Here is a 144179-nt window from a genome sequence, read left to right on the forward strand (position 1 = left end):
ACCATTTGCAAGGCGGTGTTTGGTGGTCTCGCAAGGCAGTGAATTCTCAGCCTTGCGAATCAACCAGAATAAACCCCAATATGTGTATAAGGGGAAAAAAATGTGGGCATTATGTGTAAGAGGTACTATTACTGTGGAATTTTTGTGTAAGAGGTAATACCAGTGGTGGAACTCCCAGAGACAATGGAGTCAGCTGCCACCGGGCTCCAGCCCTATAGGGGGCACTTTCTCCATTGCCTCCGTCTGTTCCGTTACCTGAGAAGCTGCCGGGTGGAGCGCCTACCATCTGCAGTGGCGCACCACTCCTCCCATGACCTGATGCTGCTGCTACTGTGACCCAGTGCCGATCCTCCATGTGACCAGGAACCGCTTCTGCTCCTTCAGTGACCCAGCGCCATTCCTCCTGTGACCTGGCCCCGCTCCACGTGACCCAGCAGTAGCACTGTTGCTGTTGAGACCTGGTGCTGTTCCTGTTAAGCCCCTGCGCCCTGCTGCTCCTCCCTTTAACTGATAATAGCTGCTGTCTGGTTCTGATTCCTACGCAGAGAAGACTAGGGAGAGTTACTGGATGTCAAAATGTATTTGGTACAAGGGGCTCAGGGGATTAGAATATGGTGACCCCATTGCTGGCACTGATGGCCTCAGGTAGCCATCATGATTTGTATGCATTTTGCATGCTTACATCATTGTGAATAAAGGGTTCAAAATACTAGTAAAGAATAATCCTGTAGAGTTATTTAATTATTAATAAAAAGAAACAAATATGTCTAGACATTCATACATAGCATACACTTTAGTAAGGGGCTACCACTCATTTAATAAAGGTACATTTGTAATCTTTGGTAATGTATTAACATCAGCGCTAAATTAAAGATTGCAGATGTATGCCTTTTTAATTTACTAAAAACCTTAATTAGGGATAATTAACTGTAATATATGGCAAAGTCACAGAGCAAAGGGGGACTGAGGTTCTCTGAAATGTTGACTACAGAGACATACTTTTTGAGTGACTCCAGAGCTGGCTCTCAAAGACCATTCAAGTGGAGCAACTTGGGCTTACTGTAGCTGATGGAACAACTTACTAGTGCAGTAAATCAGGCAGGGTCTCTGCAGCACCTATTAAAAGTTTGGCTGGATAGTGCTGCACCTCAGCTTTGAGTGCCTTCTACTCTGTCACCAAGCTCTGATACCAGCGGCCAACCTCTACTGAGTACTGACCCCTGTCTCTGTCGACGGCGCCTATGACTCTTAAAAATAGCCAAGAGGGCAGGAGCCACTTGGGTCGTGGGTGGAGGCAACATCTTCTATTTTGCCTACGGGCACCTACTATGAACGTACGTCAATTGGTACTGCTGTGCACATTATTTGTATAAGTGGCACTACTATGGGAATTATGTGTAAGGGAAACTAATACTGTGAGCATTGTATATAATTGACATTTCTGTGTGTCATACATGTATAATGAATAACACTGTGTAGCGTAACATGAATAAGGGGCACTAATGTGTAGTGAACAGGGTTGCTGTACTGTGTGCTGTTGCTATAAAGGGGCATTGTACTATCTGCTGTGTGCTGTAAAAATAAAAGGGTGCTGTCCTGTGCTGTAAAGGGGTGCTGCTGTCTTGTGCTGCTAGGCATGCTGTTCTGTGCTGTTAGAGATGCTGTATATACTGTAAGTCCAGCTGTGCTGCCCTGTGCTGCCATATAAGTGCAGCGGTGGTGCGTGTTGAAACAGAAATGGGGGAGGAGGAAACACAATTTAAATATTGGACACCACTTCCTAGTGCTGCAGCTGCTGCCACAAGTCATGACATTAACAATGCAATTCCTCAATTGCAATTGTCTGATAAGGCCGATGCCCAATGTCATAAAGGGCATTCAAAATCCAAGAACCTAAAATTAGTAACCCCCCCCCCCAAAAGTAAACTATCTGATGAGAAACTGACTGTACCTGTACAGGGACATTAAGAATAGTGTCCTTAGGGTCCTGAAAAATGCCATTGCACCCACTGTCCACTTAACCACGGACATGTGCACAAGGGGAACAGGGCAAAATAAGGACTACATGACTGTGACAGCCTGCTAGTTCAAAGAATTGCCTTCCGCACCAACAACAGCTGCTGCATAGCAGTTGGGCAAATTCTAGGACGTCCCATGTTTTGCTCACACAATAAAATTGGTGGTGCAAAATATTTTTTTAAATGACAGTGGCTTGCAGCCACTAAGTGCCAAACACTGAAGTGCCAGCAAATGCTCCTGAACCTGCCCTGCCATCAACTGAATCAAGAGGTGGTAACGAGGTGGAATTAAACCCTCTAGAGGATGGAGGAGTAGCAAATTTAGAAAGTAATGATAATTACTTATTGCAAGTTGTTGTGCTGTACAAATGCATAAAAAGCACATAACCACATTTTGCTTAGTACATGAATATTTTATTAATAGAATAAAAGGAAATTGTGGAAAAGGAAAATAATTGTAATGACCATACAATCCATACCTGGCAATTAAAAATTCTGGCTTTTTACATACATCACTGAGATACATAGCATAACAGAGGAACAAAATAGCACTTAAGCTTCCATCATACAGAATATTTTGGGACTGTATTTGTTTTCTACAGTCTATAAATATATATATATATATATATATATATATATATATATATATATATTATATATACATACAAACATTGAAAGTAGCTGTGAGTTTTTCTGTGATAACAAATGCCTCCTGTTTATGTTATATTTTTAGAGTGACTATATGCCATTAGATTCATAACTTGCTTTATACCATTTAAAAAAGAGAGAAGATTCCAAGAATCACAAAAAGCTGAGTTTAAAACATATTTATGCTATTACTTTTGGTAAATGTTTTAATTACATTTTCAAGTTGCTGTGAGATTTCATAGTTTCATAGCCTGACATCTCTCCATTATCATCCATAAATGTCTAACATTTCCTGTGATGAGAACCTGTTGGAAGACAGACATGAGGTAGGCCGATGATGCATATAAAGGACAACACAGTACTGTATAATAACAGAAAAATAGTTACCGTATATACTCGAGTATAAGTCGACCCGAATATAAGCCGAGGCACCTAATTTTACAACAAAAAACTGGGAAAACTCATTGACTCAAGTAGGACCCTCACTGGAGTATAAGCCGAGGGCGGCTTTTTCAGCATAAAAAATGTTCTGAAAACGTAGGCTTATACTCGAGTATATATGGTAATACTTTAAAGAACATATTTAAAACCAGTTAGCCCGCTTGAAGTAAAAGCTCCAATAGTTAGTCTGCTATCTTCTGTGTTTCTGCATGTGTGAGAAAGAGATGTAGTTTCAGTAACTGCCAACAGATAGCAATGTTCCCTAGACACACATACAATAGACATATATATTATAGATAAGTGGGAAGACAATCCTACACTTATTCTGAATTTCTTGTGATTTTTAGATTAAACTGGCGCCCTTAAAATGACTTGCTTACTATATTTACTGCAGTTTTAGTTAGCGGCCATAAATTATGTATGTATATACATTTTGAAATGGTCGAAACTGCATTGTTGAAAATGGCTGCTGGATTGTCAAATCTGTGTCTAATTTTGAACTATCGTGGTTTTTGGCAATCCAAGGACTTTCCAACTGTTGGAAGAAATGGACTTTACATTGAAAAGGTTGGAAGTAAATTCAACCTATTTTTGTAGAAAACAGAGGATATTTCCACCTTTTGGAAATATCAGCCAGATTGAATACCCTCCTAAACAGTGTTGATAAAGTAAGTGTATGATTTTCATGCCACCCACTTAAAGGCATCTCCATAGAATGCCTGCTTTGCTATTTTGATCATTATAAGTGTTTTGTAGGTATAGTCACACCCAGATGCTCAGCTTTTATCCTCTAACTTACTTATTCTGTGCGGCTCTATATGCCCTAGTACCATTGTATCAATGAAAGCTACAATGCCTTTAGTTTACCAAGTAAATTCTCAGCTATGAATGTGCATATTGCTAAATGTTCTAAATTATCATTATAAGTACACCTGTCGCCCCTGCAATTGTCCTGCCAAGTCCTGTGATTCTAGATAGTGCCAATTTATAGAAAACATATCCTATGCTATCCTTTGTTATAAAAAGCTAACACTGCTCTTCACCTCTATGGGAGGCTACCATTAGATGGTGCCCAATGGAGCAATTCCCGCGCACAGCCGCCTTTACCAACATTACTGTTGTGTTGTTCCATCATTTTGATGGACTGGAAACTATTATATTGTATAAATATATAAAAATCATAACAGGTTGCTCAATAACAAAACTTACAAATTATAAAATTTGTAACTTACTGTCTTTATGTTCTGGGCTGTGATGAGCTGGAACACTGTATTGAGACAAAAATGTACACAATTATCAATACTAAAGATGCAGCTGCTGATTATTACTACTAATATAAATACTACAATTCTTATTATTAACATCAGTATATTAATAAAACATTTGTAGAATGACATTAAATGGAATTTATTTAATTATCAAAGATGTTTGACTAAGATCAGATTTGTTTGTTAGAATTTTTGTTACCTGCATGTCCGCATTCTGTTATTAAAGCTATACTTTGCAATAAGAGCTGTCCTTTGTGATACAAGGACTTCAGAGTCGAATGCGAATTGCCCTTAGGCTTCTATTAGGCAATGGCATATATAGATAGCATTGTCTACTGGGTCCAAGCTCTAGAATATAATGCTTTCCAAACTTTGTACATATGGGGAATGGATTTTGCCCATATTGCTGACATTACTATATCCCTCCCTTAATGTATTTGGATAATATGTGTCTTACTGTTCTATGTCAAAGAGAGTGAGACCTGAGAATTACATAGTGGTAATTGCAGAGTTATCTAAGAAACAATGGTCATATCACCCATTTCTTCATACAAGACTTCATACACAAATGTATTATATTGTTTTAAACTTAATTAAAGCAAGGACCAAGCATCAGAAATCCTGAAATCAGCTCCAATAATAATTTTAAATTATAGAATCTACTGGTTATGGAATAGATAGATACTGTAGATAGATAGATAGATAGATAGATAGATAGATAGATAGATAGATAGATAGATTACATTCTGAGCGATAAATTCTGTTTTTGAGTTACCTTTGATCAACTATCTCTCTTATATGTATCTGGGTATACCAATTACTTATGTATTATCCAGGTTTTTTTTTTTTGCATGTGTGTTGTTAGAAAAACTCAAGAGACTTTGTTGTACATACTGTATATCATGTCCATCCAGGAGGTGTTTGTAGGTGGAAATCTCCATCTCCAGGTGGGTTTTCTGGTCCATTAGGATCTTGTACTCATGGTTCTGCCGTTCTAGATCAGATCGAATCTGCGCTAGCTGAGACTCCACATTGTCAATCAATGATTGTAATTGTGCAAGCTGGGAACCAAAAGCGTCTTCTGTCTCAGCCAACGTACATTCCAGGGCTGATTTCTATAGTAAAACAAACCCAATTATAGATTAGACACACTTCTCTTTGTTGGTGCTGTGTTTTTCTCTCTTTTCTTTTAACATCTCTAGGTTTAGTTGCATCCATTCTGTCATCAAAATTATACTTATATTAAATTACATTTCTATTGTTATTCTTGTTATATAAGAAAAACATACCATACTAAGATGACTTTGTAACTCAATCTCTAGGGTCTGTGCGGAACGTCTCAGGTCAGTAAGTTCATTACTAACTGACTGGAGTTGTTCAGCCCCAGAAGTAACCTCACGATCCAGTTCTGCGCTCTACAAAGAGAAGAAGTTCACCAGAAAACATTAGCATCTTGTAAAGTTGCTTTAGAATTACAGCAGAGTTTAAGTTATATCAAAGATAACAATAAGGACCATAAGAGTCTCTCTGAGGCATCATTCCTTAATTATGCATAGTAAGGAGAACACTCTTTGTGGACCAACAAGACAGCATGAATGGATCTGGTAGTGTAATGCATGGAACAGCACCACAGTACAGTAAGTAACTAAGAAAGTAGTGAGCAAGTCATCACATTGATGATTGGGTGGACGCAGGTAGAGCCTTACAACCAAAAGCTTGAATACACCCATTACTTTCTAGCAAAAATGGCACAGGGGCATCAAAGCACTAATAAGTTATCAGAAGTATGTGTGTCTGTCACTCAGGGTTCATGGGGAGCAAGAATTCAAGGGAAATGATGGCCCTCCCATTACAGGAATATCTAGGTAGCACTGAATTATTAGTATACTAGTTTATTTAATGCTTGCAAGTTTCTCTGGATGCAGGGGGCACACAAATTAAGGAATGGTGTGCTCCACTATAAATCATGGCAAGGCTGTATTCATGTAAGATATACTAGACTAGTAAGTCCATTCTAAAAGCTTTGAAAGGTAGTCTGCTATCTTGTGATTGCCTCTGTGTTTGTGCATGTGTGTGAGAGAAAGAGATATAGTTTCACTCGCTGCCAGCAGATGGCAGTGTTTTGGAGACACACAAATGGGCACTAGACATTTATATATATAGATGATGATCTAAGGAGGCTAGTGATACTCATCAACTGGCAAATGTGGTTAAGTTACTTACATTCCCTTTGAACCTAGGGGAGACCTTCTCCAGTACCAGGGATAAAGGTACTAGCCCTACACTTAAAGTAATGTGAATGCACATAACTCCCTTTTCTGTCATAAGCAAAACACATTGGCCAATTTTGGTTTTATATTGAGTAAATAGTTACATCCTTTCATATTGTGGGGCTCAGGTGCATCTTTTCTTGCGGCTTAGTGAGTAATATTGGATGGCAAGTGGCCTTATGCCCATAGGCTAAATGTTCTGAGGTCTTGTTGCAGTTGTTTAGGTTGAATTAGGGCTATTGAGAGTTAACAATACACAGAGATTCATCTGATTTAAATTAACATTTGATAGTGGTAATGACAACTTTCACATGCGGATGTATGTGTAGGCTGCAAAAATGCGGAATAATCTGAATAGTGGTGGTGATCCTGATGTATTAACAAGTATGCAATGTATTACAAGTAAGCAATTTATTTGTGTCTTTGAATCAGAATCTATGTTAAGTGGAAGGGGGAGAGCATAAGATAAAGGGAAGCATTTTATGTAAAAATGGCATGATATAATTCAGCTGCCCCAAAACACTACTCAAATTCAGTCTCACTAAATTTAAATCTATTTTGAATTATCATAGAAAGTTCCACATTTTAAACAAATTCTACCAGGTTATTTATGTTAGAATTAAAGTGTATTATACTGTAATATATGACAATCCAAAACTATATACAATATACAAGCTTTTAGCAATAATAATCTCTTTTCATGTATTAATTATAAGTGTAAGAAAAATAAAGTAAAATGCAGGTATTACCCTTGCAAGAAATATGCTTTCAACCTCCTTAAGGTTCCTTTCCATCATGTTCTCATATTGTTGTCTGACCTCAGACAAGGTCTTGTTGAGGTCCATAGAAGGAGCAGCATCAACTTCCACATTGACCCTGGCACCAAGTTGTGTTTGCAGAGCGTTCACTTCCTTATGGGATACAAAAGCAAAAATTTTTGAAATTACATATCAGTGAGTGCAAGCATTTAGTTATTTTTGTAATAAACCATTCTATTTGTTTTTTTACTTTTTATATTTACCTCTTCATGGTTTTTCTTTAATTGCAGAAGCTCCTCTTGGAGGCAGTGAATCTGTATTTCCAAATCCTTTCTTTGCATGTTAAGCTCTTCCAGGGCTCTACGAAGAACCCCAATATCTGCCTCAACATTGTTCTTCAAGTTGAGTTCCATCTCATATCTAATAAAAAAAACTGTATTAAGACCCAGACTTTGTAGGAAACAGTGTGCGTGCTAATTTCACATACAATGTTATTAATGATTGTTTTGCTTGAAAATACAATAGGTCACTTACTTGTTTCTCAAATCATCTGCTGCCAGTTGGGCATTGTCTATTTGCAGGACAATATGTGCATTGTCTACAGTGGCTGAAAAGATCTGAGAATGAAATACAGTACAGAAGATTACAGCATGTGTACAGTAACTAATCCACCATTTTTATAATGGTATACATATTTGTATTTACCTGGTTCTGGAGCTCCTGGATAGTCCTAAAATATTGACTAGAGTCAGGCAATGCGCTAGGGGCGTTATTTGCATACCATTCATAGATCTTGCTTTCCAGCTTTGCATTCTCCTGTTCTAGGGAATGGACCTTCTCCAGGTAAGATGACAGTCGCTGATTAAGATGTTGCATGGTTTCCTTCTCATTGATGCTGAGCAGACCAGTATTTTTCCAATCACGGTGGCCACCAGAGATTGCAGTATGATTACCATGATTGTGGCCACCATTTACATTCCCAAATCTATAACCATGGCCAGAAGAAGAGTGTGTGGAAAAGGAGACTCTTGTGCTCTTGCCATGGACACTTGGAGCTTTGCAGAATCCACCATGATGAGAAATAGAGGAGTTCTTTTGGTGGACATTATGGAGTCCTCCGTGATGTATTGAGGAGATCTGGTTGGACAATTTTGGGAACTGACCACCAGTATAAGAGATATCCATAACAGATCTAGAGGATGAGTGGCTTTTACCGTGGCTCATGGTTCTTTCAGTGCTTTGTTCCGTAGGCTGGAATCTGCTATTCATAAATGAAGTCAAGGGTATGAATTTCCAATTCACTAGACTTCTTTTATACTAAGCAATGTAAGTGAGTTACGTCTGTTTATAGGCATTTTCTATGCATCATATTCTATAATATTCCTTTAAACATCCTTAAACTTAAAGTACGCATCACCAACAAAACTGAATTAATGGGATTAGTGAATCAGCTAACTGCTACATTAAAGCATATTACAAACATCAGAAGGGAACATTCACAATGGTTTGTCAATATTAATTTTCTTTCTAAATTATAGCCCGTCATAAACTACTGCATAACTGCAACACCCGTGGATTGCCAGCCCATCTCCCTCAATGTTTGTCAAATAATGCTATGGCTTCATATTACAAGACCTTATTAACAGCTTTACAGTGAACAAACAGTGTTTAATGAGAGATACAGAAGTACCGTAATTTACAATAATGTCCACATCAGTTTGTACAATATTTTGGTTTATTGATCAACACCTGGACAAAAGTAAGGCCCACACTTGCCTTGGCAGCAGGTGACCTCTATATATTTTTTTTAATAATCCATCCATATACCTGAGGTATATCACTACATATAGAGTAATTACCCAATCAGCAACAGTGCAGGATCCAAATGGCATTTCTTCCTTTGTTTGTTATCATATGTCTATCCAGTGCCCTTGCACCAATTGTAGTATCATACTGTAGATCAGCAATTCAAACTCCTTGCAGAATATAGGCCAGCTACAGCAGCAATGTAACTGTAAATACTGTGTGTGTCCCTCACCAGAGAAAGCTTCATGCACCACCAGCTCACAGGTTGATAGCCGCCACCTAACAATTACCAGCTCACAGCTGACTTCCCCTGCTACTCACCAGCTGACAGCCCCCCCCCCCCCTGCTGCTTACATGCTGACACCCTCCATCAACAACTTGATAGCGCCCACCCCCCCCCCCCCCCCTGTGCTCCTGTCACCACCGCTTTACAGCAGATGGCTAATTCCCACCTCATGCTACTGCTTTTGTCAAGGGCATTCCTCACCAGAGGTCTCTCACTTCTGCTACTGTTAAAATTTCCCTCCCAAAATTGCCATCGAACTCTTCTTTCATCCATAATAACTGTCCCCTATGAGATGACACCCAGTTTTGAAGGAACATGTTCAAAGGCAGGCATGATGGGAATACAGGCATATATTTGTCTGTGGTCCAGGCACTGGTAGCTGTTTCCACCAACAGACCCCAGAATTGTAGGATCAGATGTGCAGCACTGTACTGCTTTAAAGAATACACCATCCAGCGAGCATATAGACCGTGCCTGGCTTCTTATACACACTGCTGTATACACTGTCCAGCGAGCATATAAGCTGTGTCTGTCTCCCTCTTCCTGAGGTAGCTCAGTTAGTGAGGGGAGTCCTGTGATAGGGTACTGCTCCTAGGCCATTATGCAGGTTCACTCAGAAAGGCCAATTCCTTCTCAAATGGTCAAAACCATGTGCACTGTAGGTGGGGCAGATGTAACGTGCAGAGAGAATTTGATTTGGGTGGGGTCCAGAAATAGGCCCTGGCATTTTTGAGCACACAGGCCCACCTGCAGTGGACGGGACCCTTGCGCGGCAATGCCGCGTGGCAAAAAGGGGGCGTGGTTTCATGGAAAGGAGTCATGCCATCACAAAGAGGAAGCATTACACTGCCCATTACGCATTATGGAACACACCGTAATGCTCATTACACAAAACATTGCTGTATGTAATTACTTTTCTGCAAATGCTTCATTACCTGCTTAATGAATAAGGAACACATGTACACGTAAACCACTGCTTTTGTTAACAGAATAAAGGACTTATCCCCCACCCCCCCAAGAGCACTTTGACTTATTATAATAACATTTATCCAGTGGTGGAAATCTGCAGGTATGTGTTACATTCGTGCAGTACCTCATGAACCTTTGCACTATGTATTATAAGTGTGTGGAATAAAGCTGCTATATAGGTGACATGAGTTACTCACAAGAAGAATGCAGTCCGGTACTTGTCGGAAGGCAGACGGCGGGCAGCGGCTTGCACCATGGGCAGTGGGCGGAGGCTTGCGCCTACATCAATAGATGCATCTCAGCTCCGCCTGCCCTTTCCCGGATGCCAATATGCTCTGCCTCTGCGCGGTCATGTGCGCATTGGATCAGATCTGGATGTCGGACGGTCTGCACATAAGATAAATCTTATGTGCAGCCTGCAGGGAGCAGGTCCGGGGGAGCGGCTACCAGATCCAGGAGAGCAGGGTCCAGTCTGTGGGAGCTGCAGAAGGGGTAGTGAGCTAGCGGCAGGAGAGGTGGTGGGGAGCGGGGTCAGGCCCAGCTGCAGGAGGGGTAGTGGGCTAGCTGCAGGACTGCAGAGGTAGCAGTAGGCGGGGAACGGGGACTAAATCCTATTCAAAAGACTGAGCTCTCAGCCAATCAGTGGCCACCCAGTCTTTTGAATAGGAAGTTTCCTATTCTCCCGCTCGCCGCTACTCGGACTCTGTTATGCGGTCTCCGCTCCCCGCCTGCCGCTACCTCTGCAGTCCTGCAGCTATCCCACTACCCCTCCTGCAGCTGGACCAGACCCCGCTCCCCACCACCTCTCCTGCCGCTAGCTCACTACCCCTTCTGCAGCTCCCGCGGACCGGACCAGACCCTGCTCTCCGGTCTCTGGTCCCTGCTCCCATGGACCTGCTCCCAAGGACCAGGACCCTGCCATGGACCCTGACGCCACCCACCTGCAAGCTCCCTCCAGACCCTGCTCTCCTGCAGCTCCCCCGGATTTACATGTGATAAATTGATCCAATTTATCACACGTAAAAAATGGCACATCAAGTGCCAAATCATATCAGGAGCTGCCAGGTGTGCTCAGTGGATGTTGGGGCAGACATTAGGCCTAACGTATGGGGGCCTTTAGAGTCTTGTTGGTGAAGGAAACAGCACTTTGGACTGCTGATAACACCTTACCCAATGTGATTTGTGGTGAGGGTTCCCTTAATTTCCTTTTGTTACCTCAGGATATTCCCTGTGCAGCATATACTTTTTGTACTAAATTAGATCTCATCTCATCTCATTGCAAAACCCGATATGCGAAGAGATGTTATATTGTATGTATACAATATTGTATACAATAATTGTAACATGTATGGGCACCTTAAGGTTACATGCTGACCCCTCTGACTGACTTTCTGCTGAGAGGAGGGGCTAAGGCTCAAATGTTTGCTGACCAGCACTCACTCCATCAAGGAGCCTTGAAAAAAGCACACAGTCCCAGATCCTACCTCTGCCAATGGTGCATGGGCTCCTAACAAGCCTTTAATGTCATTTATTGAAGCGCCAACCAGTAACATAGTGTAATTTGTTTAACAGGAAAATACCTATAACAATTATTAAACAATTTAAATATTCCTGTATCCACCACTATTTGAATACCTCCTTTGCCATATTTACATATAATTTATATATTTTCTGAATGTAAGCCTAATAGGTGGATAAATGCAACTAACTGGTTACACTTTCCCCCTAGTGGCTGGCAGATGGGAACCAAACCCACTGCCTTGATACCATTCACAATTTAATTCACAATTGTTTTCTTAAACTGTCTAGAGCAGGGGTGTCAAACTCAAATTCATCGGGGGCCGCATCAGCAGTTTGGTCACCCTCAAAGGGCCGGTTGTATCTGTAGGTCCCCCTGTATAATTATAATGCCATGACACCACAGGCTGCTCCCCCTGTATAATATAAAATTAATGACATGACACCACAGGCTGCTCCCCCTGTATAATAATAATGCCATGACACCACAGACTGCTCCCCCTGTATAATATAATAAAAGTAATGCCATGACACATAAATTATTATACAGGAGGAGCAGCCTGTGGTGTCATGGCATTATTATTATTATTATACACGGGGACACCTCAGGAAACAGCAGATATATATATATTTTTTATTGTGAGTGTGATCCTCATCCTCACTGCTTGCTGCGGCCACACTGTCCCCGTCTCCCGGTCCAGCTTCCCTGCCTGCTCCTACTTGGAGCAAAATAGCCCCTTGAAACTGTGGAGAGCCTTAATACTAACCCTTTGAGTGCCAAGAGACTTTGTAAAAATAGGTGTGAAAATTTGCAAGTAGACATTTTTCTTCATCATAATGACCTGTAATGTTTATCTTATATAGGAAATTAAGGCGCCCAAGGGATTATATTGGTTGCCCTTTGTTGTTACCTTTACAATAATCTCCTAGAAATAATTCACGCGGACACCTTATCTAAAAATAAGACTCAGACAACCATGGCATAAGTTTAAAATGGTCAAGTTATTTATTTAGGTGGTATGACCCTTGTTAGTCTATCAAAGGGATGGCCAAGACAGCACTTGAGACCAGCACCAGTCAGAGGTGTATGTCAATGGCAGCGACTGCCTCGCTCCAATCTAACAAACACACCCCTTACGTAAGGTACAGCCTGCACCGTGACGGCTCCCCGCCCCCTCTAAGGTAAGGCGCGGACACCTCAAGGAAGTGCCCACCGTCCCCGCTCATTTCGGGACTCGCCCACCGTCCTGGCAAGGGGGGGTAATACCGCACGGTGACCACCTGACACCTCACCCGACTGCTGGTCGAGAGCGCCTTCTCGCCGATTTTTAAACTAAATTAAATTTAACCGAATTGTTTGGACAGCCCGAAGGCAATGAGCACCAGAGAGAGGAAAGAAAAGAAGGGATGGGAGGGTGGGAATCCGGATTCCAAGAGGAAGTTCCTCCCCCAAGCTGGACCCTATATACCCCCCTTAAGCTACCTCCCCTCTGGGTGCTGATTGGCCCATAAGCACCACATGCTAACCTGTCTAAGAATTACACACAGCTCTGATGCTGCATGTGTATCTGCGTTTAACCCCTAAATCCCCGGGCTCTTAACTACACTCTGGCTTATGCAGCCTTCGTTTTGCCATAGGGAGAAATTGACTAATACTACTTTCAGACCGCAAATGCCGTGTCGCACACGGGATTAGGACACGGGTCCTATCCCCAGAGCAACACGGCAATACGGTCTGAAAGTTCCGACACCGACACGGCATATTGCCGAGTCGGTGACGTCACATGGGGCGGTGCTGGGCGGCGGCGCGTCATCGGGGGCTCGGGAGGAGGCAGTACTTGGAGCTGACAGTGCTGCCTCCTCCATACTGTGAACGGGACACGGGTCGCTCGACCCAGGCACCCTTTCACACTGCACTTGACACGGGTCATAGCCGTGTTCAACCCTGGTCATTACCAGGGTTGAACACCCGTGTTGCTCGACCCGTGGTGGCCTTTTCAGACCGCACCGTGACCCGTGTTTAGGCCCCGCGAACACGGCAATAAGCCGTGTTCGGAGTGCGGTCTGAAAGCGGTATAAGATGAGAGTTGTATTTCACATGGGATGTTGCTATGGGCTACCAATCGAAATTATTATTCTCTAGAAGGTGCTAAAAAAATGAGAAACAGTTTCTGATTGGTTGCCCATAGCAACATCCCATGTAAAATACAGCTCACATCTTAGTAAATTTCCCCCATAATCTTTTTTTACATAACATTAGTTACTTGAATTTATATAACAAATGCGAGTGACGCTGTAGTTTTTAGCATATATTGTGCACATATCTCACAGAGATGTTGGCGCTCAAAGGATTGACAACACTGATAGACCACAAGCAGCATCTGTGTCTGGTAAGAATACACATTACATTTTTATTTTATGATTTATTTAGTTTTTCAGAATAAAGAGCACACTTTCCAGACAGATAAAGCAATCCAAGTGACCTCTGAAGAAACAAATGTGGTAAAAAGAAAAAAACAGATAACTTTTCAGAAATGTACTGTGACAAGGAATCACATACACTGGATAAGATGGCGTCTTGGTCTTTATTCTGTAGAAGGTACACAGCAGGCAGCTGGATGGTTTCAAACTCCTCAGTGATCCAGTGGTCCCCACCTTAGCCCACACCCCCCGGCCTATCACCTGGGTAGCTGTTCCACCATCAGGAGCAATGACCTCCTGACCTGGAAACCCCTATATCAGTAAAGCACAGGTACAGCTAATCAGCCCAACCCTGATCACATCAGTTTTCCTGCTGCTGCTGATGCTCTAAAGCCTGAACCAGATCGTCCACATTTGGAAGTGTGCTGCTGTCCCTGCCATAGTACATAGTATGAGCAGAAACATAAGGCATGCTACAAATGTGCAGCATGTCATTAAGCAGCATAATTGCATAACTAGAAAATGATGTGGTCATTAAGTAATTATTTCTGTGTACTCATCATTACTTTGATGTAACATTTTCAAAGTTAACCAAAAAATTTTTTGTAGGCAACTCTCAGTGGTACCGCCGGCAGCCACTCTGATTGGATAACAGTACGCAAGCTCTGATTGGCTCACCAGCTGTGCCACATTTATTTGGCTGCCAGTGTCCGGAGGCAAAGAAGCCTGCACTCCGGGTCAGGGCTTTGTTCAGCCACAGCGCACTGAGCAGGAGGCAGCACACCCAAAGGGGGTTGGGACCCAGAGCCGGGCGGTAAGTGAGGAGGGGGGCGACTAAAAATCCATCCTGGGCCCCAAAATTTCTAGCGGCAGCCCTGATCACACCCTATTGCATTTGGCCCACAGCATGACGGATAAAAAATAAATGAAGATAAGCTGCAGGTGCCCTTGAAGCATTTGTATAAAAAATGAACTGCTTTATATTGGTACTGTCACAAATGCGGAACCTATTCTGTTTTCCATGAAAAATGCTAATTACAGTTCCTAGTTTAGTCCACACAGCCATTTTTGCCACAAAAAATAATTCTTATTGTTGCTTGCTTTCTACTGTAAGATGGATGTCATTTTATTCAAAAAGTGAAACATATTTACCTTCCCTTATGAGTTGTCAATAGTTAATAACATTGTAATTGCTGACACTATTATGTCAACAGTTATTCTGTTAGTATTGTTGAAATATTGACAGGCAACATGTCAACATACTCTGAATGTTGACAGGTGAAATATCGACATTGCCAGAATGTCAACATTAGGGCAAGGCTGCAGGGGGAAGTGTTAGGATTCAGGGGTGGGTTTGAGGTAGGGATTCAAGTTATGGTTAGGAGGCAAATACTCATTGGAATGCCGGAGAATCAAAGCTCTCATTACTCAGCCACTGTCACATGACTAATAGGATACAGAATCTGTGCTGGAGCCACTGCGGGCCACAAGGATAAGAAAAATAAACACTAGTCCACCAGGGGCAATATGTGACATGCTAACATGTTGACATTTCATAATGGTTGACATGATGAATATAGACATCATCTATATTGGCATTATGAACATGCTTTCTTTCTCATGTCAACATGATGACAGACAATGTTATTACTGTCTACATTTCATACACAACCTCTACTATAAGCTTTGCTATCTCATATATTTGGCTACATCTGTCACTCAAAGTGTGTGAGTGTGTCTCTAACGCTGGGTGGAGCCTCTGACTCACATGACTGACTCACATGACAGAGAATCAGCCCAGTGAGCCCACAGTGCCAGACACCCTCTGCCTCCCCATGCTGACCAGGAACCTACTCCACAGCCACCAGGTGAGCACCCCCCGCTGCCCCCCCACCCGCGGAATGTTTTTATATTCATTCTCATGTGTCGACTGGACACCATTGAAGTGCCACCCCCCCTGCGACCCCCCCCCCCAGTGATTTGCGGCACACACCCCCCCCCACCCCCCAATCCAACGATTCACGGGCACCCCCCGCGATCCCCCCTCCCGCGATTCGTTGCAACCCCCCGCACCCCCTCCCGCGATTCGCGGCACCCACAACCCCCGCGACCCCCCCTCCCGCAATTCGCTGCACCCCCCCTGCGACCCCCCATTTTTTGAATGTTTTCATATTCATTCTCGTGTGTCGACATGGACACCAATGAAGTGCCACACTTATGTAAAAATTTACATGTGTTGACCTTTTTGTGTTTATTTTTTCTTGTGGCGATTCGCGGCACCCCCCTCCGCGACCCCCCCTCCTGCAATTCGCGGCACCCCCCCACCCCGTGACCCCCCCTCCTGCAAATCGCGCCCCCCGCGACCTCCCACGATTCGCGGCAACCACCGCCCCCGTTACCCCCCCTCCCACGATTCACGGCAAGCCACCGCGCCCCCTCCTGCGATTCCCGGCACACCCCCCCCGTATGCCCACACACCCCTATCACTACCCAGCTTCCTGCTCTCCTGAACCGTAACTTCCACCACTGGGGATTCACTGATGCTGTGTTGCCCACATACCCCTATCATTCCTCATAGCCCAGCCTCCTGCTCTCATGCACCCTAACTCCCACCCAGTAGGAGGAGACACTGACTCAGGGCCACCGTCCTGTACTGCCACGCTGGACCCCAACCCATGACAGAAGCTGCACAGTGTCTCCCACCCTCCTCTTTAGTCCCCCTTATGCCCACACACCCCTATCAATACCCAGCCTCCTGTTTTCCTGTGTCCTGACCTCCGCCAGTGGGGAGCCACTGACTCAAAAACACCCTACTATACTATTGCACACACACACACCTAAACAACATGCACACACAGCCCCCCCACACCCACAAATGTCACTGTACCATCCACACTATCAATGTACATCTTACTCTGTAACAAAACAATACACACCCTCTTCCAATCATATGCGCTCTATTTAACACATTTCACCTATAACTCAAGTTGCAATACAGGTATCTTTCATACAATTCTAACCATATTTCACAAAATACAAATGTTCACAAATTAAGGCGGCGCAGCCCCTTACGACGGTGTGAAGAGCACCCGTAGGGTGCGATGAATCACCTAGTTATTTAAAATTCACTGTTTAATCAAAAATCGTTATGTGTTACCCTACTCTGATTCTGCACGGAACTAGATAAGTGACCTGACTGACCTTTGTTTGAAGGAATGCAACTGACACTGACTATAGGATAAATGTAATTTGGTGGGGGGGGGGGGGGGGGATGACTATAGGATCATTGTAACTTGAGGGAAGGGGGATACTACTGGTGATTGCATAGATATAACTGGGAAGAGAGGGGTCTCTGCTTATAGGGTACATGTAACCGGGGTATAGAGCATTGTTTATAGAATTAATTTAAAGGTAGAATTTTAATATTTCTAGTTGTTTATGTCACCACTATTGTCAGGAGGAGGAGATCCATGGCAGGCACTGGGTAACACCAACCATTGTGATGCATAGGTGCCGATTTATATTTTGCTCAAGCCAAAAATATAGTTTAGTGGCTTCATGGGAAAGGGGGGTGGCCACAAAATAATACTGATTTATATTACGCAGCACAGTTGTCTCCAATATTCAAATTATGGCAACAGTGCCAAATACATAAATGCCCACACAGTGCAGGTACAAAAATCCACCCCACAGTGCCAAATACATAAATGCCCCCCACAGTGCAGGTACAAATATGCCCACACAGTACCTGTGCCATCAACGAGGGAGGGGAGTGCAGTGGGACATGGGCAACTGGGCCGCTACTGAGCGGGTGGGTGCTTATAAATTTCCGTGGGTGCTCGAGCCCTCAAGCACCCACAGAATCGGCACCAATGTAGTGATGTATAACACTTCAAGCTGTGCTCAGGTCAAGGAATGTTTTAATGAACAAATAAAATCACATTTATTATTATTATTATTTTTACATTTTATTGTATCATAATCTAAAAGTGTGCATGATTAACCAATAAGTTGATAAGGCTGCAGCCTTGGGCACCATGACTGTGGGGGGTGCCTTGAAGGTGACAGCCGAGAAATAAAATGATGACCTAATTTATTCCATGCTTGTTAATTATCACCCATCCCGATGTACTGTGGAGGGTAAAGTTCTTAAGGTAACTGCCAGGTGGCTGTGCCAATGTAACTTACTAATGAATATACTATTACATTGTGCTACACACCAGCCTGGCAGCCTAAAGCAAAAGCTTTAAAAAGCAAATTGGTTGCTAATGTTACTGGGAATTTTCCCATGAGGCTGCCTGCCCATGAGGCCTCTGAATTCCCGACCCGACTGTTACATTTAAATTAAAAAACCCTCACAGGAGCCAGGTGGCAGGGAGCAGTGCCCCAGGGGCTCAGAGTCTCTGTCTACATACAGACAGAGACCCTGCACCCTCCAAAGATGGCTGCTACCTGGTTGGGGACAGACACTAGATATGCTCCTGCAAGGGAGTGCAGAGCACCCACCATTACCCATAAGTGCAGATCCTGTGAGTGCTGGCATGCAGTGCACACCCCCGGGCAAAGAGCAAGTAACTCCCCCTGGCAATGAGCATGTAATCCCCCATGGCAACAAGCATGTAATCCCCACTGGGCAATGAGCGTGTTACTCCCCCTGGCAATGAACATGTAATCCCCATGGCAAGCAGCATGAAACCTATGACAAGGAGCACAAAATCCCCTTGCAATGAACATTTGACACCTCCATAGCAATTAGCATGAAACACCTGGCAAGGAGCATGTAACCCCCAGGCAAAGAGATGAAACCCCTGGCAATGAGCATGTAACCCCTAGCATCGAGCAAGAAACCCTTGGCGACAAGCATGTAACTCCAGGCAATGATCATGTAACTGTAAGTGGCAGTTATGTGACATAATATGTAATAGGATTACGGTGTGTGGCATAATATATATTTGGCATTAGGGTATTTGGCATAATTTTTAATAGGCATTACGGTGTGTGGCATACTATGTAATTTGGAATATGGTGTGTGGCATAATATGTAATGGGCATTGCCATGTATGACAATGTATAATGGTGCAGTGTGTCTAAGGGGCTCTACAAAGAATGTGAACCTCAGGTGTTGCTAAAGCTGCTGTATCGGGAGGGTGTAAAGCTCCCAAAGGATTACAAGAGCAAGAAAAAAATATATATGATACAGCGCTAGGTTTTATTCTGAAATTAAATTTATTGAAATATCTAATAAACGCGTTTCGGCGTGTTTACATGCCTTCCTCAGGAAGCCTCCTGAGGCTCCAGCTCCTGAGGAAGGCGTGTGAACACGCCGAAACGCATTGAGCCTTAGCACTCCAGCTTAAGCAATCACTTGGAGAGCCATACTCCTTCACACCAGCTCCAGACATCCATTGGACATTCAACCAGACCTTTTTCCGGACCAGTTTTATACCACCACATTGGTTTCCGCCATTGAAGTCTCACTCTGCAGCAATGAAGTTTGGTATTATTTTACCTAAAAACTGCACCATTCATTTCAGTCTCAGCCTGCATGGCACCCTCTGAAGTTTTTGGCATCTGGAGCTCATGGCCATGGGATCCGTCCTTACTACACCCCTGTGACTAGCCACATCCCCATGTATTCCTATGGTATGCACACGTGTGTCATAGTCATGGGCACACTAGTCAAGCCAGCTTTGCCGCATATACTGCCTGCATATACTGCAACTGAAGGGGGCCGCCGAGCGCAGGGCAAGTCCCTCCGTGCTATGCAATTATAAAATAATTGCAATGGTATCCCAGATGTGCGCTTGCATATCTATGGTAGTCCCCGGCCCCATGTGTGATGTCACGCAGCTGCCGCTAATCATCTAGAGAACTGTCCTGACAATGCAGGTGCACCCAACCCAATGCTGCGTCTCCGCCCACCTGATGCATTCTCAATTAGGTCCATAGGACACATTATGGCAAAGCAGAGCATGGCTACATCTGTAGTTCGGCCACACACATTTCTTAGTAAATATTGCCCTAATAGCCTCATTGTTTTTGACCATCCTGAGATAAAGAAAAATTACATTTTACAGTTGTTACTGTTTTGCTGAACTACATTTGCAATACAAATAATACATCACAATAACTAATAATACTACTAATGTATCTCCTTAAAGTGAGAATTCTATGTATAGAAAACACCAGAATAATAACTAGAAATAGCCAGTAGCTCCTCAATACAGTATAATAAAGACAGTAGTCCAGTGGTTCCCAAACTGTGTGCCGTGGCTCCCAGGGGTGCCGCGGAGCACTTGCAGGGGTGCCCTGGGTTGGTGGTCCAGGACAAATTCAAATGATATATGGTCAAAGTAATAAGGAAAATCAGTACTTGTGACTGCCAATTATAACATGTGGATAAACAGAAGTGAATCATGTTCCTCATTACTCACATAACTGGACCTAATGAGGACATATAAGCGCAACTTATTTAATTTAATATTTTTTTCTGAAGTTTTTGGTATCTAATTTTTTGCCTAGGGGTGCCATGAAAAAAATCTGATACTCTAGGGTGCCGTGATCCAAAAAAGTTTGGGAACCACTGCAGTAGTCAAAGGATTGTGAAACATTTTTATAACACACTCTTTTGCCAAAATAAATACGATTTCCAATAACAACTATTTTATTGTGTAACAATGTATATATATATATATATATATATATATATATATATATATATATATAACCACAAATAGGTAGATGGCACTCACAAGATTTGTATAGTATCTGCGCGGCGGCAGCAATAAAGAAATAAATGAATCAACACAAGCCTGTGTTGATTCATTTATTTCTTTATTGCTGCCGCCGCGCAGATACTATACAAATCTTGTGAGTGCCATCTACCTATTTGTGGTTACATCTTTCCTTGAGAAACGGAAGGGCACCTCAAGTATCTGCATCCTTTGGAAGAGTGCCGGTACACCTTTGTCATATATATATATATATATATATATATATATATATATAAATTAATATTCATTCAATGTACCATTTCCATAAATATTATTTTCTTGCTTGTTTGTCAGTTGATAATATTGTTCATTCTTCTTTTCGTTTAAGGGTGATGTCTATAACAGACCTCCTTTAACTTCCTATTATTTAATATGATGAGATACTGAAAAAATAAACAAAAAATATACACCAGAGTCAGTGACATGAACACACTAAAAACAAATACAAATGTGTACAGTACAATGCATACTGTATGTAATATAAATTACTAACTACATAAAGATATTTGTCTGGTAATTGTCTGGTACAGGGCCGAAGATTGCTGGACTGTGCCTGGATACTTTTTGGGTTGTAGGCGTGTTCATGCCCCCTTTAAAAGAAAGCATAGAAAAAAGTGTTTGTAGCACAGTGCCCACCGCTCCCCACACCCCCACCCTGACAGGGAAGTAGAAAATTCAGTGGGGCAGTTCAGTGTGTTCACTTCACCCACACACAGGCAGGTGGTAATGCTACAGTAGCAGCAGCTTCCCTGGCACCCCTGGGAATGTGTGCTACAATAAGTACAAAGCAGTGATATCACTGAGTAAATGCATGATGATCCACCTAGGATAAAACAAAGTAGGATTAAGTGCCCTAAACCCTTTTATTAGCCTATATAATAAAAAAAAAAAAATATATATATATATATATATATATATATATATATATATATATATATATATATATATATATATATATATATGTTGTTAAACCCATGTAGACCTTGGTTTACTATATTTTAAACATGATGTATAATGTTGTATGACTGTTGTTTAGAATGGATGGCATCAAAAAACAGGTGTTTCTGACAGTCAAAATGGCAACCCAACATTCAGAATAACTACAGATCCTGGTATATTTATATTTTTACAAATAAACCTACCCATAACCCTAATCATCCCCTCCCACAGCCTAACCATAAGCACCCACAGCCTAAACCTAACCTGCCCACTAGTGCCTAACCCTACACTTAACCGTAACACCAATACTTATCATTGGTATCCACTGTTGGCATTGTGAGGTGAAATTTACCTACCATCTTAGTAAATTTTCCCTGACTGTCAGGACCAACCACCAGGATACTGACCGCTTTCCATTTAGAATTAGAACATGTTGTTTGCGATATAAATATTTAGTTAAAATAGATACATTTCTTCTAAACTCTGCTGCTGTGCACAAATGAAGAAAGCAACAGGTAATGATGGTGTATAACACCTACTTAACATCATGTCCATCCAGTAGATGTTTATAAGAGGCAATCTCTGTAGGTGGGTCTTCTGGTCTATGAGGACCTCATATTCATCATTTTGCCTCTCTAAGTCAGATCGAATTTGTGACAGTTGTGCTTCAATGTTGTCAATCAGATCCTGTAATTGGACAAGCTGGGAACAAAAAGTGGTATTGAGCTCCTTTAATGAGTACTCTAGCACTGATTTCTAAAATGAGGAAGAAATTATGTTGTTTGAGGAAACAATGTTATTGTTTACAGTTGCTTACAGTATATACTGTAGCACCAGAATACTGTTTAATTTCTTATTGAAAATAACACACAAAGTACAATATTCCTTTTGCTGAATTTCCTGCGCTTCAGTTTATACACAAAAATGTGGTTTTAATTTATTTAATATCTAATAAAATTTTTATTATTGGTTAAACCAGTGGTTCTCCAACTGTGTGCCGTGGCACCCTGGGGTGCCTTGGGAGATTTGCAGGGGTGCCATGGGTTGATGGTCCAGAACCAATTCAAGTTATATATGTCCAATATAATAGTCAAATTATGAGGTAACATACTTAAAATAGATGGGCCAAGTGGTTCTTATCTGCCGTCAAATTCTATGTTTCTATGTTTCTATGACAAACAGAAGTACATTTTGTCCATTACCACCATAACTGATCCTAAGGATGAGATATCAGCACAATTTTTTTAACGTAATATTTGTTTCTGACTTTCTCAAATAGAAACTTTTAGCCTAGGGGTGCCGCGCAAAAATTTTTGATGCTTCGGGGTGCCGTGTTTCATAAAAGTTTAAACCAAAAATTTAATATTTAACAATATGCATTGTAGTGTACAGAATTATTTATAATGAAAATTGTTCAGTATGTAAAGCAAAATAAACATTTTAAATGAAGGTATGCGCCAAATCTCCAAGCATGAAAGAGCAAAAGCAATTTGTAAAGCAATTTGATTCTCAGATGTATGTAACTCAAATGCACTTTTAAGTCATTTATATGCTGTATATTCGGTATTGCGGCTCATCTCTAAAAAACGCACCATGTATGGGCACCTTCAATCTTGATCTTGCTATAGTTAATACACAACGCATACCGGAATGCTGCCACAGTCGACATGGACACAGGTTAAAGTGCACCGTGTCCCCTCGCGCTTCGGGCTCGGCACCCTAGTTTATTCACCACGCCCTAGTGGATTTTATATACCACCTGTCAGCACATGTCAGCTCAAAATAACAGTAAAAAAAACCATGTCGACCTTTCGACTGTCAACTTAACCCATATCGACCTAATGACCATGTTGACCTAATGACCCTGTTGACCTAACACCTATCGACCTAGACTCATGTCGACCTTTTTACATGTCAACCTAGACACATATCGACCTAAATGCATGTCGACCTAATGGTGTCCACCTAACAACTTGCTGGTGACCTAATGACCGTATCCCCTGCCAAACTGGAGAATGTGGAGAAGGATCACTCTCCTCCTTATTGCTGTAAGACAGGGGTGTCCAAACTTTTTGCAAAGAGGGCCAGATATGGTGACGTGAAAATGTCTGGGGGCCGACCATTCAGCCTGACATTCTTTGAACCATTAATCACATCAGAATGGTCCCCCACTCTTCCCCCATTCACTGTATGTCTCCCAACATGCCCCCATTCACTGTATGTCCACCAGCGTGCCTCCATTCACTGTTTTTCCCCCAGCGTGCCCCTCCTTCACTGTATGTCCCCCAGCCTGCCCTCATTCACTGTATGTCCCCCACTCTGTCCCTTTCACTGTATATTCCCATAAACTGCCCCTCCTTCGCTGTATGTACCCAATTCACTGTATGCCCCCCACTCTGCCCCCAATCACTATGTCTCCCAGCCTGCTCACCCTTCTCTGAATGTACCACATACTGCCTCCCTTAACTATATATTCCCCTGCAGGAGACAGATGCTTGGGCTCCCGCCGCCGCCATTCTCCGCTCCGCATATTACGGGAGCAAGCTTCCCCTTTGCTGCTCCCCCCTCCCTGCACACTGCTGTCACTGTGATCGCGGTGGAGGGTGATATATAATTGCAGGAGTTGGACACATACTCATCTGAAAGATGGCAAACACGTCTCACAGTGGCAGCTGGCACCCCCTCACCAATGCAGACAGCAAGCCAGCAAGGTAAAGGTGCTCTGACCGGGGTCCCACCTCTAGAGTCCTGTGCTGTGTGTCCCACATCAGCCTCCAGACGCCCGCTTCTGGCTGGAGGCTGCGGGCCACTTGAAGTGACATCACGGGCCACAATTGGCGGATTTTGGACATGCCTGCTGTAACATTTAACATTAATGAGTTTACCTCCCTTGCACTTTTACATTCAAAGATAATTCATACCAAACTAAGCTCAGTCTGTAGCTCCATCTCCAATGCCTGCATAAAATTTTAAGGTTAATGAGCTCATTACTAAGGGGCTTGAGATGTTCAGCTCCTGAGTTCAGCTCTGAGCTCTAAAAGGAGAAGAAACATCACGTGATTATTAATGCTTTATTTGTTATGTTATATTTACAATTACACACAGAAATAAGCAATCTTTTGCCTATTATATAAAAGCATAGATGTATCTCACATATTAGAAGGAACCTTACCATATCAGTTTAGGTGTGGAAGTAGTGTGAATGTGACACTCTACCTTCAGCTACTGTATATCTAGGACATATACAACCAGCAGCTTGGAAATGTTCATCAACTTTTAGGGTAACTTTCCGAATTAATTAGGTGTAGAAACTGCTGGAATGGCTCTTGGTAGCTTCCGCAGGCTGCTAATGGCATATTATGACTAAATGAATTTATAGCAAAGTATTTATTCTTGCTTTTTGGTACTGCTCCAAGTGGGAAGGTCTTAGGGACACTAGAGTATACACTATAGAGTAAATTTACTAAGAATTGAGTTCTATTGAAGATGGGATGTTGCCCATCCTGTAGCAACCAATCAGATTATACTTATTATTTATTTAGCACCTTCTAGAAAATAATATTTGATTGTTGTTTGAGCAACATTCCATCTTCAATAGAACTTCCAACTTACTAACTTTACCCTTATGTTTCTGGCCTAGCTGCAGAGCACATTCCAGTTTGTTCTATGAACAAAGGTCGGGACTTCCTGTTGGGGTCGGGAATGGACGCACACTTATGGAGCTCCCACTCCACCCATGGAGCTCAAATCCCCACCCCCCCAACCCCACTGCTGGATCGCGCCTGTTGGACGGGCGAGACAGGCGAGCTGTGAGCGGGCGGTGGCCGGGAACCAGGAAGATCATCATCATGGAGAAGGGAGGGAGGAGAGGGTAGGGATCCCCAAGGCAGCAGTGGTCCAGCCTAGCGGAAGCCTTACACAGGCATTCTGCAAGCGGCCTCTGGCCGAGCGGGCCACGGGTGCGGCAGCTGAGGAGGACCCCCGTCCATCCCGTGAACTGGCATCCAGGCGTCCAGTCTCCCAGCGACCATTGGAGGGAGAGGTGAGGGGAAGCGGCAGCGGCTCCTGCTGGATGCATCGTAGTGTAGCGGTGGCTGGCTCCCGGGGCATGGACCATATCACGGTGCAAGCAACCAAACCCCCAGCACCTGGACTCAGAAGGGCAGCAGCAGCCCAAGCAGGCATACAGTGAGTGCAGGGGGGACATCAGGAGGGGAGGTGGAGGCGGGGGAGGGGGCTGCACTGACCCACTGCAGGTCTCCCAGACCCTGACCTCTCACTGCTACAGCCAGGGGCAGATTGGGAATTGAATCCAGAATCTCTCTCTCACAAACCCCAGACTCTCCCCCTCCCCCCAGGCTGCTTCTAGATTTTTCCCGGGTTGGATTCAATTCCCAATCCGCCCCTGCATGGGCCCAACCTTGCTGGCTTATCCCCAGGAGAGACCACAGGAGAGGGGTCTTTTGCACTCAGGAGACACCTGCAGTGGCTCCTCTTTCCTGCAGGCCCAGTCTCGCCCCCCCCTGTCTCACCCAGGAGATAGGGCCTCTGCCCCCCAGGAGACACTGTGGTGTGGAACTCAGCCCAAGGAGGGCCCAACTCCAGCCCCAGGCCTCACTGACTCTCCCCAGGCCTCAGTGACTCTCTCTGCCCCCCACCACCATCACCCATGCTGGTTTTCCTACAGGAAGATGGCACCGCAAATGGCTTCCTAGGAACTGTCTAGGAACTGTGCCATATGTAACCCTGTGTCTCCTGTGTGATAACTGTATTGTCTCTGCTATAACTGTGCTAAATTTGCTCATACTGTTACCTACCTGGCTGCTGCAATGACCAGTGGCGCCGCTGATGACTGCCTAGCCTTGTGCAGCTTGGCAGGTATGTGTTCCCTGTGTGCCACTATACTGTCCCTGCTTATATTGTCACCTACCTGTCACCTACCACCCACCTGCAACAACCAGTGGTGCCATGGATGGCTGCCTAGGCGCATGTGTGCGCAATCATACATGGCCAATAAAGTTGATTCTCTTCTATTCTATTAATAACAGTATATTTTGCTGAGCTGGGGCTCTCCAATCTGTAAATGTACATTAAGCAAACGGGAAGCACAGAAAATGTACTATAAGTGTACGATAGGCATTTATATATTTATACATTTAGCAGCCCAGAATGGAGTTTAGCAACCATTTTAATATCACCCCTTAAGGCATTTTGGAGGTCATTCTGCTTTGCTCACAAAGCAGTGGTAGCTTTGCAAGCCTTGCAACGCCACCCACCGAGCATGTGAATGCCCGCCCCTCACTGCACAATGAATATCCCCGCCGCACTGTAAATGGATGTTTTGTATAAACGTCCATTCGCATGGTAGCATGCGGGCCCAAAATCATTCGATGGTCGCCAACCATCCAATGATTTCTGTAGTGCTTGCAAATATAGGTCAGTCTTAGAATAGCGGCGACTTGCTCCGAGAACTGGGTGGGCAGTTGAAGTCTAGTTACATCAGCCTCAGGCTGCCAAAAGCCAGGTGCCCATCTGCATTCTTATGGGGATGCCCAGCATTTCTGCATGCGATCGCCCCAAGCATGCCTCCTCCACACTTCCAGGCCCCCCCCCCCCCCCCCCGGTGAGAGCGACATGGATACTATGAAAGTCTCCAAAGGCACCTGCACCGAAGTCCTGCACATGCGCATAAGCAAATATGCGCATGTGCAGGGCTTCACCATCGGACATTCGCAAATCAGAATGACCTCCTTTATGCACTGTAATATTTATACGGTTTAATAGAACAATATAAACATTTACAGAATGGCTTGTGATCTATTTTGGTGGTGGCCAACTGACTTTGGCTTGTGTTACAATTGTTAGTGGCAAACTGACTGAACAAACATTCTACAAAAAGAAGCACGTTTGTTCTTCTATACTGGAAGAAAAGCAAGTTGACTAATTAATCAAATAAGATTACTTCCTGTTATGCTTTATTTACCTTAGTAAGAATGATGATCTCCATCTCCCTCAGGTTCTCCTTCATCAAGTTCTCATATTGGCCTCTGATTTTAGGCAGGGCTCTATTTTGATCCACAGATAGAGCAGCCTTTATTTTCACATTGACTCTAATACCTAGTTGAGGTTGCAGATCACACATCCCCTTTAATATAAAATAAAGTGCTACTTATTGGTGACAACATTGATAATATTACTCAAACAAACCAAACAATTCAAAATTTTTTCTACAATTCAAAACAATATATTATTTATATAATGTTATATGAATATGGACTTATGGTAATGCACTGTACTTATAAAGACCTTTGCAGTACATGTACATCAAAAATATATCTCCCTTTACCTCTTCCTCTCTGCTCTTCAGTTGGAGAAGTTCTTCATGGAGGCAGTGATCTTGGATTTCTAAGTGCTGTCTTTGATTGTTATGCTCTTCCAGCTCGCTTTGCAGCCTGGCAATGTCTGCATCAACACTATTCCTTATGCTGTGTTCCATTTCATACCTTGGTAGAAATAAGCAATACATTTAGTTAAACTTATATTTAGGGGGTGATGTATCAAGCTTTGGAGAGAGATAAAGATGAGAAAACTACAGTACCAGACAACCAGGTACTGGCATTTTTCAACTGCAGCCTATAAAATGGCAGTTAGAAGCTGATTGGGTGGTACTTCATCTTTCTTTACGTTATGACTCCCCAATACTTGATATATATCCCCCTTCATATGGCTGAAAACATATGAGCAATAACAATTGTATTTTGTTCATTTATATGTCAGTTGATAACAAGGCTTACTCATTTATCAAGTCATCTGTAGCCAAGTGGACATTATCTATTTGCAATTTAATCCGCATATTCTCCACTGTGATTGAGGAGACCTGCAATGGATACAGCACAAACATTTCACTAATATCTTTCTCTCATATATAAACTCACACTTAAATAAATGTGTTTTTGTGAGTTTAATCTTTTGGATTTATGTCACCTGATTCTGGAGCTCCTTGATGGTAATGAAGTATTGGCTGGAGACAGGCAGTGATCTTGGGGTATTGTTTTCGTACCAGTCACAGATCTTTATCTCCAGCTGGGTGTTCTCCTGTTCCAGGGAATGGACTGTCTCCAGATAGCATGATAGCCGGTGGTTAAGATTTTGCATGGTTTGCTTCCCATTGGTATTGAGCAGGCCAATTCTCTACCAATCACTGTGGCCTCCAGAGTTAGCTAGAAGGGGGTCATGGCGTTCATGTACATTCCCATGTCCATAATCAGAAGAAAAGTATACGGAAAAGGAGATTTTTTTGCTCCCATGGCTACTTGGAGCTTTGCAGCGACTACCATGATGTGAAATAAAAGAAGTCTTTTGGTGGTCTTTGTGCAAACCTAAATTATGATGTGAAGAAATGTAACTGAAGGCTTTAGGGTACTGTCCATGGTGGAGTCCGCTGATATAGCCAGAGGATAAGTGGCTGGCACAGTGACACATGGTCTCCTCTCAGCTTTCTGCAGTTTAATACTTCAACTTGATGCTTGTCCAGAAGTCTACTATGGTCTGCTCTGTGCTTCCTTTATATGGAGTAGATTCATTAAATGGGATCATTGTGTTGGCATTTTGTATCCATCTGATTCATTCTGTTATTCTGAATCTGCTTTAACTAAGTATTTGTAATAGACCTCAATTCAGAGATTAGTAATGACAATGTTGTGATGCTCAATAAAGTGTACAGAAACCATTTCACATCCCAGGAGAACATTCCCCACATACTGTACGGTACTTTTAATATTGCATTTTAACCTAAGTACAATAGTTGGAGCATTTCTCAACATAATCTTTATTATAAAATTTGAGGTATTACCATTCACATGAAGGTGTCTTTGCTTAGTAGGTGCAACTATTTCTAGGATTAATTGTTGATTTTCAGAAAAATATCATTTTATTAAGAGTATAACTATTTATTGTGTATTAATTGTTTAACATGAAAGTTATAATTTATTTCAAATTTATCAATCATATAAGAAAAAAAATCTCATAATTTTTTGTTACAATTGCTACAAAATGGGAAATTTTAGTGGTGCGCAACATTACTATTGTTTGTCAATGGCACAATAACACACATATACTCATTACAGTGATGTGTCTTTATGGTTTGTTTTAGGACATCAGCAATGTCGTGATGTTGGTGTGATGGTCTATTTTTGGTTGAAGACTCCCGTCTGACTGCATTGCTTATAATGAAACTCATTTTACTGTCTAATTTCAGTGTACTGTACAATTTAAAATATTATTTAACAAACCTACAAACCACATTTATTTTTTCCTATATTATACTTGACACATTTATAGTGTTTATCACAGTTTCCTCATGTTTCAATTCAATCCTGTGGCTTATGACCAAATACAAAACTGTCATTTGGAAAATAACAATAATGGTATGAATTTAAGGATTGTTTAGTGTGCACACACATGGAAATTACAATGAACCTTATTCTGGTCCACACACAGCGCTGTAAATTTCACCAGCATTGCGTGTGGTTTTAACGCCGCCTTCTGCTTGCACATCTACATGCTCCCCCTTCGCTCAGCAAGGTCCATGCACAGCTGTGAATAGATGTTTTTCATAAGCATCTGTTCACAGCCTTGGGTGCAGGGGCCAAATCAGTGGATGGTCGCTGACCATCCACTGATTTGGTACCTACATGCAAAACTAAGACAGTCTCAGGTGTCTTAGTTTTGTGTGTGACCAGTACGGGAACAGGGAGGGCAGCTGACATCCGGTGATGGCAGCTGCCCGCCCCTGGCAGCCGCGTCATTGCTAAATTTCTATAAGAAATCCCAGTCTTTTCATGGGAACACCCATGAAATGTTGGGTGTTCCCAACCGCCGCCCCACGCCCCCTGCCCACACTGGTGGGTGCGAATGAGACAGCGAACTAGCAGTTTGCCGTACCTGTTCACACCCACGCGAACACGTGAACACGCTGGAGACTGAACAAATTAGAATAACCTCCAATGCTTCAAAAAACAATATTAATGCAGAGTTTTACTATTTACTTTAAAGTCTAGTTTATTGGATTATTGCAAAGATACAGCAGACAAACAGAGAAAAGGCTTATAGCAAAACATCTCTTAACAAACCATCTCAGTAACTCATGGTCCCTCAAGCAGCACAGTGGATTTTTTCAGTGGAAACACAATTGGTGCTTACGGGATACTGATGCTTACCCTATAACGCTTTATAACAGAATGGAAGCCTGGGGTGGACTGTTACCTAGCAAAAGTTTAAGACACCAGATCTAAAGGAACTAATATCGTCTATGACAGTACAGTGACCTACTAACTGTTCCTCTCAGTGATTAGTAACTAATGCTTGCTTGTACGGATATGCTCTTCTGCAAACACTACTAAATAAATTGCATTATTTGTCAGGATTCTCTATGTACTATGTGGCCATGATTCTGATGCTCAAAATGCAGAGCTACAAGGCAAGTCCTCATTTATATTATTGTGCAGCTTTATTTGCATTAAGATATTTGGCAAAGCATGTTCATTTAGAAGCAAAAGCTGGGTACAGTAAGTGAAGGTGTACCTTACTCAGTGAGGAGTATGCGTGTTAGCGCACCCAGCTTGAGAGAGCAGTGTAGGTGTAGAGCTACTAAAACTTCCATAAATAAAAACTGCTGGTGTTGCACATAGCAACCAATAAGGTTGTGTTTATCATTTCTAGGATGTTATAAAAAAAATAACTAGAATCTGATTGGTTGTTATGGGCAACACCACCATTTTTCATTTTAGGAATGTTACTAGATCAAAAAGTGTGAAATAAATGTGTTGAGGCCCATTTATAGATAGGCTTGGCATAATATTCCTTCAATATGGGAGACCTGCTATTAACATTCTGTGGCTGATGAAAACCAGGTGAAAGGCAGGCTTGAACCTGTGTAAATCATAAGTATCCCAGATTAAAGGGATATTATGGCAAGCCAAATTTATAGATATGGGTTTTGTTTAGCTGTGTAGAGAGCAGATAGATTTTTTTATACTATGCAAAATGGCAGAAAAAAGTAGAATAGTGCAACGTATTAAAGACCGTCCCCTCGATTATAGGCACGGGAGAGGACAATGCTGGGCAAGTGTGTTTTTAATATGTTTGTTTGTTAATATATGTGTATTACAATGGCCAATTAGCCATTGAACAATTGCTTGTTGTATCTTTGTTGGGTTTTTCTTGTCTTCGTTGTTGATCATTGAAACTTTAAAAAAAAACAGTCCCAATGTCTTCATATTAGGGTTGACCAGTGACAGCTCTGATATTGATGATCAGTAAAATCAGTATTTTAGGAGACAAAATATTAGCTTTAATTAATGGGAGTGATTGTTATAAATTGGTAGGAGACTTTGATGCGATTATTGCTATGAGCAGCTTGTGAAGGGTAATGTAATCATTAGATACATTTTATGAGATAAGATCATGGGATGTAATAGGCACATTTAATTGTGGAATTGTGGAATTGTGGTATAGTGCAAATTATTTCTTCTCAATGTGGTAAATTTAGATGGAAGTTCTATTGAAGATGGGGGGTGAGATTTAATAGGATGAGAGATTCAGAAAGTGAGAGATTTGGTAAGAAATCTCCAGTTTTTTAAAGCGGCAATAGTGTGATTTTGCAATGTAAATGATTGCCGCTTTAAAAACTGGAGAATTCTTACCAAATCTCTCACTTTCTGAATCTCTCATCCTAATACATTTCACCCTATATGTTGCAAGCAATCAGATTCTACTTCTTATTTATTAACACACAAATGTACCACTTATAATAGAAGACTGCAGATGTCTCCTCCCTCTGATGATTAATTGTAACTATAAGTGAATATAAACTGCGCTGTAGAAATTGTAAAAAGCTATGCATTTAGCATTGGCTGCAGAAGAGCATGTACAAGGCAGTACAATAAGTTTTAACAATAGAAGAGAAGAAAGGTGAATCAGTTTGACTGGGATGCACTCCTGTTCCACAGTAATAAAAATATTATTTTTACCTATAATAGGTGTATATTTTATTTGTTGACGTATTTGATTATTTTTAGGAGTTTTATTTATTAAACTTTGTTAAGAGCTAGTAGGTCATCATTCTGTAATGGTGTTAAGTAGTACAGTTGTCAATGATATGAGACCTTAAGGTAAGTAGCGAAAATATTAAAACAAGATATAGGTTTAAAGAGAAAAAGAAATTTTAAAGATTAAAAATCACTCTGTGAATATTGTAGCTTGAATATATTTGTCTAGTTACTGCTTGTGTTCCACAATATATTGGTGGATTAATGCAGTGCCTGTGTAGGGGGTTTAATGGATACGGTGATATTCTCACTGTCTGTAGTCTAATCCGAACAATGTATTGCCCTCTGCATGTGTATTCCTAAAGTGGATAAGATTCTGCCCACAATGGTTCTATCTGAACCCATGCACGTGGTGATAGCCTTGAAAAAGCTACCTAGCGAAATGCGCATTGGCAGCCCTCCTCTGTGAATTTGTAGCAATTTAGCCTGTTTAATTATATAATGTCTGTTTGTCTCTTGTAAAAATACCTCTGTTTTGCTCGCTCAGCAGCTCCTGTGCAAGTAGCGCTGAGGCGCAGCAGCACACGCTGGCCAAGGGGATTATATCCCTGGCAACAGGCGTTAATAGGAGAGTGAGTGTTTTTGGAATCACTTGTGTACAGCAGCGCATAGTGTCATGGACTGACAGCGCTAATAACACGTGTACACGCAGTGATTCCCGATAACAGTAAAGGAGATCCTGATACAGGATCTAGCATATACGTTCTCACACTGGTACCATTCACTTGTATGTGTTACACTAATCCTCAGTAGCGCATTTGGTTATGTAAAACACAGAAGCGCAACACTAATGTGGATACAATTTTGGGATCGCACAGTGTGTATGGCAATCAGTGACTGTACACTTATTGTGACAGCTGCCAGTAACTGTGCCTGAGGGAGAACTATTTTGCTGTGCACTTAAAACTCATCTAATCCTGCTAAACACGTCACTGGTTCTGGCTTTCACTCCTGCATGTGTGATATTCTAACTTGTTAATAGCGCATCAGAAAGCGCTTGAACCAGCAAAACATAGAAGCACAGTGCAAGTGCAGATCCAATTTTAGGATTGCATAGTGTGTATGGCAATAAATGATTAAACACCCATTGTGGCAGCCTACAGTGATTCTGAGGGATAGAGAAATCTATTGATGTGCACACATGATTCATTAAACTGTGTGTAGCAAACCACTGACATTTGCTCTAATTGATGTACAAGTAATATATGAACCTGTTAATAGCGCATCACAAAGCGCAGCAGTTATTACAGCACTAAAACACAATGCCGCTGTAGATCCAACCCTAGGATTGCACAGTGTGTATGATATCCAGCGATCACACATTCATACTAGCAGCTACCAGTGATCGTGCCCAATAGAGAGATGCACGTATATGAACCCGTGACTCATTAAAACTGTACATAACACACTACCAGGATTGTCCCCACCCAAGTACATGTGCCACATGAATTGGATGTAGCGCACCATAAAGCACATCAGCTATTTAAACTCAGAGATATAGGATCAGTATAGATCCAATTGGAAGATCGCACAGTGTGCACGACCCGTGTATACGTGCCACATGAATTGCTTGTAGTGCACCATAAAGCATACCAGCTATTTAAGCTTAGAGGTACAGGATCAGTACAAATCCAATTGGAAGATCGCACAGTGTGCACGGCACTAAGTGAGTGCATACCTTTTGACTATTACTAAGTGACTCTGCCGGACAGATTTGTGTATCTGTGTGCACAGGTTACTTATTAAATTGGGCACTATACAGCATTCAGCGTACGAGTGATCAAAAGCAAACACATGGGCGATCTTTATCTCACTGGGTAGTACCAGACACGAACGCCAATTGACGAGTGTGAGCACAAGTTCAATTGTAGGACTAACCTGTCCCTACTCAATATACATCTACACCACGTGCATGGGTTCAGATAGAACCATTGTGGGCAGAATCTTATCCACTTTAGGAATACACATGCAGAGGGCAATACATTGTTCGGATTAGACTACAGACAGTGAGAATATCACCGTATCCATTAAACCCCCTACACAGGCACTGCATTAATCCACCAATATATTGTGGAACACAAGCAGTAACTAGACAAATATATTCAAGCTACAATATTCACAGAGTGATTTTTAATCTTTAAAATTTCTTTTTCTCTTTAAACCTATATCTTGTTTTAATATTTTCGCTACTTACCTTAAGGTCTCATATCATTGACAACTGTACTACTTAACACCATTACAGAATGATGACCTACTAGCTCTTAACAAAGTTTAATAAATAAAACTCCTAAAAATAATCAAATACGTCAACAAATAAAATATACACCTATTATAGGTAAAAATAATATTTTTATTACTGTGGAACAGGAGTGCATCCCAGTCAAACTGATTCACCTTTCTTCTCTTCTATTATTATTGCTCATTTTTGAATCAGGGGATTAGCACCCTAATTTGCCAGGAAAGATATTTATAAAAATTTCCAGTGAATATAAGCATATTCACTCCACTGTATCATATTTTGTTTCATAAGCACCTTATGGTGCGGGTCTCCCCACTTCTTCTCTTAGTACAATAAGTTTTGTTTGAGCACTAAATTATCCTCTCTAATAAAACGACACATACCATAACCCTTATGCAATGTGGCTTCCTTTAGCCTACATTATGAACTATTCAAAATAGTTCTCCTCTCTTGGTCTTTTTTTGGACATATTCCTCTCTTTTATTATGATACCTAATGCTCAGTGGGGCATGTAACGAATGTAGGAATGACAAGAACAGAATGTATGTAAGATATTATCATTTCGAAATTACTGGTGTTTGCAATAAGTATAGTGTGGGTGTTCATTGTGAGGTGGCACACGCTACAAAATATCTACTTGACATATTTTTCTGGCAAAAAAACCCCAAATGTTTTGGTTTCTGATTTGGTTATTGGTTCAATTAAAAAAATCTATTTAAGAACTATTATTGATAGAAATCGACACGAATTTCTATCAATGAATGTCATTTTTACAATCCAATACCCAAAATTTGGATTTTAAATCTAAATTCTCAACAGTGGGTAAATACAAGCCCAGTTCTCAGGACTGTGGTTTGGTTCAGCAAGAGTTCACAAAATTCGGGTGTGTTCGGATTTCTTAAGAACCGACCAGTGCATATCTATTTGATAGGACAAGCAATTATCTATAGCATGGGTGGTCACACTGGTCATCAAGATCTAATAACAGTCCAGGCCACCTGTGGGAATACAGCACATATTAAAATGTGTTAGTAAATGGCTTCACCTGTGCACCAGCTAGGTGGTCTGGAAAATGTGACATGTTAGTAGATCTCAAGGCTTGTTTGGCCAGCCCAGATCTATAGGTTAAGGCAGTGGTTCCCAAACTGTGGGCCTTATTCTAGTTCACTCTTTCCGACAAAATCCTTCTTAAATGGACAAAACCAGGTGCACTGCAGGGGGGCAGATGTAAAATGTGCAGAGAGAATTAGATTTGGGTGAGTTATTTTGTTTCTGTGCAGGGTAAATACTGGCTGCTTTATTTTTACACTGAAATATAGATCAAACTTTGAAGTAAAACCCCACCAAATCTAATTCTCTCTGCACAAGTTAAATCTGCCCCCCCTGCAGTGCACATGGTTTTGTCCATCTAAGAAGGATTTTGTCAGAAAGAGTGAACTAGAATAAGGCCCTGTGTGCTGTGGCTCCCTGGAGTGCCTCGGGACAATTGCAGGGGTGCCTCAAGTAGGTGGTCCAGGACCAATTCAAATAATTTATGGTTAATTATTTATGGGCAAAACCAGTGCTGCTATCTGCCAATCATAAAATGTGTACAAATAGAAGTAAATTCTGCCCTTTACCACATATCTCACTGCTTATTGTTATATTTATTATGCTGGGGGGGGGTTGGCCTAGGGGTGCCGTGAAAAAATTCTGAAATTCCAGGGTGCCGTAATTCCAAAAAGATTGGGAACCCCTGGGTTAAGGGAAAGTTTGCTAAAAGAAAGAGATGGCTTGATTGATATATAATGCAAATACATATGTATAACTACAAGTGTTTCTTTAAAGGAATATACATTGTACAATTTAGTTGGGGACAAAAGTTCAATTTAGCTGGGGAAACATTTACAAACAAAATGTATATACATACATACTGTACATTTATACATACACAATACATTAAAGGATAGTTGTTACTGTATGTACACATATACACACAGATATTATGGACAAGCTTGGATTTTTACCAGTAGGACTTCATCAGACTTACTATACTGTATATATACACATGGTAAATGACACCTTAAGACGCATGACTGTATTTGCTTATGTGACTGTATGACTGTATTTGCTTACTGTGCTCCTACTAGATTATCCAGCATACTGGATATTAATTTTCTGGGTGATAGTGATGCGATGTAGGAGCAAATGCCCTGAAATCGCTCCGTGTGTAGGCACCCTTAATGTATAACCAGAAGCTGAGTTGCAGAGAAATCATTCTCACCAGTATTCAACGTGAATATTTCTCTGCAAATATAAGTACTGTATATCACATTCTTAACCACAGTGTAAAATGTTCGTGTTCATTGATTCGAGATTGCATTTTTTTCAAAATACTGCAGATTTCCTAAACGCAGAAGACGGCAGAGTTTGCTGAACTATGAATGAAAAACAGGGTAAAAGACACATGTACTGTATAAATCAATAGACCTTCGGCCAAACTTGGGAAGACTTTCCATAAGCACCACTACAACATGGACATTTACCAACATTCGTTTCTGCAAACTCTGCCGTGAATTAGCCTCAAATTGCACTTTTCAAATAGACCACCTTTTAGATGGAGTTTTTGGAGGAGATACTGTACACATGGATGAGCAGTGGTCAGAATACTGATACCAGTATCCCGTTGGGGATAAATCTCCATAGAAGAGTATCTGTAGGATGTATGGAATCTCAGTCCATTTGGTTCTTGCATTTTTTTTATGCCTAGATGGAAAAAAGAGGACTTAATGCACCCATACATTAGTGACAAGGGACCTGATTTCCCCTGCAGATCCCTGGGAGGGGCACATACAATTAGGCACTTGATGTGCCAAGTTTTGCATATGATAAATCACATGGATTTATCATATGCAGTCCCTGGGGAGCTGCAGCAGGAGGGAGCCGTGCGGGGGAAGTCAGCGGGCAGGGGATGCCGGCTAATAGAGAGCCAGGCAGAGGGAGCAGGGGGAGGCTGCGTAGGAAGCCAGGCAGGAGGAAGCTGTTGCTGTGTCCGCAAGCTGTGGCATTACCTTATGCTGGCCACACATCAGACCAACTTTCCTCCAACCATCCAACTAGTTGCTTGGATGGAATAAAAATATGGTACTGGATGGGAGCAAATGTAATATTTACTTCAGAAATTTGCTCCCAAAATCTGGAAAAGGACAAACATTGTCGCTCAGACACGGTACTGTAGTTGAACCTGTTTGATTTAAACAATTTGACTGAATGTTTTTGTCCATTTTCCTGGGTTTGTGAGCACATTTCTGATTGTCCTTTGCTCCCATCCAGTACCATATTTTTATTCCATCCAAGCAACTAGTTGGATGGTTGGAGGAAAGTTGGTCTGATGTTTGGCCAGCATTACTCTCAAATGGAGACGGTGTTAGATTTCAAAATACAGGGGACTCCTACAACTTTTAGCCCCCATATTTTTGGAACCAGGACCTAAGACCCCAGTCTGGTTCTTTAAATACAGAAGGAGTTCACACTATTTTTCCACTGAATATTTTTCAGCACTGGCTGATTATACTTAGGTGGGAGGGCTCATGCCATTTTATAAAAAAAAATTAACTCTCTCTTTTACTTTTAAATACAGAAGCACTGCACAGATCTGACTGATCTATGCGTGCTTCCTGTCCAGCAGTGTTTGACTGCTGGGAAACTCGGTAGCCAAACTTAATCTTAATCATTTTCAAAACTGACCTATGTACGTTCGTAACCAGCCAAGCTACTGTACAACTCGGCAGAAACACTAGTAAATTTACCCCTAGGTCTGCCAATTCTACAGGTATGTTATAGGTTCGTTCTTTCTTTCTAACTTGATATTCGGCATCAGAGCTGGTGTTTTACTTCTGGGGGGAATTCCTAGAAGAAAACAAACATTTAATGTGAAAAGAGGCATCTCAGAGGCTTTGTAATTAGGAAGAAACACATACTCAAAATTAAAGGATGGAGTTGTGTTAAATGTGTCTCATTATGTCATAACAATAACACTAGGCCAAATGTATTGTCATACAACTATAGCTTCTACTTTATTATGTTCCAAGAGATAAGGCAAACACCAACTTTCTATAATACTTAGGTTGATATGTAGATATTGAATCCACCAAATGAGATACATATTGAATCCACCAAATGAGATACATATGTAATGTATCACATATGTTAAATAAACTTGAAAGCTTGGGATTGGATTCTAAGATAGTTGAATGGATAAGAGTGTGGTTGCAGGACAGAAAACAGGGAGTTGTAGTAAACGGAGTACAGTCAAAGGAGGGAAAGGTTACAAGTGGAGTACCCCAGGGATCTGTACTTGGACCGTTGCTTTTTAATATCTTTATTGGTGATATTGCAAATGGAATTGAGGGTAAAATGTGCCTTTTTGCAGATGAAACAAAGGTGTGCAACAGGGTAGACACACCAGGAGGGGTAAAACAAATGATTGAGGATCTAGGTAGATTAGAGGAATGGTCAAGAGCATGGCAACTACAGTTTAATGCCAAAAAATGCAAAATCATGCACTTGGGTCTCAGAAATCCAAAGACTAAATATAGTATAAATGGCACTATAATGGAAACTGCTGAGGAAGAGAGAGATCTAGGTGTCACTATTTCAGGGGACTTAAAGGCAGGAAGCAATGTAACAAAGCAATGAAGAAGGCAAGTCAGATGCTTGGTTGCATAGGGAGAGGTATCAGCAGTAGAAAGAAAGAAGTAATAATGCCACTGTATAGGTCATTGGTACGACCTCACCTAGAGTATTGTGTTCAGTTCTGGAGGCCATATCTCCAGAAGGATATAAATACATTAGAGACTGTACAAAGAAGGGCAACTAAAATGGTGCATGGCCTACATAACAAAACGTACCAGGAAAGACTAAAATATCTCAATATGTATACTTTAGAGCAGAGAAGGGAAAGGGGGGGCATGATAGAAACTTTCAAATATATCAAGGGTTTTAACAAGGTACAGGTGGGAGACATTCAGCACAGGAAGAGGAGCAGCAGAACACAAGGACATGCACTGAAACTAGAGGGAGGACGATTCAGGGGAAATGTGAGGAAGAATTACTTCACAGAAAGAGTATTAGATAAGTGGAATAGCCTACCATCAGAGGTGGTAGACGCAAATACAGTAGTACAATTTAAACATGCTTGGGATAAGCATATTGATATCCTTACATAAAAATAAGGATCAAATATGGTTTGAGGTAACATGTTTAAAAAAGGGACAGACTAGATGGGCCAAGTGGTTCTTATCTGCCGTCAAATTCTATGTTTCTATGTTTAATGTACACTGTGGCCCTTATTCAGATCTGATTGCAGTACAAATTTGTTTGGAAATTGGGCAAAACCATGTGCACTGCAGGTGGGGCAGATGTAACATGTGCAGAGAGCGATAAATTTGGGTGGTGTGTGTTGAAATTGAAAACTAAATTACAGTGTAAAAATAATGCAGCCAGTATTTACCCTGCACAGAAATAAAATAAATCACCCAAATCTAACTCTCTCGGCACATGGTTTTGCCCATTCTCCAAACAAAATTGTACTGCAATCAGATCTGAATAATGGCCTGAATGTAGCTCTTTTACAAAACACTTACAATGGATAACGTCCCTTATTCTTTTTCACTCGCAAAGGCAAATTCCTTCTCAAATGGACAAAACCATGTGCACTGCAGATGTAAAATGTGCAGAGAGAGTTAGATTTGGGTGAGTTATTTTGTTTCTGTTCAGGGAAAATACTGACTGCTTTATTTTAACACTGCAATATAGATCTAATTTTGAAGTAAAACCCCACCCAAATCTAACTCTCTCTGCACATTTTACATCTGCCCCCCTGCAGTGCACATGGTTTTGTCCATTTGAGAAGGAATTTGCCTTTTGCGAGTGAACCAGAATAACTCCCAAAGACCATTGCGTCTCATGCACTTTTTGTTTTCTGCAATACTATTATTCCAGGCTTCTGGTCCCACTTACCATTATTTCCTCCTGTGTGATGATATGTCAGGACACTGTATAGAAACAAATTATGTAATTTAAAAGCATATGACAAGTATAATAGAACAGTCTAACACAGTGATTTCCAAACTGTGTGCCGTGGCTCCCTGGGGTGCCTCGGGACACTTGCAGGGGTGCCACGGGTTTGTGGTGCAGGACAGTAACTGACAATCATAAAATATGTGTAAAAACAGAACCCTTTACCACATAACTGAACCTAAGGATCACACAGTCTACTTAATTTTTATTTTTTGGGGGGCCTAGAGGTGCGGTGAAAAAACGGGATTAAAAAAATATTGAGAACCCCTGGTCTAATTTATAAGGCATAATCTACAATATGACCCAACATGCTGTATATCTATCTATCTATCTATCTATCTATCTATCTATCTATCTATCTATCTATCTATCTATATCTATATATATATATAGAAAGGGGGGCCCTCTCCTACTTTTCATTAATGGCCGCAAACTGCATGGGAGAATATTACACTGTCAAAACACAGAGTAAAAGCAGTATAAAATTGGTCAATGGTCAACTGCAGGGGGGGGGGGGGGTTAATATAAACATATATATATATATATATATATATATATATATACTGTAGATAAATACTGCATGAAAAGCATGTGTTTGTCCCTCTGTACCTTACTCTGTAGTAGCCCTGACAGGCTCAGCGCTGCCTCTGATTAAAAACCCTCCCATGACAAGGCAGCTGCTGCTGCTATCCTTCATGGTCCTGAGAAGTGTATGATGAGCTCCACCAAGCAAAGCTCATTACAAGTATCTCAGCCTCTGACCTCTTGTGCAAATTCTTATGGGACTTAGTCAACTCCCAGTAATGCATGCACACTTGTGCAGTCAGTGTGCCTTGGCTCCCGATGCTCAGCACAATTAATCATTGTCACATTGGCAGATAGGTGAAGCTGCAGCACTACCCCACTCTCATGCTCAAAAAAATACATGCCAAGAGGGGGGCCAGTGGTACTGACCCCCTGTGCCCCATTATAATCCTGCCCTGACCTGACAAATAAAAAAAATATATATGTTTAAGATCAATGTATACAGCTCTTTAAGAACAGGTGCCCTATTTCGGCTAATCCCCCACTACACTACAGTTTACCCAGACTCTGCACCTGTTCTTAAAAGAGCTGTATACTGTACATTGATATTAAACATATTTTTATTTTTTGGTATTGTAATAAGTTATTTTAAGTGCTTTTTTTTTATTTCTAATTGTCTGCATGAACTCTTACAGAGTCACTAAACACATATTAATTGCAAGAGGCAAATATCCTTTTTCACATCTCTATGTAATCTCTACCACATTTTTACCCCTCATGGGAAGAAATCATCAACAACTTGCTATGTAACTAATTATGAGCTGAAAACATCATGAGCTCCATCCAAATGAACACATGTATGCAAATAATTTGCTACTTTTTTCCCCTATATATGGTAAAAGAAATGGTTGCTGACTGTCTTGCCATGATATGAAAGGGGGTGGGACAAGGGTAGAACTCAATAGAGGTGGCAGTGCAGTGGGTGTGATACTTGCTATTGCATCATCGTAGCAACGCCCTTGAAGAACTATTCACTCTCACAGGAATTGTACAGCGGGGGGCAGAGCCACAATAACGCAATTTACCTTTCTGGGGACTAAGAGGGGTACCTGATTTTCAGGAGCCTTGCGGCCATACTAGGAAGGTTTTCAAGTATGGTTAAATAGTAAATGTACATTCAATTTAAGCAGCTTTTTGGGGAAATTCTAAATGATACAATGTGTGACAGCATATGCAGGGCCAGATGGGTCAGATGGAACTGTAGCTCCAGGCCCCCCATTGAAAATAGGATCACAGCATACCCTTTAGTAAAGCAACCAGCAGAAGCTTACCTTCAAGTTACCCAAGGCAGCCTTGCTGATGTGCTGAACAATCCATAGCCAAAATCACCCGAAGCTCAACCCCCAGACCCAGCAAAGCCCCCCCCCCCCCAGGCCTGCTGAAGCTCTGCTCTAGTCCAGACTAGTCCAAAGCTTTGGTGCACCGTGAATGTGCTGTGAGCAGGAGTCAGTACACAAGTGTGGGGGCTGCGTGGGTGCTGTGACCTTTGGGGTGGGGGAAGTGCGGTTGCTGTCACTTTCGGGGTGGGGTGGAGGAGTGTGTATACTGCAAAATCTGTCGTGCAAGGTGTAGGGGTGCATGCAGGTACTGTGATTATGATCATCAGTTATTGCTTGGTGGGAGGTGTACGTGCGGGCACTTTGACCATTGTTTCTGCTGAGGCAGTCTATGACTGATATCACAACTTTTTGGGCCTGTGTAAATGAACGGCACATTTGGCCGACGATTGATTAATGAGTATGATCTGGGAAGGGGGGACTCCCAACTGCCCCTCCCCCCACTGTAGGATACTGTTGACCTTATACAGGATGCAGTACCATCTTAAAAAAATGGGACAGACCTGCAAAAATCGGGACAGTTGGGAGGTATGGCCAAACACATCAGACAAGTGTATGGGGGCCTCTAGACTGCCTATGCCTCAGATCCTCTATTCCTATCTGTGCGCTCCTCAGAGTTATCTTCTCTCAGTCTTAACCCACATTGCCATGTGTAACACCCCCTGGCTGTGATGTCCTCTGTATTTTATGGTGGATGTGGGAGTTTATGTATATATATTGTAAGACAGTGGCAGGGAAAGTCATAGACGGCAGGTACCTTTCCCCTAGAATCCTGTCTTATGGCATATAGACTGCAGGCTGTTTCAATCTGTGTGGTAAGCTCCGGCTTACAAAGGGTGTTCTGTCCTGGGCTGGTAATCAGGAGAGCACCTGATTCTTTAAAAAGGAGTCAGCCCTCTCCATAGAGCTCTCTCTCTCTCCCTGGGTGTTGGAGGCAGTAAGCTGCTGCTAGAGAGAGACAAGGCTGTAAGTACTGCATTACTTGATCTATATCTGCTGTGTGTGTCCAGTGTCACATAGTGTGGCCCTGGTATAGAGAGGGACGTTTATTCTGTTTAGTTAGAGCTCAGACGAGCAGGTTTTATTTTCTGTTTTGCCTGAAGTGTAAAGGCTGTTTTTTTTAGTTTCTTGCTCTGAGTGCTGCAATAAACTCAGGCAAGCCCTGTTTTGGACCCAAGCCGTGATGTCACTGTCTAAGTCTGTGCCAAATCCTCACCTGTGCCTACCCGTTTGATGCTAAAACCCCACATATGGTGGAGAATGCGAGCAAGCATCTCACTTAAAGAGACATACATCGAACTATAGGACTTTTGCTACAGCAAGCTGGAAGTTGTTGCTAAAGGCAACCAGCCACAAGTGAGTGTCTGGAGTGCACTGATACTTGTATGTCCTTGCTGAAGGCTGCTGTAACACTGCAACAGGAGATTGTTAAAATGGAGGACCTTTTAAAACACTTGGTGCAGGCAAATGAGCTGCAGCGACAGGCTAACGCACATCAGCAAAAGGTGCATGAGGAGGCCATGCGTGCCCAGGCTGAAACCAATGTTTTGCTGCTTGAATCCAACAGACAAGCCTTAAAGGAACAGCAGCAAACTAATCTGCAATTAGAAGAGCAAATACAGAATGTGGCTAAGAGTGTGGCGCAGAGTGTGCAAACACCCCAACCCTTGCTTCCAACCACACGGGCTGCAGTACAGAAGTCTCTGCAAAAGATGACTCTCACGGATGATGTAGAGGCCTATCTTGCGGTGTTTGAACGTGTAGCAGAGCGTGAACAGTTACCCGTGGATCAATGGGCAGGTGTGGTAGCGCCTTTTCTAACTGGAGAACCACAAAAGGCGTATTTTGATCTGAGTGAGCAGGATGCTAAGGTCTACGCGAAACTCAAGGGAGAGATCCTTGCTCGCTTAGGCGTAAACATGAGTGTGCGTGCCCGGAAGGTGCATAACTGGACTTTTTCTGAACAGTTACCTGCGCGGTCCCAAATGTATGACCTGGTCCACCTGGTAAGGAAGTGGCTACAGCCAGAGGAGTCTACACCAGTGCAGATCGTGGAGAGAGTCGTGCTGGACAAGTATCTTTGTTCCTTACCTCCAAAGGTTCAGCGCTGGGTCGGTCAGGGCGACCCTAATGATGCCGAGGGGCTTGTCAACTTGGTTGAGAGGTACAGAGCTACTGAAAATCTAATCCAAGAAGTGCCTCCTGGACATTCCACCCTCAAGAACAGCAAAGCGGCCGGATCATCTGGTAAGACTGTTCCGTTTACTAGAGGGGTGAATAATGTTGTAAAGGGAGGTGGCCTAGATGGGGAACAAACAGTGGAGAGGCGTTCCCAAGGGACAGTAGGGTCCAAACCTGGGTCGCAAAAAGACTGGGGCCGCATACAGTGTTGGCGTTGTCATGGACCTGGGCATATTGCTGCCAATTGCCCCCTTACTTCTGAGCCAATGGAGTGTGATACAGCCAGGCGAAGCTCTTTATATGCACGTTCTGTTTTCTCTGCTGAGACTGTGTCAGAAACTGGACAGCAAATATGTCATGTAAAGGTGGATGGTTATCCCGGGAGTGCTCTACTGGACTCTGGGAGTTTAGTTACTCTCATCCATGCCAGCTTGGTAGACCCTGGGACACTCACAGGACGTTACATAGGGGTCTTGTGCATACATGGGGACACCAAGGAGTATCCCACAGCTTTAGTCCAGCTAAAGAGTACTTGTGGAACTGTGTCCCATGAAGTGGGCGTGGTAGAGACCCTGATGCATAGTGTGATCCTGGGAAGAGACTTCCCATTGTTCTGGGACTTGTGGAAACAGAATGTACACTGCACTAGAAATGCTGTTAATAATGAGAATGTGTGCCCTGTGATTAGTCCTGAGCCTTTTGATCAGGATACTGAGGTTCAAACGGTAGGGGTGACCACTATTGAATCTGACCGTTTTCCCCTAGCTGTTCTTGCAGGTGAAGCTGAGGAGCAGGAAGAAGCGTGTGACATGCCTGAGCTAGAGATGTCACGTGATAATTTTGGGACTGCTCAACTTAGAGATCCCACCTTATTAAGAGCTAGGGAAAATCCTAAAGTCATAAATGGTGAGCCCCAATACCCCAATGCTGACAAAGAGTTCCCATATATGGCCATTAACCAGGATCTACTGTATCGGGTAGATAAAATCCGTGGGGAGATAGTTGAGCAGCTGGCGGTGCCCCGGCCATACCGTAGAATGGTCTTAGACCTTGCTCACAAACACGCGATGGGAGGACACTTAGGTACTGAAAAGACCACACAACGCGTGTTGCAACGGTTTTACTGGCCCGGGGTTCACCGCGCAGTAGAAGACTACTGCAAGTCCTGCCCTGACTGTCAGCTGACGGCTCCCATGACACATTTTAGAAGTCCCCTGGTTCCGTTACCTATTATTGAAGTGCCCTTTGACAGGATTGCAATGGACCTGGTCGGCCCTTTGGTAAAATCCTCAAGGGGATTTCAGTATATTCTCGTGGTGTTGGATTACGCCACTCGTTACCCTGAGGCTATTCCTTTGCGGAATACCTCTTCAAAGTCCATAGCAAAAGAGCTCTTCAACATGTTTACCCGTACCGGCATACCCAAAGAGATCCTTACCGATCAAGGAACCCCCTTCATGTCTAAAGTCACGAAAGAGTTGTGTAAACTATTGAAAATTAAGCATCTACGTACATCGGTGTATCACCCACAAACTGACGGTCTTGTTGAAAGGTTTAATAAAACATTAAAGGGGATGTTGAAGAGGGTAGTGAGCAAAGATGGGAAGGACTGGGACTGTCTTCTGCCTTATTTGATGTTTGCGGTCCGTGAGGTGCCCCAATCATCCACAGGTTTTTCCCCTTTTGAGCTAGTATATGGCAGACATCCTCGTGGACTGCTTGATATAGCAAAGGAAACTTGGGAACAGGAGACTACACCCTACAAGAGTGTCATTGAGCATATTTCTCTTATGCAAGACAGAATTGCTGCGGTCATGCCTATAGTCAGGGAACACTTAGAGCAGTCCCAAGAAGCACAACGTCAAGTGTATAACAGGTCAGCCAGGGTAAGAAGCTTTAACCCAGGTGACGTGTTTTGGTATTAGTGCCCACCGTAGAAAGCAAATTTCTTGCTAAGTGGCAAGGGCCTTATGAGATCATCGAAAAAGTGGGAAGTGTAAATTATAAAGTGTATCAACCAGGTAAACGGAAGCCAGAACAGTTGTACCATGTGAACTTAATTAAACCCTGGAAAGACAGAGAGACTCTGACAGCTGTAAGTGCCCCCTCTAGTGATAGCCCAGAGGTGCGGGTGTCAGAGACCCTGTCCAAATCCCAGAAGCAGGAAACTAAAGAGTTAGTACAAAGGAATTATGATGTGTTCTCAGAACTTCCAGGGCGCACCACAGCCATAAAACATGACATTGTCACCGAACCTGGAGTTCGGGTACGCTTAAAACCCTATAGAGTACCAGAAGCGCGTAGACAGGCCATATCTGGGGAGGTCCAGAAAATGTTAGACCTCGGGGTTATCGAGGAGTCTAAAAGTGAGTGGTCAAGCCCGATTGTGTTAATTCCAAAACCAGATGGCTCATTGCGCTTCTGTAATGACTTCCGGAAGCTGAACGAGGTATCAAAATTTGATGCCTACCCAATGCCAAGAGTTGATGAGTTAATTGAAAGACTTGGTCATGCTAGATATTTCTCTACCCTCGACTTAACTAAAGGTTACTGGCAAGTACCTCTTACCGATAGTGCCAAAGAGAAAACAGCGTTTGTCACCCCCGATGGTCTGTTTCAATATCTCTGTTTGCCTTTTGGGTTGCATGGGGCTCCAGCAACTTTTCAAAGGTTAATGGACATTGTTCTTAAACCCCATCGTCAGTATGCCTCGGCATATCTAGATGACATCATAATTTTTAGTGATGACTGGAAGAGTCATTTACCCAAAGTCCAGGCGGTGTTGAATTCCCTCAGAGAGGCGGGGTTGACAGCGAACCCAAAAAAGTGTACTTTAGGCCTCGAGGAGGCACGTTACCTGGGGTATGTTATCGGGAGAGGTATAATAAAGCCTCAAATAAATAAAGTGGAGGCTATCCAAGACTGGCCTCGTCCTTCGACAAAAAAACAAGTCAGGTTTTTTTTGGGAATTCTGGGGTATTACCGTAGGTTCATTCCCCAGTTTGCAACCATGGCAGCGCCCCTAACCGATCTTACCAAAGGAGGTAAGGCAGTTATGGTCAGCTGGAACCCAGAGGCTGAAAGGGCATTCCAAGAATTAAAAGTGGCCCTTTGTAATCAACCAGTCCTGATCACTCCAGATTTTAAAAAAGAGTTTGTCGTACAGACTGATGCTTCTGATGTGGGACTAGGTGCTGTCCTCTCCCAAGAAGTTGGTGGAGAGGAACACCCGGTAACATATTTGAGCAGGAAGCTCACACCTGCGGAGAGAAACTACAGTATAGTCGAGCGGGAGTGCTTAGCAATCAAGTGGGCCCTTGAATCCCTAAAGTACTATCTCTTAGGACGCTCCTTTAGATTAATCACTGACCACTCCCCACTTACATGGATGTACCAAGCCAAAGAGAGAAATGCAAGGGTCACGAGATGGTTTCTCAATTTGCAAAATTTCAAATTTACAGTGGAACACAGAGCAGGAAGGCTTCAGGGTAATGCCGATGCCCTATCCCGAACATACTGCCAGTTGGCAGACAGTGTCCGACCCCATAGGTTCGAACAGAGGGGGAGGGTATGTAAGACAGTGGCAGGGAAAGTCATAGACGGCAGGTACCTTTCCCCTAGAATCCTGTCTTATGGCATATAGACTGCAGGCTGTTTCAATCTGTGTGGTAAGCTCCGGCTTACAAAGGGTGTTCTGTCCTGGGCTGGTAATCAGGAGAGCACCTGATTCTTTAAAAAGGAGTCAGCCCTCTCCATAGAGCTCTCTCTCTCTCCCTGGGTGTTGGAGGCAGTAAGCTGCTGCTAGAGAGAGACAAGGCTGTAAGTACTGCATTACTTGATCTATATCTGCTGTGTGTGTCCAGTGTCACATAGTGTGGCCCTGGTATAGAGAGGGACGTTTATTCTGTTTAGTTAGAGCTCAGACGAGCAGGTTTTATTTTCTGTTTTGCCTGAAGTGTAAAGGCTGTTTTTTTTAGTTTCTTGCTCTGAGTGCTGCAATAAACTCAGGCAAGCCCTGTTTTGGACCCAAGCCGTGATGTCACTGTCTAAGTCTGTGCCAAATCCTCACCTGTGCCTACCCGTTTGATGCTAAAACCCCACAATATATTATATGGCATTCTTTGCATTGGAGGTCACTGTAATGCCTAGTGTATTGTAATGTTCCCAGCATTATAAATTGGTCACTATAACTATTTTATTTATGGGACTATCACTCTAATGCTCTCTGTATTAAAGGTAATTCACTGAAATGCTCTCTGTGTCACATGGAAGTCACTGTGATAGTCTTTTTATTATATGTGGTCACTTTCTTGTTATAGCTGTACTATTATACACCTTTCACACTGCACTTCGGAGCCAGGTAATTGAAGGTGTGAAAGCACCAAAGCTCTTGGGTCGGACCTGGTACTGCGAAGCGAAAGATGTATTAGGTAGTTTAAGGTATGCAGTAGCTATGTCCATCTTGGAGATAGCCACACCCCTTATGTAGACCACACCCACACCACAATGGTCACACCCCGACATCACTAGTAAGGGCTGTTTCACACAGTACGGTTCCTGCCGCACGGTGAAATCCCGTACGGTCAGGGAGCCGCGCCGCACTCAGAATTTTATAATGGCAGGGATGGCCACAGCCCGGCAGCCGTCCCTTCCAGTGGGGGGATCCGGCTGCAGCCGTGCGGCCGGGCCGTGGCCGTCCCGTGTGAATGGACACAATAGTGTCCATTCACAACTGCTGAGTGCGGCACGGCTCCCTGGCCGTACGGGATTTCACCGTGCGGCAGGAACCGTACTGTGTGAAACAGCCCTAATACCGCCTCAGCTCTTGTCATACATCCTGCCAAGGCACAAAATAGGCCCTTCAAAAATGTCAGCTCCACACCCATGAGAACCTTTATCTGGCACTGACCACATCAGATTAGCCATACATACTAGGCAAAATGTGAATCAAGCACATGTCTGAACATGCTTATCTCCTTCTCCAGGTTACTGTTTGCATCCATGTAGGCTTTGCACTGGTAGTGTTGTTGCTGTAGCTTAGAGTGGAGGTGTGCCAGTTGGGATTCATGATTGCCAATCGCACCCTGTAGCTGATTGAGATGGGACATATAAAGTCCATCTAGCTCTGACAATGTACTTTCATGGGCTGATATCTAAAAAAGACAAAATGGTAGTGTGAGAAGTCATACATATGTGCATTGTTTATTATTTATATAGTGGTTAATATACAATTATGCTAAAAATAAGTTATTCTGGTGTTGGCTAAAACAATAGTAACATTATTCTATAAATGACTCAGAGTAAATAAAATATGAAGCACAGATATTGATATAGAAGAGGCTCATCATCTAATGCTTATTACATTTTGCTGTCAGTCCTTAAGGATGCCCATTGGCTGTATTAGTAAGGCTCACTTACCATATTGAGTTGTTTTGTTAGCTCTATCTCTAGTGTGTGTACACAGAGCTTTAAGTCAGTAACTTCCTTACTGAACAGCTGCATTTCTTCAACTCCACAAAACACTGCACAAGTTAGATCAGCACTCTGCAAAATAAGGAATATTTTATTATTAATCATAAAAGGTTTACTTAACTTTTCATATTTACAAATTACGAACATTCTGTATTTCACCTACTAGCATAACTTCCCAGAAGCTTCAAGAGACTCACGATTTTTGCTTTCCACGTTATAGTGAAGCGTGCAGGCTTGTACGTTACTCCCAGGCAAATCGAGAGAGCCACCAGAAAGGGCAGGCTAAATTACAGGACCACAATATTTATCCCGCCCCCTCAGTATTGGATTTCTAAGGTTCACATGGATTTAGCAGTATATATGGTGTACTGTAATTGTTGACAGCATGCATCGAAATAGGGGCCTGAACGATATGTATCATTCAGTGTGTATGGGACAGTACATATGGTGTAATGGTTAGCATTATTGCTTGAGCAATGAGGTCATGTGTTAAATTCTCACCATAGCCTTGTGTGTTAGGTTGCGGGTGTGAACCTGTGGCTGTGACTGCTGTTCAGAACGGCCACAGTGGGCCCTACACTGAAACTACCTCTGTTGCCTTCCCCAGTGCCCATCAAGTACCTGCAGAGCTATGCTTTGCCTATAACAGCACTGTTTGAAGGGGCAAATTAAGTGTGACCCAACTCTGGTACCACCAGGTCTTAATTAAGGACAATGCACTAGCAGTACAAAGAGGAAAACAAAAGGCAAACTAACTGAGGCTAATAACAAAGAACCAAGGGGTGAAGAACTTAAGCAAGTGACACCATCGCACAAGGGAGGTCATAACCAGAAGCAGAAGCGACTCAGTTGCTAACCAAAAGCACTAAGAGATGCAGGAACGACCAAATTGCAAAACATAAAAAAACACCAGTGACTCCATCGCATGAATAAACAGAACCAAAATATAACAATAAATAAGACAAGATCTCCCCGGGAGACCTGAAGATAAGTAACCTCCCAATGTTCCGGGAGACCTGAAGATAAGTATTCATGACACCTGAGACCAGATGGAAATACACTGCTTACTCAGGCAAGAAGTGTGGATACAAAACTCTGAATGGACTCAAAGACCAAGACTAGGTCAAACTGGAACCTGGACCAGGCAGACCAGAGACCAAGGACAAGATAACCTAGGAGCTATCACCGGAGGGCCTGCATTGGCCTGAATCCAATAAATAGACCTAGACAGCCAATCAAAGGATTCCTAGTCAGACAAGCCTGAAGAATCCTATATACTGCAGCTACATCTAGGCACGCTAAACCTGGCATCCTGGCTTGCTTAGCAACCAACAGAAGCGGAAACTTCCGCAGCCACCTGACTTCTCCGGTTGCCAGGCGAACGGCTGAACTAAGACGTCTGGGAGTGATGCTGCCAGCAGGATTTGTGACTGACCAGCGAATGGCCGAGTCTGACCACCCAGGAGCGGAAGAGAACCTCCGGTCCCATTGCCTAGCGACTCTCGGGAACCAGAGCATCTTATTCCTGTCAGTGTGGCGTTTATATTTTCTCTGTGTTCTTGTATGGGTTTCCTCCATGTGCTTCAGTTTCTTCCCACGCTCCAAAAATATACTGGTACTTTACTGTTTCCTGACAAAAATGATCTCTAGTGTGTGTGTACATTGGCTCATCTACCGTTAAATTCTTTGTTTATATGTTTAGGTTATTTAGTGAGAACAAAGGAATGTCTTAAAATTAAAAGTTCTCAAATTCCTTTTTTGTTCTATGAATATGTTAGTCTCCATCTTTCATTCTCTAATGGTGTCTCCTTTAGCAGCATATTTTTTTTTAAATGATATTTATGAAAGTATGATCAGCATTGACAACTTAGTTTCAATGAGTTTTAATTGATCATATTAAAACCATCATGCCTAGGTCACTTTACCCAATTTGGTATATTATAGGAATTAGGTTAATTTAAGCAAAGATGACAACAAATGTTTCTCCTTATTTAGTTTTCCCAACAACAATGACAGTGACAATGTAGAGACACGGGGGGGGGTTTACATGTCAGTCAGTTCTATAGTATGTCCAAATAGACAATCCACAGTGGTTGCTACACTTTTACCATAAGTTCAAAAGATGGGACATTTTCAAATACTGAGCCAATATGGTCTTTATTGGACACATCGAGAGTATCTATAAATAGTGACCATTTTTGTAAAACACAACTGCTCCAGAATTAACATCTGTTCTTGCATATTTGAAGAAGCTTTTGTTGGACTAATCTCAGTTGAGGAGCAGTTTTTTTGTCCAGTGAATGAAAATACACTTCCGGGCCACTGTCAATATCGTAATTAGGAGAGGGTATTTATTTATGTTTATTGAGTTTGTCCATCTGCCAGGCTGAAAAATGTAGCCCCTTGATTGCTGCTTCATTAATAGAGAACTTGACTTTAAACATTCCATTGATGTAGGTGATTATTTTGTTCTAAAACCATTTCAATTTGTAGCAGTCCCACATCCAATGTGAAAAATTGGCAATTGTTATGCCACATTTAAGGCAGTGTCCCGACTCTTCTGGTGTCATAAATTTTCTTCTGTGAGGAGTGATGTAGGCTCTGTGTAGTGTCCTCAGGTATACTTGTTGTAAGTACGCTGATTTGAAAGAACTTTTTTTTAAAGAATTGATTGAGTGTATCCTTTAGGGGCATATTAATCACAATCTACACCTCAGATGCGGATGCAATGTGATACATTTGCAATATGATATTTGAATACTTTGAAATAGTGTATCAAATATTGCATGCAGGGAGAGAGCTTCTGAGAAAGCCTGTTCCTGTGAATGACCCTCCTGGGCTTCGCATGGATATGTACAGTGCTACTACTGCTTTATTGCAAGTAAATTCATTCGTCAACAGTTTATTATGGCAAATTAAAATAATGTTACCATCTTATGAAACATGTTCTCAACATCGCTGAGATTCCTCTCCATCAGCCATTCATATTCCTTTCGGATATCAGACAAAGCCGTATTCAGATCAATAGATGGAGACGTCTCTACTTTCACATTGACTCTGTTGCCCAGCTGACTTTGAAGAAAGATTATCTCCTGCAAGATAGTGAAACATAATATAAACATTAACTGAGAGAATTGTTTGCTGTGAAACAGTAGGAATAAAGGTCCAGCCTAAGACCCAGTACCCAGAAACCCAGAGTAACCAGAAACCCCCCTGACAGACAAAATTATTTTTCCAGAGAGCAAATGCTTCTGCAATGCCCCGGCAGGATGGAGGGAGAGGGGGGGAGCCGACACTTCTTCAAAGCCAACACCGCTGCTATGTCCCCAGGGAGGAAGCTGATGCTACTGCAATGCCCGGGAGGAGGGAGGGTGAGGGGGGATGCATACACTTACCACACTGCAATGCCCCGCTGGGCGGTAGAGGGGGCACCGATGCTGCTGCTAAGCCCAGCAGAGTGAGAGGAGCTGGAAGCCAGCACCACTGCTATGTCCCGGGGAGGAAGGGGGGAAGCTGATGCTGCTGCAATGCCCGGTAGGAGGGAGGTGAAAGCCGCAATGCTGCTATGCCCCAGAAGTTGGCGCCATTAAGAACATTCAGCACCGCTGAGGGACAATGCACCACTGCAGGGACTCCCAGCTACAAGCACCAGGATCCCGGGGCCATGGTCCAGGGGGGGGTGCACAGCAAGCCACATGAGAATGACACCGGTGGAGAGGTGAGCTGCTACTTTACTGAGGGCTGGGGAGGGGGGAAGTCTGCTGCTGATTGCTGGGGAGGAAGGGGTTACTGACACTGAGAGCTGGGGAGGGGGGAAGGATGCTGCTGCTGAGTGCTGGGTAGGAAGAGGTTACTGACACTGAGGGCTGGGTAGGGGGGAAGGCTGCTACTGCTGCTGAGTGCTGGAGAGGAGGGGGTACTGGCACTGAGGGCTGGTGGGAAGGGGGATGCTGCCATTGAGGGCTGGGGATGGGGGGGCTGCCTCTAAGGGCTTGGGTAGGGCTAGGCTGCAGGGTGGGGGTTATATTTAGGTACTAGCGGGGAGGTTTAAGGTTTTGCTGTGGGGGGAGTTTTAGGCTGTGAGGAGGGAGGCTTAAGGGGGGCAGGGGAAAGGTAAGTATACTTACCTGACCCCTGTCGGGATTCCCTCCATCAGGATGCCAGCATCAGGATTCAGAACAAGGGCATCCTCACCGCCAGACCTCCATATTTATGGTATATATATATATATATATATATATATATATATATATATATATATATATATATATATATATGTGTGTATATACAGTATATATATATATATATATATATATATATATATATATACGTATAGCAGGGCCGGGCACAACCTCCGGGTGTAGTTGCTCAGTCGGGTGCCCTCGTCAGGGTAGATACACACTTCTGTAGGGATGGACGCGGCACTCCAGGCTTTTGTGAACAGCAAAATTCTTTATTCGAGTGAACAAGTAACGTTTCAATGCAACAGCATTATCATCAGACTCAGATGATAATGCTGTTGCATTGAAACGTTACTTGTTCACTCGGATAAAGAATTTTGCTGTTCACAAAAGCCTGGAGTGCCGGGTCCATCCCTACAGAAGTGTATATATATATATATATATATATATATATATATATATATATATACTGCCGATGTTAAGTGTATATAATATATATATATATATATATCCAACAACAAAATTCCTGGAATTTGCGCTTCCAGTAGGTGGTCGCCAATAACACTTTGCTCCCTACTAGCGGAGCTTCCTCTACCCAATACTACCACAATAGTGTTAGGCGCCCTATATTATAATGATTATTTCTGTCTTTCCTTATTTACAGATTTTTCCGAAAGAACCATACATACATTTACACATAAAACTGTTTATTAAAACATGAATTTCTTAAAAACAGGTTCTCTCTGAAGCGATCAGAAGTCCCAGTGGAGATTCATTTGTTCTTAATTTTTGGATGAGGGATCGTCATCCATTTTTAGGTAAAAACTTTTAAATCCAGAGGAGGCTAACAGGAATACACAAACCAGTTATATCATAGGTATTTCTAACTCCGACTCATAAGAGGATAACAGGCATTCTCAGACCTGTTGCATTATAGGTAACCTTCTTAATAGAGGAGGTCGACAGGGATTCAAAGACCTGTTATTATATAGGTCACATTAATTGGCTCACTTCAAATATCTCAACTGAATTTTGATATTTGTACTCCTACTATAGGTTTAAGGATTATCATGTCCTCACATTAGATTAATCTGGAAAACCTCTTTATATAGAAGAAAGGAATCACAAGACCGTTATTCCCCTGATGAAGTCTCTATGAGACGAAACACGTTGGGTATTTCTACAAGCGTTTTTTACCTGACTATCCTGTGAAGAAAATTAAACTAAAGTATTGGAAAAACATCTCCTGGTTTACTTCACTGGATGTGGATATTGCAAGTTTTGCTATTGAACTTTGTTGTATATATATATATATATATATATATATACACACACATTTGGAAACCCCCATAAAATTCCTCTCTTATTCCTCCCTTACATCGCTCTCCTCATCTCATGCTGACACGTGGCTGGTGACGCTCATTTCATACCAATGTCTGGGCACATAGCAAAAAGAAGCACACCAACCACGGGATGCAGTTAAGATCCCGGCGGTCGGGATCCCAGGATTCAGAATCCCGACGCCGGAATCCCGACCGCCGAAATCCCGACACATTCTCCCTACGTGGGTGTCCACGACACCCCTGGAGGGAGAATAAATTAGTGTGCCGAGCGTAGCGAGGCACCGGGCCCGCTGCGTGGCGAGCGCAGCGAGCCCGCAAGGGGGGGCGATCCCCGTCCCCCCCTTGTCGGGATTTTGGCGGTCGGGATTCCGGCGTCGGGATTCTGAACGCCGGGATTCCGACCGCCGGGATTCAGTACTGAATCCGGTACTTGTGTATTTTGGCGGCGCCCCCGATGTCCGTCGTACGACGAACAGATCGCATCGCATGCCATGCACCCGATGGCATGCGATGCGATGCGACGCGATTTTGACCCCCTATACGACCAAAAATCGTATAAGCACCCTAAAGGGTGATTTTGAGCACCCAAACGGGTGCTTACAATGTTAAATGCACCCCCACGCCACCCCCCACTATAAACGTGAACCCGAAGCGTGGCGAGCGCAGCGAGCGCGCGAGGGGCGGCGGTACGCGTCCTACGACCTTTTCATACCCCCACTATCCACGTCGGCGTGGAGTTGAGAATAGAATAGTGTGGCGAGCGCAGCGAGCCACCGAGCCCGAAGCGTGGCGAGCGCAGCGAGCCCCGCGAGGGGACGCGGATACCTTCACAGTTATACGCGTCCCCTCGCGGGCTTCACAGGTGTCCGTGGCGACGCGGACACCTGTGAAGCCCGCGAGGGGACGCGTTTACCTGTGAAGGTATCCGCGTCCCCGCGCGGGGCTCGCTGCGCTCGCCACGCTTCGGGCTCGGTGGCTCGCTGCGCTCGCCACACTATTCTATTCTCAACTCCACGCCGACGTGGATAGTGGGGGTATGAAAAGGTCGTAGGACGCGTACCGCCGCCCCTCGCAGGCTCGCTGCGCTCGCCACGCTTCGGGTTCACGTTTATAGTGGGGGGTTGCGTGGGGGTGCATTTAACATTGTAAGCACCCATTTGGGTGCTTAACATTGTATAAGCACCCATTAGGGTGCTTATACAATGTTTAATCGCATCGCATCGCATCGTATGGCATCGTATGCCATGTACAATGGCATACAATTTCAAAATTGTATGCCATCGTGCACTATCATACGATATCGCGTCGCATCGCATACCATCGTATGTGTTATGGTATGCGATGCGATGGGCGCCGCCAAAATACACAAGTACCCTGAATCCCAACCACCAGACTGTAAGACATCTCTATACTATTTCCATCAGCTAACCCCTACTTTCCTGGAGTTCTCTCATCTCCTGGTGTATAGACAGTATTAACCCTGCAATGACCATATGTCAACAGGGTATCTGATCCACCCACCACCTCTTTTCATACATATAGGACAACACAGAACGCTCACTGACTCTCAGGGGACCAGGACGGTTGAGACAGTCAGCAGCAGCAGCTATGTTCTTTACCGATGTGAGTGTCCCCTTTTTTCTACAATCTAACATCTTACACAATCTCCCTGCCGTTACCGCTGCATTTATTACCTAGCCACAGCATGCCCACTAACTATTTGTTCCCCCACCTTCTCTTTTTCTTTCCAAATCTCATGCTCAATTGATGATTGGCAATTTGGACCTACATTAAAATCCATTCATATCAGGGCTCATTTGGTATATATTAATCGCTGCACACAGCATCTAATGCAAACAGCGAGTTGATTGTGTTCGGACTGCACCAGATGAAGGGCAACTCCTTCCTGGTCTAGGTAAATTATGAAAATACTTTGCTAGCTCACATCATTGACCTCAACAGATAGGGATAGTAACCTTGTTATTTATCCAGGCAACAAACTTTAAAGCCAGAGGTACAAAATCATATTGTTTCTGCATTATGAATATCAGTCCTTCATCCCTTATGAGACCCATTAACATGTAGTTATACTATAAATCCTAGGGTCGTCAGAGTGGGACTGACTAGAATATTTGCATATTAATTCCATAATATATGCAAACATTTTTTTTATTGTACCTTGTTATGTGTTGTCTGTCTGTATGTCCATGTTGACATCTTAAACTAAACCTAATAAAAGTTACATTTTATTGTAAATAATATTTCTTCTGTTTGACTACTTAAAAGAGTGCCCCCAACAAAAAGAAAGTACTTTTTCTCTTTTCCAATTTTGTACTCAAACTTACTCAGGGGTGCACCGCCAAATCACTATAATCCAAGTTTTGGTAAGATAAGCAATTACTGTGGTTTTATTTGCATTCTTATCACCTACTTCTATTTATTACAATCTAGATCACAGTGCCACTTGTGCTCAGGAACATTTCCCCACCCCTTTCCCCCATACAATAATGTAGCAAGGAGTAACCAGGTAAATGCGAGTACCCAGATACATGGGGGAAAATGGAAGGGAAACATAGGGACCAAAAACATCTGGCAGTAATATATAAAGATGGTACACAGAAGCAGGCAGACAAAAGTGGTAATGAGTAGATGTGTCTGCATAGAAGTCCTGATATCTTACTTATTACCACAATACCACCGTTTATCCACATTATCATCGGTATTACCATTATGTTCATCATAATCTTACCATTGCTACAATAACACCCACTATCCTCATCATCCTACATTACTTTTATGTTAAGCATAATCTTATTAGCACAATACTACCTCTATCCTAATCATCCCCACCTTTCCTATAATGTTCATCATATTTTATTATTGCTACTATCCTCGTTGTCATTATTGTCCTCACTATTACCATTACAGTATGTTCATCATAATTTATTACTGTATGACCACAATCCCTCCTCTGTCCTCATCATCCTCAATAAAACCATCATCATCATCATATCTTATTCATACCTCCTCACTCATTTCCTTTAGATGGAGAAGCTCTTCTTCAACGCACTGTATTTGTAAACCAAGATTCTGTCGGTCCATATTTATATCTGCCAATATTCCATAGTGATATGCCAAAACCTCCTCAGTGCTAGTCCTCGCCTTGAGCTCCATCTCACGCCTTCAACAGAGGATACTAGATAGTTAGTGACGGTTACAGAAAGTCTTACTGGAAATCTATTCTTAACATATCCATCCCCTATAAAATTGTATTAGTGTCTTCTACAGTATTAAAAATGTTCTACTTTAATATATATGTTCTACAGTTAATATATTTTCTTAATATAGACATATAGGGTGGTGTGTGTTCAAACTGAATTCTAAATTGCAGTGTAAGAATAAAGCAGCCAGTATTTACCGTGCACAGAAATAAAATAACCCACCCAAATCGAATTCCCTCTGCACATGTTACATCTGCCCCACCTGCAGTGCACATGGTTTTTCCCATTTTGAAAACAAATCTTTCCTGTGATCAGGTCTGAATTAGGATCATTGGGGAAGATATATTAAGCCTTAACAAGAGAAAAATGCAAGTGTGATAAAGAGAGATAAACGTCCAGCCAATCACCTGCTAACTGCCATGTTACTGGCTGTGTTTGAAAAAAGTCTGTAAGGAGCTGATTGGCTGGACGTTTATCTCTCTTTATCACCCTTACATTTATCGCTTGTTAAGGCTTAATACATCTGCCCAAATATGTGTAATTTTAGGTTTTACAAAGCCAAAAAAGCAAATACATGAAATGATTGCTATTTCCCCTATTACTGATTATATCCAATTATGCAACTTTTTGAAAAATGTGAAAAATGTAAAACACACCACTAAGGTACATTTTAGACAATTTTGGAAATCAAACATTAATGCCTTTGTTAGGGTATCCTTGACCAGGGTTTATATATGTAATATATACTGTTTATATAAAGACATGTGTGCCTTAAGTTTAGTCATACAGTACCTGTACATACAGTATTTTGGGGGTTATTAGGTCTAATTTGTTATTATGTCTAAAACTTACTTCTTTCTAAAATCTTCTGCGACAATGTGATTATCTTCTATCTTTAGGATAAGGCTGGCATTATGTGTAGTGACAGAGATTACCTTTAAATGGATAAGAAAATATAATTAGAAATACCATTTCATTTACTTTATTATCTAACAGAATGCTCAGAATTAAGTCTTACCTGGTCCTGGAGATCAGAAATTGTCTGGAGGTATGTACTAAAGTCAGGCCAGGCATTACCTGCATGATTCTCATACCACTCAATGATCTTCTTTTCCAAGATGACATTCTCTTCCTCCAGTGATTTCACGTTCTTCAAGTAGGACTCCAAGCGGCCATTTAAGGTCTCCATAGTTTTCTTTTCATCAAATCTGAAAATATTATCATTCTTGAAGCCGGCATGGTCTCCAGGAAGATTCATGTGAGCTCTATAATGTGCATGACTATTCTTCACTGCATGTCCATAACCAGAAGGTGAATGTTTGCAATGAGAATTTCCCAAAATACCTTGACAGTTGTGTACTCTATAGAAATTGACATCACGAGGAATGTCGTCCTTATTCTGAGACTTATTGTAATGTCTGTCACAATCCGTTGAACGATGAGATATATACAGAGGATAAAGTCCACCCATTAATTCTCCATTTATGCTGGACCCAACTGACGTATGGTCAGTTCTCCTGCTCATGATTTCCTCTCAGATCTGTTTGGAAGTGAGAATACTGTACGCTACAACTTGTTCTGCAAAAAATGAGGTGCTTGCCCTATGTTTTTGTTTTATATGAAGCATGAAATGACATCAGGTCACTGTAGTGTGGTTTGAGTAGACAAATATCTCTTAACTTGTCTGGTGTCATCAGGTGACAATTTATTGGATTACTATGCAAGCAAACACTTACATCATTACTTTGTTTTGTTTTTAATATAGATATTATTGAACATCAAAGGAAATTATCTGTATGACATTATTGTTGCTAATTGTTTTACTAGTATTACATTGAGTACGGACATACTCACATCTCTGGTTTTTATTTTTAGAGATATTTTTCAGTACACAGTAATTAAGGCAAGACCACTGTGTTTAATGTTGTACTAGAATAAATATGTATACATCAACTGGGAGCTTGCAATGGGAAATTGCAGTGAGAAGCTGGAAATTTTATATTTCTTGGAATTATAGTCTATTGATATATAGTGTGCAGAGCCAGCCCTAGACATAGGCAAACTAGACCTAGGGGTATACAGCTTATACATCTGAGCCAGCAGCAGCTGAAGTGCCAAAGACGGGAGCTGAGACAGTGGGGGCAATGGTCGGTAGTAACATAAATGAATGATTTTTCCTGCTAGTGGCTTATGGAAGGGGATGTGTTCTCGTACACATTCTTCACATGTTTCTGAAGGGATTCGGTAGCAGGGGGGAGGGTGTATTTGGCCAGGCGGTGTTTCAGGCACTCGGTAAGCTGCGATGTTCGCAGCTTACCAAGCCAACCAGAATGAAGGCCTACTGTATGTCCATTAGATCACAGGTCAAATGGAGATAATAGCATTTTAATCAGCTATTACACTAGCCAGACAGACAGGTTGATTTCATGGAACATTGTGATCTTCGTAAGCCAAGCAGAGTTCTGGCACACTTGTGACTTGACATCCCAGATGGCACAAATTTACGTATTATGCAGGAGACTCCCTGAAATAGCAGCAATCCCCACTCTCCCTGATTAGTCTAGTAATCTCCCTCATTTCACCGGGATACGGTCATTGGCATGTTGGTCAACAATCATTAGGTTGACATGAGTCTAGGTCGACATGGGTTAGGTCAACAGGGTCATTAGGCCGACAGGGCCATTAGATTGCCAGGGTCATTAGGTTGACATGGGTTATGTCGACAGTCAAAAGGTCGACGTGGGTTTTTTCACTTTTTTTTGAGCCAACATGGGCCGACAGGTGGTATTTCATGCCCTACCATCTACTTGGGTGCGGTGGGAGAATAAAATAGTGTGCCAAGCGCAGCGAGGCACCGTGCTTGAAGCATGGCGAGCGAAGCACTATGTTTCAGTGTCCATGTCGACACTGTCGAAATTCAGGACAAAATAATGTGAAAAACCCCATGTCGATATTTTGACTGTCGCCCTAATGACTGTGTCAACCTAATGACCCTGTCGACATAAACCATGTCAACCTAGATTCATGTCGACTTTCCTGCATGTCGACCTAGACTCATGTCGACCTAAATTCATGTCGACCTAATGGTGTCGACCTAATGACTGTCGACCAACATGCTGGTGACCTAATGGTCCATACCCATTTTACCTAGCCCATATTATGCCGCTGTTAGATTTTTGTGAAAAAAAAGAAAAGAGACATAGATACATTTTTATTGGATCATCAGCACCATTTCCCAGCATTGGTGATAAAACAAAATGATCCCACAATGAAGGGTACATGCATTTCTTGTGGCAATTTATATGGCATAATCCCTAACATGTATCAGTGACTTTTCTTTAGCAAGTATAGAAGCTCTTACTAATAGCTTTGGGTCTCATCTACATTTGTATAGAAGTCATTTTAAAAGATTCCTCTCAGATGTAGCAGTACACACCCACGATTCTCGGTGCCACATTCAAAATCTCTTTTCACAATCTCTCCATATGTGGAACTAGACATGCCCTATGAGTGAAGTATGACACACACCCTCAATGGGGCACTGTGCAAAATTATACTACCAACCATAATCTCCCTGAAACTAGTTTTCAAAAGTAGGCAAGTATGTATTAATGCTGATGGTGATGACAAGAATGTACATGTTGCTCATTATGGAGCTGAAGCTGCACCTGATAACAACTGTTAAGGTGCGTACACAGGGGGTTATTCAAGTTCACTCGGAAAGGCACAAACACTCTCTAATGGACAAAACCATGTGCACTGCAGGTGGGGCTGATGTAACGTCAGAGCCAGATTAAGGTCTAAATGGGCCTGGAGCTGAAAATGATCAAGGGCCTATTATGCGCAATAATAGGGGTTGTGGCCAGCACCTAATAATGTGGGTGGCGTGTAATGTGGGTGGCGTGACCAGTGTTCTGTTTGGGTGGTCTGCTTATGGGTGTGTCTCTATTTGTGTAAATACTTTCAACTAATTATATATGCCTGGAAAAGGCAGGGGGCTGGCATAAGAAAAATGCAGAGAGATATATTGGCGGGTGCACTCCAAAGGTGCACCCGCAGGACGCCGATGTCCTAAGATACTTGCGGGGTGAGGCAGCACTCCAGTCATAAAAAAAATACTGAAAACCGAAACTTGGTAGACAATGGGGGACATTTACCAAAATGGATTCGTAGAAAAAAGGTGTATTCGTAGGCAGAAATACACCTTTTTTTTACGAATTTGTATTTTCGGGATTTACAATCCCAAAAATACAACAATTCGTAGTCCTAAAGATGGAACATTCGTATTTGTATTTACAAATACGAATGTCTACACCATCGATAGAATACGACAGAAATCACCATTCAAAAGAATGGTGGTTTCTGATTTACTAAGCAGCCGTACTGATAATACGGCTGCTTAGTGGTGTAAAACAGGCATGCAAATACGACAGGAAAATAGAACACCATTTTCATGTCGTATTTGCGTTTTAGCCTGCACGGATCAGTCAGATCCGTGCAGGCTTCGGTGTAAAAAAATAGAAAAATAAATAAATTTAAAAAAAAACCGGCGTGGGGTCCCCCCCACAGCCGAAACCAGCACCAGGCTGACAGAGCCTGGAGCCGGTAATTAAAAATCAGGGAACCCGACAAATAGGGGTTCCCCGATTTTTAACAACCAGCCCCAGGCTCCTGCTCTGGGGCTGGTTCCCAAAATACGGGGGACAAAATGACTAGGGGTCCCCCGTATTTTAAGAACCAGCCCCAGGCAAAACCAGCCAGCAGGGTAATGCCACAGCCGGGGGGAGACTTTTTATACAAGTCCCCCCGGCCAAAGCATTCATCCCTACCGACCAGTCAGCCTGGCCAGGGGCCCTGGGGGAGTGGGGACCCCCCCAATAAAGGGGTCCCCCCCCTCCAGGACTTACCTGACCAGGCTGAAGCCTGGTGCTGTCCTCGATGCCCCTGGGCGGTGGGCATCGAGCTGATGGTATGGTGTAAAAAATAGAATAAAAACCATTGTCTTTTACTGGTGAACTATGAGTCCCAGCAAGCCTCCCCCGCAAGCTGGGACTTGGAGAACCACAAAAGAACCACAAAAACCAGAAAGTCGGCTCCTGATTGGCCTGCTAGGCGGCCAATAGAATTCAGTCTGAGGAGAGGCGCCGAATATGAAACTTCAGCATCTCTCCTCAGCGCGATGCAGAGACAGCGCAGACAGCGGGGACCGGCGACAGCATGAAGATTACCTGGACTACGTCGGATCAAGAGAAGACTTCTTCAGCGCAGGAACAGGTGAGTAGGATTTCCTTCCACAGCTCCAACATGGATTTCTTCGGACCCGGACACCGCCATGGACCTGGAGGACGACACGGACCGTCGACATGGACCTGGAGGACGACGCAGACAGCCGACATGGACGACACAGGACATCAGGACCAGGGCTACCTACGGGATCAAGAAAGGTAAGTATCAGTATGTATGTGTTATGTATGTATTAAACTTTTATTTTTCACGTGTGTCAGTGTGTTTATTTAACTCTTTCTTTTACTGTGGCACTACAAGACCCAGCGGGCCCTTTAATGCCTCGCAGGCTGGGACTTGTGGTTCTCCAAGTCCCAGCTTGCGGGGGAGGCTTGCTGGGACTCATAGTTCACCAGTAAAAGACAATGGTTTTTATTCTATTTTTTACACCATACCATCAGCTCGATGCCCACCGCCCAGGGGCATCGAGGACAGCACCAGGCTTCAGCCTGGTCAGGTAAGTCCTGGAGGGGGGGGACCCCTTCATTGGGGGGGTCCCCACTCCCCCAGGGCCCCTGGCCAGGCTGACTGGTCGGTAGGGATGAATGCTTTGGCCGGGGGGACTTGTATAAAAAGTCTCCCCCCGGCTGTGGCATTACCCTGCTGGCTGGTTTTGCCTGGGGCTGGTTCTTAAAATACGGGGGACCCCTAGTCATTTTGTCCCCCGTATTTTGGGAACCAGCCCCAGAGCAGGAGCCTGGGGCTGGTTGTTAAAAATCGGGGAACCCCTATTTGTCGGGTTCCCTGATTTTTAATTACCGGCTCCAGGCTCTGTCAGCCTGGTGCTGGTTTCGGCTGTGGGGGGGACCCCACGCCGTTTTTTTTTTTAAATTTATTTATTTTTCTATTTTTTTTTACACATTGCAGCCTGCACGGATCTGACTGATCCGTGCAGACTGCTAGAAATAATTCGTATTAGCGGCCGTATATACGGCCGCTAATACGAATTCCTACGACATCGGTGGGTTACAAAGCAGTCGTATATGACTGCTTTGTAAATCCTCCTCCGGAACACGACTTTGCATACGACTTAAACAGTCGTATGCAGTCGTAGGGAAAATACCAATACGAAAAACTAGGTTTTTCATATTGGTAAATTTCCCCCAATATGTCAGCACCTTTTATGTGGTAACCTAAGTTTACCACACCATATACCCCTTATACAAATCATGCAACACACACAATAGTAACCCCTTATACTGTACTTGCTTCTTACACATTATGCCACATGGAATGAGACAAAATTCCCACCGATTGAGCAAAAATTCAGACTATGGCACACAGATTGAGTCAAAATTCACTTTATGCCACACAGATTAAGGCAAAATTCACATTTTGCCACATGGATTGAGCCAAAATACACACTATACCAGGCATGTCCAAACAGTGGCCATCCAGTTGTTGTGAATCTACACGTCCCAGCATGCCTTGACATAATTTTAGCATTCCCTAATTGCAAAACTGTGGCAACGCATGATGGGACTTGTAGTTTCACAGCTGGAGGGCCATAGTTTGGACATGCCTGCACTATACCACACAGATTGAGCAATAATGCACAATATGCTTCATAAATAGGGGCATTGCTCGCCAAAGGCGCACATTAAAAATTTACACCATAATGTCCATTACATGTTAAGCCTCGCACCATAATCTCCATTGCGTATTATGCCAAACACCATAATGCCTATTAAAAATTATGCTACATAAGTGTTGCTTACCTACAAGTTCATTGCTAGGGGTTCCATGTTCATTGCCAGGGGTTCCATGCTCATTGCCAGGGGTTCCATGCTCGTTGCCATGTGGGATTACATGCTCATTGCCAAGGGGGAATACATGCTCGCGGTAACTGAGGGACAGTCGCCGCCGGGCATTAACAACCGGGCAGAGAGCAGGGGGCTGCCCGACTGTATTCAGAACACTGCATGTCCTGGCTATTTGAAATAATACCCCTTTCATACCAGAAAATGCAAGGAATATGGTCCCAGGATCATGCAGGGACATTCTCGGACTGGCCCCTTTTACACCAGCCTAGTCCCTGCATTTTCTGGTGTGAGGGGGAGAGAAAACCACCCCCGCCCCCTTTAAACAACCAGCTATGTCTTTGGAACCAACTGACCCATTTACATGTAGCCTTCGAATGATTTTGGTCCCGTGAAACTGGGCCGTTTGGTACCAGAGAAATCTGTCCTCAAACAACATGAACAGCCATGAAATTACATTTCAGAAATGAAAAAAAAAAATAGTTTTACCTGCAATATCTCTAGAACCAATGAACCCATATGGACCAGGTATCAGATTGAAGGCCCAGCGATTTGGGTTCGACTGAGATCAACCTCAAGTTTCTGTAATGCTGTAGGGGGAACTGGCAGCCGTTGGAACCGGGTGGAGGTCGGAATTAGCGGGTCCCCATGTTATCCTATGGGGAAAACGTTCCAGGTTTGCCTGGCGGTATCTCCGGTTCCCGGGGTGCTAGCGACGAGGGGCTGGTCTTGTTGGAAAGCCCTGACCCTCAGCTACAAAATTTTGGAGAGTGGGCCTGGAGCTATAGCTCCATCAGGCCCATTGTTAATCCGGCTTTGTGTAACGTGCAGAAAGAGTTAGATTTGGGTGGGGTTTGTACCTCAATCATATCTATATTGCAGTGTAAAAATAAAGCAGCCAGTAGTTAACCGGCACAGAAACATTATAACACCCAAATGTAACTCTCTCTGCACATGTTACATCAGCCCCACCTGCAGTGCATATGGTTTTGTCCATTAGAGAGTGATTGTGCCTTTCCGAGTGAACTAGAATATCCCCCACACTGAGCAATATTTTTAACAAGATTGGTAATTTTAGCTCTTCTAAGCGATATCATTCAAAATATCAGCCAGCAACAAACAATGGGGCAGATGTATCAGAGCAGCGCTTATCGCGCCGCTATGATACTTCCTGCTTCGCCTCAATAGTGAGGCGAAGCAGGAAGGGACATCGACAAGATGTATTAACATCTTGTCTGCCGAAGCGGGGGAGCGTTAACTCCCCCCTCCAGCGATGTCCCTTTCTGGAGATAGCGCATCAGTTAATACTGATGCGCTATCTCCTGTCCCCCGGCCGGCTGCACTGGGCATGCGCGGGATCTCGCTGTTCACGCGAGATCCACAGCGCAGCCCAGACCTAACAGCAGGGACAGCGCTGTCCCTGCTGTTTAGATAGGGCTTCGCCAGCCTGATGCTGGCGAAGCCAAAGCAGGCTTCGTGCGGAACAGTCAGCGATGCTGACCGTTCATACATTCGGCCTGCTATCATTTTGATAGCAGCGCCGATATGGACAGGGGCGCACCGCATCCCGGCCGCTTCATACATGGGGGAGAAGCGGTATCAGTGCACATAACGTGCGCTGATACCCTTCTCCCCCATATCGACACATCATACATCTGCCCCACTGAAAGATGTGTGCTCCTGTGAGTCGTTAACAATGGTTTCTGTCATCTGTACATGCAGCTCAATTTTGTCAATGACGAAAAGGTGCATATAAGCTAGGTCAATAGTCGTTTAGCATATTGTTCAGAGGGGGTTATTCTGGTTGATTTGCATGGCCCTTTGAGCATCTGCATTAATTTGCCAAGCAATATGACCTGCATTTGGAGAACATGCTGGCTCCTGTGGCAGGGGCGGATTGGGAATTAAAACCAGCCCGGGAAATATCTTGAAGCAGCCCTAATGGTGGGGGGAGGGAAGAGTGTTGGTGCACGGGGGGGGGGGGTTGGTGGTGTTGGTGGGCGTGGCCTATAAATAGGGGTGTGTGGCCTATTTCAATGAGCTGCTGGCTATGTCCCCAGCCCCTCAGGCTGCAGAATAGGCGCATGCGTACAGCATTTATCCTGCAGCCTGTGGGGCTGGGGAGATAGAGACAGGGGGGGGGGGGGGAGGGGGGTGACAGGGGGTCTCCCTACACAGTAGAGAGGCAGGGTGGAAGAGGATGCAGGGAGAGAGGGGGGGATGGAGGGTGGCGTAGAATGCTGGGAGGGGAGATGCAGAGTGGCTGAGAACGAAGGGAGTGAGGACTTACGCAGGGTGGCACAGGACGCAGAGTGTGAGGGAGGCATCGTGGTACAGGATGCAGGGTAGGTGGGGGAATGCAGAGTGGCAGGGGATGCAGGGAGGGGAGTCACAAAGTGGTGGAGGATGCAAGGAGGGGAGACAGTGATGCCCATTATACATATGCCACACACCGTGATGCCCATTATACATATGCCACACACCGTGATGCCCATTATACATATGCCGCACACCGTGATTCCTATAATACATATGCCGCACACCCTGATGCCCATTATACATATGCCACACACCGTGATGCCCATTATACATACGCCACACACCATGATGCCCATTATACATATGCCGCACACCATGATGCCATTATACATATGCCACACACCGTGATGCCCCATTATACATATGCCGCACACGGTGATGCCCATTATACATATACCACACACGGTGATGCCCATTATACATATACGACACACGGTGATGCCCATTATACATATACCACACACCGTGATGCCCATTATACATATGCCACACACCATGATGCCATTATACATATGCCACACACCGTGATGCCCATTATACATATACCACACACCGTGATGCCCATTATACATATACCAAACACCGTGATGCTCATTATACATATGCCTCAAACCTTGATGCCCATTATACATATACCGTACAGCGTGATGCCATTATACATATGCCACACACCGTGATGCTCATTATACATATGCCTCACACCGTGATGCCCATTATATATGCCTCACACCTTGATGCCCCATTATACATATGCCGCACACGGTGATGCCCATTATACATATACCACACACGGTGATGCCCATTATACATATACCACACACGGTGATGCCCATTATACATATACCACACACCGTGATGCCCATTATACATATGCCGCACACCATGATGCCATTATACATATGCCACACACCGTGATGCCCATTATACATATACAACACACCGTGATGCCCATTATACATATACCAAACACCGTGATGCTCATTATACATATGCCTCAAACCGTGATGCCCATTATACATATACCGTACACCGTGATGCCATTATACATATGCCACACACCGTGATGCTCATTATACATATGCCTCACACCTTGATGCCCATTACACATATGCCGCACACCGTGATGCCCTCGGGCGGTGCGGGGGTTGCTGCCGCTACGGCGGGGGGGGGGGGGGGATTTGTTGCTGTCGCCACAGCCGGTGGGGGCGGGGCGGTGGCGTTGCGGACACTACTCACCACCGCCTCCGTCGACATCCAGCGGCATTGCCCAAAACAAATATGGCCGCCGCATATGAGCATTTAATATATGCATATATGCGAAATCTGGTCCGGCCAATCCGCCTTTGGGTGGGACACATTCAGGGAACAGGACTGCTAACAGACATGGTTATATACCAATGCGCTCGGCGGCACAACCATGAGAGCAGAAAAATAAATGGTACTGGCAGGGGCACACGGCAATATCTATATAATATATATATATATATATATATATATATATATATATATACACACACACATATATATATATATATATATATATATATATATATATATATATACATATAATATGAGGCAGGCTGCATTATTTATTATTAATATTATTTGTGGCACTTTACCCGCGTCTCCTGTGGCTGCCGTCAGCAGTCAGACTTTTTCTGCTGCTGGCCTGCTGCCCATCAAATCTGGCTCCCCAGCCCAGCACGCAAAACAGTCCGACTCCTGCACGCTGCTGCAGCTGGGGAGCATCACGGCGGTCTAGGCAGCGCTTCATCCAGACCACGGGAGCAGCTGTGTGCGCTTGCGCATGCGCACCAGCCCTCCCGTGGCAATTTTAAGATTGGGAGCAAATGAGGCCGGCTGCGGCCGTCTTTAATAAGGGAATAGTGCTGCGGCCGCGGACAGCATGGAGACAGCTGTTCGGCGGGCCGCGGCCCTGATAAGAAGGGTGGGCGGCCACTTCGGCTTTAAAATGTGCCGGCCCACCGGGAAACGGCCCGGTTTCCCGGTGGGCCAATCCGCCCCTGTCCTGTGGTGTCACTTGGCAGACCCAGGGGTGACTCTGGGTAGGCTGGTTCTCAAATAAGATATATTTTTGTATGTGCTATTATCATGTGACCTTTCAGATATTAATTAGATGGCACAGAGTGTGTACTGTTATTATGTATGATAGGAACCTCCTGAATCAAAGAGGCCTTGACATTGGCTGTACAATTTAGACTATCTGCATACATATAGTGCAATTTGGGTACTTGTTTCCTAGCACGGCCACACCGATTTGTATCGAGGTGATCGTGTCTGAAAAATTGCGTCGGTCGCTTAGCATGCGACCAAATCGCATGCGATGCGACCAACGCGATCGACCCAATTTTTACATTGAATCAAATGTAAATAGGGCCCCTGGGACCCTATATTACATTGGATTCAATGTAAAGTAGCCCCAAGATTGACGCCAACCCGAAGCGTGGCGAGCGGCGGCGGTACGTATCCTCCAACCTTTTCATACCCCTACTATCCACGTCGGCGTGGAGTTGAGAATATAAAGTGTGGCGAGCGCACCGAGCCACCGAGCCCGAAGCGTGGCGAGCGCAGCGAGCCCCGCGAGGGGCCGCATATAACTTCACAGGTATACGCGTCCCCTCGCGGGGCTCGCTGCACTCACTACGCTTCGGGCTCGCTGCGCTCGCCACACTTTATATTCTCAACTCCACGCCGACGTGGATAGTAGGGGTATGAAAAGGTCGGACGCGTCAATCGTGGGGTGACGCTCACAATGGGGTTGGTTAACTTTTTAACCATGACGGGGCCATATACAATGTGAAATGGGTCATATTGGCCCATTTCATATTGTTTGCTAAGTAAAATGGACTTAATCAAGTCCATCTCATCTTGTGCCATTATAATGGCACAAGACCGACGCGATGCTCCCGATTTCAATGTTAAAAATATTTTAACATTGAAGCCTATGGCAAAATCGCGTCCATCGCGTCGGTAGCGTCGCAGGCCATGTTAATGCCCGCGACCGACGAGATGCTCCCGATTTTGACTTTGCCAGCAAAATGGACCTGATTTCAAAGGATATCGGGTCCATCGCGTCCATCGTGTACCTTAACTTTAAGGTACACGATGGACAAGATTGTGGCCATTCTAGGAAACAATTACCCAGATTTGCACTATATAGTCTATGCAGCCAAGACTTTCTGCATGAGATCCAGATGAGATTTTGACTATATAGTCAAAATCTCATCTGGATCTCATGCAGATTGTACAAGTGTGTACACACCAATACACATATTTTTGCAAATACATGTAGCTAAGATCGCAAAATTATTTACCACAATATGGTTTTAAAATCTTATTGCTAATGTCCAAGTGTGGGCCATAACTAGGCTTATATGCCCATAAGTGGAACTGGCTGCCTCCACCTGTGATTGGCGATGTCCAGTATGTGTAGTTAGAAGCTGCTGGCCCGCCACTTCTTTCTGTCTACCAGCTACCGCAATATCATTTCATCTAATTCAGATTCATTTTCTCAACAAATACAGATGGGCCCTGCTATTTTGTTGCTGCATATAGTAGCTTAATGTACCAGAATTCTACACTCATTCACAGCCAGGTCCCACTGAAGAAAAAGGGAGTCAGGCTTATGCGCGTGCCTGCTCCCATTCACTTCAATGGCATAGGTTGCAGCGGTAATTAATTGTCTAAAGAGATGCCATGTGTGGAGGGAGGGGGGAGCGGCACATTTATGGTGTATTTACGATTCTTTGACCTGGCCTGGGGAGTGTCATCCACCACCACAACCACCTAAATAGTGTTGTGTTGACAAGCAGGATCTTAGTTAATACTCATTGACACAGAAAACCAAGGAAAGGTGTAGCAATGCAGGGTTTGGGTGGGGTGGGGGGGATATCTGACACCCAGATATGGATAAATACTACTATCCCACATGCAGAACTTTATACAATTCTTGGGAGCGACTCTGACATTGGGAATTGCTCCATCAGCCTGTGTCTTCCTTATGTGGGACTTAATATTTTCCTTTACCTTTTTAGAAGCAAATAATTTGAATAATCTTTGTATGCATTACCTTTCTCACATTTCTGCGATTCTTACAGTATCCATTTTACCCGTGTATATGTAGTACCCATGATACATATTTGTACTACAGGTTATTATTTAGGCAATGACACCTGGGACTGAATTGTAATTGTGTATTTATAATAGAAACTTCCTACTTAGAGTGTGTTGCTCCTGAACCAACTTCTGTGATAATTAGTTCAATGATGAGTAGTGAGTTGGAGAGATTTTGGGGAGAGTCCCTATATTGATTTTTCCACAGTTGGGGCCAGATGCTCTAAGCTTTAAAAAGTGATAAAATGGAAAGTGATAAACAACCAGCCAATCAGCTTCTACAGTAGCTGACATTTTTCAAACACAGTGTGTGACATAGAAGGTAGGAGCTGATTTGCCGGCTGTTTATCGTTTTATCACTTTGAAGCTTTGTACATCTGGACCTTGGACCGATATTGATTAGTTATTGTAATCATATTACTTTAGTGGTTTCCTTATTAAGTGTGGCATTATTCCATTATGACATCCCTAACCCGCACCAGAAGTTAATAAAATATATGTCATATTATCCATTACTTTTAGTAATAAACTGACACATGCAGTGTACTCTTAACAATGTATAGTATGTAGGTGCATTTTCAGATGGTATTTATGACTACCTTTGTCAAAATAACACTGCATTATTAATAAATTATAGGTCTCATGCAGAGTTGGATGTATGTGATGTAGCAACATACATATTTCCATGTGAATCTGTTTCTCTAGTTGTTTTATTTATTTTTGTGAGTAAATATATTTTTTTATTTATTATTTTTCAGAAAAACAATACTATGTATATATATAGATATATAGATAGATAGATAGATAGATAGATAGATAGATAGATAGATAGATAGAAAGATAGATAGATAGATAGATAGATAGATAGATAGATAGATAGATAGATAGATAGATAGATAGATAGATAGATAGATACAGAAGTACCAACACACTCGCCATTCCTAAGAATGGGGTGCAAACAGCACCCACTTCCCAGGATGGGGTGCGATGGCCTGTGACCACACCCTCTAGTACAGTGGTTCCCAACCTGGGGTACTAGTACCCCTGGGGGTACTCTGCAGACCAGTTGGGGGTACTTGAAAATAATATTGGTAATGGTGGACAATGAAAAGGTCTTTTGATGGCTGAAGAAGACCCATTGCCATGGAGACAAACCATGTTGTGTCATATGCCTGACCAGCAATCCACTGGGAGCTTCCCATGCTGCCCTCAGACATCAGCAGTCATCTGCCCAGCACTGACAAAGGTGGAGGAAGCAGCGGCATTAATCCTACCGGTGTTAGTGGGAATCCTGGAGATCGTACATAACCAGTGTCTAGACACAGAAGGGCCTGATTCCTTGCTGTATATTACTCCTCCGCTCCTCCTTAATATAAGGACATGCATAAGGATTTGCATAACGCTAAGTACTGTCCATATTTCAAAATGAGAGGAGGGGGTACTTATCAATGAAAAGCCTAATCAAGGGGTACGGGAGAGAAAAAAGGTTGGGAACCACTGCTCTAGTAAATACAAACACAGGGGGCCCAGCACTCACTACAACAAACTAACTCACCTTAACATTCAAATAATCAATTAAATAAATAATGGGGTTTTAGTTCATGAATTGATCAATGCACATATATATATATATATATATATATATATATATATATATATATATATATATATAGAGTAGTACAATTTTTTCATGGAGTTCAAAGAAACACATTACAAATTGTAGCTTTAGACAGAAATATTTATTTTTTTATTTTTAATGAAGGAAGTTTTAAAAAGAGCTTCAGAAAATGATTATTCAAACTTTGTAAAGAATAAGTAAGGAAATAAGAAAGTCAGATGGTTCAGGATAAGGAGATAGCTTTGGTTTGTCCAATAAACAACAATATTTTGTATCGAACACAGTAATACAATATTGTGATGGGGTTCAAATAGACACAATAACAATTTTGCTTTCGGCAGATATGATGTATGTATGTGTATATATATCTATATCTATATATATAGAGAGAGGTATAATCCTGCTTGCAATCCGCATGGGAAACAGAAAAAACCGGCACCAGTCACAGATAATCCAGATTATGGGCGGGATTCTCTAAAATCCGCAGCCCTCTTCGCCGGCCACCGCATTTCTAATGACCGCATATTCTCTAAAATATGCGGTCATTAACGCAAGGGACAGCTCTTGCGGTAAGAGCTGTCCCTTGCGATGCGGCACCGTTGCTGGACTTCCGGGTCTATGACCCGGGAGTCCGTCTGCGCATGCGCAGACTGACGCGCCGGCCGCAGGGCATGCTGGGAGGGATCCGTGACGGATCCCTCACACCCCACTGCGGTAAGAAGCCCATAGGCTTCTGCAGGGAACCGCCAGCTTTTGCTGGCGATTCCCTCCGCAGCGGTGACACTGCGGAGGGGGTTAGAGAATACAGAAATGCGGTAAAAACCCAGATAACAGGGTTTTTACCGCATTTCTGTAATAGAGAATCTCACCCTCTAACTTTAAATGCAAATTTATTGGAACATATCCCGGCTCAAGTTTTCATAAGAGCAACAATGGACACGCATCAGGCAGATACATATTAGTATACGTTACACATCTCCTCGACGGCCATTTTGGTGCTATCAGCACCTGCATCAAGAGGGATGACCCCTCTTGATGCAGGTGTTGATAGCACCGAAACGGCCGTCGAGGAGATGTGTAACGTATACTAATATGTATCTGCCTGATGGGTGTCCATTGTTGCTCTTATGAAAACTTGCCTGGTGAGTGCCCTGATTGGACCCTGAGGGGCCGTCTTATACTATATTGAAGGAGCACATGTTGCTACCATAAAGGAGCACCCCATATTTTTCTACTGCTGGCTTGGAGTGCGGTTACACTGTGACTATATACATATATATATATATATATATATATATAGTATATATATATATATATATATATACGTACTCTGAGTAGTAGGCACTCTCCTCTCGATATACTACAGCCGGTGTGCCCTGTTTAGAGGGGTATGCAGGTCTCAGGCAGCAACCGGCACTCCATCGACTTGATGGCATGGGAATCAGGGATTTAAGGTCAGTATGTTGTATGTCATATTGTTGGTACACTGCCTGATGACGAGAAATTAAAAGTCTCAAACATTGCTAAAGACAAGTGTGTCTGTGTGAGATTTTTTTGCTACAAAGTCAAGTCAATGGAGTGCCGATTGCTGCGTGAGAAATATATATATATATATATATATATATATATATATATATATATATATATATATATATATATAGTGGCAGTACAGATGGTGTAATGGTTAGCATTACTGCCTCACAGCACTGAGGTCATGGGTTCGATTCCCACGATGACCCTAACTGTGTGGAGTTTGTATATTTTCCGTACTTCCGGTTACCTCCCACATTCCAAAAATATACTTGGCTCCTAACAAAAATTAACCCAAGATGAAATGAATGTGCATGTACATGTGGTAGGGAATATGGACTCAGCTAAGAACAAACTGCAGACCACACCTGCATTGCTGATGTGGTCTGCAGTTTGTTCATAGCTGAGTCCTATGAGTGCGGCCTGAGTACCCTTGTACTCCCAAAACTATATGTATATCTATATATATATATATATATATATATATATATATATAGATGTGGAAAGCATATATATATATATATATATATATATATATATATATATATATATATACTGTATATATATCACTCCTTGAAAAAGAGGTATATAGCCTTGTAACATCAGACTTATGGTGATGGTTTGACACTAAAAATCTTTTTTTGCATTAACTACTGTGAGTGCCGCTATCTTTCTTTATGGATATATATATGGTACTTGTTTCCTAGAACGGCGCCCACGATATTGATCTTAGCAAAAAAATTGCGTCGGTCGCATCACATGCGGCCAAAAAATCGCATGCGATGCGACCGACGCGATTACCGTGCCTTTACATAGGGAACAATGTTAAATGGCCCAATTGACCCGATTTCACATAGGGAACAATGTTAAATGGCCCACAGACCCCAAATACCCACCCTGAAGTGTGAAATGGCCCCCCCAATTGTTAACGCCACCTCACCATCAACGTCAACCCGAAGCGTGGCGAGCGCAGCGAGCCCGCGAGGGGCATACCCCCACTATCCACGTCGGCATGGAGTTGAGAATAGAAAGTGTGACGAGCGCAGCGAGGGGACGCGGATAACTTCACAGCTATATGCGTCCCCTCGCGGGCTTCACAGGTATCCGCGTCCCCTCGCGGTGCTCGCTGCGCTCACCACGCTTCGGGCTCGGTGGCTCGCTGCGCTCGCCACACTCTCTATTCTCAACTCCACGCCGACGTGGATAGTGGGGGTATGAAAAGGTCGTAGGACGCGTACCGCAGCGAGCCCGCGAGGGGCATACCCCCACTATCCACGTCGGCATGGAGTTGAGAATAGAAAGTGTGACGAGCGCAGCGAGGGGACGCGGATACCTTCACAGCTATATGCGTCCCCTCGCGGGCTTCACAGGTATCCGCGTCCCCTCGCGGTGCTCGCTGCGCTCACCACGCTTCGGGCTCGGTGGCTCGCTGCGCTCGCCACACTCTCTATTCTCAACTCCACGCCGACGTGGATAGTGGGGGTATGAAAAGGTCGTAGGACGCGTACCGCCGCCCCTCGCGGGCTCGCTGCACTCGCCACGCTTCGGGTTGACGTTGATGGTGGGGTGGCGTTAACAATTGGGGGGGCCATTTCACATTTCAGGGTGGCTATTTGGGGTCTGTGGGCCATTTAACATTGTTCCCTATTTGAAATCGTGTCAATTGGGCCATTTAACATTGTTCCCTATGTAAAATCGCGGTAATCGCGTCGGTCGCATCGCATGCGATTTTTTGGCCACATGCGATGCGACCGACGCGATTTACATTTTACCATGCATTTCGTAAAATCGCGGGCATCGCATCGGTCGCATCGCATGCCATTATAATGGCATGCGATGTACATGCGATGCCCGTAATGGGCGGCATTCTAGGAAACAAGTACCATATATATATATACCATTGTAACTTTGAACTGGTGCGTGCACAAACAGAGTCCTCTGTCCAATATAGAAGCAGGCTGCAGCACTCCCGTCACACCAAATAAACGATTGAAGTCACTTTTACTATATATGCGAAATAGCAAAAGTGACTTTAATCGTTTATCTGGTGTGACGGGAGTGCTGCAGCCTGCTTTTATATATATATATATATATATATATATATATATATATATACATACATATATATATATATACAGTAATAATTACACTCAGGGTCTTCGTATGAAGAAAACACTCAAGTTGATTTGTACTGTTTCGGTTTTATTTTAAAACAGTCATCATTCTTGAAAATCTTGAGTGTTTTCTTCCCATTAATACCCTGAGTGCCTCTTACCACCCATTGTATACTATAATCCAATTGTGAAGGCACCTGGCAAAGATCACATTTGGAAATATTTAATAGTGCCAAATACTCGCAATCTGTTGTGTGTGTGTGTGTGTGTGTGTGTGTGTGTGTGGATAGATAGATAGATAGATAGATAGATAGATAGATAGATAGATAGATAGATAGATAGATAGATAGATAGATAGATAGATAGATAGATAGATAGATAGATAGATAGATAGATAGATAGATAGATGATAGATAGAAAGAACCTTTTCAAAAGAGTTTCTGAAAATGATTACCCAAATGAACAGAACAAGAAAATAAGAACATCAGATGGGTTATGATAGAAGGCCATATTTTTGGAGTGTCAAGTAAACAGTATTTGGTGACATCACAGGTTGGTCTTAACACTTATTCTGGCACGGATTTTCTCTGTATTAAGTTGAGATTTCACGCTATGGTCATCTTCTGAAATGAAAACATTGTTTAAGTCAGATAATTTCATTTAAATTCATTATTTCTGTCTAGAACCATTTTAGAGACAGAATTAACGCAGTGATTGTACAGTACTGTTAGCCAGTTCTACTTATGACTAGACTCAGGATTCATTTATTTTGATGGCTTTTTAAATAAAACCTTTGCATTATTATTATTAATATTATTATTATTATTATTATTATTATTATTATTATATGCTGTTTTTCCATGCTTTATAGTTTAATTGCAATCATTTTAAAGTATCTATCCTCACAGTGATGGTTACAATAATGAGAAATGTATATTCTTTGAGAATTACTGTAACATTTATAAGGTCTAATAGTTGAACCAAGTATATTGATGGCTCTTCCGAGAAATAAAATGCAGATCTGATATTCACAATAAAAAATGGAATTCGTTATCATATTTCCGTTAATTTTGTCTACATTTAAAAAATATAGTAATTTGTAGAGCTGCTCTACCCCAATTCTCGGTATGACTTCATTCATAACTACCCCAGCCTGTCAGCTTTCCACTTCATGTACTGTAAGTTTTTTTAGATATAATTTGAATTATCTTACCAATACTGGTGCGGCTTCCAGCACTGCAGAGAAAGAAACATATGGTTTAAAATAAAATGATAAATTGTCATGATGTTGTTCGTCCATAAGAATTTGTGTTTGCGGACATTCACAGTCTATTATCAGTTACATTACTGCTGTCCAAGTACTTAACAGTACTTTATTATATACGCTATTATTACAATACTATTTATATACAATAGCCATCACACTCTAGGTTCCATAGACTAAGCCTTGGAAGGATAAAAAGTACCAGCCATTTAGATGTTAACTGCCATATTACAGGCATATTACTTTATCATTCACCAAGGCTAGTATTTTGACCATCTGTCTCCTAAAACAATTTGTGTTTGTATTACTACACAATGGCTCTGTGTACGAGTTTGATGCTTAGCAACTACAACCACCTCATTGTTGCAAGGGCTGGCGATAGAATCGACAGCCCTCGCCAGCCGCCAAGCCCCACCATCCGGAGCTCCCTGCTGCCGTCCGCCGCCTCCCCGTCTGCCATTGCCGGTCCCCACCGCCTCCCCGCTGCCCAGCCGCTAAGTGACTGAGATGCGGGTGTGTCCCAGTCTGATGGAGTCCCGCTCAGCCAGCGATCGCCAGCTGGGACATTATGGCGGGCGCTGGGAATGAATGAGAGGGGCTCTGTCTGTATAAATTAGTTATTAATACTAATAATTAGTTATTAATACTAATAATACCTATAATAAATACAACATACCTCCCAACTGTCCCAATTACAGCGGGACAGTCCTGCTAATTTCAGACTGTCCTGCTGTTCCTCCTGAGGGTCACAGTGTCATGCAGACAGGGGGCCCGTTTGGGGGAGCCAGTGATCATCGCTGCTCTGCTTCTGCAGAGCAGCCTGTGAGCATTAAATAGATGCCGTGAACACTTGCAGAGCATCTCAACAGCACAGAGAAGGATGCAGGGACTGCCCAGCACCACAGGGAGCACTGGACATGCCCCATATTGATGAAAATGGGGAACATGGCCATTCCTTCTCTATCAGAAGCCCGCCTATTTGGCTTGAGGCTCCGTCTACTTTTTGGGTCCCAAATCCTGTAATGGAAAAGTTGGGAGGTATGTGACAATAACAATTGTTAATAACTATAATAACTATAATCCTTTTACATACTGGTTGTCCTGTCCCTCTAGAATACATTTGTATGCAGAAATTTCCTTCTCCAGGCGATTCTTCTGGTCCATGAGAATTTTGTATTCAGTATTTAGGTGTGTCAGGTCACATCGTATCTGAGCTAGTTCAGACTCAATATTGTTGATAAAACACTGTAATTGGGCAAGCTGGGAATTGAAGCTGGCTTCAGTCTCAGCCAGGGAATCCTCCAAAGCAGATTTCTGGAAAAGTAAAAAAAAATTGAGCATAGATAGACATTGTGTAAAATGTGTACTTGCAGCAGAAGAATGTGACATACTATAACTGTGGGCACATGCACCTGATTTTATTAACACATCAAATAATTTGCTTCTGTACTGTAGAATGATTGGATCATGGACTTAAGGCAAACATATACTGTAAGTGCAGATGTTGTTAGACAATGCGGGAGAGAAAACAAAATGAAGTTATCTCTTTGACATGTACATAACCAATCATTCTGTCTAAAGGCTCCCATACATTAGGCTGTTGGGACAAGTGGGACCTAATTTCCTTTGAGCTCCCCCATCAGCTGCCTGAGAGAGCTCACTACGATTTGGCACTTGATGTGCCATTTTTTTCATGGGATATATCGCATGCATGGGACCGTGCATCAGGTCGGATGAGATGTCAAACACATCCGATTTGGGCCAACTTCTCGACCCGATCCATCGGAATTGGGTTAAATTAACCCAAATTGGATAAGTGCATGAGCAGCTTTGAGAACAAACAATTTAGGACACAGTAGATATCATAGTCATTAGAAGTCGCACAGTTACTTATTGCCATGTCTGGTTGTCCATCATGTATTGTGAGCCACCAGCTATGCTTTGTGGCACATGTGGCACCAATGTGTAAGGACAAGTGTAGAAAAACACCTGGAAATTGCACCAAGGGTTATTATTTTTCAGAGTTCAATATTCCTCGTACCACAGTTCATGCTACTGGTTTTGGCAGTTTAAATATCAACTACAAGGTGCCTTCCTTACACGGCTAGTCTAGACAATTCAAGCTTTTGTTTTATTAGTTCCATTTAACTATACTTATATTACTGTAGCTAAGAAGATTTGTAGCAATAGATTTAGCTGATGTAGACCTGTTTAAAGCGAATCTTGTCTAGTGTATTTGATGATATACATTGTTTTGCTGACAAGAAGGGGGAAATTTACTAAAGGAAATGTGTAAAAAGAGGTGTATTTGTATCCAGAAACACACTTATTTTTGACATTTAGGGGGAAATTTACTAAAGGAAATTTGTAAAAATAGGTGTAAAAACAGGTGTATTTGTATCCAGAAATACACTTATTTTTTACATTTACTATCCCGAAAATACGGCAATTCATATTCGTATTGATAGCACATCAATACGACTACGAATTGCCGTATTTTTGGGATAGTAAATGTCAAAAATAAGTGTATTTCTGGATAAAAATACACCTATTTTTACACCAATTTTTGACAAATTTCCTTTAGTAAATTTCCCCCTTACTATCCCGAAAAATACGGCAATTCGTATTCGTATTGATAGCACATCAATAGGAATACGAATTGCCATATTTTCGGGATAGTAAATGTCAAAAATAAGTGTATTTCTGGATACAAATACACCTCTTTTTACACCTATTTTTTACAAATTTCCTTTAGTTAATTTCCCCCGAAACCTTATGAAATTACAGTTGAATATGGACTGATGTATTAAAAAAACTTCTTATTTTAATAAATTCACAAAAAAAAATTAACTGTACATAAACCTTATAATTAATGGCAAAAACACTTTAAACATTCTTACACTACTCTCAGTGGCATACTCAGTTCCCTATATTACACTCAGTGCCATATTAATGTATGGGCTCAATGGGCAGCTGCCCAAGGGCCCTGCAATTCTAGGGGCCTTCGAGCTGGGGCCAGATTGGGTTGTGGGCATCTGCCTCCTGAGCTTCTTTGGAGGCAGTATAGACTGTTACCTGGTTGCATTCTCTTCCTGCTTTCCAACCTACCGCCAGACATTGAATGGCTGTCAGCATGCTGATTGGCAGATGGCTATAGCTATGGCTATAGCTATTTACCAATCAGAGTCCAGCATTTTCTACTTGCCTCCCAACTACAGCCAAAGAGTGAATGACTGTCAGCTGACCATCATTCACATGGAAGCAAGTGGAAAGAAGGCATGGGACCACAGGAGGGGCATGTTATGATTTTTATTAAATCTTTTCCCTATAAATAGGTGTGGAGGGCCCCAAATGCATGATCAGACTCCCTGCACCCATGTTCTACAACACGTTTCCAGAATCCTGAGCCAGCACCTTCACCATTTTACCTGGAGAACTGTGCACGTGCAGTAGACTCTAGCACATTACTTGAGTCTAGTAGTGCCCAGCACTGTTGACAGGTGGCTATAGAGGAGGTGTCTGGATGCACACGGGCACCTTCATCTGTTGGCATTTCTCTGAATATACTCCAATAAAAATGATGTATAATAATTGGCATACCATGCTTATTTGGCTCTGAAGCTCAATTTCCAGATTCTGCACACAGCGCTTCAATTCAATAAGGTTCCCATTAACTGACTGCAGGAGTTCAGCGCCAGAAACCATCTCACGGTCTAGTTCTTCACTCTGAAAGAATAACAATATCCCAGTATACATGGGGCAAATGAGCCATTACTATGCTCATCCTAGCTCATATCTCCAGTTACAATGGAGATATCTCCACAAGATGTTTGGAGGCAATGACTAGTACAATGTACAATGTATAATGCAGGCATGTCCAAAGTCAGGCCAGGGGGCCAATTGCGGCCCATGCTGTCATTTTAAGCGTCCCGCAGCCTCCAGCTTGGAGTGGACAGAGCATCAGATGTGGGAAGCACAGCAAAGGACACTAAAGGTAGTGTCCCGGCGAGCGCACCTTTACCTTGCTGTCTGCTGCAGTGAGGAGGTGCGTCCTACCCCTGCTGCTGCAATCGTATATATCACCCTACTCCACAATCACAGTGACAGCAGTGTTTGGGGAGGGGGTGCAGCAAGGGGGAAGCTTGCTCCTGTAATATGCAGAGCAGATGAGGGCAGCAGCGGGAGCCCAAGCATCTCCTCTCCTTGCAGTGCCTACTTTGCCTTTCCTTCCTCTGGCTCACACAAGGGGCTGGGAAACATACAGTGGAGGGAGGGGCAGAGTGAGGGACATACAGTGAAGGAGTGTCAGGCTGGGGGACATACAGTGAATGGAGGCAGTGATGGCCATTCAGAGAAGGGGGAGCAGGGGCAGGCTGGGGGACATACAGTGAATGGGGGCAGAGTGGGGTACATAGGGAATGGGGGCCATACAGTGAATGGGAGTCATACAGTGAAGGAGGGTCAGGCTTGGGGTCATTCAATGAATGGAGGCACTGATGGACATTAAGAGAAGGGGGGCAGGCTGGGGGACAGAGTGAATGGGTGCAGAGTGGTGAACATACAGTGAATGGGGGACATACAGTGAAGGAGGGTCAGGCTGGGGGACATACAGTGAATGGAGGCAGGCTGGGGGAAATACAGTGAAGGGGCATCTAGGATGATGCCAGCCCTGGAGCCACGGTCGGCGGCCCTGCCAGTGGGGAATCTGGACCGGCCCACTGGGAAATGCCCTGGTTTCCCGGTGGGCCAATCCTCCTCTGAATGCATAGGTAAAATGGTGTTTACAGTAATCTACAATGTGCAATGTGTTTATTAAAGGTAGTGTTCAGTGAAAGTTATTTGGTAAGATTACCCTGGCACGGAAAATTTCCTCAACTTCTCGCAGATTTCTGTCCATTAGATTTTCATATTCCTGTCGGATGTCAGACAAGACTCCGTTTAGATCCGCACATGGAGCAGCATTCACTTCAACACTGACTCTGGCACCCAGCTGTGTGCGCAGACTGTTCACCTCCTGTATGACCAAAACAGAAAATTGGTTAACAAGCATAAGCAATAAGCCACAGAGAGTGACAAAGTGGAGAGAGATAAACTATCAAACAATTAGCTCTTAACTGCTACTGTATTTTATTATTATTATTATTATTATTATTATTATTATTATTATTATTATTATTATTATTAGTAGTAGTAGTAGTAGTAGTAGTAGTAGTAGTAGTAGTAGTAGTAGTAGTATTAAACATGATATAGTACCACCCAGTTACAGGGTTTATAAAAAAGTAAACAAAAACAAGAAAAAAGCGACTTACAGTTCAAAAGAGTATATAACAAGTACATGGCATATAAACATTTCTGCATTAGCAGACACTGCTAAAATAAGTTATAGGGTGGCACAAAACCAAGGGATTAGATCAGTGGCGTAGCTAAGTTTTGGGTGCCCCCCCCCCCGCCGCCGCCCCGCCAAGCACCCCCAATCCCCCACTGCCCCGCCGCCCATGCAAACCCCTCCCAATCCCCTGCAGCCTTACCTATCGTGCTGGTCCCGGTGGCTCCGTTCTTCTGCTGAGGACCACCACAAAATGGCCGCCCCCATACAGCAGACAGTTTCAGAGAACTGTGTGCTATATGGGGGCGGCCATTTTGTGGTGCTCCTCAGCAGAAAAACGGAGCCACCGGGACCAGCGAGATAGGTAAGTCTGTGAGGGATTGGGGGGGTGTAATTATAGCACCGCAGCCCCCGGCGCCCTCACATGCACAGCGCCCCCCCCCCCCCCCCCGCGGTGGCGGGGGCTGCGGTTCTATAGTTACGCCGCTGGATTATATGCCATCAAAGGAAGTAGGGAGATAGTTCAGGTAAAAGAAGGAAGGGCACATGATGGAAGAGGGCCCTGCTTGTGAGAGCTAAAAGACTGAGGGGCAGATATATTAAGCTCAGTGAAGTGATAAAGTGTCTGTTTTTATCACCGACCAATCAGCTCCTACCTGTCATTTTTTCAAACCAAGGGCCAGATTCTCTAAGCTTCAAAGTGATAAAATAGAAAGTGATAAACAGCCAGCCAATCAGCTCCTTAGTACATCTTCCCCTCAGTGATTTCATAATTGACCCTTTTTTCACAAAGCCTTTTGCCCCACTCATTACCTGCTCATGGTCCTTGCTCAGTTCTTCAAGCTCGTCATGAAGGTTGTGAACACACATTTGAAGGTCACATATCTCCATGTTTATTCTTTCTAGCACTCTGCGAAGACCATTGATATCAGCTTCAATGTTACTTCTGAGTCGTATCTCCAGTTCAAATCTAAAAGGATGGAAGATGGAATTACATACATACCGATACCATGAACAAACAGTTGCAGTAAAAAACAACATACAGTATGCAGTGCTACTGGTACATCACTCTGGACATTTACAGAGAGTACGTGACACCTTCAGCTACCAGCTCTCACTATATATATGATACATCTTGTTGTTCAGTCTGGAAGAAACGCTTACGGTTTATTAGATCTACAATGTCTAGAACTACAGTCAATAGTATCTGATTGGTTGCCCATAGCAACATCCCATGTGAAATAGAACTCCCATCTTAGTAAATTTTCCCCTGTAGAACTAATGACTGCATACTGGAAAAAAACACATTACACAATATTTCAAGAATTTCTACCATTGTGTATTATCAAACCTTAAAATATTTTAGACCTATACTCTAAAGGTGGCCATACACACGCAGATTTATCTGCAGATCTGTCTGGTTGAAACAAAACATGGTTATGGATGAGAGCAAATGACAGTTGACCATTTGCTTGGAAATGCTGGAGAACTGACAAACTGTCACTCATCCATAGCCATGTTTTTGTTCCAACCAGCCAGATCTGAAGATAAATCTTACTAGTGTATGGGTACCTTAATTCTCTGGTGGGTGTAACTTACTTATTCCTAATGTCATCAGCTGCCATTTTTGCATTGTCCATGTCCAAGAACACTTTTGCATTTTCTACATACTGTTTTGGGATCTAAAATCAAGAAAACATACAGTATTAATTGATAATCAAATCAAATAGAACTCATTAAAATAAAATGCTCTAAATCATGTGAAATGTATGACTTGATTTCTACCTTACGCAAACACCGTTTTTGCTTTGGAATTACATTATGAGTAAAAAAATCATGTATTTAGAATGTAAGCTTAAATATAAATACAGTATATGTGCGTGTGTATAAGGTTAGGCACTCAGAAGGGGTTGTTAGGATTAGGTTACGGAGCAGGAAGTTAGGTTTAGACTGCGGGGTAGGAAGGTTAGTGTTAGGTACTAGCGCGGAGCGATAGGGTTAGGCTGTGAGGGGAGGAGCTTTAGGATTAGGCTGTGGGGCATGAAAGCTAGGTAAGACAGAGTGAATGTGAGTATACTTACAGGACCCCTGTCGGGATTCCCTCCATCGAAATGCCAGCGTCAGTATACTGACCGCTAGCATCATGTCTGCCACTCATCTATATGTATTCCTTCTCTGCAACAATATTCAATATTTGGCTTCACAAAAAGGAGGCCAGGCATTTTATACTGCCAAATTTACAGTATGCCCAATACAAGCAGTTTTTAATAGGTTCAAATTATTTATTACATATTTATTGGCAATTACTTATATAGTGCCAGCCTATTCCTTTTCACTTTACAAATGGGAACATAATCTAATTATATACAGAATCTAATTCATTTATACAGTATCCAATTCATTTATATCTACAGTATAATGTCATATAAATCGTAAGATTGACAAATAAGATGCTCGGAAATGTACAATTTCCTTAGGATTTATTTTTATGTTTTCCAAAAAGTGCACCTTACATTACTTAATGACAACACCTCGCTAATGGGGAAGTAAGTAACATGTGACAGCCGGATAGCCAATAAGATTCTGTTTTGAGATTCGGGTAAATCCTGACCTGCACATTTCTAGTTTAAATATATTTAATGAACAAGCTATTATATGTGCCACTATAATACATTTCCCCACAAGTACAGTATCTGTTCCACATGTGTATAAGATCCCTTTATAGAACAACATACTAACTTGCTTGTTATCTAACAAATACATGTATGAAAAAGTATAGAAACAGTAATATTATCAACAATAATATAAAGATTAGGTGAGATTTATCACGTAGTATAATTATTTTAAATGAGCTTCCTGGAGATTAGGAAAAAGTACTTAGTGAGTGATGATGATTATTTTAGTCTTTGAACATGTAAAACGAAACATATTATTTTGAACAACATTCACTAAATCACTGCTCATTATAAAGAAAGTGAATACGTGGCACTGTAGAAATAACATGCACTAGAGAAAAATTAAATACTGTAAATACATCAATAATCAAAGTTACATGGGTGCTGTATGACATTCTAAATAATAATTGCATGGTCAGTTAAGAGATAGTTAGCTAATTAATTAGTTAGCTAAATATGAATTAATGTTCTACACTGTAGAACATTAGATAATTATAGTGAGAGCTGCAACAATGGCATTACTCATATGTAAAAACATTTCTCAGATATCTTTGCTCTGGCAAACCCCTATACTCTACACCATGGGTCTTCAAACTGTGGCCCTCGAGACGTAGTGAAACTACAAATCCCAGCATGCCTTGCCACAGTTTTGCTATAAGGGAGTGTTAAAACTGTGGCAAGGCATTCTGGGATTTGTAGTTTCACAACATCTGGAGGGCCACAGTTTGAAGACCCATGCTCCACACTATATCCATTTAGTCAGGCTAAACTCTGGGAGGGCACAACAGCAAGTAGTTTGATTACCTACTGCAGCTGGGAGTGCCAGGACTAGTGGCATATTTATCATGGTGCCATGTGTGCGGTGCACAGGGCCACTAAGTCCAGAGAGGACCACAATGCACCTGCTACCCCTCCAGAATCCTACAACAAAGGCAGCAGTGCTGTGTAAATCACCCCCTAAAAAAGGCAGCCATTTTTACAGAGATCTGCGCATGCACATTACAGTCTTTGCCCTCTAGTGCTCAGGCACTGTAGTGCTGCACTGTTGCCGGCAGAGAGGGGTGACAAACAGAGGAGGATACACATATGCCTCCTTGCCTGGACATTTGATAGAGTATGTATATAAATAAATTATATATATATATATATATATATATATATATATATATATATATTGTCTGTAAACAATTTACCTCCATTTGGAGACCATGTATGATGCTGAAGTACTTGCTAACATCTGGGAGACCATTGGGTTGGTTCCTCCCATACCATTCTCGGATGTTCCTCTCTAACTGCTCATTCTTTTGCTCCAGAGAACAGACCTTTTCCATGTATGAAGCCAATCGGTTATTCAGTAGCTGCATTGTTTCCTTCTCATTAAAGCAGAATAGACCATCATTGTTGAAAACACCACGATGCCCATGGGTCACAGAATGATTTCCATGGCTGTAGTTATATACATTTTCAAAGCTATATCCATGAGAAAATTTTCTGGAGAGGCTAATCCCTTTTCCACCTGATCCTCCATGGACACTTGGAGATCTGAAGTGACCTCCATGGGTTACCTGGTGGCTTTCTCCAATAATGGCTCCTTTTTGATGCACAGGAGTGCTGTGTTCAGGTTTTTGGCAACTTCCTTTGATAGATCCAGATTGAACTTGCTTGACACTTTGGCTCATTGTGATGGCAAAAGAGATCTAGATCAGTAATTGTTTTGGGCTGCAGCTTGAGCTAGGAACTTTAAGTGATCTCTGTTGGTTGAAATCCTTTTATAAAGCATAGCAGGCGTAGTTTATAAGGCTAGGGTGGGGGAATATGGCTGTACAGTCACTGATGGAATGATTATTGTTATTCCTTCAAATACACTCCCTGAATGTGTGCCTGACAAATTGTGCTAGTCACTTGGTCATCAGAACATAACAAGGCCACAATAAATGTCTCACACGTGTCATTCAATTTACGCATTTTCATCATGAATTATGAGTATGGAGAAAAATAATTAGAATATGAAATAAACGTACTATTTATTTTTGATTGACGTATTTATTACATCTGCTAAATCAAAAAAAGTATATTCATTGCTCTTACAAGTATATTTAACACACTGACACATTGTTTGATTTAAGTAATACAGCACTGATGAGTAGATCGTAATTTTTTTTTACTATAATTATAAACATGCGATTATCTAATCAAATAATAATAATAATAATAATAATAATAATAATAATAATAATAATAATAATTAGAAGAAGAAGTGACATCATGTCCATCTGGGAGCTAGAGTTACAGAGGGGCAGATTAAGATCTGATTTGGCCCCGTCCCCAATGGTCGGAGTTTGCGCATGAACAAATGCTGGGAGCAAATGGCTTCGGCAAGTTTCACACTCGCCAGGCTGTTCACTCCAGGATGGACAGGCAGGGGGTGGAAGCAGGGAAGCCCAGCATTTTATGGGCGTTTCCATAAAAAAACGCTAGGTGTACCCCTATAGACAAAATGGTAATAGTTGCCTAAGCAACAAAATCGGGTGCTGAAGGCATGAGTCGTGAAGCAGCTACTTGGAGGGAGGGAGATATCCCTCAAACAACAACAAAAAAAGAAAAAATAGCGATATACAACAGTATAAAATTTAAAAAAAGTATGATCTTTAATAATATAAAAATAAAAAACAATAAAATAATGAAACACACAAGGCACCTTTGTGACTTCACTGAATTAATTGTTATACAGTATACTGTAGGGATCAGTTCCTATGTATACTGGCAAAAAAGTCCACATGAACAAGTCTCCAATGGGAAAGTCTCTCTCAAAGATATAGTTAGCACAATTAGTGTCCATTTAGGGAATTAATCCTGTTTGTAATGCATAGCAGCAGTATCCTCCATAATGGTGGTGTATAGAGTGAGTGACTTCTCTGGAGTGACAGTAGCTGTGGAGTGAACATCTGGATGGAGGCTGGTCTGGATCACATATACAGTACAGTACAGTAGGTGCAAATAAGGCAGGTTAATGTCCAGGTACTCTGCGTCTAACGTGTTTGGCTGTAGCAAGGTACATCTTTGTCAAAGGTAACCATACTTACATTGGTAATAACTTTTCACTATACTTAACATACTGTACCATGGGAAGAAGAGGACAGCGTTACATTTCAGAGCTGAGTGTGCTTTTCTCCAGGGTCAGGTGCCAAGAGAATACAGGTACATCCACTCTAGCTCACAGATGGACCTGTTGTTACTTATTATTATTATTATTATTATTATTGTTAGGCGCCGTACCTGGCGTCGCCGCCGTCCAGGTCCCTCGGCAGCATTTGCGCTGCTAGGACGGCGGCCATCTTCCGACGCGCGTCGTCAGGAAGCTTCGGGGACGTTGCTAGGCAACACCCCGAACTTCCGCTCCGGACGCTCCTGCACGGGGAAGACGATGCAGAGCGTACAAGGAAGTGATGTCACCACAGGGGGCGGCTATTTCAAATATAAGCTGGCGTCTTTCTCTCACTGACGCCGGTTATAGCGTTCTGTCTGCTATTGCTAAAGTTCGTGTTCCTGGTTCTGGTCCCTGTCGAAGGTTCCCTTGCTGCTCTCCGCCTGCCTTGCCTTGCCTGCTTTGTCCTGCAGTGTCTGGAGTTCTGTCGGTGTGCCCAGCTGTCACTCATCTTTAGCAGAAGTCTGCCGAGGCTTGTCTGGGTCCCTGTCATCTTACCAGATAAGTCAAGGGTTACCCTGTGCTTCTTCTCCTGCTGTTTGGCATCATTTCTTATTGGGCTTATCAGTCAGCATTATTACCATTTTCTGTATATAACATCTTACAAGCATTGTTGCCATTTCTTTATATAACATCTTACAAGCATTGTTGCCATTTCTTTATATAACATCTCACAAGCATTGTTGCCATTTCTTTATATAACATCTCACAAGCATTGTTGCCATTTTGTGTCTCCTATTGAGCAGTATTGCTCTTCTGGGGTTTCTGGGAGTTCCCCGGTTCTGGGGTCTAGTTAGGCTTTCCCCTTGCTCTCTCCTGGCCTCGGCGGATGTGTTGTATTTTCCTAAGACCTGCCTGTAGCGGAGTGGGGCGGACCTAATTCGCCCTTCAGCCGAGACGGGCCCAGGTGAAGCCTAGCACCGCACACATCCGTCAAACCCAGCCAGAGGCAACGGAGTTAGGTGGCCGGGGATACTCCCAGAATCCTTACATTATAACCGGCCAAAAAAGACTAGGATCCCCCAGCGGTTCTGGAGGATCTTCCTGTACTCAGTTGTTGTGCTCGGGTGTCTTTTGTTGTTTCTACCATCATGGATCCCTCTGCAGGGGGTCCAGCTCAAGTACTCTCTGATCAGGTCCGTCTCCTCACGCAGCAGATGGTGGACTTGTCTCTGCGGGTGGAGACACAGGAGGAGGTCAGGAGAGTAGTTCCTGCTAGTCATCAGTTTGTCAAAGAACCTAAGATGAATCTACCCGATCGTTTTTCTGGCGACAGGAAATTGTTCTTCAATTTTAGGGAGAGCTGTAAATTATATTTCCGTCTCCGTCCTGCCTCCTCAGGCTCCGAAACCCAGAAGGTCGGGTTGATAGTCTCTCTACTCCAGGGAGATCCACAAACATGGGCCTTTGTTTTGGGGCAGATAGTCCTGAGCTCAGTACTGTGGATGCATTTTTTACAGCTATGGGGGTGCTGTATGATGATCCCGATAAGGCAGCCTCCGCAGAGTCTCATATTCGGGCTCTGAGGCAGGGTCGCCGTACTGCAGAGGCTTATTGCTCCGAATTCCGTCGCTATGCTGGGGATACCACTTGGAATGATCCTGCACTCCGGAGCCAATTCCATCTTGGCCTTGCAGATCAGATCAAAGATTTCCTGGTACAATATCCGGCGGCAGCGTCTCTCGATGACTTAATGCAGTTGGTGATTCGCATTGACAGGCGCATCAGAGAGAGGCGCTCTGAGCGAGAGTTGCCTTCCTATCCTCCGGCCGAGACTGGAGGAGAGCTGGTGGGCGGATCTGAAGAACCAATGCAAATTGGTGCATCTCGCTTATCTAACCAGGAGAAGGCACGTTGTCGCTCCCTAGGCTTATGTTTATATTGTGGGGGTAAGGGGCACCTTGTGGGCACATGTCCAGAGCATCCGGGAAACGCCAGGGCCTAGGGGTTAGAGGAGGAATCCTCTTAGGCCAGTCCCGCTTATCTCCCAATAATTCTCTTTTGTTGTTGGTGTGTCTAGGTCTGGGGGCTCAACGATGGGAGTCCCAAGCCTTTGTGGACAGCGGAGCAGCCGGGAACTTCATTGATTCTCGCCTGGTTCAGGATCTTGCCATCCCACTCGTCCCTCTTCCTTCCGAGTTGTCTGTCTTTGGCTTGGATGGTAGTCTCCTTCCCAAGGGTCAAGTTTCACATCGCACTGTGCCCTTAGACCTAAGCATAGGTTCTACCCATTCTGAAAGTGTAGAATTCCTCGTTATTCATAGTCCCTTAGCTCCTGTGGTACTGGGCTTACCTTGGTTAAGGTTACATAACCCTCATTTCGATTGGCGGACGGGGGAACTGCTGCGGTGGGGTGAGTCATGCGCTGACTCATGTCTGCACCTCCCTGTCAGGGTCTCAAGTTTCGCCAATCCTTTGCTCCCTGCTCCTTATGTCTCTTTTTCTGATGTCTTTTCCAAAAAAGAGGCTGACACCTTACCTCCCCATCGGCCGTACGACTGTGCCATCAGCCTCCTTCCTCAGGCCAAATTACCCAAGGGTCGTTTGTACGCATTGTCCTTACCCGAAGCTAAGGCGATGGAGGAGTATATTGCTGACAACTTAAAGAAGGGCTTTATTCGGCCCTCAAAATCTCCTGTGGGGGCGGGGTTTTTCTTTGTCGGCAAGAAAGATGGTACGTTACGTCCGTGTATTGATTATAGACAGCTAAACTTAATTTCTGTTAAGAATTCTTACCCGTTGCCTCTGATCTCTGTCTTATTTGATCAATTGCGCTCTGCCACTGTTTTTTCTAAAATTGATCTCCGAGGTGCGTATAATTTGATTAGAATCAAAGCAGGGGATGAGTGGAAGACCGCTTTTAACACTCATACTGGTCATTATGAGTACCTCGTGATGCCCTTTGGATTGGCCAATGCTCCGTCGGTCTTTCAAGACTTCATTAATGACGTCCTTCGGGACTTTTTGGGGGTTTTTGTGGTCGTTTATCTGGACGATATCTTGATTTTTTCCTCATCTTTGGAGCAACATAGAATACATGTTAAAAGAGTTTTACAGAGACTCAGAGAAAACTGTCTTTATGCTAAACTCGAAAAATGTGAGTTTGAGGTCCATAGTATTTCCTTCCTTGGTTATATTATTTCCCCGGAGGGCTTCTGTATGGATCCTGCCAAGGTTCAGGCTATCATGGATTGGGTACAGCCCACTACATTGAAAGCAGTCCAGAGATTTCTGGGGTTTGCGAACTACTATCGCAGGTTTATTCCGGCGTTCTCTGATATTGTCGCGCCCATCGTTGCACTCACCAAGAAGGGTGCAGACCCCGCTCTCTGGTCTACAGAGGTCCATAACTCTTTCCATCTTCTCAAAGAGGCTTTTATTTCTGCTCGTATCTTATGTCATCCAGATCCTGACCGTCCGTTTATTTTAGAGGTCGATGCCTCTGAGATTGGCATTGGGGCTGTACTTTCGCAGGTAGATCCCAAGGATGGTCTTTTACATCCCTGTTCCTTCCATTCTCGTAAATTTTCTTACGCAGAATGTAACTACGATGTGGGGAACAGAGAATTACTGGCCATAAAATGCGCTCTGGAGGAGTGGAGGCATTGGCTGGAGGGAGCCAAATTTCAGGTGACCATTTTCACTGATCATAAAAACCTCTCTTATCTTCAGGATGCCAAGAGACTTAATGCCCGTCAGGCAAGGTGGGCGTTATTTTTTGCTCGTTTCAATTTTCGTATCACCTTTAGGCCGGGTTCCCGAAATGTCAAGGCAGATGCCTTGTCTAGGAGTTTTTTAGGTCTTCAGGACAAGGAGTCGGCACTTGAGACCATTATTCCATCTTCTCGGATTCATGTCGGTATGGCACAGACACTTTTAGATAAAGTCTTACGGGCACAAACGGAGGCACCCGACCTCACCCCTTCAGGGAGACTGTTTGTTCCCTCTAGACTCCGAGGGACAGTCCTTGCTGAGTTTCATACGGCCAAGACGGCAGGTCATCCGGGTTGTGCCAAGACATTGGATTTAATCTCCCGTTCAGTATGGTGGCCATCAATGAGAGGGGATGTGGAATCTTTCATCAAGTCCTGCGAGGTCTGTGCCAGGAACAAGTCCCTCCGCACCCCCCCCACGGGTCAACTTCTTTCTTTGTCTTGTCCGGAGAGACCATGGACCCATATCTCAATGGATTTTATTGTAGAGTTGCCTTCTTCCTCTGGTCATGATACCATTTGGACCGCTTCAGCAAGATGGCGCATTTTGTTCCCTTGGTCGGTCTTCCCTCCGCTCAAAAATTGGCTTCATTATTTTTGTTGCATGTTTTTCGCCTCCATGGACTCCCCACAGATATCGTCTCGGATAGGGGGGTACAATTTGTTGCCAGATTTTGGAAATCCCTTTGTGCAGCTTTAGGCATCAACCTCAGTCCATCTTCTGGGTATCATCCTTAGTCGAATGGACAGACTGAAAGAGTCAACCAAAACCTCGAGCAATTTTTAAGATGTTATGCTTCCAAGTGTCAGAACAAATGGTCTGAGCATCTGCCTTTCGCAGAGTTTGCATACAATAATGCATGGCACGCAGCTTCTAAAATGTCTCAGTTTTTCTGAACATCTGGTCAACACCCCAGAGCCAATTCTTTTGATCCCGGATCTTCCGGGGGTGGTTCTTGGTTGTCACAAAAGAAGGTCATCTGGAACAAAGTTCATAAGGCTCTTCTCACGGCTTCTGCATCTGCCAAGCGATTTTCCGATCGTAACAGGAGGCCCTGCTCTTTTAGAGTAGGAGACTGGGTTTTTCTTTCAACCCGGAACATTAAGATTCGCCAAGCCTCTCAGAAACTGGGGCCTCGCTTTATTGGTCCTTTTAAAATCATCAGTCAAATCAAAGCAGTAGCTTTTAGGCTCCAACTGCCCCGGACCATGAAGATTCATAATACTTTTCATTGCTCTCTTTTCAAGCAGGCTTCTCAGCCCAGGCGCAAAGGACCCACAACCATTCTTGTCCAAGGTCGCAAGGAGTTTATTATAGAAAGGATTCTTGATTCAAAGGTGACTCGCAATCAGCTCAAGTTTCTAGTGCACTGGAAAGGATATGGCCCGGAGGAGAGATCCTGGATTCCGGACAACGAGCTCCACGCTCCTTTTCTTAAAAGAAAGTTTTTTGAAGAATTTCCCCATAAACCCAGGGTTGGGGGTCCCTTGACCCCTCCTCAAGGGGGGGGTACTGTTAGGCGCCGTACCTGGCGTCGCCGCTGTCCAGGTCCCTCGGCAGCATTAGCGCTGCTAGGACGGCGGCCATCTTCCGACGCGCGTCGTCAGGAAGCTTCGGGGATGTTGCTAGGCAACACCCCGAACTTCCGCTCTGGACGCTCCTGCACGGGGAAGACGATGCAGAGCATACAAGGAAGTGATGTCACCACAGGGGGCGGCTATTTCAAATATAAGCCGGCGTCTTTCTCTCACTGACGCCGGTTATAGCGTTCTGTCTGCTATTGCTAAAGTTCGTGTTCCTGGTTCTGGTCCCTGTCGGAGGTTCCCTTGCTGCTCTCCGCCTGCCTTGCCTTGCCTGCTTTGTCCTGCAGTGTCTGGAGTTCTGTCGGTGTGCCCAGCTGTCACTCATCTTTAGCAGAAGTCTGCCGAGGCTTGTCTGGGTCCCTGTCATCTTACCAGATAAGTAAGGGGTTACCCTGTGCTTCTTCTCCTGCTGTTTGGCATCATTTCTTATTGGGCTTATCAGTCAGCATTATTACCATTTTCTGTATATAACATCTTACAAGCATTGTTGCCATTTCTTTATATAACATCTTACAAGCATTGTTGCCATTTTGTGTCTACTATTGAGCAGTATTGCTCTCCTGGGGTTTCTGGGAGTTCCCCGGTTCTGGGGTCTAGTTAGGCTTTCCCCTTGCTCTCTCCTGGCCTCGGCGGATGTGTTGTATTTTCCTAAGACCTGCCTGTAGCGGAGTGGGGCGGACCTAATTCGCCCTTCAGCCGAGACGGGCCCAGGTGAAGCCTAGCACCGCACACATCCGTCAAACCCAGCCAGAGGCAACGGAGTTAGGTGGCCGGGGATACTCCCAGAATCCTTACATTTATTACTTAATTTGAATAGATATTCATTATTTTATTGTGTTTTATTTTCATATTATTAAATATCATATTTTTTAAATTTTATACTGTTGTACACTGCTACTTTGCTTATACCTGTTTGGGGCGGGCGGATTATGTCAGAGACCGTCCCGAATTTGATGATCTGCAGCCATAATTAAAGACAGTCTAGACCAGTGGTCGCCAATCCGTCGCTCGCCAGCAGCCTCCCGCCTGCTCGCTCGCCCTCCCTCATCCGCCGCCGCCTGCCGCTGCCAGTTCTGACTCTTAGGGGAGGAGAGCCTCTCCTTCCTCTCACTGTGTGTATGCCTGTGTTTGACTGGGCCGTCAACCAATAAGAGCTTACGGGCCAGCAGCCAATCAGGAGCCAGCCTGCGAGCTTTGATTAGCTGCCGGCCCAGTCACAGGGAAGGGAAGCGGCAGCAGTGTAGGAGACGTAGGATGGAAGACAGAGGAGCCAGCCAGAGCCAGCCATCAGGGGAGCACCGGACACTCCTAACCCCAGCAGCAGTAGGAACAACATTGAGTTCTGCTGCTGCTGACACAGTGGGGGACATTCCTGGCACAGTGGGGGACATTCCTGACAAAGTGGGGGACATACCTTGCACAGTGGGGGACATTCCTGGCACAGTAGGGGCATACCTGTTTCTGGCACAGTGGGGGCATATGTGGCACAGTGGGGGCATATGTAGCACAGTGAGGGTATACCTGGCACAGTGGGGGACATACCTGGAACAGTGGGGGACATACCTGGTACAGTGGGGGCATACTTGGCACTGTGGGAGCATATCTGTTTCTGGCACAGTGGGGGGCATGTCTGGCACCATGGGAGCATACTGTATTTGTATCTGGCACTATTGGGGACATATGTGCATATGGCACTATTGGGTGCATATGGGTATCTTGCATTATTTGGACATATGTATATCTGGCACTGCACTATTGGGGGCATTTTTTGGCGTGCAGCTACAGTGCATGCACACAGTACAGTATGTGGCATAATTTGTCAAGGGCATTACAGTGTGTGGCATAATGTGTAATGGGCATTATTTGGTTATTAGGAAGAATTATTTAAAAAAAAAAAATTTAGTATCTCTTCGGGAGGTTTATTTTGCCGCGAGTAGCTCACACCCCAAAAAAGGTTGGAGACCACTGGTCTATACTGAGTTTTATTAAGGAACGGTTGAGCAACCATCAAATGATTTTTCACCCAAGTGACTGCATGCAAAGCGATGTGTTAGCGTGTTAGAGAGGGGATTCTAATGGTGGGAGGGTGTGCATTCGGCAGGGGTGGTGTTTACCTGTTTGATATGCTGCAAACATATGGGTCTGAATCAGGCCCATAGTCACAAACAAGTGAAGTTGAACAAGTGTACTGTATCATACCTCCCAACTTTGTAAAACTCCATAGCAGGATTCGGTACTTCTTTACTTTCACGGCGCCAGCATGGCGCCGTGCTACTTCCGGCTTCTACGCTCGCCACAAACTATGTAAAATAAAGGAACTTAATGCCATGCCAACATGGATAGTTCATACCTCCACTATCCATGTTGGCATGGAGTTGATTTAAAATAGCGTGGCGAGCGTAGCGAGCCACCGAGCCCGCAGTGTGGGCGAGCGAAGCGAGCCCCGCAAGGGGACTCTGACGCATGGCGCCATGCTGGCGCCGTGAAAGTAAAGAAGTACCCAGGATTCCTATGTGCCTCAAAGCAGACCACTCCAGATAAGGGGACGTGCTCTATCTAAAAGGGGCGTCATTTCATTGGGGATGACACTCCTGAGAGCCACGCCTACTGCCTGATGGCCATGCTCCCAGCCCCTCTGCTGCTGGCCATGCCTCCAGTGTCTATTCCCTGCAAGCCTCAATTGGTTACATGCTCCAGAACACGGAGTAACAGACTGCTCACTCGCTGCTCTTTACACACAAATGCCTGTTAAAATGTGCAATTAAACAGGTCTTTCGAGCAGCTACTACACAGCTCTAGTACAAATACATTCCCCATGTTACCCTAGCTTTTTTAAGAATGTAATTATCGTAAAAAATCACGGGCATACATTTAAATTCATTTATGTCATCCTGAAACCTGTTTCTCTCATAGGGTGAAGTTTACTAAGATGTGAAATACACTTCACAAGTCATGTTGCTATGGGAAACCAATCAGAAGCTACTTCTTATTTATTTACCACCCTCTAGAAGATAGTAAAGAGGATGTGATTGGTTGCCAATAGCACCATGACCTGTGAAGTTTATTTCACATCTTAGTAAATATCACCCATATAGGGGTATTCAATGCCGTAGCGAGCGGCCGGCGATCCTCGCTGTGTAACCCCCGCGCCGGCCGCTCGCTCTATTCAACGTTCTGGGGAAATCCTCGCCGTCGCAGGATGGCGAGAATTCCCCAAAACAGCAAGACCCGCGGCTACTGCAGAAAACTCGCAGTTTTTAGCCGCGGGTCTCGCTGCTTCTGGAGCCGCATCCGCCAATTCCCCCTCGCTTAAAAAACGGAGGGAGGGGGAATTGGCGGATGCGGAGGCTGTGTTTAATGCTGTCAGGGTGAGTGGTAACAGCGAGCAGGAAGCCCTGCTCGCTGTCGCCACTCGCAAACAGCATTGAATACCATAGAGTCAATTATATTTACTTGATGCTAATTGGGTATTAATACTGTTACCAGAAACTATCTCTCAAGAGACAAATCTATCTGTGCTGCTAAAATTCTGCATCATACTACCAGCAGCCCTATGATACTTTTCAGATACATATTAACAGTAGAGAAAAATATTTGTTACAGCATTTCAAGACAATACTAAATCTCCTTGAGGTTTATTGATCCTCCTTGTTATCTTACTAACACTGGGAATTATAATGGTGGGTGTCCATAAAACCTGACTGGGTTATTGGTGCTGTGTTATGATGTCACAGGCCAGTTGAGAAGGCAACCCAATATTGAGCAGGTGGTGGTGTCCCGAATGCAAATATCCAGTGGAGGAAAGATCCTCAGGCAAAGTCTTTGGATGCAAATTTCAAGGTATTCACAGAGGGCTGTCCATCTAAAATGCTTCAAAGTCCACAAGAAATAAGACAAAAAATGGGTGTAGCCACACTTAAAATGAAAATAGGGGTGTGATACACATATGCTCCCAATAGTGCCATATACACATACTGTATGTCCCCCAATAGCGCCAGATACAGTACACACATATGCTCTCATGGTGCCAGATATGCCCTCACTGTGCCTGGTATGCCCCCACTGTGCCAGAATGTGATTTCATCCTTTCCTGTTTGTTTGTGCATCCAATAAATTGTTTTAAAACATTTTCTGTACATGCACTATAGAGCGCTTGTTTTCGATAGTTATATATATATATATATACATATATATATATATATATATATATATATATATATATAATTTTTTGTAAGGAGGGCACTCACCAATTCGCAGTTAAAACTTCATATTTATTCAAACCTTTAAAATATTGAACATCAGGTGGTTGTCAACGTTTCGGTCCGCATTTCAGACCTTCTTCAAGACAGACAAATGCAGCAAGAGATCTTACTCCAATAGAGACCTGAAAATGGGGGATTTTTTTACCTTGCAGCGGTGCAAAGAAAAAGACAGTAAACGCTTTGTGGGCGCACTCTTGTAACAAAAATTAATTTGATATGTAATGAAATTAAGTTAAAACTTAGCTTTTATTTATAAACTCTTAATTAAAATAATAGGCGCGTTGAAAAGATTTTGGTATTCAATTGCTTGGGTTTTGTTGTGTGATTGTATGTGATATATTCTGGTATAATATATCAAATGAAAAATAAGTTACAGTCACACTTTTATATATCATTCAGTGCATATAGTCATCTCAGGTACATGAGCCCGAGTGACCGTAGGCTGCAAAAATGAGTTGAATCCCCAAGATGATTATTATTTTTATGGGGGGGATTTGCTGCCCCACGTCACGGGCAAATATGTAGTATACAATGATAAGCCTGAATTGGCTGAATTAGTAAGGAACACAAACAGTAGGCGGCTCTGAAACCACTGAATGGTGACACCCGGACCCCACACACAAAAGGATACCACACCTGGACTTCTCCAGGGGTCACCCACCTGAGTACTGTCCAGGCCCTTCACTGCTTGGCTTCCAAGTTCGGAAGGGTGTTGGGCAGGCCAGTGAGGTATGGTGGTATACTGTATGGGGACTCTAGTCACCCCCAGTGGTCCCAGTCAACCGCTTGCGTATCCGAGATTATTGCTGTCACAGCTATGCTCACCAAAAATATTTACTATTATTATTACTGCAATTAATTAGTAAAGAGATAGATCTCTAAAGTCACTGTACTCCCTGATACCTCCGGGTTGTATCTACAGGATTTTACGGTTGACTGGGACCACTGGGGGTGACTAGAGTCCCCATACAGTATACCACCATACCTCACTGGCCTGCCCAACACCCTTCCGAACTTGGAAGCCAAGCAGTGAAGGGCCTGGACAGTACTCAGGTGGGTGACCCCTGGAGAAGTCCAGGTGTGGTATCCTTTTGTGTGTGGGGTCCGGGTGTCACCATTCAGTGGTTTCAGAGCCGCCTACTGTTTGTGTTCCTTACTAATTCAGCCAATTCAGGCTTATCATTGTATACTACATATTTGCCCGTGACGTGGGGCAGCAAATCCCCCCCATAAAAATAATAATCATCTTGGGGATTCAACTCATTTTTGCAGCCTACGGTCACTCGGGCTCATGTACCTGAGATGACTATATGCACTGAATGATATATAAAAGTGTGACTGTAACTTATTTTTCATTTGATATATTATACCAGAATATATCACATACAATCACACAACAAAACCCAAGCAATTGAATACCAAAATCTTTTCAACGCGCCTATTATTTTAATTAAGAGTTTATAAATAAAAGCTAAGTTTTAACTTAATTTCATTACATATCAAATTAATTTTTGTTACAAGAGTGCGCCCACAAAGCGTTTACTGTCTTTTTCTTTGCACCGCTGCAAGGTAAAAAAATCCCCCATTTTCAGTTTAGTTACTGAACGCTGGGCGCACCACCAGCACCAGAATCACAAGCATCAGCCTAAGTGGTTTATTACGCTGGTACAAGATTATTTCTAAATTAATCTAATTTAAGCTGTAGCGGGTCCATCCCCTCTTGTCTTTCCAATAGAGACCTAACTGTTACTGGTTCCATGGTGAACTTATATACCCACCCATTCAGAAAGTGCCTTATCTAGACCAATGAACAGTCATTCAACCAAATTATGCTAAAATCCTTTAAAGCAGACTTGCTCTAAACATATCCCCAATTGGTATCCAGTAACTACATCTCCAAAGCTCACACCAATCCATCTTAACAAGTTATATGGCTAACTAGCGTTAGTACATCAAGTGGAGAATTCTGGCGTGCGTTCCAAATCAGTGGAACGCACCGCCATTTTGTTTCCATATTTTTTTCACTACAACACATCTGTGTACGTTGGTAATCACTGATTTACCCATACTTAAAAATCAGGCGCATAACCAGATCCACTTACTATATTGCTAGTGGGCACAAGAACGGGGGCAGCGGTGTGTCTCAGCAAGTTTGATCAGACGATCGCGTCACCCAGAAATGACGCGAGTATGCTCAAAACGGAAGCCGCCTGTACTTTGTGTACAGCGGTCTCCCAGCAACCTACTCGGCCTGAACTTCCCATCCCCAATGCGCATAACGGTAACTAGGCAACGGGCCAACTCAGCCCTGTTGTGTTTCATTGTCGCATCATCAAAGAGCGACACCAGTAAGCAGCCTCGCTGAAGCTAAACGTTGCCCAGCAACCGTCGATACACAAATATGTTACAGGTTCCTGATTGTGTTATCATGAGAAATACATATCGACAATGTCAAAAGCTTTGGACATTGTGATTTTGACAACTTTCAATAACATGATTATGGAAGACAATGGATCTATTATAATATTACAGGTTCCTGATTGTGTTATCATAAAAAATGCACATCAACAATGTCAAACGATGTTATTCTATGGCAAGGGGGCATGGGCATATGGTTCACCATGGTCCCAGCTGCATATATACAACATAGTTCAATAAAGACATACACTATACAAAGACATTACAAAGACAATAAAAAGTCACCCCATGGGTATATTTACCCATAGACTGAAAAAATGTTCAAGAGAGCAAAAAAACTTTATTACTTTGCTCTCCCTGCTCCATTGTATCCACCTACAAAAAGGAGGGGGGGGGGGGGGAATCAATTCAGAGAATATAGAGAATATAGAAAAAATGAACTTTTCTTAGAAAAAATTCTTATACAAAGAACTTTTTAGTGTCCAGCCTATAAGGCATAAGTGTCCAAAGCCACTAAATGTGGCAACTTCTTCGTCACTTCATCACTTCAAATGCCATCCCAATTTACAGAAATACGCTGTAGGGTAAATGTTCGTTGAGTCCCTTCGGTGAACAAGTATCTAGTCGCTGTATCCATTTTAACTCCCTTTGTTTGAGGAGCTTCTCCCTATCGCCCCCACGTCCTGGGGCAGGAATATGGTCGATGATCATACTCTTCAAACTTGCCACTGAGTGACCCTTTATAAAAAAATGGCGGGCCACTGGCTTGTCTGAACCTTTCTTCTCGAATGCCTCCCTAATTGACCGTCTGTGGTTGGCCATTCTTTCACGAAAGGTCCTCGTTGTGAGACCAACGTAATAGAACCCGCATGGGCATAGTAAGAAATATACAATATATGTGGACTGGCAGGATACTCTGTGCTGTATCGTAATTCTCTGGTTGGTATGTGGATGTGCAAATGTTGATCCAACCATCATAGATCTGCACGTTATACAATCCGCACAGCGGAAGCAACCCTTCTTGCCCGTTTGGATCCAATTTTTCGTTTCTCGAGCCGGTATCATTGTGGGTCTCATCAGCATCTGCTTGAGATTTGGACCTCTTTTATATGAGATCATAGGTGGTATCTTGCTGATCGCACCCAATGCTGGATCCCTTATGATGATGGGCCACGATTTTTGGATCGATTTTTTCAACCTATGTGAGGCTGTATTGTAGGTGGTAGAATAGATCATTCTTTTCTCATCGAAGGGAGCTTTCTTGGTGTTATCATAGAATCTCTCTCTTGCTTTGTTCAAGCACCGGTCCACTATCTCTTGTTTATAGCCGCGGGCCAAAAATCTATTGGTCATCTCCATTATTTGGCCTTCTGCTGTCTCTGGATCTGAATTGTTGCGGAGTACCCGGAGGTATTGCGAGATTGGCAGCCCCTCTTTTAATTTCTCGTAGTGATGGCTAGTGGCGTATAGAAGTACATTGCGATCTGTGTCCTTGCGATAGAGCTTATATCCTAGACCATCCATTTGTTTATATATTGTGACATCAAGAAAGTTCAGTTCTTTCATATCAATATGCGATGTGAATCTGATTGGGGAGTCCAGTAGGTTGAGATACTGGATCATCTCGTTTAGCTCCACCAGAGTACCCACCCACACTATAAAAACATCGTCGATATATCTCATATAACTAGCTATATGGGTATGGTATCGAGAGAGGATGAATTCATGCTTGTAGAAGTGCATGTATAAGTTGGCATATGCCGGCGCGAGATTGGACCCCATGGCCGTCCCCCGGTTCTGGTAGTAGTATCCCCCTCCATAACCAAAATGGTTCTTAGTCAACACTAGTGTGGCAAGTTCTACCAGAAATTCTACCGGGGGGCGGCCAGGGGGATCCTCACTCAACGCTTCTCTTAAAGATGATAACCCTCCCTCATGGGGGATTACGGTGTACAGCGAGGACACATCTAATGACACCAATATCGCTTCCTCCGGTACCGGGCCTAATGCTTTGATTTTTTGAAGAAAATCAGGGGTGTCCTGTACATAACTCCCCATCTTCCTCACGCAAGGCTGTAAAAAGGTGTCAACAAACACTGCCAAGGGTTGCAGGACTGAACCGATGGCCGATATTATAGGACGCCCCGGAGGCGCACTTAAAGACTTGTGCACCTTCGGGAGCGTGTACAATATCGGACATACGGGTGCATCCACTGTAAGGTATTTAAAGGTTTTTTCATCAATCCACCTGTTGTTTAAAGCACTGTTTAATCTAATGTCAACCAGTTTTTTTACCTCATACATCGGGTTTGACCCTACTTTGGTGTACGTTTCTAGATCCGACAATTGAGACATAACCTCATTATTATAGGCGGTCCAGTCTTGTACTACGACTGAACCGCCCTTATCCGCCTGACGGATAACTATTTGATCATTCTTTTTGAGATTATTTAGGGCCTCCCTCTGTATTTTAGAGAGGTTATCAAATGTTTTTTTACTACTTTTTTTACTTCCATCTTCACGCATGTCACATTCCATCTGTCTCAGGAAGGTCTTAATGCTAGGATTTTGGGAGGGGGGGTCAAACTTACTTGGTCTAGAAAGTACTGGCATAGTTTCCCTGTTGGTCTCGGAATCACTAAAAAATTCTCTAAGCCTGAGTTTTCTGCCAAACTTAAAGTTGTCAACAGTCCAGTCAAAATAGTCAAATTTAACCGTTGGCACAAATGAAAGGCCTAGGCCTAGGACTTCCAATTCAGCTGTGCTTAATGTGTGGCTGGATAGATTAAATACAATTTCGGGTTCTAATATCTTCCCTTTCTCCTTGCTCCGGTGCCTCCTCCCGCCCCTCCTCGTGCGACGGCACGCACTGGCCGTGGGGGACGGTCTGCGGTATGAGCTGTACCTGCCGCTAAAAAAGATGTTGAGGTAGCACCGCCTGTACCTTGTCTGGTATCTAGGCCTGCCTCTGACTCTGAGTTGGATTGTGATGAACTATCTCAATTTTCTTGTTTTGCAAATGGGATTTGTCTGACTATATTGTAGATAGATCCCTAGGCGTGTATATAAATCCTGAACACCAGGCTTTTTTTCAGTATTGGGAATGTCGCAGGAGCCTCTGCAGATATTGGATGATGCTACTCTAGGGAGAGCGCAAGATCTGTTGGTTTCCCTCACCGATGAGGATGCCGACAAAATTTATTTCGATCATGTGGAATTTGGGAAATTGCCTGTAGAATCCTCCCTTGATCTTTATCATAAAATTTTGAAACTTAAAAGAAGGGAGGTAGATCTGGTCCTCCACGGTCAATTCCTGTCACACTATCACAGGAATAAAAAGATACCGCGGGGGTTCAGAGTGGCAAATGTCCCTACCCTGGGCAGAGGTAAACTAAATTTCTGCACACGTTGGTGTGGAGTTCTTAATAAGTGCTCCTTCGATCTCCTCCTCCTCGTTATAGAGGAGGTGGGGATCGAATTGGGCAAAGTCAGACAATCCATCTGTGAATTTAATACCAAATACCTTGATTCACTAGCCAAGGAAAAAACGGATAATTGGGTGGGAAAACTTTCCGATCAAATCTCGACCTATCAACAGGATTTAACTGCGTTCAAATGCAAAAAATTGGCCACAGTGGAGGCTGACTATACCAATCACCAAGTATATAGATGGCTAAAAGGGGACAATAGAAATTTCCATAATAGACGTCAACAAGCCTCATATAGGTTTAAACAAAATAGGGGTCTGGATAGTTCATCACAATCCAACTCAGAGTCAGAGGCAGGCCTAGATACCAGACAAGGTACAGGCGGTGCTACCTCAACATCTTTTTTAGCGGCAGGTACAGCTCATACCGCAGACCGTCCCCCACGGCCAGTGCGTGCCGTCGCACGAGGAGGGGAGGGAGGAGGCACCGGAGCAAGGAGAAAGGGAAGATATTAGAACCCGAAATTGTATTTAATCTATCCAGCCACACATTAAGCACAGCTGAATTGGAAGTCCTAGGCCTAGGCCTTTCATTTGTGCCAACGGTTAAATTTGACTATTTTGACTGGACTGTTGACAACTTTAAGTTTGGCAGAAAACTCAGGCTTAGAGAATTTTTTAGTGATTCCGAGACCAACAGGGAAACTATGCCAGTACTTTCTAGACCAAGTAAGTTTGACCCCCCCTCCCAAAATCCTAGCATTAAGACCTTCCTGAGACAGATGGAATGTGACATGCGTGAAGATGGAAGTAAAAAAAGTAGTAAAAAAACATTTGATAACCTCTCTAAAATACAGAGGGAGGCCCTAAATAATCTCAAAAAGAATGATCAAATAGTTATCCGTCAGGCGGATAAGGGCGGTTCAGTCGTAGTACAAGACTGGACCGCCTATAATAATGAGGTTATGTCTCAATTGTCGGATCTAGAAACGTACACCAAAGTAGGGTCAAACCCGATGTATGAGGTAAAAAAACTGGTTGACATTAGATTAAACAGTGCTTTAAACAACAGGTGGATTGATGAAAAAACCTTTAAATACCTTACAGTGGATGCACCCGTATGTCCGATATTGTACACGCTCCCGAAGGTGCACAAGTCTTTAAGTGCGCCTCCGGGGCGTCCTATAATATCGGCCATCGGTTCAGTCCTGCAACCCTTGGCAGTGTTTGTTGACACCTTTTTTTACAGCCTTGCGTGAGGAAGATGGGGAGTTATGTACAGGACACCCCTGATTTTCTTAAAAAAATCAAAGCATTAGGCCCGGTACCGGAGGAAGCGATATTGGTGTCATTAGATGTGTCCTCGCTGTACACCGTAATCCCCCATGAGGGAGGGTTATCATCTTTAAGAGAAGCGTTGAGTGAGGATCCCCCTGGCCGCCCCCCGGTAGAATTTCTGGTAGAACTTGCCACACTAGTGTTGACTAAGAACCATTTTGGTTATGGAGGGGGATACTACTACCAGAACCGAGGGACGGCCATGGGGTCCAATCTCGCGCCGGCATATGCCAACTTATACATGCACTTCTACGAGCATGAATTCATCCTCTCTCGATACCATACCCATATAGCTAGTTATATGAGATATATCGACGATGTTTTTATAGTGTGGGTGGGTACTCTGGTGGAGCTAAACGAGATGATCCAGTATCTCAACCTACTGGACTCCCCAATCAGATTCACATCGCATATTGATATGAAAGAACTGAACTTTCTTGATGTCACAATATATAAACAAATGGATGGTCTAGGATATAAGCTCTATCGCAAGGACACAGATCGCAATGTACTTCTATACGCCACTAGCCATCACTCCGAGAAATTAAATGAGAGGCTGCCAATCTCGCAATACCTCCGGGTACTCCGCAACAATTCAGATCCAGAGACAGCAGAAGGCCAAATAATGGAGATGACCAATAGATTTTTGGCCCGCGGCTATAAACAAGAGATAGTGGACCGGTGCTTGAACAAAGCAAGAGAGAGATTCTATGATAACACCAAGAAAGCTCCCTTCGATGAGAAAAGAATGATCTATTCTACCACCTACAATACAGCCTCACATAGGTTGAAAAAATCGATCCAAAAATCGTGGCCTATCATCATAAGGGATCCAGCATTGGGTGCGATCAGCAAGATACCACCTATGATCTCATATAAAAGAGGTCCAAATCTCAAGCAGATGCTGATGAGACCCACAATGATACCGGCTCGAGAAACGAAAAATTGGATCCAAACGGGCAAAAAGGGTTGCTTCCGCTGTGCGGATTGTATAACGTGCAGATCTATGATGGTTGGATCAACATTTGCACATCCACATACCAACCAGAGAATTACGATACAGCACAGAGTATCCTGCCAGTCCACATATATTGTATATTTCTTACTATGCCCATGCGGGTTCTATTACGTTGGTCTCACAACGAGGACCTTTCGTGAAAGAATGGCCAACCACAGACGGTCAATTAGGGAGGCATTCGAGAAGAAAGGTTCAGACAAGCCAGTGGCCCGCCATTTTTTTATAAGGGTCACTCAGTGGCAAGTTTGAAGAGTATGATCATCGACCATATTCCTGCCCCAGGACGTGGGGGCGATAGGGAGAAGCTCCTCAAACAAAGGGAGTTAAAATGGATACAGCGACTAGATACTTGTTCACCGAAGGGACTCAACGAACATTTACCCTACAGCGTATTTCTGTAAATTGGGATGGCATTTGAAGTGATGAAGTGACGAAGAAGTTGCCACATTTAGTGGCTTTGGACACTTATGCCTTATAGGCTGGACACTAAAAGGTTCTTTGTATAAGAATTTTTTCTAAGAAAAGTTCATTTTTTCTATATTCTCTATATTCTCTGAATTGATTCCCCCCCCCCTTTTTGTAGGTGGATACAATGGAGCAGGGAGAGCAAAGTAATAAAGTTTTTTTGCTCTCTTGAACATTTTTTCAGTCTATGGGTAAATATAACCATGGGGTGACTTTTTATTGTCTTTGTAATGTCTTTGTATAGTGTATGTCTTTATTGAACTATGTTGTATATATGCAGCTGGGACCATGGTGAACCATATACCCATGCCCCCTTGCCATAGAATAACATCGTTTGACATTGTTGATGTGCATTTTTTATGATAACACAATCAGGAACCTGTAATATTATAATAGATCCATTGTCTTCCATAATCATGTTATTGAAAGTTGTCAAAATCACAATGTCCAAAGCTTTTGACATTGTCGATATGTATTTCTCATGATAACACAATCAGGAACCTGTAACATATTTGTGTATCGACGGTTGCTGGGCAACGTTTAGCTTCAGCGAGGCTGCTTACTGGTGTCGCTCTTTGATGATGCGACAATGAAACACAACAGGGCTGAGTTGGCCCGTTGCCTAGTTACCGTTATGCGCATTGGGGATGGGAAGTTCAGGCCGAGTAGGTTGCTGGGAGACCGCTGTACACAAAGTACAGGCGGCTTCCGTTTTGAGCATACTCGCGTCATTTCCGGGTGACGCGATCGTCTGATCAAACTTGCTGAGACACACCGCTGCCCCCGTTCTTGTGCCCACTAGCGATATAGTAAGTGGATCTGGTTATGCGCCTGATTTTTAAGTATGGGTAAATCAGTGATTACCAACGTACACAGATGTGTTGTAGTGAAAAAAATATGGAAACAAAATGGCGGTGCGTTCCACTGATTTGGAACGCACGCCAGAATTCTCCACTTGATGTACTAACGCTAGTTAGCCATATAACTTGTTAAGATGGATTGGGGTGAGCTTTGGAGATGTAGTTACTGGATACTAATTGGGGATATGTTTAGAGCAGGTCTGCTTTAAAGGATTTTAGCATAATTTGGTTGAATGACTGTTCATTGGTCTAGATAAGGCACTTCCTGAATGGGTGGGTATATAAGTTCACCATGGAACCAGTAACAGTTAGGTCTCTATTGGAGTAAGATCTCTTGCTGCATTTGTCTGTCTTGAAGAAGGTCTGAAATGCGGACCGAAACGTTGACAACCACCTGATGTTCAATATTTTAAAGGTTTGAATAAATATGAAGTTTTAACTGCGAATTGGTGAGTGCCCTCCTTACAAAAAATTCTATGTGATGGTCCAGTGCCTTGGAGTGAGCACTACCTGGATGAACTATTATCTGGAGTGCGGATTTCTATGTATATATATATATATATGCGTAGGGTAAATCAGCGATTTTATATAGTTTGGCGAGTGCAGCAAACCACCGAGCCCAAAGCTTGGCGAGCGTAGCGGATTACTGCACTCGCCACACTATATAAAATCAACTCCATGCGTAGTGGATAGTGGGGTTATGAACAGGTAAAAAAAAATTGCTTTGGATCGCATCGATATATCAGCTGATATCGCATCTGATATATCGGCCGATATCGCATCCGATATATCGGGCGCCATGAAACTATACAAGTACCAAAAATTCCTTTATTACGCCCTACGGCGTTTCGGGGGAAAGATCCCCATCTTGAGTCCCTCAAGATGGGGGATCTTTCCCTGAAACGCTGTAGGGCATAATAAAGGAATTTTTATTCACTTACAAGCCTGTGGAGTGCCGCTGATTTACCCTACGTACATTTGGACTGGCACACAGCCCATGGAGGGCACCCGCAGCAAGGCAATTAAAAACAACAGGAGTGCCGGGTACATTCTAATATATATATATATATATATATATATATATATATATATATATATATATATATATATATATATATATACAGAAGTACCAACACACTCGCCATTCCTAGGAATGGGGTGCAAACAGCACCCACATCCCAGGGTGGGGTGCGGTGGCCTGTGACCACACACTAGTAAATACAAACACAGGGGGCCCAGCACTCACTACAACAAACTAACTCACCTTAACATTCAAATAATCAATAAATAAATAATGGGGTTTTAAAACCCCATTATTTATTTATTGATTATTCGAATGTTAAGGTGAGTTAGTTTGTTGTAGTGAGTGCTGGGCCCCCTGTGTTTGTATTTACTAGTGTGTGGTCACAGGCCACCGCACCCCACCCTGGGATGTGGGTGCTGTTTGCACCCCATTCCTAGGAATGGCGAGTGTGTTGGTACTTCTGTATCTATATATTTGGGTTGATTTTTAATTAACCTCTGTTACTGTGATCATAGCTTTCTCATGCACCCTTGATAAGCTCATTTACCTGAAACCTGTGACAGCTGCCCCTTTAATACTAATTCAGGTGCTGTGTTTGGGATTGTCTCACCTTATAAAAGCCATGTTACTTGGCAGTTGAGCATTAACCCAGAGAAAAAACACATGTTCATTTTAGTTATGATGTGTAAGCAGGTGCCAGGTTCCCAAGAAAACCAGTTAGTGTAGGACTTGCAGTGAAATGGGGTCCCTTGGCGATGGGCTGCAAGCTTAAATGCATTGATCAATTCATGAACTAAAACCCCATTATTTATTTATTGATTATTTGAATGTTAAGGTGAGTTAGTTTGTTGTAGTGAGTGCTGGGCCCCCTGTGTTTGTATTTACTAGTGTGTGGTCACAGGCCACCGCACCCCACCCTGGGATGTAGGTGCTGTTTGCACCCCATTCCTAGGAATGGCGAGTGTGTTGGTACTTCTGTATCTATATATTTGGGTTGATTTTTAATTAACCTCTGTTACTGTGATCATAGCTTTCTCATGCACCCTTGATAAGCTCATTTACCTGAAACCTGTGACAGCTGCCCCTTTAATACTAATTCAGGTGCTGTGTTTGGGATTGTCTCACCTTATAAAAGCCATGTTACTTGGCAGTTGAGCATTAACCCAGAGAAAAAACACATGTTCATTTTAGTTATGATGTGTAAGCAGGTGCCAGGTTCCCAAGAAAACCAGTTAGTGTAGGACTTGCAGTGAAATGGGGTCCCTTGGCGATGGGCTGCAAGCTTAAATGCATTGATCAATTCATGAACTAAAACCCCATTATTTATTTATTGATTATTTGAATGTTAAGGTGAGTTAGTTTGTTGTAGTGAGTGCTGGGCCCCCTGTGTTTGTATATATATATATATATATATATATATATATATATAAAAAAATCTGGTCTGCGGGACCATTTTTATGCCAGTGCCCTCGCTTACGATGTGCTCTATCGCACAGACAACAGAGGATGTCTCTGATGGATGCCAGAGGACTCACCAGCAGTTGGGATTCCGACAGTCATTACCCTGACATTGGAGTCCCGAATGCTAAAAGCCCGACACATGGGCAGTGGCTATTCTCCCTCGTAGGGGTCTACGACCCCCATAGAGAGATAATAAAATATGTGGCGAGCGTAGCAAGATACTGTGCCCACAGCAAGGCCAGCGCAGCGAGCCTGCAAGGGGCTTCCTTGTGCTCGCCCCTCTGTCTGAGTCCCCTCAGTCGGGATTCTGACGTCGGGCTAATGACTGTCGGATTCCCAACTGCCGGTTGTTACACCACACCCGTCTCTGATGACATGTGGACACACATTAGATAATTATAAATAGAAAATCGTTGAGAATATCGTCTAGATAAGTGTTCCCATACACACTGGAGATGTCCCCATGAACAGGGGTGGGATCCATGTTACTGGAGACCTGCGCATCTACAGTAGATTCTGGCATAATGTCAGTGTATTTACTGTCAGAGAGGAAGTGGTGGATGCTGCATGCAAGTCCTCTACTCTCTTAAAATGCCCTGAGAATATCATAATCCTTCACGTCACCCCTTGCCTAAAAGTTTCTTATTGTGAAATTTGAATAAAAATAATACATTAAATAAATTGTGTTTAGAGGTCATACTTAGAATAATTAGGTGGTGAGGGGTATGATTCTCATCTGTTTGTCCACATATTGTATGATTGACACCGATCAGCAATGGTTTTCCTATTATACTGACCATAAATAATTTGAATTGGTTGTTGGACCACCAAGGACCTCTGCAAGTGTTCTGATGCAACCCAGGGTCTCAAGCAGACAAACCTTTGTAGACATTTATGAAGAGTGTTTTACTGGTAAGAAAAAGTGGTGAAGCCAAAATTATTCCTTTACATGAATCTTTCAATTATCTAATCTGCATTAAAAGAAATAACAGAATCAGATTGGTCACAATAGAAACCTATGGTAATTGTAATTGCCAGCTTAAAGACATCATGCCCCCCATTTGATACTGTAAATATCCCAAAATCTCTAAAAGGCAGCAATCCTCTGAAAACAGCCATCAAAAGAAGGACCCGTTATAATTTTACTTTCTGTTCCCCAATGTGATTCTTAAGCACATTCTCAGATCTGTAAACCTTAAAGGCCCTATTTCTGATTGGCTCTGTAAGGCACCAGAGGCCCGCAACAAAAGGTCCAGTGAGTTTGTAACTTGCTGCAAATACAAGCATGCACAGACCACCAACCATCAGAACAGGGCTGATTTTGGACTAGTCCGATCATTGTTGACTCACTCCCAAAATATGTTTGAGCTGATACTTTATAAAAGCCCCATTGTTACAGGCTCCTATTATTCCTTTTAGCAGCTTAATTAGCTGTGTGATACTAACATAGAAACATAGAAACATAGAATTTGACGGCAGATAAGAACCACTTGGCCCATCTAGTCTGCCCCTTTTTTTAAACATGTTACCTCAAACCATATTTGATCCTTATTTTTTTGTAAGTATATCAATATGCTTATCCCAAGCATGTTTAAATTGTACTACTGTATTTGCGTCTACCACCTCTGTTGGGAGGCTATTCCACTTATCTACTACTCTTTCTGTGAAAAAAATTCTTCCTCACATTTCCCCTGAATCTTCCTCCCTCTAGTTTCAGTGCATGTCCTCGTGTTCTGTTGCTCCTCTTCCTGTGAAGAATGTCTCCCACCTGTACCTTGTTAAAGCCCTTGATATATTTGAAAGTTTCTATCATGTCCCCCCTTTCCCTTCTCTGCTCTAAAGTATACATATTAAGATCTTTTAGTCTTTCCTGGTACGTTTTGTGATGTAGGCCATGCACCATTTTAGTTGCTCTTCTTTGTACAGTCTCTAATGTATTTATATCCTTCTGGAGATATGGCCTCCAGAACTGAACACAATACTCTAGGTGAGGTCGTACCAATGACCTATACAGTGGCATTATTACTTCTTTCTTTCTACTGCTGATACCTCTCCCTATGCAACCAAGCATCTGACTTGCCTTCTTCATTGCTTTGTTACATTGCCTACCTGCTTTTAAGTCCCCTGAAATAGTGACACCTAGAACCCTCTCTTCCTCAGTAGTTTCCATTATAGTGCCATTTATACTATATTGAGTCTTTACATTTTTGAGACCCATGTGCATGATTTTGCATTTTTTGGCATTAAACTGTAGTTGCCATTCTCTTGACCATTTCTCTAACCTGCCTAGATCCTCAATCATTTGTTTTACCCCTCCTGGTGTGTCTACCCTGTTGCATACCTTTGTGTCATCTGCAAAAAGGCACATTTTACCCTCAATTCCATTTGCAATATCACCAATAAAGATATTAAAAAGCACCAGTCCAAGTACAGATCCCTGGGGTACTCCACTTGTAACCTTTCCCTCCTTTGACTGTACTCCATTTACTACAACTCTCTGTTTTCTGTCCTGCAACCACGCTCGTAACCATATGTCTTTCTTCCATATATAAGCACTCCAAAATCTTCCTCATCTCAAATCTTCTGTGCCATGTGTAAGTTGTATTAATAGTAATAGTTTATGTGCAGCATTTATCTGCGTTAAACTCTATCTGACATTTACCAGCCCAATTATTCTGTTTGCTTAATTCTTTCTGTAGTGGGTCACTGTCCTGTGTAAATATCCTGTACATACACTATTAAATTCCATGAGTCGCTATTGCTTAGTAAAATACTGAATAGAGTAAGTCATGGTCATCAAGTATTTGTAGAGGCACCTTGATGAATATTCTAACACACCTTTGTGAAATGACTTCTCAAAGTGATGTTAGGACTGTGAGTCATTGTCAATAGTAAAACTTTGACATTACCAAAATTTACATTGCTTGGGCTGTGGCCGTCCAATAAATATTCACATACTCTAAGCTAATTAGCTATAGTAGAAAAATGCCTCACACTTGGGTTTCAATGGATTTATTGCTCAAGCCTATATGTTAAAGTAAAACAAAATGTCATTGTGATGTGTCATATTCCATCTGATTTTCTAAAACTTTAGAGTAATAGAGATAAACATACTGTATATACAACTTTGCAGCTGAGTATAATTTTGTGGTCAAACCGTCACCGTGAAGGTAATTGCTGTATATTGCATATCCTATAATTATAGCTTTACCAAATAGACCTGATTGCTCTCCCGCTGGTGTGGAACTAAAGGGATCAGTATGCTTGGCAAGACAAATCTAACCCTCTAGGTCAGTGGTTCCCAAACTGTGCGCCTCGGCTCCCTGGGGTGCCTCGGAGTACTAGCAGGGGTGCCCTGGGTTGGTGGTCCAGAACCAATTAAAATTATTTATGGCCAACGAAATAGACCATCACTGGCTTCCAATGATAAAATATGTGGGTAAACAGAAGGGAATCATGTTCCTCACCATATAACTGGACCTAAGAATACAATTTAATCACAACTTATTTAATTTTATATTTTTTCTGAAACTCTCATTAACAAACTTTTGGCCTAGGGGTGCCTTGAAAAATATTATGATAAATGAGGGTGCCGTGATTCAAAAAGTTTGGGAACCACTGCTCTAGGTTATGGATTTCTGCCATGGAAGGGGCTGACAGATACCCATATAAAATGTGATTTTATTTTTAACATGGAAATTTGGCCATTTTTAATACCTGATTTGAGTTTGGTAACTTCGCATGAATCTCTGAATATTTTCACTGCTGGAATATGAGTAAGCATGTAAGCCTAATAAATTGTTATTGTTTAAATGATGTTCAAACTGTCAAATGCTATTACTAAGATGAAAACACATCATTCACAACACCCTCAAGTGTTTTAGCTTTGGTTTTGGATCTTGATTTCTATAAACAGCTAAAATCAAAGAAAGTTAAGAACCGATTCAGATCCGTATGTTGTGGGTCGAATTTGGCCCCAATGTGAAAATGCGCAACGGCATCACACTCACCAAGCCATTCACTGTAGGATGGAAGGGGTGGGGGTGGGCAGGGGCAGAAGCAGGGGCGCAACAAGCAGTTTATGGGCATCCCCTGCGCATGCAGGCATGCGGACGCATGCAAGGGTATTCTATGCGCCGGGAGAGGGGCATTTAGTTGGGTGGATTTTACCCTTTCGCTAGCCTGCAAGGTCTGAATCAGGCCGGGAGCCGGGCAAGAGAAGACGCTGCAGCGGCAGCGCGAGTGGTAAGAGCAGCAGCAGAGCACTTTAAAAAAAAAGCCCATACAAACGCAAGGAAGCCATTGATTGGCTGAGACCTCTCGCTGAGAGAGGTCTCAGCCAATCAATGGCTTCCTATGCGTTTCTATGGGTTTTTTATTTTTTTGGAAGTGCTCTGCTGCTCCCGCCACTCGTGCTACTGCTGCAGCGTCTTCTCCTGCCCGGCTCCCTGGTACTCTGTGCCGCCCCACCTGCTCCCTGCCCAGCGGCTTCTTGCCAGGCTCCCTACGCCCCCCCCCCCCTCCCCCACTCTCTGGTCATGGGCATATCCCGCTGCTGTCCTCCGCTCCCATTGTCCCTGCAGCTCCCCAGGAGTTGCATGTGATAAATCGCATGCAATTTACCACATGCAAAACTTGGCACATGAAGTGCCATCGCATGTGATCCATCCCGGGGAGCTGCTGGGACAATCGGGTCCGACTTATCCTTATGTGTGGGGCCTTAAGGCCCCCACACATTGAGCCGACTTGTCCGAAGAACAGAAAGAGGTCACCCTAGGGACACTTAGGAGCACTGGAGTATTTTAGTAGAAATCACAAATATGGCTTTTACACAGGGCAAGACTGCTGCTGCTTTTAAAAAAAAGAGGATGTGTAGCCTCTTATACAAAACCAAAAAATATAAAAAGAAACTTTGGCCCAATATGGGTCGCTGTCGCTTTAAGAAGCGCAGTCTTGTCGGTATCAATGAATATATATTCAATCAGGTGTAATTCAATATATTTATTACAATCTACTGATACATAAAAAAAGTGAAAGACACTTCCCAATTACAATAATAATTTATTTTAAAAAACACATACTAGACATACAACATATGACATATACTACTGGAAACTTTGTCCTTGAGGCTAATGTTCATGAGGCTTAATATGGGCTTGGATTTAGATGTCATAATGTAACAGTTCCTTTATATAAGGCATTTTGTAATCCTTTATAGTTACCAGTCCTGTGTGATTATTGGACTCCTGCAGCTGAAATGATTGAGTATGATCCCCTCAGGCAATGCTTTCTCTTGTGGGTGAAAAACTCCTTTACCAGTGATGTAACTGGAGCGAGGCACTGTGCCCGAAGCATCGCGAGCGAAGCAAGCGATGCGAGGGGCTGCGGTTCGACTCCAACTGTGTCCATGTCGACTGTGTCGAAACATTGGGGTCAAAAAACAGTGTTGACCTAAAACCATGTCGACCTTGGCCCATGTCGACCTTAAGTCATGTCGACATTGAGCCATGTCGACCTTTAACCCTGTAGACCTTGGGGACAGTCGACCTTCCGGGGTCGACCTAATGACTGTAGACCTAAGTCTGTTCTGACAGATGTACCGCTTCCAACTGGACACAGTCTCTTGTTGCTGCCAATGGTGCCTTCCAGGAACTGATAGTAAGCTCAAAAACGCGTTTCTCTGCCTCAGATACTGATCGGCGGCTTCCTCAGTTTGAGCTACCACAGATACACACCTCATATTTAAAGCATGCCCGTTCGCGCGTCTTGTGCCCCCGCACTTCCGGGTTTAGCATCCAAGCCTCGTTTTCAGTTCCCTTGTATTTATAGAGGGCGGCGGCCATTTTGTTTCCTGTATTCCAAGCCTCATTCCCATGTAAAGGATTGCCGCAGCCATCTTGATGACACTGCATTGTATTCCAAGCCTCATTTTCAAACGCAGCCTTATTTAGCATAGCTGTATCGAGCCCATAACCAAGCCTCATTTTGATCTCTTATTTGGGTTAATTACCCCTATCTTGCCTCAATCCAGTTACTACGCTTTAAGGACAGACAACATTTAACATTAAACATACTGTGATACAAATTAATATAAAACATAATTAAATCGAATCATGTGATCCACAGCCATATATATTCTAATAGACACCTATACAGGCATCCTACGTATATTATTATTATTTAAATTGTATTATTTATTTTTATTATTATTATTTATATTTTATTTTCAGCATTATTCACACACACATATATATATATATATATATATATATATATATATATATATATATACATACCATACATAGAAGGTGGATATATAGCGCTAATAAGTACTCAGTCCAGCACAAAAAAGCCTCTGATCACAGGGCTGAACAAGCACCAAGTCCCAATAAATTAAGACTGCCGCTCCCTCCAAAGATGACTCCCTGGATCCTCAGGAGTAGGAAAGATCTGTAGCAAATAGATAAAGAGAGGGGCGCTCCATAGTCCGGTGCACCGTCAGGAACACAGCCCACGCCGCTTTCCCCAGAGGGGATTCACAGATCGCCGGGAACCTAGGCAGGAACAGACCGCCGGAGGACGGCCTGGAAGCAGGACAGCGAGCACCACCGTAGCCACGCCCTAACGCGTTTCGTGGAACACTTCGACAGAGCACGCCCTCTGACGAAGTGTTCCACGAAATGCGTTAGGGCGTGGCTACGGTGACGCTCGCTGTCCTGCTTCCAGGCCGTCCTCCGGCGGTCTGTTCCTGCCTAGGTTCCCGGCGCGCTGTGAATCCCCTCTGGGGAAAGCGGCGTGGGCTGTGTTCCTGACGGTGCCCCGGACTTCCGTTGGACCTGCTTTGGCCTGGTAACATCTATGATTAGACCATGTGGTATCCAGCCCACACTGTTGAATTATTTGGTACGAGCAACTTGTGACCATTTTTTACCGCTGCTGTTTGCTGTACATTTGAATAAAACTGTTTTATGCACTCAGTAGCGCACGCAGGGGGGGTTTCTGAGTACCCAGAAACCTCCCAGGAGTCTAAGGACCCTAGCCTGAAAGCTGAGGGCCCCCTCTTTCCATGGGTATAAGAATTGTCAAAATCGGCCCTTGGGAACCGGAGATATCGGACTTCAAAGCAGTGGTCCCCATCCAAGCCTATTAATTGCTTTTCCCAGTCAGATATTCCAGGTTCTGTCTGACTTAGAGTTTTTCTGAGGATAGATTTCAAAAGCTGGGACTCTGCTCCTTTGATGGACACTAGTAGCTTGTCTCTACTGTTCCCAGAACCAGAGATATCAGCCTTCCAGCAGCTGGCTACTGCTCCAGCTCCACACACCTGGTATGTCTTTTTATATACTCATTGGCGGATTGCTCTGCCTCCTGAACTCTGATCCCCTAGTCCCCAATACAATTTGGTAGGTGGGATTCTTTAGTTTTTAATTCCATTAAAATCTAAGAAATCTATTTCTGGGAACTGGAGATATCTGCAGTCAAGCAAGCTGTCCTCCCACCAGAAAGTTATGAATAATAAGCCCACTCCACTATACACCACTCCTCTGCGTATTAAACATCCTCTACCACCCTGAAAGTTATGTATCAGGGCCCCTTCATTCAGCCCAATGCCCCCTTCTCCCACCCATCTGTGCAGTAAAAGTGTAATTAGTGGAAATTACTGATCCAGGCCCTACATGCTGAGCAGTTGATATAATACCCCCTACCACCCGGGGCAAAGCTTCCCCCACCCCTACCGCTGGAGGATCGGTAAGTGCCCCAATACATTGCTATGCCCAGGGGTCTACACTGCTGTTGATGCCCCTGTATGTATATATATATATATATATATATATATATATATATATATATATATATATATTTTTTTTTTTTTTTTTTTAAATTATTATTATTTATATACATTTGGTCTATCTATAATACTTTAACTGACCCGGCATATACTGGGTCACCTAAGTGTCCATCTCCGTGCTTTGCTCCGCCCCTCTGGAAACCCCCTTCTGAAAATCCTGCGTTTGCCACTGGCACTATGGAGCGCCCCTCTCTTTATCTATTTGCTACATATATACATATATATATAAACCCCACGTGTCTCCAGGGGAATAGCATACACGTACACATATGCAGATGTGAGAGAATCGGAGGAGTACTTTCTATATATCATTATGCAGAATGGTCTTGTCAAAAAAATTCATAAAAGGATATAGAAATGTATACACATATTAGTTGGGTGGTCATAGTCCTCATAATAATCCATATACCGCTAGACCAATATTATAACGCCCTATATTCCCATAATTGGAAATATATATATATATACAAATGCATATATAATATACCTAAATAAAATTACGCAAATATGAAGATAAATACATAGGACTAGAAAGGGGGGCACCAGTGAGCCCTCCCCCTAAACAGTCATCATTAATCTTTCACCTCAATAGCAGTGCATACAGCCAGATCATAACAACTTAAGCATATTCACAATCATGTTTATTCGAACTGAGATTTGTTTAGATATTGTTCAATTCAATACTGTCGTTCAGACCCAGGGGACTAAGTGTTCTTAGGCAGAATATCCAGTATGCTTCTCTCCTGCATAACTGGATATATCTGTCTCCTCCTCGAGGGGTACTTTTGATATGCTCAATTCCTATCATCTTAATCCCCTTCATTTCCCCTCTTTGGCACCCAGCCATATGTCTATAAAGACTATTATTCTTACTTAATTTCATAATGTTACGTTTGTGTTCCATGTAACGAACGTGTAGAGTCCGAATGGTGCGGCCCACATACTGTAAGCCGCATCCACACGTCAATAAGTAAATAACGTATTTCGTTTTGCAGTTCAAAAAACCTTTTATGGGAAAGGTTTTACCCGACACATATGAGGTAAAATTCATGGTTTTTCTTTCTATATATATACATGATAAGCAGGAGCCACCCATTCCTCCACCTCCACATGAATGGTAACCCTCAGGCGGGAGTGGTAGCCATGTAGGATTGGAGATCCTGTTCTTCCCTTTTTCCTTATAAAAGCAAGGTGCTAGTTTTGTTTTTAAATTCCGAGATTTCCTAAACACTACAGAATTATTAAAATCAATTTCTTTGTTTGGGATCTCGTCTGATTTTAACAGATACACGTTTTTCTTCACTATTTTCTTTATTTCCATCACTTTCACATTGTACTGTGTGACGAAGGCTACCTTCCTTTCTTTGGGCTTATCTTGTCTCCTATAGGTCTGTATAGTTGGATTGGCTTCCATTCCTCCTAATAATGCTGTTCTCTCCATGTCTCTGACTAACTCTAAGAACTCATCCAACAATTTTCGGGGGTAACCTTGTTCCAAGTATGCTTGGTGTAGATTTCTACTCTGTTTGTCAAAGGCCACATCTGTTGAGCAGTTCCTCTTCATTTGCATGAACTGGCTCTTGGGTATGTTGTTTTTCCATTTGGTATAATGGCTACTCTTATAAGTTAGATATCTATTTTGGTCAACACTTTTTAAATAGGTCTGGGTCTCTATGTTCTCACCCTCTACCGTGAGAGCAATATCCAAGAAAGTGACACCCTCTGTGTGACTGGTGCTGGTGAATTTTAAACCATATTTGTTAGTATTAAGATTATTAGTGAACTCAGTGACAGAATCTAGGTCCCCATCCCAAATGAAAAACAAATCATCTATGTATCTGCCATAGAGGACCAGGTTCGCCCCCAAGTCCAGCCCCCAAGTCCCGCCCCCAAATGTTCTCCTCCTCAAACCTTCCCATGAATAGGTTGGCGAAACTTGGAGCAAACCTGGTCCCCATGGCTGTGCTCAGTGACTGTAAATAAAATTTTGAATCAAAAGTGATAAATATTTATATTCTATAAATACAAGGGCACTGAAAACGAGGCTTGGATGCTAAACCCGGAAGTGCGGGGGCGCGAGACGCGCAAACCGGCATGCCTTAAATATGAGGTGTGTATCTGTGGTAGCTCAAACTGAGGAAGCCGCTGATCAGTATCTGAGGCGGAGAAACGTGGCCACCACGTTTGCTCCACGCACAGGGTATCGCCTTCTTTGGATGGCGATACCCTATAGAAGCCTATGGGCTTCTTAATAAAGGCCGCCACAACCCACTGCAGATGCCAACCCCACTTCCCGGCATACCTCCGTTAAACTCCTTCTACCCCTAGCAACACAGTCAGAGATCCTTCCGGCTGCAGGGGAGAGGAGGAGGTGCCCAGGACTTCTGCTTCCCGGCCAGGGAGATCCCAGGGATGTGAAGGAGACCTCCACACACCACATGACAGGTATCGCATCGTGATGTTGATTGCATATGTTAGTTCATATGTGATCAACATTGGTGCAATGGGCGGTGAGGGGTGGCGATCTATTTTAATACATCCCGCCCAAAGTCTCCTTCACACACCACAGGCATTAGATCCTACATGCCACTTGCATAACCTTTGTTACATGCACATGGGCAGTATGACCGGCAAGTCCCAGAGCGCCCATATATGTGTGTTTAGCTTAATTACAAGTGGAGCTACATATGTTTTAGCGGATTTGGTATGAAATCCCGAAGGTCAAAATCCCGACAAGGTCAAAATACCGACATTTAAAATCCCAACAAGGTCAAAATCCTGAAGAAGTCAAAATCCCGGTATTTAAAATCCCGACAAGGTCAAAATAACGACAAGTGAAAAAGTCAACATGATTTTCGGTCAACAGGTCGCAAGGTCGACATGGGTTTTTTCACTATTTTATTTACCCGAATGTCAACACTGTCGACATGGACACAGATGAAAGTCAACCGCAGCCCCTTGCATGGCTCGCTATGCTTCGGGCACGGTGCCTCATTGCGCTCGGCACACTATTTTATACTCCGACCACACCCTAGTCGATGGTAGGGCATGAAATAACGCCTGTCGGCACATGTCAGCTCAAAAAACAGTGAAAAAAAACTTGTCGACCTGTCGACTGAAAGTCATGTTGACTTTTTCACCTGTCTACATTCTATATGTCGGTATTTTGATCTTGTCGGGATTTTAAATGTCGGTATTGTGACCTTGTCGAGATTTTGACCTTGTCAGGATTTTAGATGTCGGTATATTGACCTTGCCGGGATTTTGACTGTCGGTCAATGGTTGTCGGTATTTTGACCGCATCCCGTTTTAGCCTGGGGCACCTCGAACTTTAATCATTCCCTGATCACACCTTAGCCAGGCTCTGGGCCAGATGTATCAAGCTTCAAAAAGTGATAAACTGGAGAGTTATAAAAAAAATCAGCCTAACTCTAACACCTACCACCCCATGCAGCCTAAACTTAACCCCCCCCCCGTGCAGCCTAAAGCTAATCCTCTCTGCTAGTGATTACCCCTAACTTCCACACCCTGCCATCTATACTTAACCCCCCTGTCCAACAGCCTACTCCTAACACTCACCCACCACAGCCTAAACCTAACCTCCCCATCCGTGATGTAGCGCTAACCCAGCCCAGTTACTCACATTCAGCATCCCAGCAGTCGGTATTCCGGCACTGGCATTTCAATTAATGTTTGGATTTCGGCATTGGTGTTTTGGCAGTGGTGGAGATGCCAACAATGGCATAGTGAATGCCGGCATCCCAAATACTGGAATGCTGAACACATCCTGCATCGAGTGCTACATGTTTTTACAGTGTTTCAATGTTTTCCTCCATGAATGCAGAGGAAAGGGTTGGTTATTGTGATATATGCTGACCTGATTGCAGAGATGGAAACATGATCCACCATTGTTAAAGTGACGGCACACTTACAGTGAGCATTTTGTGCTGTTGCGGGTCCCCTGGCAAGGCTGGTTCAATGGTAGTGCAACCCCTGCTGAGCTGATTCAACAGTTATTTTTAATGCAGTTTGTGCCATATTCCATTTATTATTACTATTATTATTATTATTATTATTATTATTATTATTATTATTATTATTATTATTTATCATTATTATTATTACTATTATTATTCATACACAAATATTACAATTTTTTTAAAAATGTCAAATATATTTACATAAATGTTGTAATAAGGAAAAGTTCTGCATCATAATGTTGTTATGCCCCATCTAACATCTACCAGTGTTCCAAAAATGGAAGGTATGACTGGGACTTTGGAAATTGGAGCACTGGCCAGATGTAATAGCCTCTGAGATAGGCTGCTGTGTGGAATGCCCTCTCGAACCGAGGTTTTTTAAAGGGGCAATAATTTCTTAGGCAAAACCATGCCTTGTAAATGAATGCTGGTATAAAAAAAACCTCAGTTCAGCCGGCATCCTGCAACTCATTGGCTATTACATCTGGCCATATATGTTTCATACAGTAAATGGATGTCAGCACTCTGGTGGATAGATCCAGCCAGCAACCAATCAGCATTTTCTGAAGAAAGAATGGTGGTAGAGCGCTCAGTTTTACTGCTTTAGTAGTATAAAAATAATAATATGATCAATTGGGTATCACATAAAATAATTTTATTCAATCTACTGAATAAACATATAAAGAGTAATTTAAAACATGCAAGGAAATAAGAAATACAATAAAATATGCACTCTATGGTATATTAGTGTTAATAGGACGATGGAGGTTATACTTATAGTGTGTCCTGCTTGTTCCTAGTAGTACTCTCCTTTACTTGTTAAGCATGATCTCCCTCATTGGTGTCCATAATTTAACTGGTATGGTGGGTATCCATATACATGGCTGGAGGCCTTATATCCTGCTACAGTTCGTGAGAGATAAGATGGTCTAGTCTCATAGTCCGGATAGGCTCCATAATTAAGCAGGTGGTGGTGTCCCAGTATGGCAGAGTCGAGTTAATAAATATGCAGCAGAATATGGAGATCCTCCAAGGTGGAAAAAGGGAGAGGAGAGTTGGTCTAAGTGAGACAGCAGCAATTAATGTCCAAAGTCCAACAAGGAGTGTGGCCGGTCCAACTCTCCGCTCCCTTTTTCCACCTTGGATCTTCATATTCTGGGGCCCTTTACCATTCCCCATCTCTAAACATAAGAAGGTACAGGTGGCAGATGCAACTATGCAAGCCAAAAAGCATACCTACATATACAGTACATGTGTTCTTTTTGTGAGCATTGTAGTACAAATTTGCACAATTTTCATTGCTTGCACTTGTAAACTGTGAGAATTATACTCCTCACCAGGCCCTCTGCATCTAAAAATACTCTACACATAGCAACATACAAACATGAGAAACATCAGACTACACTACATAAAGAGAAATCAAAAATACTTTTGAAATAAAATAATTTGGAAGGTTTTTTTTACATTTAAAATATTTTACAATTGTATTTCTCTACGCTTCAGTACAGCCATATATATATAGTGTTTACAAGATTTCCAAGCTGAATTATCCAGGACAGGGTAGTAAATGGTACACAATTGAGAATGAGAGAGATTTTATTGTTTTGGCTTTTAATGAAAATCTAGTATAATATAATAGCACTTAGATCATATTACTTTACAATGTATTGATACAATTCTGTCCTTCCTAGTTAGTGTTCTTTAGCACTGAGGTGATGGATTTGCTCATGTTTTGATACAATTTTCCCATCCTCAAAGTCCTCTGTTATTGATACAACTTTCAAGCCAGAACGTGATCCTAAAAAAAGATTGAAATAAACAATCAATGGCGAATGCACTTGCAGGCGGGTGACAGCAGAGTGACATTACATTCAGAACAATAAATGTTAATTTCTTTGTGCATTAGAGCTGATAATGGTTATGGGTAAAATATGATTTGATGCAAATAAATGTATATCAATATGTTATATTATATGCTTCACTACTTTTGGAAGATGGAAGTGAAGTTTTAAAGCACTTCCTCTACCCAGACCATGGAGTGCTGCTCCATGCAGTTGTTATTACCCCAGCTCTGTGCTTAGACTTGGTCAAATACCAGGGTTTTGTGATATTTAAAGGGTGTGTGCCAATTGGAGGACCAATGAAAAGTCAGTCATGGTCATTGTAACTTCTTATTGACCTTCCCATTCATGTATGAGCAAACAAAGGGGGTTATTCTAGTTCCTTTGGAAAAGGGCAAATTCAACCCCATTCTGATGGTTCGGGGACTGCGCATGCGCATGGTCTTCTATGCACATGTGCAGGTCCCCTTTGCAAACGACTTTGGCGACTTGCATAGTCACTGAGCCGTTTGCAGGGTCGGATGTCCCCCATGGGAATGCCCAGCGTTTGATGGGTGTCCCCATGAAAATGCTGGGTGTTCCCATGGGAATGCAGGGGGGAAGAAGTGTGGCAGAGGCTGCGCCTAACGTCAAATAATGTCAGCCATCTGCCCTGTCTTTGTCCCGGTAGCCGCAAATAAAAGTCAGTCTTCACTGACTTTTATTTGCGAAGGCAGGTGAGATCATTCGATGGTCAGGGACCATTGAATGATTTCTCCTGCAGTCGCGGCATGGGAGGGGATGTGTCTTCATTACACATCCCCTTGCATGGTAGCGACGGGACTCAGCAGGGGGAGGAGATTCGCCAGAGCGGTGGGGCGGGCTCACTGGCAATCGGTAAGCTGAGATCCTCAGAGCTTACCGAGTCAACCAGAATCAGCCCCATAATGTCAACCACGAGTTCCAATAATAATGGGCTGGGAGCTTTGTCACAGCTTTGACTTTTTTAAATATTTAACTAGAAATTTGTATTAAAATAATTTGCATTTCAATGGGAATTGTCGAGACTCTGGTACACCCCTCCAAAAGGAAAACTATGCACTTTTAGATGAGTTTCTGTAAAAAGCACAAAGAATAAATAAATAAACAGCGGTTATATTATATTGGACACATACTATGCAGAGTTCTATAATTGGAAAAAGTGTTATTTGCCTATTAGTTTTATAAGTTGTTTTTTTTCACAATATTATTGAACATTGCTTAAAAACAATAAAACATTACATTTGTACCTCCAATCTAAAGGCTTTCATTTCATGAAAAATAATTGCTTACTATAATTGTCCCATTGTTAATAAAAGGTAAATATCAGCCATTTGATACCTATTAACCTACAATACTATGCTTGTGGCCATTAATAGCCTTCTATGTTTTTCGGGGTTCAAGCTGATTCCTTAACTTTTCACACACTGCTGCCAGGTGAATCATTGTAGAAATACTGCTTGTGATTGCCATCTGTCCTACAAAAAGGCTTATGCAATTGAATTCTGCGACCATAGGATCAAACTTGATCATGTGTATGGTAATTTAATCTGTGGCTTCTATGGAGAGAACTCATGGGTAATTGAATGTGCCCCTAAGAGGTATATTTAATAAGCCTTGTTGCAACTCAGCTGGTTACAAATGTACACAGATCTGTTGTCAGACCTATGTACATTCAGACCCAGGCCCTATTTATTTTCCTGTCTAAGAAAATAGCAAAAATGTTGATGTTAATACAGAATCATGTACTATTAATAAGAAAGATGACCAGAGTCTGATTAATGGTCCCAGCCAACCTAGACTAATACAAAAGTGGCTGCTACCCTGCACCACCCCCCACCCCCTTCCTACACATATACATCTTCCCCACCGCCAATTAGCAGTGTTGGCAATGGTGGCATTGGCATCAGTCATAGCCTTGGTGACGGCGCCAGCCGTGACTCTCTCAGGATCTTCTTTTTCCCAGCTTTCCAGCCTTGGTTACACTGGTAATCTCAGCAGGCACCACTGCTCCCACAGTCCACAGATCTCATGAAACCTTGATTGGCCCCAATGCAAGTAACAACAGGAAGCGCACCCATCCCAGTGCAATCAATTGTGCAGGCACTGTGCTCCCCCAAGACCTAGGGCCTCAGGATGCAGTCTAATCGGCCTATTGGTTAATCAGCCCTTGAAAACTACCCTATCAGCTAAAGTAGAAAATATTACTTTGTTGTACCTGTACGTTTTGTAGGTTGAATCTGTTGAATGCTGTATAAATGATTAAAAAGAAAATCAAACATGGATTAGTGGATCAATGTGACAATTACATTAAAATAAAAGACAAATGCAATTTTTGAATTTAACAATTACTGTAATACCATTGTCTGTTCAGATCTAAAAAAAAGTATATGTACAAGTGTGTGACCATATATACTTTGGCATAAAAAGTAAGATACTTAACATAAAAGTTGTTTAACTTTTCATATCTATAGCAAACAAAGATGAAACAACAGAATGTAAATATGGTACTATGTAGAATTCAATAATTGCCAAAGTACAGTCTCATGGAATAGAATGGAAAACTAATGTTGCATTCCAAGTGTAGAGATCAAAGCATATGTGTCCTTTAATAATCTTAAATTGATGAGATATTTCAAGTACTCTTAAGTGCCCACAGTAAAAGCAGAGAAGTGGCAGTGAGTTAATAAAATGTATTCTATTACCATGGAAATGACTTAAGGTGTAAGGTATGTGTTTACAGATATAGTGGAATAATTAAGATATGCAGACTGTTATGCTTGGTTTTATGAACTTGCAAAAACTGTAAACATCATTTTAACCAATGCCAATATAATTTTCCTGGAGCTACCCCACACTAGTTATTAACATATACAAGTTCATTCTCCCATATCTTAAATGCTTGAAATTAAAAGTATTTTTGAATTTTACAGTTTGTTTATTTGTAATGTTTTCATGCTATATTGAGGTATCTTGGTTATGGTCCGCAAGTGTAAACACAGAATGCATTTATGTATCATACAGGCATTCACCTTCTACATCTACATCTATATTCAGGTCCATTCAGCCGTTGGTATGCCATTGCACAGGTTCGATGTTTTTTCATGCACCGGGTGCAGACACCCAACATTGTGGGTGGTGGGCGGGGCAGGGGATGGGAGGCCAGGGTACTCACCTATAGGACCCCTTTCCTCCCTTTTCTCCTGGATCAAGTGTTCCTCCTCTCATCTCTCATTTGAATATATATTTAAACCTGCTCTAATCACTCTGTGGATTCCTATACTTCCTGCTAGTTATATTTGGGTCCCGCCCAGGGGGCTGTGACCTGCCGGAATACTGCAATAAGCCCAAGTTCCCTTGTAAGAATGCTGCAACACCAATACCTTGTTCAATTCAGAACGTTTTGAAATCTGTTATAAACACTTTCTTTAAGCTAAGATTACAGAGTAATACAGTTCCCTTAGACTATCCCTCAATATATGTAACTAATAAGCACAATGGTTTGTTCACACAGATGGTAAAGTTTAAAGGGTATGTATGTGAGATAGATAGATAGATAGATAGATAGATAGATAGATAGATAGATAGATAGATAGATAGATAGATAGATAATACCCTCCTACATACAAAGTATCTTCTCCATCCAGCAAACATTTGTACGTGTTGATTTCCATCTCCAAATGTGTCTTGGCATCCATTAGAACGTTGTACTCATGATGTTGACACTTCAGATCTTGCCGTAGCTCTGCCAGCTCATCCCCTGTGCCGTTAACCAGATCTTGTATGTGAGCTAACTGTGAAGTGTAACTCTCCTCTGTCTCTGCCAAGGTGCTATACAGTGCCAATTTCTGCAAAGTGGCAAAACAGAAATTAAATGAGAAAATGTATCTAACATATTATTTAAAAACAATGTTATAATATGTTGGGGGGAAAAAATGTGTGAAAAAATTATGAGATGCCTCCATTTACATTGTGTCAGTCTATAGCTTAGTTAGTTATGAAAATTCTGCTATGTAAAAGAAATACAGTAGCACCTCCCAACAGATAAACCCAGGGCCGGCGCCACCACTAGGCAGGTCTAGGCATTTGCCTAGGGCGCTGGCCACTGGAGGGCGGTAGTGAGCTGGAAAGCTCTACCACAGCATCAGCAGCAGCAGAGGAGCAGGACAGAGAGCCGGAGGAAAGAGCAGGTGTTTGGTGAGTGAACACAGCGGCCACATCGCGCACCCCTCCCCCCCCCCGGCGGCCGGGTAGCCACATCGCGGACACCCCCCCTCCCCTGCCCCCCACAGCCGGGCAGACACACCGCGCATGCCCCCCTGCCCCCCCCCTCAGCGGCCGGGCGGACACGTCGCACACACACCCCAGCAGTTGAGCGCCGGGGCACCCCTCCCGCCTGGGGCGCTCCGGTGCGTAGCACCGGCCCTGGATAAACCCATACACTATGATCAACCATTGTTTCCTAAAGAAACAGGGAAAGCTTCAGAAAGATCTTTTATACAAAACCTTTAGTCTATCATTCTGTTATTAAACATAAGTGATCAGTAAATTATTCTGGAGCAGCAAGAGGCGACTAGTAATGTATGGTATAGGGGACAACTGTGCCACTGTGACATTGGCTCATCTTGGACCTTTTGGAATATTATCCACTACTACTATATTACCTACTACCCACTCACTATTTTTGATTTAATATCATTTAGATTTTGTATATGCAATTTTGTTTTCCTATTTCATAAATATTAAAGAATGAATCCACCCGAAACTGATTATATAGTACTGTATATAACAAAGTAGCAAAACAGTGGATTACTGACAAGCTGCAGTTTGCCAGCGTTTGATTATAATATTCCCTTTGTTTCCCTGATACTGATATAATTGACGGTGATGGCGGGTCCTTCTGCACCTTGCACATTGTTGCATTAGAATAAATATTTACATCAAGGGCAGTATTCAATGCTCCCGATTCACCATTTTTTTTAGGCGAATCAGGCTGTTTTCACTCCTAGCAGTTAATCTTTTTCACTGAAAATCGGATTCACCCTATTCAATGTTCACTGTTCGTCAAAAGCGAACAGTGAATGCCGCCCAGTTCTCCGTTTCATGCTCGTTGCAATTCGATGGTGTATTTCAATGGGGTTTTCACTGGGATTCGCAGAGTGTATTTAATGCTAGGATGGAAAACTGCTTTCAGCATGATATTCGCCATGATTCACCATTTTGCATTCAACATCTTTTTAAGGTGAACTGGAATGTGATCTTTTAACCCCTTCACGACATTGCCTTTTAAGGTAATTTTTTTTTTTTTTTTTCCTCGCGTTCAAATAAGCGTAACTTTTTTAATTTTCCGGCTATATAGACACATGAGGGCTTTTTTTTTGCGGGACAAGTTGTACTTTGTAATGGTACCATTTACTATACCGTATAATATTCTGGGGAATCAGGAAATAATTCAATGTGGGGTAAAAAAAAAAAAAACCGCCATTGCACAATTTTGCGCTGGTTACGTTTTTTTTGGAGTTCATAGTTCGTTTAAAATGATGGGTTATCTTTATTCTATGGGTCGTTACGATTCTGGTGATACCAAACTTATATAGTTTTCGTTATGTTTTACCACTAAAAAAAAAAATCGCAACTTTTACGGTTTTTCTAATTTGCGTTGCGTCGCCATGTTCTGCGGCTTATAACTTTTTTATTTTTCCACCTACGGACCTGGGTGAGGGCTCATTTTTTGCGGGCTGAAGTGTACTTTTTAATTAATACCATTATGGGATATGGGCGACTTTCTGATCTCTTTTAGTTATTTTTTTTGGGGTACGCGATGCGACCAAAAAACGTAGTTTTGGCGTTGGGGATTATTTTCCGTTTACGCCTTTAACCGTGCGGGATAACTAATGTTATATTTTACTAGATCGGACTTTTAGGAACGCGGCGATACCAAATATGTTTATTTTTTTTATTTTTTATTTATTTTTATTTGGGAAATGGGGAAAGGGGGGTGATTTGAACTTTTAATATTTTTTTAATTTTTTTTTATTTTTAAACTTTATTTTTTTTGTTTTTTTACTTTTACTACAAGGCCCCCTAGTGTACTTGACCACTAGGGGGCGCGATCGCCTGTACTAGGTTCAGCCATAGAGCTCTATGGCTGAACGTAGTGATTTTATGCACTTCCTATTACATCCTGCCTGAGGCAGGATGTAATAGGTATGCATACACGGCCAGCACAGGGGTCTACATTAGACCCCTGGCTACCATGGCAACCGATCGGCACCCTCCGATCTCGCTGCGGGGGGCCCCGATCGGCGCCGGAGGGGGGCGCCCCCCCTCTGATCAGCTATTTAAGCACTGCGGGCGCTTTGCCAGCGGTGCTTAAAGGGTTAAACGGCCACGATCGGCGAACTCGCCGCTCGTGGCCGTGAGAGCAGGGACCTGGCTGTAATATACAGCCATTACCTGCTCTCTTTCAAGCCAGCTCACTCCGTGAGCTGGCTTGATTCCCCCGCAACCGACATATGACGTATATATACGTCATATGTCGTGAAGGGGTTAAAATAAAGTTGTTGTTTTTTTGGGTGGGGGGGGGTGTCAGTAATTTTATTCTGTGAAGGGGCTTGCAGCACATGAATATATATTTAATTTTTAATTTATAAATTTTTTACACATTCGACAGTAGGGGGTGGGGAGCCGCTCATTAAATAGTCACTTCACACAGCTCCCGCTCATTACATATGCACGAGCGGGACCAGTGCAGCGGCTCCCTACCCGCATCCCCTGCCAGCTCTCCTGGGGGGCAGCTTCTGCTGCTTGTGTCCCCAGGAGCCCTCCTTCTCTCCCTGGTATTACGGCTTTCCATAGTGTCCTGCTATGGAAAGTCTACAGACATACACATGGGCAAGTTTCACCCGATTTCGAAGCAATTTGTCTAGATTGCTTAGAAATGGAGAAATGATCGCTCCTTGTGTAAAACCCCTTGGCTATGTGTTAATCATCATCGACTGCAGGGAAAGCCAGTGCTTGTACTGTCTTTACTGTTTGATCGCAGGGCTTAGCCTATAAACAATAGGCAAAGCCCACTCTGCACAGATCGCTCAGCACGCGGTGTGCATCGCAGGTGTAACCGCGGTGTGTGCTGAGTGATTGTGCTTTAGTTCATCGCTCAGCCACCCTGCACCTGTCGCCCTGTGTTTACAGGGCTCAACATTCCTGTGTGTCTGGTCACGCAGCCAATCAGAATCCTCTGAAATCTGGCTATACGAATATGCAGCCAAATGTATCATTGCCTATTTTCCCGGGTCCCGATTTATTTATCGCAACTGTTAAAACACTGGCAGACGGGTTCCCGATGGCCACCGGCTATTCTCCCTCGTGGGGGTCCATGACCCCCATAGAGGGAGATTAAAATAGGTGGCTACCTACGCTCGCCACCGTGCCCGCAGCGTGGCGAGCACGGTGAGCCCGAAAGGGGCTTTGTTGTGCTCGCTATGCTGTCTGAGTCTGGCCAGTCAGGATCTCGAAGTCGGGCTAATGACTGTCAGGATCCCGACTGTCAGAACCCTATACCACACCCAATTTTTCCATGGATTGTAACCTTGTGAACAGGTTTTTCTTACCTCTTTGTCTGTTTGTAACCCAGTTGTGTTTTATTATTCTTTGCTCCCAATTATAAAGTTCAACGGAATATGTTGCCGCAGTGTAAGTAAGTGTTTACAGATAAAATACCTGTACATTGTTGATAAAATGTAACCACAGGTCACAAAGTTTTAAACCGTTTCTTTTAAGTGACTTATATAGAGAAACAGTGAGAACATACTGTGCTTAATTGCGTCTGAAGATCAATCTCCAAGTTCTGTTTTGTTTGGCGCAGATCGATGACTTCACTTCTTATAAACTGCAGCTGCTCAGATCCTGAAACCATTTGACAGTTTAACTCTTCGCTCTATGCAAATGAGACAGAGAAATATCAAGCACAGAATCATCTCATATATAAAGCAGTTTGATCTTAAATTCAAAGATAAATACTTATCATTACTTTGTGGGCTTGTAGAGTAAAGCTGGCCATAGGACAAATGTATGGGTACCTTAAGGACCACAATGTTATGGAGCCTTGGCCTATTCTAGTGTGTTTTGCAGCTGCTATCAGCACTAGGCTGTAATAGTTGTGGTACATCTTCCATGATGCTATGATGTCCTGCAGCCCAAGGCCAGTATTTGGTCGATAGTTCGTCAGTATTTAGCTTGACAGTCAATAGGTAAACCACTATTGGTCAATAGACAAAAGGTCAACACATAAAAAGGTTGACATTATCTGGGTTGACATTGACAAAGGTCGACACAAACAAAATGTCGACATGTCTATGGTCGACACAACTGTTTTGGGTTTTTTTTTTTTTTTTATTAAACTGACATGTTCTTACAGTACTTCACAATCCAAGTGGGCATAGAGGGAGAATAGAATATGGTGTACATGTCGACAAACTGCAAAAATGGCATAAAATTGTCATAACCCCACACTGTAGGCTAATAATGGGGGATTTTAATTTACCAGATATTGACTGGAAAAATGAGACATGTAAATCATCTAAAAGCAGTGGGTTCCTAAGCTTGCTCAAGGATCAGTTTATCACTCAAACGGTAGATGCTCCAACTCGTAATGGGGCACTATTGGACTTAGTATTAACAAATAACATAGATTTAGTTTCAACCAGAGTAATTGAACACCTAGGGAACAGTGACCACAACATGGTCTCACTGGAAATCAACTTCCGTAAACCTCAATATAATACAGGACCAGGTAAAGTACTAAACTTCAGAAAAGCTAATTTCATTTTATTCCGGGAAGCTCTAAAATAAATTAATTGGGGAGAGTTATTCGAAGGTAAGAATGCAGAGGGGTACTTGTGTATTTTGGCGGCGCCCATCGCATCGCATACCATAACACATACGATGGTATGCGATGCGACGCGATATCGTACGATAGAGCACGATGGCATACAATTTTGAAATTGTATGCCATTGTACATGGCATACGATGCCATACGATGCGATGCGATGCGATTAAACATTGTATAAGCACCCTAATGGGTGCTTATACTATGTTAAGCACCCAAATGGGTGCTTACAATGTTAAATGCACCCCCACGCCACCCCCCACTATAAACGTGAACCCGAAGCGTGGCGAGCGCAGCGAGCCCGCGAGGGGCGGCGGTACGCGTCCTACGACCTTTTCATACCCCCACTATCCACGTCGGCGTGGAGTTGAGAATAGAATAGTGTGGCGAGCGCAGCGAGCCACCGAGCCCGAAGCGTGGCGAGCGCAGCGGGCCCCGCGAGGGGACGTGGATACCTTCACAGGTAAACGCGTCCCCTCGCGGGCTTCACAGGTGTCCGTGTCGCCACGGACACCTGTGAAGCCCGCGAGGGGACGCGTATAACTGTGAAGGTATCCGCGTCCCCTCGCGGGGCTCGCTGCGCTCGCCACGCTTCGGGCTCGGTGGCTCGCTGCGCTCGCCACACTATTCTATTCTCAACTCCACGCCGACGTGGATAGTGGGGGTATGAAAAGGTCGTAGGACGCGTACCGCCGCCCCTCGCGGGCTCGCTGCGCTCGCCACGCTTCGGGTTCACGTTTATAGTGGGGGGTGGCGTGGGGGTGCATTTAACATTGTAAGCACCCATTTGGGTGCTCAAAAGCACCCTTTAGGGTGCTTATACGATTTTTGGTCGTATAGGGGGTCAAAATCGCGTCGCATCGCATCGCATGCCATCGGGTGCATGGCATGCGATGCGATGCGATCTGTTCGTCGTACGACGGACATCGGGGGCGCCGCCAAAATACACAAGTACCTGCAGAGGAAATGTGGGATACATTTAAAAATGTGCTAGAATCACTAACTACTAAATACATTCCAAAAGTCAACAAGGGTAAATTTAACAAAAAAAAGCCACCATGGTTGGACAAAAAAGTAAGGACAGCGATCAACAATAAAACAAAAGAGTTTAAATTCTATAAAAATAACGTAAAGGAGGAGACGTTCATCAAGTATAAAGAAACAAACAAAACTTATAAAGAAGTAACCAAAGTAGCTAAAAGGGAAAATGAAGAGCGTATAGCCACAGAAAGCAAAACTAACCCCAAGTAGTTTTTCAAGTACATAAACAGTAAGCGAATAATTAAAGAGAACATAGGCCCACTAACAGATATCAACGGTAAAATTTTTGCAGAGGATAATGGAAAAGCGGAACTGTTAAATAAGTTCTTCTCATCAGTGTTTACTAGGGGAGAGCAGATAGTGGAAAGCACAGATACCACAACTGGGATAAACAAACCGGATCTCAATATGGATCTCTCGACCGATGATATAATTTTGAGGCTCAGCAAAATAAAAACTAACAAATCACCAGGGCCAGATGGGATACATCCTAGGGTACTAATGGAATTAAGGGAGGAACTAGCGACCCCTCTATATTGCATTTTTGAAAATTCACTATCAACAGGTATGGTACCAAAAGACTGGAGAATAGCAGAGGTAGTGCCAATATTTAAAAAAGGTAAAAGGGATGACCCTGCAAATTACAGGCCTGTGAGTTTAACATCAATAGTGGGTAAAATACTTGAAGGTATTTTAAGGGATGGTATCCTGGAATACTTAGACCTTCATAGTTTACTTAATATTAACCAACATGGGTTTGTGAAAAATCGTTCCTGCCAGACAAATTTACTGGGCTTCTATGAGGATGTCAGCAAAAACCTTGATAATGGAAACGCAGTAGATGTGGTCTTCCTTGATTTTGCAAAAGCTTTTGCTACAGTAACACACATGAGGTTGATAAATAAAATGGTGGACCTGGGACTAGGTGCAAATATCTGTAGATGGGTAGGGAACTGGCTGTGTAATAGAGAACAAAGAGTGGTTGTGAACAGTGCAGTATCAACTATGATACCAGTACTAAGTGGAGTGCCACAGGGTTCAGTACTGGGACCCATCTTGTTTAACATTTATATTAACGATATCGTGATGGGGATTCTCAGCGATGTATCCATCTTTGCTGATGACACAAAACTGAGTAGAGTTATTAAATCAACAGAGGATGTGAACATACTTCAAAATGATCTTAACAAGCTAGATGAGTGGGCTAAAAAGTGGAAGATGAGGTTCAATGTGGATAAATGCAAGGTTATGCATCTCGGGAGACGTAACCAGTGTGCAAGTTACAACCTAAGCGGGGAGGCATTAGGTACTTCAGCACTTGAAAAGGATCTAGGAGTCCATATAGATAATAAGCTGGGGTGCAGTGTTCAATGTCACATTGCAACAAAAAAGGCCAACAGAATTCTAGCATGTATTAAAAGGGGCATGGAAACTAGGGATTCAAAAGTAATTATGCCACTGTACAAGACATTGGTTAGACCACACCTTGAATATGGAGTACAGTTCTGGGCCCCACACTATAAAAAGGACATCATGGAATTGGAAAAAAACCCAAAGAAGAGCAACAAAGCTTATTAGGGGAATGGAGAATTTAAGCTATGAGGAGAGATTAAGCAAGCTAGGACTATTTACACTAGAGAAGAGAAGTTTAAGGGGGGACATGCTCAACATGTACAAATATATCAGGGGCAAATATAAGGAACTCTCAAGCACCCTTTTTACTGCAAGAAAGGAATCTAGGACACGAGGGCACGAATTTAGATTAGAGGAAAGAAAATTTCGTTCCCTCAACAAAAAAAAAATTTCTTTACGGTCAGAGCAGTCAAACTTTGGAACTCTCTTCCTGGAGAGGTGGTGTTGGCAGATACAATAAATACGTTCAAAATAAGGTTGGACAAGCATTTATTGGATAAAAATATCCAGGGGTACTAATAAGAACCATATTCTGTCTTTTACAAGGGATAAGCTATTAAAACGTAGGTTGAACTAGATGGACGCAAGTCTTTATTCAGCCTTATCTTCTATGTAACTATGGGGTTATTCTAGTTCACTCTTTCTGACAAAATCCTTCTTAGATGGAAAAAAACATGTGCACTGCAGGTGGGGCAGATGTAACTTGTGCAGAGAGAATTAGATTTGGGTGGGGTTTTACTTCAAAGTGAGATCTATATTGCATTGTAAAAATAAAGCAGCCAGTATTTACCCTGCACAGAAACAAAATAACTCACCAAATCGAATTCTCTCTGCACATTTTATACCTGTCCCCCTGCAGTGCACATGGTTTTGTACATCTAAGAAGGATTTTGTCAGAAAGAGTGAACTAGAATAACCCCCTATGTAACTATGTAGGCTAGATCATCATTACCATTAAGTCCTAATTCTAGGATTATATATATATATATATATATATATATATATATATATATATATATATATATATATATATATATATATTGGGGTGCGCTACTGAATATGAAATCTGTACCTCCCAAAACACAATTATTAATATAACATTTATATAAAATTTCTTTAAAATTTCATTTTCTTAAGTTTTCGTCCACAATGATTAGGCCCAGTCCATGTCTGGAAAAATATTTCTTTTATTAAAGATCAGAAACCCGGGTTTCTGATCTTTAATAAAAGAAATATTTTTCCAGACATGGACTGGGCCTAATCATTGTGGACGAAAACTTAAGAAAATGAAATTTTAAAGAAATTTTATATAAATGTTATATTAATAATTGTGTTTTGGGAGGTACAGATTTCATATCCAGTAGCGCACCCCAATCCCCCCTCTTTTCCTATTTATTACTATACTGTTCCTCACTAACAGGAGGAACTTTGGTGGTGCTGCACACACAAATTAGCGCAAAAACAGAGTCAATCCCTTTCTTATATATATATATATATATATATATATATATATATATATATATATATATATATATACACACTCTCTCACACACACACACACTCGTGTAAATGGGAAGCATTTTGCATGCTGGAGATCAGGATGTCAGTGATGGAATCGCTAAGAGTGACCACAACATCGGCAATGACATTCCGACATCACTGGCACCGGATTCCCGTCAGCTGGCATCCCTAAGTATGCTGGGGTCTCTTAGCATTAGGCCATGAGAAGGAGGGGCTAGGGTTAGTGTTAAAAACACAAAGTAAACAGCGCTAATGGATTGTAACACAAATACAAATTCAATCAAATAAGATAAATTGAATATTTATTTCTTATAAAAAAAAATATATACAGTATATAAAAATAGACATCGGCCAGTGAGACATAAAGTACAATATCATTACATATTAGTGCGACATAGACTCACAGAAATATTTTCATTTTATTGCACTAATATGTGATTTTATTGTACTATATGTCTCACAGGCCGGTGTCTATTTTTATATACATTTTTTTATAAGAAATAAATATTCAATTTCTCTCAATTGATTGAATTTGTATTTGTGTTACAGTCCATTAGCGCTGTTTACTTTGTATTTGTAATTTGGTTTTCCTTATTAAGGGTTGAGTATCCCTTATAAATGGCAGCTTGGACTTTAACCAGGTTTTTTGCGCTCAGTCTATATATTGTGGGGAGGGTGTGTTAGGGGTAAGCACTAAACAGTTGGATTAGGGTGATTCACTAAGGGGGTAGGGTTAGGCTGCACTGGGAGGGCAGGGTGAGGGTTATGCACTAATGGGGAGGCTGCTTTGGGGGAGAGGGTTAGGTTGATGGGTTAGGTGGGTTAGGGGAGGAGAAGGAGAGGGTAAGTATACTTACAAAGCCTCTTTCAGGATTCCTATCAACGGGATGCCGCTGTCTATTTTCTGACTGCCAGCATCCCGGCCACCGGTATTGCATATGTATTCATTTCATATTTGCATTGTAATCTGAGTCATTCTACCTTAGTATTAAACCAGATCTCAGCATCCTTCTTGTTGTGCTCAACCAATCTTTCATATTCATTCCGAATCCCCAACAAGACTTTAATGAGGTCAACTGCTGGGGCCGCATCAACTTCCACATAAACTCTAGCACCCAGTTTTGCTTTGAGACTGTTTACTTCCTGTGGAAATACAAAATAGGCATTTAAGTCATAGCAATAAAAGTATTGAATAACACAAATGTGATGGGTGAAATAGTATGTGCAACAGTTATGGTGAGTGTATATATGTGACATTGGGCAGGTGCCTGCTTGCAAAAATCATGGGGGGAGGTGAGAAGGCTACCATCACAGCCTAGCTCTGCAAGGGCCAGATCCGGAGCCTCTCATACAAAAGGCCTGATTCAGACCTGTTTGCTAGGCTGCGCAAGTTCACAGTATAGTGAACAGATAAACACCACCTCACCAAGTGGTCGCCATGCAAATCCATGCATTTGCATTTGAGGGGATGTGTATGTGTACACATCCCCTCACATGTGGCCTCACAAGTGAAAAATCATTTGATTGGCTGAACATTGAATGATTTTTTTCCAGTTCGCAAATGAAAGTCAGTGTAGAGAGACTGTTATTTCCAACCAAGATGTTCAAATTCGAATCATTTCAGCCAACCGCCCAATGCAGACATCGAAACACCTGCATTCCCAGGGGAATGCCCAGCGTTTTTATTCGGACACCCATAAAACCCTGGGTGTTCCCCTGCCCCAGCCCCCTGCCTGCCCCCTTCCCTCCCCCAACAAAGCGAACACCATTGCGACTGTTATACTCGCACAGGGGGTCTGCACATGCGCATATTCACGCATCAGACACAGAGCCAAATACAGTCCCGTCCAATCAGTTTTGGATCAGACCCAAAGTGCCATTTAAGATATCATCATTAATTTATGTATAATGTGCGCCTGTGCAAACCCCAGGAGTGAACAGCTATACAAGTGATAAATGAAATGATCAGCGAAGCCTCCTGGTGTGCAGTAGTTGTATCGCTTTGTGACTACAACACATTTTTGCCAAATTAATTCTCCCAACACTATCACAGTTGCACAGGACATAGTTGCTCACTTGCACCACACATCTCATACCGCATGTCGTATTGAGGTCAGATGTACAGGTTTACACCTGTATACAGCATGTCTTTCTTCAATGTATACTATAGCTTATCTTGTACATTGAAATCAATGAAGACTGCCCAAGATGGCTGCCTCACCAAGGGCCTTATTCTACAGTAGTTCACTCTTTCTGACAAAATCCTTCTTAGATGGACAAAACCATGTGCACTGCAGGTGGGGCAAATGCTACTTGTGGGGGAGATAATTAGATTTGGGTGGGGATTTACTTCAAAGTGAGATCTATATTGCAGTGTAAAAATAAAGCAGTCAGTATTTTCCCTGCACAGAAAAAAATATATCCCCCAAATCTAATTCTCTCTGCACAAGTAACAGCTGCCCCCCCCCCCCCCCCCCCTGCAATGCACATGGTTTTGTCCATCTAAGAAGGATTTTGTCAGAAAGAGTGAACTAGAATAAGGCCCTAAGTTCCTTTGTGGGTTGGATAAATAATTCGGTACTTGTTTCCTAGCACGGCCACAATCGCGGCCATCGGGGGTAATTTTTAGTGGCCTGCGACGCGACCGACGCGATGCCCCCGATCTTTCCATTGAAATGCATTGAAAACAGTGAAAAATCGGGTCGGTCGCGTCGTGTGCACATAAAAATGCTTAAATGGTCCAGACGCGATGCCCCCGATTTCCCCATAGGGAACAATGTTAAATGCCTCAATTTACCCGCGATGACCACGATTTCCCATAGGAAACAATGTTAAATGGATCAATTTACCAAAATCAGCATAGGGAAGAATGGTAAATGTGCCAGAAACCGCAAAAAAAGTGAAGTGGAGTGAGAATAGAATAGTGTGGCGAGCGCAGCGAGCCACCGAGCCCGAAGCGTGGCGAGCGCAGCGAGCCCCGCGAGGGGACGCGGATACCTTCACAGGTAAACGCGTCCCTTCGCGGGCTTCCCAGGTGTCCGCCTCGCCATGGACACCTGGGAAGCCCGCGAGGGGACGCGTATAACTGTGAAGGTATCCGCGTCCGCTCGCCACGCTTCGGGCTCGGTGGCTCGCTGCGCTCGCCACACTATTCTATTCTCACTCCACGCCCTAGTGGATAGTAGGGCATGAAAAGGTCGGAGGACGCGTACCGCCGCCCCTCGCGGGCTCGCTGCGCTCGCCACGCTTCGGGTTCACGTTGATGGCGGGGTGGCGTCAACTACTTTTGGGGGGACATTTCAATGTTCAGGGGTGTTTTTGGCCCATTTACTATTCCTATGATAATTTGGCTAAATTGAGCCATTTCACATTGTTTCCTATGGGAAATCGTGGTCATCGCGGGTAAATTGAGGCATTTAACATTGTTCTCTATGGGGAAATCGCGGGCATCGTGTCTGGCCCATCGCACCTGATTTTTTAGCGGCCGCGATGGCCCCGATTTTACCCCCGATGACCGCGATTAAGATCGTTGTGGCCGTGCTAGGAAACAAGTACCAATAATTCTTTAGATTTATAACTAAAAATGGTTGATTCAGCTGTGTAGTGTGTTCACGGTATTCTGTATTTTTTGCAAATATAATCCTCTTTTTTCTATTTATGGTTTCTTTATTTATTTGTAAATCTATTTTTTTCAAGTTTTCTGATCCATGTTTTATATACTGTAATCTCCCTTTCATGCAGTGAAGTATTCTGTGCAATACTTCACTCTCGTTACCTCTTCATGATTCTTTTTTAAAGTGATCAGTTCTTCTCTCAGAGTTTCAATCTGAAATTCCAGGTCACATTTTTCCAAAGTTAATCCATCAAGACCTCTGCGTAGATTATATATGTCTGCTTCAATATTGTTGAATACGCTGTGCTCCATATCATATCTATGGGTATGAGACAAAAGTTTTACAATAAACTAATTGGATAACAAGGTTAAAAAATACACTTATCAAGTTTAACTTTAATAAATTATATTTGTTTTGAACCAGAAAAAGGCACAGCCAATGTTCTGTTGGGTATTATGATGCACTGTCCCTATTTTTGGTGTGTGTGTGTGTGTGGTGGTGGGGGGGGGGTGTGTGTGCAACAATTCTATTTCTGGCACATGGCAACAAAATAGTATAGTTTCGGCATGGCTGCTACTGGGCACATTATGTGTATGGGGAACTACTTCTATGGGTAATACACCCTTTTTTTATCAGCGTGCACCTTTGCCACATGCTGTCTCTTCGTAAAGTATGGTAGGGCGCAAATTTATAGTTAGCAGGGGGGCACCGAACACCCTAGCACTGGCCCTGACTGGAAGTCTCGCCAGGCAGGTCGCGGTTCCAGAAGGGATGGGGGCCCTACCAATTTTGCTAGTCATCATGCTCAATGTCACCAACCGCACCACCGTCACCATATTAATGCCAGTTATATTTTGCAATTGTCTTGGAATTAAGTTGGGATTTTTTTTACTAACATGGACAAATTAAATATACTCGAGTATAAGCCTACTTTTTCAGAACATTTTTTTATGCTGAAAAAGCCCCCCTCGGCTTATACTCGAGTGAGGGTCCCACTTGAGTCAATAAGTTTTCCCAGTTTTTTGTTGTAAAATTAGGTACCTCGGCTTATATTCGGGTCAACTTATACTCGAGTATATACGGTAAAATTATCCCAACATTAAGCATTAGTTGTGGTCCAGCAAAGGTGACTGACTGTTCTCACCTGTAAATCCAGTACTACTTTTTTATGTGTATTAGGTCATCAAGTATAGTACAAAAGACCTTATTTTACCAATTATCCAGAAGGTTTATGGCTTAATTATAGCTTATCTCACCCGGTAATAACAGTGGGTCTCTACCACAACATAAACAGCAACTGATAAGCTTTCTAAACACCCAAACATACAGGAAAAACAAAAGTGGAAGCAACAATTCTTCACTATGGCAACT

General features: G+C 43.0%; 3 protein-coding genes and 2 pseudogenes across 3 annotated transcripts; 1 reads left to right on the plus strand and 4 right to left on the minus strand.

Moving 5' to 3' along the window:
• Positions 1–327: 327 nt before the first annotated feature.
• Positions 328–8279, minus strand: LOC146009648 (keratin, type I cytoskeletal 42-like). The gene is made up of 9 exons (XM_083150101.1): positions 8109–8279; positions 7938–8020; positions 7667–7823; positions 7395–7556; positions 5665–5790; positions 5270–5490; positions 4340–4374; positions 2954–3027; positions 328–537 (listed from the first exon to the last, which is right to left on the minus strand). Exons 1-9 carry the CDS (start codon positions 8277–8279, stop codon positions 328–330), a joined length of 1239 nt encoding a protein of 412 aa, XP_083006227.1.
• A 42277-nt stretch (positions 8280–50556) lies between these two features.
• LOC146009649 (keratin, type I cytoskeletal 19-like) lies at positions 50557–61367 on the minus strand. The gene is made up of 6 exons (XM_083150102.1): positions 60861–61367; positions 60695–60777; positions 59646–59802; positions 54028–54189; positions 51044–51169; positions 50557–50778 (listed from the first exon to the last, which is right to left on the minus strand). The coding sequence occupies exons 1-6, from the start codon at positions 61365–61367 to the stop codon at positions 50557–50559; spliced, it is 1257 nt and encodes a 418-aa protein (XP_083006228.1).
• A 17779-nt stretch (positions 61368–79146) lies between these two features.
• On the minus strand, positions 79147–89544 carry LOC146009650 (keratin, type I cytoskeletal 19-like). Its single transcript, XM_083150103.1, has 8 exons — positions 89059–89544; positions 86790–86872; positions 86004–86160; positions 84717–84878; positions 83465–83590; positions 80958–81178; positions 79814–79836; positions 79147–79223 (listed from the first exon to the last, which is right to left on the minus strand). Exons 1-8 carry the CDS (start codon positions 89542–89544, stop codon positions 79147–79149), a joined length of 1335 nt encoding a protein of 444 aa, XP_083006229.1.
• Positions 89545–101253: 11709 nt separating this feature from the next.
• LOC146011706 (5S ribosomal RNA) lies at positions 101254–101372 on the minus strand (annotated as a pseudogene).
• Positions 101373–101600: 228 nt separating this feature from the next.
• On the plus strand, positions 101601–101719 carry LOC146011707 (5S ribosomal RNA; annotated as a pseudogene).
• The last annotated feature ends 42460 nt before the right edge of the window (positions 101720–144179 follow it).

Source organism: Crinia signifera, chromosome 6 (assembly GCF_055691185.1).
Source record: "Crinia signifera chromosome 6, ASM5569118v1, whole genome shotgun sequence".
Taxonomy (NCBI): domain Eukaryota; kingdom Metazoa; phylum Chordata; class Amphibia; order Anura; family Myobatrachidae; genus Crinia; species Crinia signifera.

What these genes read in the sequence shown, in the direction of transcription:
- LOC146009648 (XM_083150101.1), bottom strand. Translation starts at nt 8,279, where the DNA reads ATGCAACATCTTAATCAGCGACTGTCATCTTACCTGGAGAAGGTCCAT. An exon ending in AAAGCATATTTCTTGCAAGG is followed by an intron (nt 5,791 to 7,394) that starts GTAATACCTGCA and finishes TTCTCTTTGTAG; the next exon opens with AGCGCAGAACTGGATCGTGA. An exon ending in CAGCCCAGAACATAAAGACA is followed by an intron (nt 3,028 to 4,339) that starts GTAAGTTACAAA and finishes GTTATTATACAG; the next exon opens with TACTGTGTTGTCCTTTATAT.
- LOC146009649 (XM_083150102.1), bottom strand. Translation starts at nt 61,367, where the DNA reads ATGAGCAGGAGAACTGACCATACGTCAGTTGGGTCCAGCATAAATGGA. An exon ending in TAAAGGAAATGAGTGAGGAG is followed by an intron (nt 54,190 to 59,645) that starts GTATGAATAAGA and finishes ACTATCTTGCAG; the next exon opens with GAGATAATCTTTCTTCAAAG. An exon ending in TAACAAAACAACTCAATATG is followed by an intron (nt 50,779 to 51,043) that starts GTAAGTGAGCCT and finishes TGTCTTTTTTAG; the next exon opens with ATATCAGCCCATGAAAGTAC.
- LOC146009650 (XM_083150103.1), bottom strand. Translation starts at nt 89,544, where the DNA reads ATGAGCCAAAGTGTCAAGCAAGTTCAATCTGGATCTATCAAAGGAAGT. An exon ending in TTCAGAGCCAAATAAGCATG is followed by an intron (nt 81,179 to 83,464) that starts GTATGCCAATTA and finishes TTACTTTTCCAG; the next exon opens with AAATCTGCTTTGGAGGATTC. An exon ending in CTAGAGGGACAGGACAACCA is followed by an intron (nt 79,837 to 80,957) that starts GTATGTAAAAGG and finishes CTTTCTCTGCAG; the next exon opens with TGCTGGAAGCCGCACCAGTA.